This window comes from Canis aureus, chromosome Y (assembly GCF_053574225.1).
Source record: "Canis aureus isolate CA01 chromosome Y, VMU_Caureus_v.1.0, whole genome shotgun sequence".
NCBI classification, from domain to species: Eukaryota; Metazoa; Chordata; class Mammalia; order Carnivora; family Canidae; genus Canis; species Canis aureus.
In genome coordinates, this window is record NC_135650.1 from 1224889 (window position 1) to 1352302 (window position 127414).

Genomic DNA, 127414 nt, shown 5'->3' on the forward strand with positions numbered 1-127414 from the left:
CGGTTTGGCACCTGCCTTTGGCCCAGGACACGATCCTGGAGACCCGGGATTGAATCCCACATTGGGCTCCCAGTGCATGGAGTCTGCTTCTCCCTCTGCCTATGTCTCTGCCTCTCTGTGACTATCATAAATAAATAAAAATTTTAAAAAAAGAAAAAAAAAGAAAAAAGTGGGAAAAAAAGAAGCAAGGAAAGAATATAATCTCACCAGTGGACAAAACAGGGTGATCCACTTGGTCCTGAGTGTATTTTGGTCTGCGTGTTAGAAGATATGAAATTCCAAAATTACAAAGAAAGCAAAACTTTATATATATTTTATATGCATATATATACACAGTTTATGTATTTATGTATATGTTTGTATTTATATATAATATATTTACATATATAAGTATATATAGAAAATCGAATACAGTAAAAGGAAGCTAAAAATGAATATATCTAAAATGTAATTATAAAAAATAAAAGTTAAGAAAACTTAAAAGAATTTATAAAGTAAGAAACTAGTTGAAATTTGAAAACAAAATACATAGAAAATATTAAATAATTATGTATCATCTATCTTCCTATTATCTGTCAATGTATTATCTATCTATTGATCTATCTACCTATCATCTATCTTCCTGTGTATGTATGTATGTATCCTCTATATATCTATCAATTTCATTTATCTTTTTAAACAGCTCTTATTTTTATAAATCATTTTTATAGTTTTTTCATCTCTATTTCATTTTTTTTCTGCTCTGAGATTTGTTATTTTCTTCCTTCTACTGGTAATGGCTTTGTTTGTTCTTTTCCTGCCTTCCTTCAGTGCTGTGTGGTTAAGTTTTTCCTTTGGATTTTTCTTTCACCTTAATATAGTGTTGTATTTTTGTAGTCTTCTGTGTTAGAATAGCTTTTGCTGCATTCCAAGGGTTTGGGACAGTTGTGCTTTCATTTTTATTTGTCTCTATGTATTTTATTTCTCTTTGATTTCTCAGCTGAGCCATTCATTGTTTACTAGCATGTTTTTAACCTCCATGTATTTGTGGCTTCCAGATATTTTCTTGTGATTGATTTCCAGTTTCATACTGTTGTGATGGGAAGAGATGCATGATAAGATTTCAGTGGTTTTCAATTTGTTGAGACTTGATTTGTGGCCTAAAATGTGATCTATTCTGGAGAATGTTCCATGCACTTGATTAGAATGACTATTCTACTCTTTTAGGATAGAATGTTCTGAATATGTATTAGATTCACCTATCCAGTGTGTCATGCAGAGCCACTATTTCCTTGTTGATTCTGTTTCAATGATACTGCTCATTGATGTAAGTGGGGTGTTAAAAACCCCCTTCTGTTATTGTATTAATATTGGCTTTTATATTAATGTCCATTGTTGTTTTATGCATTTGGGTTCTCCCATGTTGGATGTATAAATATTTGCAATCTTCTTGTTGGATTGTCCCCTTTTTTAGTCTCTATTAGGCTGCATATAGATCAGTTTTGTGCATTCTGACACCAGGGGTCTTTTTTGTTTGTTTTAGATTTAAATTAGTTAACATATAATGTATTATTAATTTGGGGGTAGAATTTAGTGATTCATCAGCTGCATACAAAACTCAGTGTTTATTACATCAAGTGCCCTCCATATTCTTCGTCACCCTATTTGCCTATCTCTGCACCTACCTCCTCCCAGCAACCCTGTTTGTTTACTATAGTTAAAAGTTTCTTATGGTTTATCTCTCTCTGTTTTTAACCTATTTTATTTTTCCTTTTCTTACCCTATACCCTATTTCATCCATTTGTTTCCTAAATTCCAAATAGAGTGAAATCATATGGTAGGGTCTTTCTCTGACTGACATATTTTATGCAACATAATGCTCTCTAGCTCTGTTCATGTTGTTGAAAATGACAGGGGATCCCTGGGTGGCTCAGCGGTTTAGCGCCTGCCTTTGGCCCAGGGCGCGATCCTGGAGTTCCCAGGATCGAGTCCCACGTGGTGTCCTGGCATGGAGCCTGCTTCTCCCTCCTCCTGTGTCTCTGCCTCTCTCTCTCTCTATGTCTATCATAAATAAATAAATAAATCTTAAAAAAAAGAAAATGACAGAGTTTCATTCTTTTAATGGCTGAGTAATATTCCATTGTACATAAATACAACATCTTCTTTATTCATGCATAAGATGATGGACATCTTGGCTCTTTCCTTAGTTTGGCTATTGCAGATGATTGCTGCTATAAACATTGGGGTACATGTAGCCCTTAGAAACACTATGTTTGCATACTTTGTTCTTTTTTAAGATTTATTTATTTGTTTATGATAGACATAGAGAGAGAGGCAGAGACACAGGAGGAGGGAGAAGCAGGCTCCATGCCAGGAGCCTGACGCGGGACTCGATCCCGGGACTCCAGCATCACGCCCTGGGCCAAAGGCAGGCGCCAAACTGCTGAGCCACCCGGGGATCCCCTGTTTGCATAATTTGGATAAATACCTAGTAGTGCATTGCTGGGCCTTAGGATAGCTCTGTTTTTAACTTTCGAGGAACATCCATACTGTTTTCCAGAGTGCCTGCACCAGCTTGCATTCCCACCAACTGTAAGCATTCTCCTTTCATACATCTTCACCAACATGCATTGTTTCCTGAGTTGTTAAATTTTGCCATGCTGACTAGAGTCAGGTGGTATCAAACTGTGGTTTGGATTTATAGTTCCCTGATAATGAGCAATGTTGAGCATTTTTCATGTATCTCTTGGCTATTTTTATGTTTTCTTTAGAGAAATATATTTTCTTGTCTTCTGCCCATTTCTTTTTTTAAAATTTTTTTATCGGAGTTCAATTTGCCAACATAGAGCATAACACCCAAGTGTCCCCCTCAGTGCCCTTCACCCAGTCACCCCAACCCCCCGCCCACCTCCCCTTCCACTACCCCTTGTTCATTTCCCAGAGTTAGGTGTCTCTCTTGTTTGTCACCCTCACTGATATTTTCCCTCATTTTCTCTCCTCTCCCTTAATTCCCTTTCACTAATTTTTATATTCCCCAAATGAATGAGACCATATAATGTTTGTCCTTCTCCTATTGACTTATTTCACTCAGCATAATTCCCTCCAGGTCTATCCATGTTGAAGCAAATGGTGGGTATTTGTTACTTCTAATGGCTGAGTAATATTCCATTATATACATATGCCACATCTTCTTTATCCATACATCTTTTAATGGACACCGAGGCTCCTTCCACAGTTTGGCTATTGTGGACATTGCTGCTGTAAACATCGGGGTGCAGGTGTCCAGGCGTTTCACTGCATCTGTATCTCGGGGTAAATCCCCAGCAGTGCAATTGCTGGGTCGTAGGTTCTGCTATTTCTTGACTGGATTATTTGTTTTTTGGTGTTGGAGTTAGTAAGTTCTTTACAGAGTTTAGATACCATTTGATAAGGCATTTGCAAATATTTTCTTCCATTCTGTAAGTTGCTTTTAGTTTTATTGATTGTTTCCTTTGCTTTTCAGAAGATTTTTCTCTTGATGAATTCCTAATAACTCATTTTTGGTTTTGTTTCCTTTTCCTTTGGAGATGTGTCTAGAAATAAGTTGCTGTAACCAAGGACAAAGAGATTGCTGCCAGCCTTCTCCTCTAAGAGTTCCATGGATTCCTAACTCACAAAATTAGGTCTTTTATCCATTTTGATTTATTTTTGTGTCTGATGTAATAAAGTGGCCCAGTTTCATTGTTCTCCATGTGGCTGTATGATTTTCCCAACACCATGTGTTGAGGGGAATTTTTCCATTGAATATTGCTGCTTTGTCGAAGATTAGTTGACCATAGAGTTGAGGGTCCTTTCTGGGTTCTCTATTCTATTCCATGGATCTGTTTGTCTGTTTTGGTATCAATACCATACTGTCTTGATGATGACAGCTTTGTAATGCAGATTAAAGTCTAGAATTGTGATGCCACTGGCTTTGGTTGTCTTTTTCAGCATTCCTTTGGCGATTTGGGGTCTTTTCTAGTTCCAAACAAATCTTTGGATTTTTTATTCCAGCTCTATGAAAACTGCGTACAGTTTTTAATTTGGGGGGTATTTTGATAGGGATTCCACTGACTATGTAGATTGATTTAGATAACTGACATTTTAACAATATTTGTTCTTCCAATCCATGAAGATGGAATGTTTTTCCAATTCTTTGTATTTTCATCAATTTCTTTTATAGCGTTCTGTAGTTTTCAGAGTAGATTTTACTTCTCCTTTCCTGATTTGGATGCCTTTTATTTCTTTTTGTTATCTGATTACTGAGACTAGGACTACTGGCACTATGTGAACAAGAATGGTGAGTGTGGTCATTTCTGTTGAATTTCTGACCTTAGAGGAAAAGCTCTCAGTTTTTTCCTGCTGAATATAATATTCAACCTGGGACTTTTCCATACGGCTTTTGTGATATGAGGTATATTCCCTCTATCTCTACGTGGTGGAGAGTTTTTATCAAGAAAGCATTCTGTATTTTATCAAATGCTTTTTCTTCATCTCTTGAGAGGATCGTATGGTTTTCTCCCTTGGTTTGTTAATGTGGTGTATCAGGTTGACTGATTTGTAGATATTAAACCACACCTGCAGCCCAGAGAAAAATTCCATTTGGTCATGGTGAATGGTATTTTAATGTACGGATATATCCCATTAGCTAATATTGGTGAGAACTTTTGTATTCATGTTCATAATTTTTGAACTCATGTTCTGTAATTCTCCTTAAAACTGGGGTCTTTGACCAGTCCACAGAAACCTGACAAGCCAGAAAGTACTGGCATAATATATTCAATTTGTTAGAGGTAAAAAAAGGTAGCTGAAAATACTTCATCTAGCAAGGATAGAAGGAGCGATAAAGTGGCTCCAGAACAAACAAATATTAAAAGGATTTCTGAACACTAAACTAACTCTGGGAGAAATATTAAAGGGTATAAGAAAGTGAGACAAAATGTGAGAGACTCCTTACTCTGGGAAATGAACAACGGGTGGTGGAAAGGAAGGTGGACATGGGGTGGGGTGACTGGGTGAAGAGCACTGAGGAGGGCACTTGATGGGATAAGCACTGAGTGTTATGCTATACGTTGACAAATTGAACTCCAATTATAAATAAATAAATAAATAAATAAATAAATAAATAAATAAATAAATATTAAAGGGGATCTTTAAGTACAGAAAGAGCCCAAAAGCAACAACGACCAGGAATGAATGAAGATACTCTGAAGGAATAGTGACTTCACATGTAATACAATAGTACTAAATTCATATCTTTCAATAATCATGCTAAATGTAATGGACTAAACACCCAATCAACACATACGGTATCAGAATGTACAAAAATACAAATCCCATCAATATATTGCTTACATGAGACTCATTTTAGAACGAAAGACACCTGCAAACTACAAGTGAGAGTTGCTATGAAATAGTTGGGTATGAACATGGGACCTTGGCAATTGGCATCACCGGTTTGGTGATAGTTGGGAGCAGAGATGCCGAAATGATGCCGCAAGACCTCAGTCCAACAGAACTGGCGAGCATCGTTGTGAGCCTTTCTAATTCACGTTTTTTCTTCCTTTTCTTTCTTTTTCCTGTCATTTGAGTGCCTGCCCAACAGCCTTTGGTCTCTCAATCTGTGGTACATTCTACAAATTTTCCCTACTTAACATCGGGAGTTTTCATTGCCTCAGAATACAGGAAAGTGAGGACCATAAGACTGGGAAAACCCAACTTGTTCTGCGGTCGATGGGTGGAATTTGGAAAAGTTCGCACAATGGATAGGCTGCCTATTATGTACTATTAGAGCCACGGGGTGTGGAATTTCAGGGAAAGGACCTCTGAAGATGAGAATCCTCCTTCTTTTTCCCTTTACTTGAGCAATATTGAAACACTCACTCCTCTAGGAAGTTACAAGTAATATTTTTCTAACATATATAATGAATTTGAAAATGTTAAATTTATACTGGAGCAAAGTGTCAAGAATTAGTTTTGGGGGGTCTCTTTCCAATGTCAGGTATTTTTTCCGTGTCAGTACAAGGTGTTAACTAACTTTTAGTTGTCTTTTCCCCCTTTCTTTTCACTTCTCCATGCATTCTGAAAGAAAGATCCAGGACCTACACGATTGAAAGAGGAGCCATGAATTCAGCATAGTCTGGGGATTCAAAATTGTCACTTTCAGTGGCAGTGATTTTGGAGGTCTCTCTTTCCCAGGGGCAACTCTGATTAAAAAACAAACTGCAAATAAGAACATGAGTGTTTGGGTTCATGCTCCTTGGGATGAAGGTAGAGACTGACTGACTCAGGAACAAGGGTTTATTCAGTTAGCTAAATTTAAAAGGTTCACCAAATTAAAATGGTTAAGGTAATGTCCCTTTGTGTTAATAGTGCATATGAATAGTCGGAATCTAATACTGCCTTAACTGTCTCATATTCATCTACCATTTAAACTGTCCTTCCTTCTCTGCTCATGCTTTTCTGAGCATTTTTCTAGTTTGTTATCATTCCTCACTTGACTACAACATGGGATTGAAATACATGATAAAGGATTAGTTTCCCAATTTCTGTTTATTTTTATTTTTTTTTTGTATTTTTTTATTTGAGTTCAATTTATCAACACATAGCATAACACCCAGTGCTCATCCCGCCAATTGCCCCCCTCAGTGCCCGTCACCCAGTCACCCCAACACCCTGCCCACCCTTCCACTACCCCTTCTTCCTTTTCCAGAGTTAGGAGTCTCTCATGTTCTGTCACTGCCTCTGATATTTCCCATTCATTTTCTTTCCTTTCCTCTTATTCCCTTTCACTATTTTTTATGTTCCCCGTCTGAATGAAAACATGTTACATCTGATGGCTGTGTAATATCCCATTTTATGTATAGACCACATCTCCTTTATCCATTCATCTGTCGATGGACACCGAGGCTCCTTCCACATCTTCTTTATCACTCTGTAGAAGGGCATCCTGATTCCTCCCATAGTTTGGCTATTATGAACATTGCTGCAGTGAACAGTGGTGTGCAGGAGTCATTTCATTTCATTAAATTTGTGTCTTTGGGGAAAATACCCTGTATTGCAATGGCCGCGTCCTAGGGTAGCTCTATTCTCACTTTTTCAGGACATTCCTTTCTGTTTTCTGGAATGGCTGAACAAGCCTGCCCTTGCATCAAAAGTGAAAGAGAAAGTTCCACTCTCTCTATATCTTCCCTTATATTTATTGTTTCTGGCCTTGTTACTTTATCCATTCTGAGTTGTGTAAGTGGGATCTTAGTGTAGTTTTCGTTTGTATTTCCCTGATGACAAGTCATGAGGATCATTTTTCTCATCTGCCTGTTGGCCATGTGTATAGGTCTTCTTTGGAGAAAAGCCTGTTTATGTATTCTCCCCATTTCTTGACTGGATTATTTGTTTTGTTGGGTGCTGACTTTGTTAAGGAAATATCTTCTCCTATTCTGTAGGTTGCCTTTCATTTTGCCGCCTGTTGCATTGTTGTACAGATTCTGTCTTGATGAAGTCCTAATAGTTTATTTTTCCCTTTGTTTCCTATGCCTTTTGAGAGGTGCCTTGCTAGCAGTCGCTGCAAGCAAAAAAAAAAAAAAAAAAAGTTGCTACCTGAATTCTCCTCTAGGATTTTGATGGATTATGGTCTCTCATTTCGGTATTTCATCCATTTTGATTTATCTTTGTGTTTGGTGTAGCTGAATGGTCCACTTTCATTCTTCTGCAGGAGGCTGTCCAGTTTTTTTCAGAAATATTTATTGATGAGACTTTCTTTCATTAGATATTTTTTCTTGCTTCTTAGGAGTAGTTGCCCATAGAGTTGAGGGTCCATTTCTGCGTTCTCTGCTCTGTTCTATGTGTTGTGATTGCCAGTACCAGGATATCTTGATGATAAAGACTTTTTTTATATATAAATTTATTTTTTATTGGTATTCAATTTGCCAGTATATAGAAATACCCCCCCAAAAAATACCACCCAGTGCTCATCCCCTCAAGTGCCCCCCCTAGTTCATTTCCCAGAGTTAGGAGTCTCTCATGTTCTGTCTCCCTTTCTGATATTTCCCACTCATTTTTTTCTCCTTTCCCCTTTATTCCCTTTCACTATTTTTTATATTCCCCAAATGAATGAGACCATATAATGTTTGTCCTTCTCCGATTGACTTATTTCACTCAGCATAATACCCTCCAGTTCTATCCACGTCGAAGCAAATGGTGGGTATTTGTCATTTCTAATGGCTGAGTAATTCAATTTCTGTTTTTAAAAGTTGGGTGAATATCTGCTGTCTGCATATATCACTTTTAGGTAGGTTCTTTATGACTTTAATTTTTAAATTTTCTCACTGACTTGAAAAAAATACTGAATACAAGGTCAACCTCAGTTGTTTCTTGGGAAGCAGAAACAATGTATGATTCTTTGGTTATTTTATAAATCCTGGGGGAATTAAAACACAAGTGACTCTTGTCCCTCTTTACCCAAGAAGATGGCCTTCATTGGGTTGCTAATTTTAGAATTACTTGGTTTTTTGCCTCAGTTGTGTTAATTAATGCTTATATGTTTTGCGGTTCTGTTAGATGTCTGTAAATTTGTAATTGTTAATTTCTGTGCATTCACATTTCAGTCAAAATGTAATGCTTTTGTCTCATCACAGTTTTTGCCATAGAATCAATTTTGTCTAATTTTAGAATGCCACTCCACTTTTTCTTTACTTACTGTTTTTTATGGAATATCCTGTTCCATCTTTTAATTTTCATACTATTTGTCTCCTTGTATCTGAGGTGAATCTGTCCAGAAAGCATGTAGATAGATTATTCATTTATTTTTTTTAAGATTTTATTTATTTATTTGAAAGAGAGAGCCTGAGTTGGGGAGCAGGGAGTATGAGCTGAGCAAAGGCAAGGGGAGAAGCAGGTTCCCTACGGGGCAGGGAGCCAGACTCTGCGGGATCAGAGGACCCCAGGATCATGACCTGAGCAGAAGGCAGATGCTTAGCCAACTGAGCCACCCAGGTGCCATGGGTTATTTATATTAAATCCATGTGTCCTAGGATGAGCACTGGGTGTTATGCTATATGTTGGCAAACTGAACTCCAATTAAAAAAAAAAAAAAAATCCATGTGTCCTATTTTGCTTTTTAATTGGAAAGTTTACTGCATTTACCTTTAAAAATAATTAACTAACAGGGACCAAGTTACTACTGTTAATTTGTTGGTCTTTTTTCCCTCTGTTACTGCCTTCTGTTGTGTTTGGCTTTTTTTTTTTTTTTTTTTTTTTTTGTACTGTACCATTTTCTTTCTTGTTTCTTTTTCTGTATACTGTTAGTTATCTTATTTTGGGGGATTAGAATTGACAGCTTCAGGTTGTAACAAATGAATCTGAATTAACATCAGTTTAGTTTCAGTAATATATGAGAACTCTGCTATACTTGTTCTGCCCTCTTCCTTTCTTCCTTGTTACACTGTCTTAGAGTACATCTTTATAGATGAAAGAGTTTTATTATTGTATTATTGTTTGTACTTTGTCTTTTAGTTAGGTACGGAAAAAAGGAGTTAAAACCCCCAAATATAACAATAATTGGCTTTTTTATTTATGTTTTGTAGCTACCTTTACTATTGTGTATTTCTTTGTATGGCTTTGAGTTGATGAGTAGTATCCTTTTATTGGTGAGTCAGGATCCTCATTTTCTTTCTTTTCTTTTCTTTTCTTTTCTTTTCTTTTCTTTTCTTTTCTTTTGTAGTGGGGGTGGGGGGTGGTCTGCTAGTTACCTCTTCCCTCCCCCTCTTTTGCTTTAGATTTGCTGTTTATTTATTTATTTTATGGAAGTGGTTGACATACAATATTATTTTCAGGTGTAACACCATAATTATTGATTGAAGATTTAAATACATTCTGAAATGATGAACGCGCTTATTAATCTAGTTACCATTTGTCAGCATGTGCAGCTTTTGTTTAATCTAGAGATGTTTTAATGCCATCTTTATTTTGAAGATAGGCTCTGAGTTTATCATACCCGTTTGTTTAGTACATTGAATGTGTAGATTAATAGTTTTCATCAAATGTGAGAGATTTTTTTTTTTTGGATATCATTTCTTCAAATTGTGTTTACTTGTTTGTTTGTTTGTTTCTTTTTGCCTCTTTGTCTTCACTTCCGCTTTAACTCCCATCATGTATGTGGTGATATGCCTGATGGTATTCCTACAGTTCTCTTAGGCACTGCTGATTCTGTTCGTTCTTCCGCTGGTGCTGATTCTGCTTGTTCTTCCTTCTGTTCCTCAGACTAATTTCAGGTGATGTAACTTCTGGTTTGCTAATTCTGATGCCTGCTAACCTCTGCTATTGAAACTCTCTCTCTAATGGCTTTTCCATTTTATTGTACTTTGTAGCTCTGGAATTTCTGTTTCATTCATCTTCCCTAAAGATGGGTTTCCATGATAATAGGTAAGGTATGCACCCCTCCGAGACTGCTTGGAGACTGCTTCGGGTCTTTATTTCTTCTGTCTTCCTGTCTGTGTCCTTGTTTGTACCCAAGTGCAGCAGATCTCTAACGTTTTGGCCTAAGAAGTCGTTTACGAATTACTTATACTTTAAAAGTTACTTTAAAAGCACTGACAACTCTAATATGGAATCTTAAGCCTTATCAGAACTTTTTCCAATGTGCCCTTTTAAAATCCAGCGTTCTGTTTTATGCTTTTACATGTATCCTGTGTTTTTTGGTAATTTTGTGGTGTGTTGGCAGGTGGGAAATATTGAATTCAGTTGTGTACATCTTTCACATGTTCTTATACAATGTTAGACTATCAGAGTTGTTGATATCATTATCAGTTTCATCAGAAAAGTCTTTACAGGGATCCCTGGGTGGCGCAGCGGTTTGGCTGCTAGGTCATTTGGGCCTGCCTTTGGCCCAGGGCGCGATCCTGGAGACCCAGGATCAAATCCCACGTCAGGCTCCCGGTGCATGGAGCCTGCTTCTCCCTCTGCCTGTGTCTCTGCCTCTCTCTCTCTCTGTGACTATCATAAATAAATAAAAATTAAAAAAAAAAAAAAAGAAGAAAAGTCTTTACATATTGGGAAGCTGCGAGTCATGGCGCCTCACAGAAATTTTGCAAAATTCTAATTCTTATTTGAACGTTTGAATTTTCCCATTGCAACAAAAATACTTCCTGTTATGCTGATAAGCTAGTTTCATTCATTTTCTAGAAAATGCCTGGCCCTTACCCAAATCTGAATATTATGGGTAATGAGAAACTATGAAGGGTCAGAGAGATTATTTTACTTGCAAACTAATGATTTTGCTATTGTTTATGAGTATTGGGAAAAGTCTCGAGACAAGAGACAGGATTTTTACGGTAGCATTTATCAGAGTGTCCACATTCACACCTGTTTCTTGACCCTCAGGTTCCTGCAGGGGGGTGTAAAGAGAATGAGATGATGTTTGCATTTCACAAGAGGAATCCTGAGCTTAGGGAACCTGACTCTTTTATAATGTGGCAAAATGGTGGCCACTCAAAGATGCCCATGTCTTAAACAGGAAACTGTAAAGTATCTTATTGGCCGGATGTACTTGGCATAGACGTGATTGCATAGATTAGGATGTGTAGGGATTGTCAGGATGGGCCCAGTGAAATTGTAAGGATCCTTATAACAGAAACGGGAAGACAGGAGTCAGAGTGACAGGTAGGGCATTGTGCATAACACCTGACATGGTGTTAAGTGGCTTTGAAGATGGAACGAAGGGCCATGAGCTAGCCTCCAGAAAAGGCAAGGGAATAGGTCTTCCCACAGACCCTTAAAAGAGGGTGTAAGATAATGAATAAGCCACTGAGCTGTGGCAGTTTATGAGAGCAGCAATTGGAAACATGCTGGTAAGCAAATATGCCTGTTGCTTTAGAGGTAGATACTGTTTGCATCCCCCCCCCGCTTCCCCGCCCCGCAGGGCTGTTCGCCTTGTAGGCATCCTTGAAAAGATAGCCTGAAACAAAGACAAGCAATGTCTTTGTCCACAGGAGAAGCAGAAACACTGTGATAGGTTTTGGTGAATTTTCCCTTGGTATATATCCACTGTCCACACTGTTCAATCTGACAAGTATAGTCTGGAACCAGTTTTGTTCAGTTTGTCAGATAGGATGCTATCAACAGGACTTCAGACAGCAGGGTTGACTTCAGCCCTGGCCTGAGACTCAGGCTGAACATGTCTCATAATGCATCAGATCTACCTTAGAAAGGCTTTCTTCCTTGAGGCTCAGTGTTGACCTTTGTACTGGCTTGAGGCGTGGCACAATGTTGTCATGAATGATCACAAGAAGGTGGTCTAGGGTAATTTTATCACCACTAATGACTCTGGCCAGAGAGTTGGGACTCACGTGAAGCCAGTCATTGATCATTTCAACTACAGTTGTGGGCAGATTTCAAATGACCTTCTGTTAGCGAGTGACTCCTGTTGTGGGGGTAAAACTTTCTGTAGTGTGGTCATAAGCCCATGTAAGTGTGGAATCAGTTGTCCCTCTGGTGAGTGTGTGCAAGGAACCAAAGATAGCCTCATTTTGGAGAGCACTTCACAGTTGTGTGAGAGGTACATGACTACGGGTTGTGTTTCATTAAACACTCGATCTCTTATGACCACGCATGAGGTAGAAGACACAGACTTCTTTGAGATGTGCCAGTTAATCCACAACTTCCACGAAAGAAGAGGAACATTTTGTAAATCTGTAAAGAAGGTGTTGTTTATGATTTTGAGGCTTCCCAAGTTGGACTTAAGTCAGTGTTTCCAAGTGGACATAACTTTTAGAGTGCTTTATAGCCTTGTTCCTTAGAGCACTTGCAAGTCTTAGAGGTGTCGGTTAAGTAAATGAATTACAGGGGGTGCCTGGGTGGCTCATTGGTTGAGTGACTGCATTTGGCTCAGGGCGTGATCTCAGGGTCTTGGGATAGAGTCCTGCATCGGGGTCCCTGCATGGAGCCTGCTTCTCCCTCTGCCTGTGTCTCTGCCTCTCTCTGTGTGTCTCTCATGAATGAAAAAGTAAATCTCAAAAAAAAAAAAAAGTAATTGATTTTACATCGTCTTCTCCTTGACGCCACTCTGTCCCCTTAACCCTGTCAGTTACACCAGCTGGATGGCATTTGTCTACCCCTGGAATGACCTAGCAAGGACTAGAGGAATGACAGTAGGGAGGACATTCATTTGGGAGCTGCAACAGCTGGGACATGCATTGCTGCTTCTGTTTAAAAGGCAATGAACTTACCTGAGCTATTCTGGCTGGAAGGCAAGTCCATCATCAGCATGTCAAATCCAAGGAGACTGCAACAGCTTGAGGAGGCCACACCAGATTATATTTCGTATGAGGAGGTCTCCAGGAATGCTTTTGAAGGACATTAGATACTTCATTGTTTTCCTCCTTCAACACTCCTCAGTCTAACCTGTTACTTGGTGCCTAGATTTTTTAACTGCCATGAAGTTGGTATTTCCAGTAGATTCAACTTCACCTTTTGTCCACTCACCTGCTACTTGTAGCAGGCCTTCTCTCTGGAAAGGTTAGGGAGTTTTATAAAGCGATCCATTTTGTCATCTTTGACCTGTGTGGGTTTTACTCCATGGGAAGTATACAACTGGTCATTTATCCTTGTGATGTAGGATCATGTCAGTCACCACAGGAGAATTCAGGTAGCTGAAACAAAGTTTAAATCCTCTTAAGTCCCATTTTTGTACCTGGAGAATGTGCTACCTGGATGGATTTGGTTTTGCTGTTGGGGGGATGAAAGAAGCATCAGCCTAAGAATGTGAGTCAGGGTTTTTTGAATTTCATTGGATAGTTGTGCACATGTTGCCATGATCAGTGCAAAGACTGTAATTCAGCTAGGAACGGGGGCCATCTGGGTGGTACAGGCCTGATGGGTAGCATCATTTTAGTCACCCTGGGCACCTGTGTGAATAGCCCAGATGATTCATTTAGCAAGTGTGGTTGATTTCCCCATTTTATGATGCTAAAGATGAGGTCTTTCACCTACCACTTTCTGTTCATCCACCACTCTAGTTTCCTAAACTAGAGACCAAATAGTGAGGCTGCAGCGAGTCTTATCAGGGAGTATAGGCCAGAGCAATCAGAGTTACCTTGACTTCTCTCCACTAAGACAATGAACATGTCCCTTCTTGGTCCTTCATAGTTTGTGTTGAGGTAAAACACCCCCACTGCAGTCAGCTGCACACAATTCAGCTTCATTGTAACTGAATCCCATAGTAAATGGGAACCAGGCATTTGGAGAGTCTGTGAATCCCACTAGGCCAGTGGCTTTGCTTTAGGCAGCAAATCTCCAAAATGACACCCTGCTCTTCTTTGTGTAACACTGAGAGGAGACTTTGATGGCTAAATTCTTGATTCTGCCATTTCATTTTGAGAAATGAAGCTTGTTGGGCCTTTCGTACATTGTTGGCGGCCTGATAGGCTGAGTTGACCTATCCCAAAAGAAGAATATCAGGCCAGAGACTCAGGGGAGCTTTACTCATCAGGTGTTCCCTGTTTGTAGGAGTCCAGAGGTAAGGTAATTGTTACTTTTCAAAAAGGATATTTCTGGATTGTGAGGGAGGCTGCTCTTTGCTTGCCTTATCATAGAGACTTGTCCTTAGGGTTTGTAGACTCCTAAAGTACTTGCCTGTGGGTTTCCAAAATGAGAGAATCCCCCTAGCAGCATATTATATTTCATATCTGTTGTATATATGTAGTTGTATAGTAATCTGTAGTATACACCAGATTTCAGGGACAACACTTGAGCAATTCAGTATGCTGAATAAGGCCAAAGCTGATTGGTCTGACTTCCTTGGTCTACTCTGACGTGCACTCCAAATGCCATTAGTGAAACAGAATGCGATGGGGGGAGTGATTTAGGTAGCTGTTTCCAAACAGAGACATAAGAATTTGAGTCCCTCTCTTCTACACGGTACCTCCAACCTACTGGAATGCATATGTATGTGGCCTTTGGTTCCATTTGGGGGTGGTGAATCCTTGGTCCCAACCCTTACCATCTTTCTCCATAATGGCTAAAGTCAGGATACACAGGAATAAATTAGAGGACACGAGGAGGGAGACAGTAGGTCCACATCTTAGGCATGGTGTGTTTCTTTTTGCTTCTGCACAACATAACTCTGCTTTCACATGTTAGCCTTTACTTCTGTCCGAAGGCCAGGACGAGATAAAAGATAAGTTTGATGTGAGAGCTTATTTATTTATTCATTTATTTACTTATTTGTAAAAATATTTTATTTATTCATGAGAGACACATAGAGAGAGGCAGAGACATAGGCAGAGGGAGAAGCTGGCTCCCTGTAGGGAGCCTGCTGTGGGACTCTGGATCCCAGGGTCCTGAGCCAAAGGTAGGTGCCCAACCTCTCTGAGCCACCCTGGCGGTCCCATGATGTGAGAGCTTTTAAAAGCCCACCATCATCTCTTTTCTCAGTTTCTCTCTTCTCAGGTTTTTCTCTCTGCTGCTTGCTTTTTTGTGTGATTGCTGTCCCTTACCCTAGGCTGCTCAAGTCAATACCTGTGCCTGTAGTGCTTTTATCCAGAGCTTTTTAGGAGACTGCCGCAGTCTTGGGACAGTTCTCCCAAGAGTGAAACAAAGGTAAACTCGTGTACAGGTTTTTCAGGGAGCTGCCAGGAAGGTTGAATGGCATCAGGATCCTTTGAAAATAATGTCTATATTGTTCCTTCTGGCAGTGAGATTATGGTCTACCATCTCTATGGCCGCTGTTGACTTAGCATGTGAGGAGCGGTAGGTAGGAAGTTTAAAATCCCATAGTGCTCCCCTACTGCAAAAACTGCTTCTCTATTCACTAAAGCCTTCCACTTTGGGTTGTAAGTTTTAATTTTGGGTTCTAAGTTCTTAGAAAACTTGACTTAGCAAAAGTTGATTCTGATGGATTCTTCTAGCATCTTACCCATCTGAGGGGTAGAGCCTTGGAGTTTTCCTGTTCTACCACTATGGTAGTCCTTTTTAAGCCTTGGCCTCCTTTGATTCTAAACAGTGTTGTTATTTTGTAAATAATGATTAAAGGAGGAAAAACTGTCAAATGATGACATGCCTACTGCTTGTACCACATACAAAATGTAAAAAGTACATTTAGACATAAATGATGTAGTATGGAAAACCGTGTATTTTATGTACTGCATAGTTTCCCTCCCTTGACTACATTTCATCTTTTTTTTTTTCTTCTTCTGTGATCTGTTTTTTTTTTTTTTTTTTCTCCTTATTCCTTCTAGCTTGTGACTGGCATAATGGAAGAATCTAGAATTCGCAGGCTAGGAGTAAAAGCAGACGGATTGCGGAACTCTCAATCAAATGATATTCTTCAACACCAAGACTCAAATTGTGCCGGCACAAGTAACAATAATGCCTTGCAAGAAGATGAAAGCAGTAACTTTATAACAAAGAATAGGAATTTGGTGAGCCCAGTGTACTGCAAAGAAGAGTCAAGAATGGATCATCCTGGACCAGATGCTGGAACAGAGCCTTGTGATAGTCAACAAGATTCAGAGTGCAGCAGTAACAAAGGAAAAACCTTAGGTAATAATCTCCACTCAGTGGTTGGACATATTTTACATGCTGCTCATTTACCTGACTTTTCTGTAGCACAGATAATTACAGAACCTGTCCAGTTTTGAGGTAGGTGCAGTTTTGGTTAAAACACAGCTCTGTTTTCTTTGGACAGGCCAGTCAGTTATATTCAGGAGGCAAAAATGGTGAGGTAGGGATCTTTCGTTACAGGGTCCAAATAATTACTCTCTGAATAATCAAGAATCGTTTTGTCTTTGTGAAAAACTCTCTGGCCATTTGGCAAGACTACTATTGTTTTTGTCCTGTTGTTTGATTCTTTAAAGTAATCTGACCGGTAATTACTGTGAAGACTGTGTTTTTGCTCAGTTTATTTAAAAATAATTGGCTAAAATTTAGCATGTTATGGCTGTCTCTGGCTTAGAAAGCAGGCTAACAAGACTAGTTATCAGGGTGTGTTTTCTCCCTTCTCCTCTGTTAGTTTGACAGTTTAGGGCTAAGAATGTGATATGTTATATTTCATGAATAAAATCTAAAACCCTTCTTTTGCCTTATGGGATGTTTCTTGTTTTTAAAAAATTCCTATTATACCTAACATCTTTTTTTTTTATTTTTATTTATTTATGATAGTCACACAGAGAGAGAGAGAGAGAGAGAGAGAGAGGGAGGCGGAGACATAGGCAGAGGGAGAAGCAGGCTCCATGCACCAGGAGCCCGATGTGGGATTCGATCCCGGGTCTCCAGGATCACACCCTGGGCCAAAGGCAGGCGCTAAACCACTGCGCCACCCAGGGATCCCTATACCTAACATCTTTGAATGGTGTTTGAATTGAGTGATTTCTGTACCTGACTATAACCTGGAATTCTTAAAAATCTGTTTTCTGCCACCCTTTATGACTTTAAAATTTATAGGAATATGAGAACTATTTAAAATTCCTTGCAAACAAAAAGATAACCTCAGAATCAGCAGCCCCAACAGCATATGTAAAATACAGCTTTCTTTGAAGTTTTTTTTACATACTCTTAAATGGTTACAGCCTAAAATCTTCGTAACATAACAGTTTATATATACTATTATTTCTTACACGTTGTCTTCCATCTTTATTTATCCTTGAATTGAATGACAAACAGTTTCAGAGTAAAAATTTTGTGTGCAAAGTATTCTTTTAGATTTAATTTTATTTAAATTCAATTAAAGAACATCTTGTGTATTATTAGTTTTGGAGGTTGAATTCAGTGATTCATCGGTTGTAGATAACACCCAGTACTCATTCCATCTGTGCCCTCCTCAGTGCCCATCCCCCCACTCGCCTCCCCTCCAGTGACCCTCAGTTTGTTTTCTGTAGTTAAGCATCTCCATCTGTTTTTGCCCTATTTGTCCTTCCCTACCCTTATGATCCTCTGTTTTGGTACTTACACCCTCTGTATGAGTGAAGTCACATAATTGTCTTTCTGCAATTAACTTATTTTGCTTATCATAATATCCTTCAGTTCCATCCACATTCTGGCAGATGGTAAGATTTCATTGTTTTTGATGGCTGAGTAGTATTCCACTGAATGTATATGTGTATGTATATACACCACGTCTTCTTTATCCATTCATCTGTCGATGGACAGCTGTGCTCTTTCCATAGTTTGGCTGTTGTGGACATTGCTGCTATAAACATGGGGGTGCAGGTGCCCTTTCAGGTCACTGTGTTTGTAAAATGATGACATGGCATCATTTTGGGAAAATGCTTAGTGATACAACTTAATAACAACAATTAAGCTTTTCTTCTGGCTCTATTTTAACTTTTTGAGGAACCTCCTCCATTTTCTTCCAGAGTGGCTGCTTAAGTTTGCATTCCCACCAACAGTGTACAAGCATCTCCCTTTCTCCACACCCTCACCAGCATCAGATGTTTCCTGGGTTGTTCATTTGAGCCATTCTGACCATGGGACTGGTATCTCATTTCTGGGTTTTGAGTTGTATTTCCCCGTTGCCTGGTGACGTTGGGCACTTTTTCATCTGTCTGTTAGCCACTTTTATGTCTTCCTTGGTAAAATCTCTGTCCTGTCTTCTGCCTGTTTCTAGACTGGATTACTTAGTTGTTTGGGTGTTGATTTGATAAGTTCTTTATGAATTTTGGCTACTAGCCCTTTATCTGATAAGACATTTACAAATATATTCTTGCCTTCTGTAGGTTGCCTTTCAGTTTTGTCGGTTTCCTTTGCTATGCAAAAGGCTTTTTTTTTTAAAAAAAAGATTTTACGTATGTTTATTTGACAGAGAGAGAGAGAGAGAGCACACGCACGCGAGAGCACAAGCAGGGGGAGGGGCAGAGGGAGAAGCAGGCTCCTCGCGGAGCAGGGAGCTTGATGTGGGGCTAGGCTCATGACCTGAGCTGAAGAAAGTCTCTTAATCAACTGAGCCAACCCCCACAAAACACTTTTTATCTTGTGGAAATCCAGTAGTAGTTCATTATGCCTTTGGAGTCATGTCTAGCAAAAAGTTGGTACAGCCAAGGTCAAAGAGGTGGCTGCCTGTGTTCTCCTCTAGGAGTTTGATGGATTCCTGTCCCTCTTTCATCCATTTTGAGTGTATCTTTGTGTATGGTGTAAGAAGATGGTCCAGTTTCATCTTCTGCATGTGGCTGTCCAGTTTTCCCAACAACATCTGTTGAAGAGACTGTCTTTTTTTCCATTAGATATTCTTTGCTTCTTTGTGGAAGATGAGTTGACTAGAGAGGTGAGGGCCCATTTCTGGGTTTTCTGTTATGTTCCATTGATGTATGTGTCTGTGTCTATGTGGTGCACCAGCACCACACTGTCTTGATGACCACAGCTTTGTAGTACAGCTTGAAATCCGGCACTTTGACGCGCCCAGCATTGGTTCTCTTTTTCAACATTCCCCTGGCTATTTTTTTTTTCTGGTTCCATACAAATTTTAGGATTATTTTTTTCAGTTCTGTGAAAAATACCACGTTGGTGGTATTTTTTGATAGGGATTGCATTGAGTGTGTAGATTGCTCCAGATAACATAGACATTTACACAATATCTGTTCTTCCAATCCATGAGCATGGAATGTTTTTCCATCTCTTTGTGTCTTCTTCGGTTTCTTTTTTTTTTTTTTTAAGACTTATTTATTTATTTATTTATTTATTTATTTATTTATTTATTTATTATTTATTCATTCAGAGAGAGAGAGAGAGAGAGAGAGGCAGAGAGGAGCGCAGGCAGAAGGAGAAGCAGGCTCTCTGCAGGGAGCCAGACACGGGACTAGATCCCAGGTCTCCAGGATCACGCCCTGGGCTGCAGGCGCTAAACCACTGCGCCACCGGGGCTGCCCTCTTCTTCAGTTTCTTTCATGAATATTCTGTAGTTTTCAGAGTACAGATCCTTTACCCCTTTTCTTAGGGTTATTCCTAGGTATCTCACGGTTTTTGGTGTAATGGTAAGTGGGATCGATTCCTGAATTTCTCTTTCTTCTGTCTCATCGTTAGTGTTTAGAAATGCAGCTGATTTCTGTGCATTCATTTTATATCCTGCCACTTTGCTGAATTCCTGTATGATATCTAGCAATCTTTGGGGTGGAGTCTTTTGGGTTTTGTCCGTAGAGTGTTATGTCATCGGCAAAAATGGAGAGTTTCACTTCTTCTTTGCCAATCTGGATGTGTTCTCTTTCTTTTTGTTGCCTGGTTGCTGAGGCTAGGATTTCTAGTACTATGTTGAGTATCAGTGGTAAGAGTGGACGTCCCTGTCCTGTTCCTGACCTGAGGGGAAAAGCTCTCAGGTTTCCTCATTGAGAGTGATACTCAGTGTGGCCTTTTCATAGGGGTTTTGTTTTGTTTTGTTTTGTTTTGTTTTGTTTTGTTTTGTTTTTACCACAGGGGAGGTATGTTCCCTCTATCCATACAAAGAGTATGGAATTTTTCCTTCCATTTCTGTTTTTTTTTTTTTTTGAGACATCATTAGAAGAATAGTTATTATTTCTTCTTTAAATGATTGATAAAATTCCTTTGGGTAGTCATCTGGCCCTAGACTCTTATTTGTTGGGAGGTTTTTTGTTTGTTGTTTGTTTATTTTTCATGTGAGAGAGAGAGAGAGAGAGAGAGAGAGAGGGGGGCAGAGACCCAGGCAGAGGGAGAAGCAGGCTGCCTGTGGGGAGCCCAGTGTGGACTCGATCCCAGGACCCCGGGTTCATGACCTGAGCCAAAGGGAGATGCTCCACCACTGAGTCACCCAGGTGCCCCTCTTGGGAGGTTTTTGATGACTGCTTCAGTTCCCTTGCTGGTTATGGGTCATGTTCATTTCTTCCTGTTTCAATTTTAGTAGTTTGTATGTTTCTAGGAATGCATCCATTTCTTCCAGATGGCCTAATTTGTTGGCATATATGGTTTGCTCATATGTTTGTATTTCCTTGGTGTTAGTTGTGATCTCTCCTCTTTCATTCGTGATTTTATTAATTTGGGTCCTTTCTGTTGTCTTTTTGAGAAGTCTGGGTTGGGGTTTTTGACCGTATTAATTCTTTCCAAGTACCAGGTCCTAGTTTCATGATCTGTCCACTGTTCTGGTTTCTATTTCATGGATTTCTGTTTTAATATTCATTACTTCTTTTCTTCGCTTGTTTTGTTTTTTTTTAAGATTTTATTTATTCATTCATGACAGACACAGAGAGAGAGAGGCAGAGACACAGGCAGAAGGAGACGCAGGCTCCATACAGGGAGCCTGACATGGGACTCGATCCCAGGTTCCAGGATCACACCCCGGGCAGAATGCATTGCTAAACCTCTCAGCCACCAGGGCTGCCCCCTTTCGCTTGTTTTATGCCTTATTTGCTGTTCTTTCCCAGGTCCATTTGGTGTAAGGTTAGGCTATGTATTTGAGACTTTTTTTGGTTTCTTGACAAAGGTCTTTGTTGCTGTTTACCTCTGTCTTAAGACTGCCTTTGCTGTATTCCAAAGGTTTTAGAGAGTTCGGTTTCGGTTTTCATTTTCATTGAGGAAAGTATCTTTTGAAGTCAGTCTGTTCCTCCTTCCTACCTCCTTGCATAGCAGTTTGCAAAGTATAACACCTATTAAATTTTTCTTCTAATCTTAAAATGAAATATCCTCCACAGAAAGAGTGGACAGTGTAGAAAATAAAATGCCCCCACCCCCCGCCTGCCCAGGGAAAGAAAGAGAGATTATCATTTACTCTGAAGCACGTTTGCCCCCACTTATGTCAGTCATCTCCTTCTGCCTGCCAGAGTTCTTAAAGTATTCTTTAAAAAAAATAAAAATAAAAATAAAACTCTTCTCTCCAAGGGAAGAATTAATGTTTTGACTTCATTTCTTTGGCCCTAAACTTTAACACCACGAATATGCTTGGTAAATCACCTGAAAAGAATCATAACCAAAACTGGTATTTAGAAAGTTGCTAGTCACAATGCATTATATACATTTTAGGTGTTTTGTCCTTGGCCAGCATAGATGTTTTGAAAACATTCCTACCCTTTGTAAAGTGTTTTATCTTGGAATTAGCAGTTAAGTAAGAGGTTTTAAACTCTTGTGCTTACTGTTTAAGTGCCAAATAGCTAATCTCTGGTAGTTTTGGTAAACCGAAGAAATTTAAAGGTACTGGGGAGACTCCTCTTAACAATTTCTCTGTTTTACTGGTAATCTGTATCAATGTACAGTCTATGTCATAATCTGGACATTGGAACATGAATATTATGTAGAAGTTACAGATTGGATTAATAATTTTTCCCCCTAATGTGAACTGGTGCAGCCACTCTGGGAAACTGTGTGGAGTTTCCTCAAAGAGTTAAAAATAGATCTACCCTATGACCCAGCAATTGCACTGCTGGGATTTACCCCAAAGATACAGATGCAGTGAAACGCCGGGACACCTGCACCCCAATGTTTATAGCAGCAATGTCCACAGTAGCCACACTGTGGAAGGATCCTCGGTGTCCATCGAAAGATGAATGGATATAGAAGATATGGTCTATGTATACAATGGAATATTACTCAGCCATTAGAAATGACCAATACCCACCATTTGCTTCAACGTGGATGGAACTGGAGGGTATTATGCTGAGTGAAATAAGTCAATCAGAGAAGGACAAACATTATATGGTCTCATTCATTTGGGGAATGTAAAAAATAGTGAAAGGGAATAAAGGGGAAAGGAGAAAAAAAATGAGTGGGAATATCAGAAAGGGAGACAAAACATGAGAGGCTCCTAACTCTGGGAAATGAACTAGGGGTGGTGGAAGGGGAGGTGAGCAGGGGGTGGGGGTAAATGGGTGACGGGGGTCACTGAGGGGGGCACTTGATGGGATGAACACTGGTTGTTATTCTACTTGTTGGCAAATTGAACACCAATAAAAAATAAATTTATAAATAATAATAATAATAATTTTTCACCCTGGTACTTTTTTTTCTTTTATTGGTTATCAGGAAAAGAAGTGTTAGTATTGATGCAAGCCTTAAACACTCTTTCAACTCCAGAGGAAAAGCTGGCAGCTCTCTGTAAGAAATACGCTGATCTTGTGAGTATTAAGGGCACAAAGCCTATGTAAAATATAGCAAAATTTGTTATTAAAGCACTATCATATATCAACATATTACTATGTTTTCTGAATAACAAACTCTTAAGTATTGAGCTGGAACAAGTATAGTTACTGTTCCTTCAGATAGTTCACATATATCCTGCTTATTAGCATTTTGGCATCTTCTGAAATTGTGAGAGGCAGGAACCACTGAGCATCAGTGAAAGGTCTAGAAACTGTCCAGATGCAAAGCAATCAGAGTTGTTGGTGCTGGCCTCAGGAAAGGAATGGGCTGCTTCCATCAGGTAGGGAAGTCAGTCTATAATGGTACACTGACATGATGAAAATAAAATGAGTAATGGTAGAAAAAGAAAGATGGAGAAAGGCATGAAATTCACATGGAAAAGTGGCAGAATGGTTGTATTTGGCCTGGTGATGTGACATCAGCAGCAAGTCTGAAGCATTAGGGAAGAAAGAGCAAACTGACTAGCAGAGTGGTCTAGGGCAGTCCTTCTCAAATTTATATAAATCACCAGGGAATATTGATTGTTAATAATGATTCAGGAGATGTTAAGATTCATTTTATAGTAGATCTGAGGCAGGAGTGGGTGAGATGGCTACAGTATCATATTCTAACAAATTCCCAGTTGATGGCCAAAGCGCTGGGCCCAGGAACCAGGCTTGGAGAAACATGAATCAAGTGGGATTTTACTTAGGAGGACATGATAAATGTAGAGCTTTAGAATATAGTCAGTCTTACTATTATCAACTTAAAATAATCTGGTACACATACATAGATGTGTGATGATATATGCCAACCTCTTGGTAACCAAAAACCAGAAATCTGTAGTAGATACCCAAAAGATACTGAGAAAAGAAGGTAAGCATACGACTTAAGAAACTCATCAAGTCACCAAAGTAGAGAGTAACAGAGGAGAAAAGAATGCAGTAACTATAAAATAGCCAGAGAGCAATTAACAAATGGCACTTAGAACATACGTATCAATAATTACTTGAAATGTAAGTGGACTGAGTTATTTAATCAAAAAAATAGGGATTAAATGGATTAAAGAATAAGGAAACAAGAGCCATCTATATGCTGCATATATTAAAGTCATAAGATTTTCACAAGACATAAGGATGCAGAGACCAAAAGTGAAGAGATGGGAAAAGGCATTCTATGCAAATGAAAGCCAAAGGAAATTTGGGGTAGCTATAGTCAAACCAGACAAAGTGGCCTTTAAAATAAAAAGCAGAGACAAAAAGCACTTTGTAATGAAAAATCCAACAAGCGGATGTAACATTTAAAAATAATCAGTGTACCCAATATAGAGATCCCAAATATATAAAACAAACATTAACAGACCTAAAGGCTGTTAGGAATACTGTAACAGTAAGGGGCTTTCATACCCTGTTTACATCAATGGACAAATTATCCACACAAAAAAAAATCAGTAAGGGAATATTGGCCTTAAACAGCACAGTAAAACGAATGGACTTAAAAGTGATATACAGAATGTTCCATTCTAAAACGAATAGACATTCACTTAAAATGCTCATGACGTGTTCTCCAGAATAGATCACATTAGGCCGCTTCAGTACACTTAACAAGATTGAAACCCTTCCAAGCATCCCTACCAAACAACTAGAAATCAGAACAAAAGAGGGAAGTTGTTAATATCTGGAAGTTAAATAACATGCTGAACAGTGGGTCAGTAAAGTAATTAAAGGAAACTGTTTTAAAATGTTGAGGCAAATGATGTTGGAAATACATCATACCAGATTATGCATGGCAAAAGCAGTTCTCAGGTTCATAGCCATTTGTGCTACCACAAAAACATGAAAAATCTCACCCAACCAACCTACATTTATATCTCAAAGAACTAAAAAAAAACAACAAAGCCCAAAGTTAGAAGGAATACATAAAAATGATAAAGATCAGTGTGGAAACAAATGAAAAAGAAACCAAAAAGCAATGGAAAAGATCAATGAAACTAAGCTGGTTATTTGAAAAGGTAACGAAATTGACAAATCTTCAGCTAGGCTTTGCAAGAAAAAAATAGAGATGGCTCCAGTAAATAAAATGAGAACTGCGAGAGGAGACCTTGGAAGTGATAGCACAGAAATACAGTTGTCAATTCCAGTTGCCTGTAAGAAACCAATTCCTAGGCTTTCTCTTTGAGCCATGCTACCAGAATAATCTTGGGTCCTGACTGTAAGGGAAAGACCATGGTGCCTATGACTAGGGGAATTAGGTGTTGGGGGATGGATGATGATGCCTTTCCTTCTCCCCTCTGACCCCCACCAAACAAACAGAACTTCTGTAGTCATCTTTGATTCTTACCACATGAAGTGCAAACTTCAGAATTTATATCCATATCTAGGGGATCCCTGGGTGGCACAGCGGTTTGGCGCCTGGCTTTGGCCCAGGGCGAGATCCTGGAGACCCGGGATCGAATCCCACATCGGGCTACCCGTGCATGGAGCCCGCTTCTCCCTCTGCCTGTGTCTCTGCCTCTCTCTCTCTCCCCCTCTCTCTCTGTCACTATCATAAATAAATAAATTTAAAAAATGTATATTTCCATATCTAAAATCAGTGCATCAGCTTACATTGTTGAAAGCTATTTTTCCCAAGGACCTTATCCCTTTTGGTCTTCCCCTGTTTTTCTGTCTTCTTTTAAAAACGTATGTTTCCAAAGGTTTGAGGCAAATCTAGCTGTCATGCTATTTTTTGTCTTTTTTGTTGTTGTCTTGAATCAACTTTCCTGGTCCCCAACTCTCTCACTCACTGAAGCTTTTGCACTGACTCACATCGATGCATCGTACCCTGACTCCTCTCTCTTTTTCTAGAATTTTATTTATTTATTCATGAGAGATAGAGAGACGCAGAGACACAGGCAGAAAGAGAGGCAGAGAGAGAGAGAGGCAGGCTCCATGCAGGGAGCCTGATGTTGGTCTCGATACCAGGTTTCCAGGATCACACCCTGGGCCGAAGGCAGGCGCCAAACCACTGAGCCACCCAGGCATCCCCTGACTCCTCAATCCTGGTGCTTCCTCACTGTGGATGGCCCATATCAAACTCCAGCCCCATTCTCTTGTTTCTGTGCTGTTTTTTTGTGCTAAAATTTACATAACATTAAATGTACCATAATAACCACTGTCAAGCAATGTGTTTCAGTGGTATTAAGTGTATTCATGTTGCGGTGAACCATCAACACTTTCCATCTCTAGAAACAAACCAAAACTCTATTTATTGCTTATTAAATATTTGTTGGCATATATAGTTGCTCATATTTTCTTATAATCGTTTGTATTTCCTTGGTGTTTGTTGTGATCTCTCCTCTTTCATTCATGATTTTATTTTTATTTCATTTTTAAAAATTATTTTTCATTGTAGTTTAATTGTCAACCTATAGCATATCACCTAATGCCTATCCCTTCAAGTGTCCCCCTTTGTGCCCATCATCCAGTCTCCCCATCCCTCTGCCCACCTCCCTTTCCACTATCTATTGTTCATGGAACCTGAAAGGATCATATCTTTCAACCTTTTTGTTGACCTTTTTAATATTTGAAATAACAGCTTAAAAGAATTTCTTCAGGGACACCTGGTTGGCTCAGCGGTCTGCCTTTAGTCAGGGCTTGTCCCAGGGTCAAGTGTCATCAGGTTCCCTGCATGGAGCCTGCTTCTCCCTTTGCCTGTGTCTCTGCTCCTCTCTCTCTGTCTCTGATGAATAAGTGAATAAAATCTTAAAAACAATAACTACAACAAATCTTTTCTGCAGAGGGAATATCTGGATGTACTGGTTGTTCAACAGACCCTGAGGGAGTTCATGTCTTGAGGGACAGGTGGATAAATTGGTGTCGGTTAGGTTAGTGATCTTATGATTAAATATAATTAAATATAATTCCCAGGTTAATGGGGACATGATTGGCATGCTGGTGACCTGGCAATGTGTATTCCTTTTCCCAGTAAATTTCAAAAATTTATCAAGCTGGGTGGAAACCCAAATGTATGTTCCTGGATTCAGCCCCTGTCTCTGAGCTAAGTGCAATACAGAAGGAGACAGGCACCTAAGAAATGCAGAGTCTTGAGAGACCAGTTTTTTAATATATATATTTTTATTGGTGTTCGTTTGCCAACATATAGAATAACACCCAGTGCTCATCGTATCAAGTGCCCCCCTCAGTGCCCGTCACCCAGTCACCCCCACCCCTGCCCACCTCTGTTTCTACCACCCCTAGTTCGTTTCCCAGAGTTAGGAGTATTGAGAGACCAGTTTTAATGGACAGAACAATTTTGTTCATTTTGCACATTTGTTTATTCCATTTTTGTGGAATGATGAGTCATACCTGAATGACGAAGTCATAAGGAAATATAGAGTCAGTGGTCACAATTATAGTGATAGTTTGGGATTGCTTTTCCAGAAAATCCATGGGTTCTATCTTGACGGATGCAGGAATCTCAATGCTGGCAACTCTGGCTCAACTTTCCCGTATTTGCACTGGAAGAAATTAGTATACGTGCAAGAGTGATTTGAGCAGTGGGTTCTGGAGGTAGCCTGTGAATATGTCAAATTTGATCCAGCAATGAATTAGTAAATTTTCACAAATTAGAAGTTAATCCTCTAGGATATAAAGTGAGCTGGATGCCCTTTTTCTAACTACCAAGCACATACAAGCACAAGAAAGCTGTATAGGCTGTGGTTAATGTAAGACATGATGCAGGTGGTTAGAAGTTCCCAGTAACTTGATAATAAGTAGTCAGAAGTGAGGTAGGGGATGGGGGAAAGAGGGAAAGGGAATTCTAAAAAAGCCTTTCTCTTACTTTTCCTTCAACAGGCAAGAGGCTCTGGAATTTTGCTTTACAAACAAAACATGAGAGATACCTAACTCAGGGAATCGAACAAGGGGTAGTTGAAAGGGAGGTGGGTGGGGGTTGCGGTGACTGGGTAATGGGCACTGAGGGGGGCACTTAGTGTGATGAGCACTGGATGTTATGCTATATGTTGGCAAATTGAACTCCAATTAAAAAATAAAAAAAAAAACAGGATGCTAAATATTAAGTCTTCTCTGCTCTACTGTTATCTTGGAAAGTTAGGTCCCAGTTATTTGGTTGAAAGCAATTGCCAAACTCCTCAACAGTGAGCACCCAACTTTGGAGAAACGTAATAACTGGAGCATGCAGATTTGCAAAGAAAAAATAGTACTATTTGCAAAACATGCTCTTATACACTATATAGAAATAGTAGTGAACATATACACATGTGTGCACACACATTTTTCTGTAGGACTAATAAGTTTGTGGTAAATCCAAGAAATATAAAGAGCCCTACAAGGACTGAAGAACTGATATATAATATTTAAATCATTATAAATAAAAGAAATGAATTTCTACGGCTAAGGAAAAATGTGAAGTGATTGTATTTTGTGTGGGGGGGGGGCGGAAGGTGATGAAGAAGTGATTGTATTCTGTTGTGTGTGGGGGGAAGATGATGAAAATATTGTGGATTTATACAGTAGTAATTGAAAACTTTACAGATATAAAAATCATTGAATTGTACTTTAATGATGGAGAACTGTGTGGAGTGAATTTTATATATATATATATATATATATGTATGTATATATATATATATATATATATATTTTTTTTTTTTTTAAGTCTTAAGTCTTGATTCTCTGTACTGGAAAGTGGTCATTTTCAGGAACTGCCAGAGCAACATTTCATATTAATAACATCAACAAGCAAAATCACTCAGCAAAGCAAGTTTATGAGAAATCTGAGAGGGAAACTGTGGCTGATACAGTAGAATTCATTTAACAAGTATTAAGTGCCAACTATATGTGGAGCTGCGTTCTTCAAGCCCGAGAGAGTCAGTCAAGAAAACTCAAGAAAACATGATTCTCATCCCACAGGAACCTGGAAGTGGTAAATGATCGCCAAGGTTGATGGTTAGGCGGGGCTGTGGGCAACTGTCTCGGGGCAAATCAATTATAAAAGCCAATAGTCTTAAGTTTCCTGCTAAACGTGAGGTTTCCATAGGGACAATAGGAACAAAAGAAATAGTTTTTCTGCCAACCCTGATATATTAAGTTCCCCATTACTGAAACATTTCTAAAGTTCTTCGAGTATAGTAGCGTTCATTTATTATTTTTTTTTTTTAAAGATTTTTATCTATTCATGAGAGGCACAAAAAGGCAGACACAGGCAGGCGCCATGCAGGGAGCGCGATGCGGGACTGGATCTCAGATCACACTTCTAGTTTGAGGCAGAGGCTCAATCGGTAAGCCAGTCAGCGCACCATAGCATCCCTTTAAAACTACAAATCCCAGTAGGCAATGTGCGCAGGACAGTGGGTTGTTTCCTTTTCTCTGAATCCTGAATAACTATGTAAACAGCACGTGGGCAACCGCGCAATTTGGCAGGAGTGCCAGTTCCTTCCGAAGTCTTTTCTCCGGAACTCTGAATCGCAAAAACTCCACACAAGCTTTGACGAAAAAGCTCAGCCTAGATTCTTATATTCCCCACCCCCATCTTAGTCCTTTCCCGCTGCAGCCAACCTCTTCCGGTCACGTGAAAGGCTTAGGGTGCGCGATTGGTCGGCAGGTATTAGAGGATAGGAAGTCTAGCGAGTTTGTGCTGCTCATTATACTGCGGATTTGGCTGCTTTCGTCAACTCGCTGCGACTTAGGTAAAATAGGCAGCGCGAAAAAGGCGCCGGCTATTCCCTGCGGGTCAGTGGGGTAGATATTCTGGTCAGCTCTAGCTGCAGGGTTAAAAGGTAAGTGAGAATACGGTCTTTTACAGGTTGCTTTAAACTATTTGTTTACTTTAGCCACGGCACGAATATTCAGCTTTCTTTCCTCCCAGGTAATGTCGGTGGGAGCAAGTGAATGTTTCTATATACCTATCGGACTAAATGGGGTGAGGGAGAGGGCTGCCGTTTGGGGGCATGCGGTTGGAAGACAAGGAAGGGCAGAAAACGCAGCCCTGTCTGAAGGAAATGGAATATGATGTAGGGGTGAGCCAGGTGTGACAGCCACGTGCGGACGGCGCGGCCGGGCCCCGGGAGCCTAGTGTCCTCACTCCCAGCCCCCGCCGCCTCATGCTCCCCGCGCTGGGCACGCCGTCAAAACAGTAAGAGCTTTAGAGCTATCCTTCGGATGTGGGGAGGTAAATGGAAACGCGCAGGCTGCTCCCTGGCAGCGCTATTGCGTACTTCTATAATGGCGCGGAGTCCATCATCCTTACTCTGCCTGTTCCTTTTCCATGTCTTCATTTCCTTTCGCCGCAACAGGGTTGTATATTTCTATGAAGTACCTGGGTATGGCCGCACAGTTCATGGGACCTTGGCAATTGGCATCACCGGTTTGGTGATAGTTGGGAGCAGAGATGCCGAAATGATGCCGCAAGACCTCAGTCCAACAGAACTGGCGAGCATCGTTGTGAGCCTTTCTAATTCACGTTTTTTCTTCCTTTTCTTTCTTTTTCCTGTCATTTGAGTGCCTGCCCAACAGCCTTTGGTCTCTCAATCTGTGGTACATTCTACAAATTTTCCCTACTTAACATCAGGAGTTTTCATTGCCTCAGAATACAGGAAAGTGAGGACCATAAGACTGGGAAAACCCAACTTGTTCTGCGGTCGATGGGTGGAATTTGGAAAAGTTCGCACAATGGATAGGCTGCCTATTATGTACTATTAGAGCCACGGGGTGTGGAATTTCAGGGAAAGGACCTCTGAAGATGAGAATCCTCCTTCTTTTTCCCTTTACTTGAGCAATATTGAAACACTCACTCCTCTAGGAAGTTACAAGTAATATTTTTCTAACATATATAATGAATTTGAAAATGTTAAATTTATACTGGAGCAAAGTGTCAAGAATTAGTTTTGGGGGGTCTCTTTCCAATGTCAGGTATTTTTTCCGTGTCAGTACAAGGTGTTAACTAACTTTTAGTTGTCTTTTCCCCCTTTCTTTTCACTTCTCCATGCATTCTGAAAGAAAGATCCAGGACCTACACGATTGAAAGAGGAGCCATGAATTCAGCATAGTCTGGGGATTCAAAATTGTCACTTTCAGTGGCAGTGATTTTGGAGGTCTCTCTTTCCCAGGGGCAACTCTGATTAAAAAACAAACTGCAAATAAGAACATGAGTGTTTGGGTTCATGCTCCTTGGGATGAAGGTAGAGACTGACTGACTCAGGAACAAGGGTTTATTCAGTTAGCTAAATTTAAAAGGTTCACCAAATTAAAATGGTTAAGGTAATGTCCCTTTGTGTTAATAGTGCATATGAATAGTCGGAATCTAATACTGCCTTAACTGTCTCATATTCATCTACCATTTAAACTGTCCTTCCTTCTCTGCTCATGCTTTTCTGAGCATTTTTCTAGTTTGTTATCATTCCTCACTTGACTACAACATGGGATTGAAATACATGATAAAGGATTAGTTTCCCAATTTCTGTTTATTTTTATTTTTTTTTTGTATTTTTTTATTTGAGTTCAATTTATCAACACATAGCATAACACCCAGTGCTCATCCCGCCAATTGCCCCCCTCAGTGCCCGTCACCCAGTCACCCCAACACCCTGCCCACCCTTCCACTACCCCTTCTTCCTTTTCCAGAGTTAGGAGTCTCTCATGTTCTGTCACTGCCTCTGATATTTCCCATTCATTTTCTTTCCTTTCCTCTTATTCCCTTTCACTATTTTTTATGTTCCCCGTCTGAATGAAAACATGTTACATCTGATGGCTGTGTAATATCCCATTTTATGTATAGACCACATCTCCTTTATCCATTCATCTGTCGATGGACACCGAGGCTCCTTCCACATCTTCTTTATCACTCTGTAGAAGGGCATCCTGATTCCTCCCATAGTTTGGCTATTATGAACATTGCTGCAGTGAACAGTGGTGTGCAGGAGTCATTTCATTTCATTAAATTTGTGTCTTTGGGGAAAATACCCTGTATTGCAATGGCCGCGTCCTAGGGTAGCTCTATTCTCACTTTTTCAGGACATTCCTTTCTGTTTTCTGGAATGGCTGAACAAGCCTGCCCTTGCATCAAAAGTGAAAGAGAAAGTTCCACTCTCTCTATATCTTCCCTTATATTTATTGTTTCTGGCCTTGTTACTTTATCCATTCTGAGTTGTGTAAGTGGGATCTTAGTGTAGTTTTCGTTTGTATTTCCCTGATGACAAGTCATGAGGATCATTTTTCTCATCTGCCTGTTGGCCATGTGTATAGGTCTTCTTTGGAGAAAAGCCTGTTTATGTATTCTCCCCATTTCTTGACTGGATTATTTGTTTTGTTGGGTGCTGACTTTGTTAAGGAAATATCTTCTCCTATTCTGTAGGTTGCCTTTCATTTTGCCGCCTGTTGCATTGTTGTACAGATTCTGTCTTGATGAAGTCCTAATAGTTTATTTTTCCCTTTGTTTCCTATGCCTTTTGAGAGGTGCCTTGCTAGCAGTCGCTGCAAGCAAAAAAAAAAAAAAAAAAAGTTGCTACCTGAATTCTCCTCTAGGATTTTGATGGATTATGGTCTCTCATTTCGGTATTTCATCCATTTTGATTTATCTTTGTGTTTGGTGTAGCTGAATGGTCCACTTTCATTCTTCTGCAGGAGGCTGTCCAGTTTTTTTCAGAAATATTTATTGATGAGACTTTCTTTCATTAGATATTTTTTCTTGCTTCTTAGGAGTAGTTGCCCATAGAGTTGAGGGTCCATTTCTGCGTTCTCTGCTCTGTTCTATGTGTTGTGATTGCCAGTACCAGGATATCTTGATGATAAAGACTTTTTTTATATATAAATTTATTTTTTATTGGTATTCAATTTGCCAGTATATAGAAATACCCCCCCAAAAAATACCACCCAGTGCTCATCCCCTCAAGTGCCCCCCCTAGTTCATTTCCCAGAGTTAGGAGTCTCTCATGTTCTGTCTCCCTTTCTGATATTTCCCACTCATTTTTTTCTCCTTTCCCCTTTATTCCCTTTCACTATTTTTTATATTCCCCAAATGAATGAGACCATATAATGTTTGTCCTTCTCCGATTGACTTATTTCACTCAGCATAATACCCTCCAGTTCTATCCACGTCGAAGCAAATGGTGGGTATTTGTCATTTCTAATGGCTGAGTAATTCAATTTCTGTTTTTAAAAGTTGGGTGAATATCTGCTGTCTGCATATATCACTTTTAGGTAGGTTCTTTATGACTTTAATTTTTAAATTTTCTCACTGACTTGAAAAAAATACTGAATACAAGGTCAACCTCAGTTGTTTCTTGGGAAGCAGAAACAATGTATGATTCTTTGGTTATTTTATAAATCCTGGGGGAATTAAAACACAAGTGACTCTTGTCCCTCTTTACCCAAGAAGATGGCCTTCATTGGGTTGCTAATTTTAGAATTACTTGGTTTTTTGCCTCAGTTGTGTTAATTAATGCTTATATGTTTTGCGGTTCTGTTAGATGTCTGTAAATTTGTAATTGTTAATTTCTGTGCATTCACATTTCAGTCAAAATGTAATGCTTTTGTCTCATCACAGTTTTTGCCATAGAATCAATTTTGTCTAATTTTAGAATGCCACTCCACTTTTTCTTTACTTACTGTTTTTTATGGAATATCCTGTTCCATCTTTTAATTTTCATACTATTTGTCTCCTTGTATCTGAGGTGAATCTGTCCAGAAAGCATGTAGATAGATTATTCATTTATTTTTTTTAAGATTTTATTTATTTATTTGAAAGAGAGAGCCTGAGTTGGGGAGCAGGGAGTATGAGCTGAGCAAAGGCAAGGGGAGAAGCAGGTTCCCTACGGGGCAGGGAGCCAGACTCTGCGGGATCAGAGGACCCCAGGATCATGACCTGAGCAGAAGGCAGATGCTTAGCCAACTGAGCCACCCAGGTGCCATGGGTTATTTATATTAAATCCATGTGTCCTAGGATGAGCACTGGGTGTTATGCTATATGTTGGCAAACTGAACTCCAATTAAAAAAAAAAAAAAAATCCATGTGTCCTATTTTGCTTTTTAATTGGAAAGTTTACTGCATTTACCTTTAAAAATAATTAACTAACAGGGACCAAGTTACTACTGTTAATTTGTTGGTCTTTTTTCCCTCTGTTACTGCCTTCTGTTGTGTTTGGCTTTTTTTTTTTTTTTTTTTTTTTTTGTACTGTACCATTTTCTTTCTTGTTTCTTTTTCTGTATACTGTTAGTTATCTTATTTTGGGGGATTAGAATTGACAGCTTCAGGTTGTAACAAATGAATCTGAATTAACATCAGTTTAGTTTCAGTAATATATGAGAACTCTGCTATACTTGTTCTGCCCTCTTCCTTTCTTCCTTGTTACACTGTCTTAGAGTACATCTTTATAGATGAAAGAGTTTTATTATTGTATTATTGTTTGTACTTTGTCTTTTAGTTAGGTACGGAAAAAAAGGAGTTAAAACCCCCAAATATAACAATAATTGGCTTTTTTATTTATGTTTTGTAGCTACCTTTACTATTGTGTATTTCTTTGTATGGCTTTGAGTTGATGAGTAGTATCCTTTTATTGGTGAGTCAGGATCCTCATTTTCTTTCTTTTCTTTTCTTTTCTTTTCTTTTCTTTTCTTTTCTTTTCTTTTCTTTTCTTTTCTTTTGTAGTGGGGGTGGGGGGTGGTCTGCTAGTTACCTCTTCCCTCCCCCTCTTTTGCTTTAGATTTGCTGTTTATTTATTTATTTTATGGAAGTGGTTGACATACAATATTATTTTCAGGTGTAACACCATAATTATTGATTGAAGATTTAAATACATTCTGAAATGATGAACGCGCTTATTAATCTAGTTACCATTTGTCAGCATGTGCAGCTTTTGTTTAATCTAGAGATGTTTTAATGCCATCTTTATTTTGAAGATAGGCTCTGAGTTTATCATACCCGTTTGTTTAGTACATTGAATGTGTAGATTAATAGTTTTCATCAAATGTGAGAGATTTTTTTTTTTTGGATATCATTTCTTCAAATTGTGTTTACTTGTTTGTTTGTTTGTTTCTTTTTGCCTCTTTGTCTTCACTTCCGCTTTAACTCCCATCATGTATGTGGTGATATGCCTGATGGTATTCCTACAGTTCTCTTAGGCACTGCTGATTCTGTTCGTTCTTCCTGCTGGTGCTGATTCTGCTTGTTCTTCCTTCTGTTCCTCAGACTAATTTCAGGTGATGTAACTTCTGGTTTGCTGATTCTGATGCCTGCTAACCTCTGCTATTGAAACTCTCTCTCTAATGGCTTTTCCATTTTATTGTACTTTGTAGCTCTGGAATTTCTGTTTCATTCATCTTCCCTAAAGATGGGTTTCCATGATAATAGGTAAGGTATGCACCCCTCCGAGACTGCTTGGAGACTGCTTCGGGTCTTTATTTCTTCTGTCTTCCTGTCTGTGTCCTTGTTTGTACCCAAGTGCAGCAGATCTCTAACGTTTTGGCCTAAGAAGTCGTTTACGAATTACTTATACTTTAAAAGTTACTTTAAAAGCACTGACAACTCTAATATGGAATCTTAAGCCTTATCAGAACTTTTTCCAATGTGCCCTTTTAAAATCCAGCGTTCTGTTTTATGCTTTTACATGTATCCTGTGTTTTTTGGTAATTTTGTGGTGTGTTGGCAGGTGGGAAATATTGAATTCAGTTGTGTACATCTTTCACATGTTCTTATACAATGTTAGACTATCAGAGTTGTTGATATCATTATCAGTTTCATCAGAAAAGTCTTTACAGGGATCCCTGGGTGGCGCAGCGGTTTGGCTGCTAGGTCATTTGGGCCTGCCTTTGGCCCAGGGCGCGATCCTGGAGACCCAGGATCAAATCCCACGTCAGGCTCCCGGTGCATGGAGCCTGCTTCTCCCTCTGCCTGTGTCTCTGCCTCTCTCTCTCTCTGTGACTATCATAAATAAATAAAAATTAAAAAAAAAAAAAAGAAGAAAAGTCTTTACATATTGGGAAGCTGCGAGTCATGGCGCCTCACAGAAATTTTGCAAAATTCTAATTCTTATTTGAACGTTTGAATTTTCCCATTGCAACAAAAATACTTCCTGTTATGCTGATAAGCTAGTTTCATTCATTTTCTAGAAAATGCCTGGCCCTTACCCAAATCTGAATATTATGGGTAATGAGAAACTATGAAGGGTCAGAGAGATTATTTTACTTGCAAACTAATGATTTTGCTATTGTTTATGAGTATTGGGAAAAGTCTCGAGACAAGAGACAGGATTTTTACGGTAGCATTTATCAGAGTGTCCACATTCACACCTGTTTCTTGACCCTCAGGTTCCTGCAGGGGGGGTGTAAAGAGAATGAGATGATGTTTGCATTTCACAAGAGGAATCCTGAGCTTAGGGAACCTGACTCTTTTATAATGTGGCAAAATGGTGGCCACTCAAAGATGCCCATGTCTTAAACAGGAAACTGTAAAGTATCTTATTGGCCGGATGTACTTGGCATAGACGTGATTGCATAGATTAGGATGTGTAGGGATTGTCAGGATGGGCCCAGTGAAATTGTAAGGATCCTTATAACAGAAACGGGAAGACAGGAGTCAGAGTGACAGGTAGGGCATTGTGCATAACACCTGACATGGTGTTAAGTGGCTTTGAAGATGGAACGAAGGGCCATGAGCTAGCCTCCAGAAAAGGCAAGGGAATAGGTCTTCCCACAGACCCTTAAAAGAGGGTGTAAGATAATGAATAAGCCACTGAGCTGTGGCAGTTTATGAGAGCAGCAATTGGAAACATGCTGGTAAGCAAATATGCCTGTTGCTTTAGAGGTAGATACTGTTTGCATCCCCCCCCCCTTCCCCGCCCCGCAGGGCTGTTCGCCTTGTAGGCATCCTTGAAAAGATAGCCTGAAACAAAGACAAGCAATGTCTTTGTCCACAGGAGAAGCAGAAACACTGTGATAGGTTTTGGTGAATTTTCCCTTGTATATATCCACTGTCCACACTGTTCAATCTGACAAGTATAGTCTGGAACCAGTTTTGTTCAGTTTGTCAGATAGGATGCTATCAACAGGACTTCAGACAGCAGGGTTGACTTCAGCCCTGGCCTGAGACTCAGGCTGAACATGTCTCATAATGCATCAGATCTACCTTAGAAAGGCTTTCTTCCTTGAGGCTCAGTGTTGACCTTTGTACTGGCTTGAGGCGTGGCACAATGTTGTCATGAATGATCACAAGAAGGTGGTCTAGGGTAATTTTATCACCACTAATGACTCTGGCCAGAGAGTTGGGACTCACGTGAAGCCAGTCATTGATCATTTCAACTACAGTTGTGGGCAGATTTCAAACGACCTTCTGTTAGCGAGTGACTCCTGTTGTGGGGGTAAAACTTTCTGTAGTGTGGTCATAAGCCCATGTAAGTGTGGAATCAGTTGTCCCTCTGGTGAGTGTGTGCAAGGAACCAAAGATAGCCTCATTTTGGAGAGCACTTCACAGTTGTGTGAGAGGTACATGACTACGGGTTGTGTTTCATTAAACACTCGATCTCTTATGACCACGCATGAGGTAGAAGACACAGACTTCTTTGAGATGTGCCAGTTAATCCACAACTTCCACGAAAGAAGAGGAACATTTTGTAAATCTGTAAAGAAGGTGTTGTTTATGATTTTGAGGCTTCCCAAGTTGGACTTAAGTCAGTGTTTCCAAGTGGACATAACTTTTAGAGTGCTTTATAGCCTTGTTCCTTAGAGCACTTGCAAGTCTTAGAGGTGTCGGTTAAGTAAATGAATTACAGGGGGTGCCTGGGTGGCTCATTGGTTGAGTGACTGCATTTGGCTCAGGGCGTGATCTCAGGGTCTTGGGATAGAGTCCTGCATCGGGGTCCCTGCATGGAGCCTGCTTCTCCCTCTGCCTGTGTCTCTGCCTCTCTCTGTGTGTCTCTCATGAATGAAAAAGTAAATCTCAAAAAAAAAAAAAAGTAATTGATTTTACATCGTCTTCTCCTTGACGCCACTCTGTCCCCTTAACCCTGTCAGTTACACCAGCTGGATGGCATTTGTCTACCCCTGGAATGACCTAGCAAGGACTAGAGGAATGACAGTAGGGAGGACATTCATTTGGGAGCTGCAACAGCTGGGACATGCATTGCTGCTTCTGTTTAAAAGGCAATGAACTTACCTGAGCTATTCTGGCTGGAAGGCAAGTCCATCATCAGCATGTCAAATCCAAGGAGACTGCAACAGCTTGAGGAGGCCACACCAGATTATATTTCGTATGAGGAGGTCTCCAGGAATGCTTTTGAAGGACATTAGATACTTCATTGTTTTCCTCCTTCAACACTCCTCAGTCTAACCTGTTACTTGGTGCCTAGATTTTTTAACTGCCATGAAGTTGGTATTTCCAGTAGATTCAACTTCACCTTTTGTCCACTCACCTGCTACTTGTAGCAGGCCTTCTCTCTGGAAAGGTTAGGGAGTTTTATAAAGCGATCCATTTTGTCATCTTTGACCTGTGTGGGTTTTACTCCATGGGAAGTATACAACTGGTCATTTATCCTTGTGATGTAGGATCATGTCAGTCACCACAGGAGAATTCAGGTAGCTGAAACAAAGTTTAAATCCTCTTAAGTCCCATTTTTGTACCTGGAGAATGTGCTACCTGGATGGATTTGGTTTTGCTGTTGGGGGGATGAAAGAAGCATCAGCCTAAGAATGTGAGTCAGGGTTTTTTGAATTTCATTGGATAGTTGTGCACATGTTGCCATGATCAGTGCAAAGACTGTAATTCAGCTAGGAACGGGGGCCATCTGGGTGGTACAGGCCTGATGGGTAGCATCATTTTAGTCACCCTGGGCACCTGTGTGAATAGCCCAGATGATTCATTTAGCAAGTGTGGTTGATTTCCCCATTTTATGATGCTAAAGATGAGGTCTTTCACCTACCACTTTCTGTTCATCCACCACTCTAGTTTCCTAAACTAGAGACCAAATAGTGAGGCTGCAGCGAGTCTTATCAGGGAGTATAGGCCAGAGCAATCAGAGTTACCTTGACTTCTCTCCACTAAGACAATGAACATGTCCCTTCTTGGTCCTTCATAGTTTGTGTTGAGGTAAAACACCCCCACTGCAGTCAGCTGCACACAATTCAGCTTCATTGTAACTGAATCCCATAGTAAATGGGAACCAGGCATTTGGAGAGTCTGTGAATCCCACTAGGCCAGTGGCTTTGCTTTAGGCAGCAAATCTCCAAAATGACACCCTGCTCTTCTTTGTGTAACACTGAGAGGAGACTTTGATGGCTAAATTCTTGATTCTGCCATTTCATTTTGAGAAATGAAGCTTGTTGGGCCTTTCGTACATTGTTGGCGGCCTGATAGGCTGAGTTGACCTATCCCAAAAGAAGAATATCAGGCCAGAGACTCAGGGGAGCTTTACTCATCAGGTGTTCCCTGTTTGTAGGAGTCCAGAGGTAAGGTAATTGTTACTTTTCAAAAAGGATATTTCTGGATTGTGAGGGAGGCTGCTCTTTGCTTGCCTTATCATAGAGACTTGTCCTTAGGGTTTGTAGACTCCTAAAGTACTTGCCTGTGGGTTTCCAAAATGAGAGAATCCCCCTAGCAGCATATTATATTTCATATCTGTTGTATATATGTAGTTGTATAGTAATCTGTAGTATACACCAGATTTCAGGGACAACACTTGAGCAATTCAGTATGCTGAATAAGGCCAAAGCTGATTGGTCTGACTTCCTTGGTCTACTCTGACGTGCACTCCAAATGCCATTAGTGAAACAGAATGCGATGGGGGGAGTGATTTAGGTAGCTGTTTCCAAACAGAGACATAAGAATTTGAGTCCCTCTCTTCTACACGGTACCTCCAACCTACTGGAATGCATATGTATGTGGCCTTTGGTTCCATTTGGGGGTGGTGAATCCTTGGTCCCAACCCTTACCATCTTTCTCCATAATGGCTAAAGTCAGGATACACAGGAATAAATTAGAGGACACGAGGAGGGAGACAGTAGGTCCACATCTTAGGCATGGTGTGTTTCTTTTTGCTTCTGCACAACATAACTCTGCTTTCACATGTTAGCCTTTACTTCTGTCCGAAGGCCAGGACGAGATAAAAGATAAGTTTGATGTGAGAGCTTATTTATTTATTCATTTATTTACTTATTTGTAAAAATATTTTATTTATTCATGAGAGACACATAGAGAGAGGCAGAGACATAGGCAGAGGGAGAAGCTGGCTCCCTGTAGGGAGCCTGCTGTGGGACTCTGGATCCCAGGGTCCTGAGCCAAAGGTAGGTGCCCAACCTCTCTGAGCCACCCTGGCGGTCCCATGATGTGAGAGCTTTTAAAAGCCCACCATCATCTCTTTTCTCAGTTTCTCTCTTCTCAGGTTTTTCTCTCTGCTGCTTGCTTTTTTGTGTGATTGCTGTCCCTTACCCTAGGCTGCTCAAGTCAATACCTGTGCCTGTAGTGCTTTTATCCAGAGCTTTTTAGGAGACTGCCGCAGTCTTGGGACAGTTCTCCCAAGAGTGAAACAAAGGTAAACTCGTGTACAGGTTTTTCAGGGAGCTGCCAGGAAGGTTGAATGGCATCAGGATCCTTTGAAAATAATGTCTATATTGTTCCTTCTGGCAGTGAGATTATGGTCTACCATCTCTATGGCCGCTGTTGACTTAGCATGTGAGGAGCGGTAGGTAGGAAGTTTAAAATCCCATAGTGCTCCCCTACTGCAAAAACTGCTTCTCTATTCACTAAAGCCTTCCACTTTGGGTTGTAAGTTTTAATTTTGGGTTCTAAGTTCTTAGAAAACTTGACTTAGCAAAAGTTGATTCTGATGGATTCTTCTAGCATCTTACCCATCTGAGGGGTAGAGCCTTGGAGTTTTCCTGTTCTACCACTATGGTAGTCCTTTTTAAGCCTTGGCCTCCTTTGATTCTAAACAGTGTTGTTATTTTGTAAATAATGATTAAAGGAGGAAAAACTGTCAAATGATGACATGCCTACTGCTTGTACCACATACAAAATGTAAAAAGTACATTTAGACATAAATGATGTAGTATGGAAAACCGTGTATTTTATGTACTGCATAGTTTCCCTCCCTTGACTACATTTCATCTTTTTTTTTTTCTTCTTCTGTGATCTGTTTTTTTTTTTTTTTTTTCTCCTTATTCCTTCTAGCTTGTGACTGGCATAATGGAAGAATCTAGAATTCGCAGGCTAGGAGTAAAAGCAGACGGATTGCGGAACTCTCAATCAAATGATATTCTTCAACACCAAGACTCAAATTGTGCCGGCACAAGTAACAATAATGCCTTGCAAGAAGATGAAAGCAGTAACTTTATAACAAAGAATAGGAATTTGGTGAGCCCAGTGTACTGCAAAGAAGAGTCAAGAATGGATCATCCTGGACCAGATGCTGGAACAGAGCCTTGTGATAGTCAACAAGATTCAGAGTGCAGCAGTAACAAAGGAAAAACCTTAGGTAATAATCTCCACTCAGTGGTTGGACATATTTTACATGCTGCTCATTTACCTGACTTTTCTGTAGCACAGATAATTACAGAACCTGTCCAGTTTTGAGGTAGGTGCAGTTTTGGTTAAAACACAGCTCTGTTTTCTTTGGACAGGCCAGTCAGTTATATTCAGGAGGCAAAAATGGTGAGGTAGGGATCTTTCGTTACAGGGTCCAAATAATTACTCTCTGAATAATCAAGAATCGTTTTGTCTTTGTGAAAAACTCTCTGGCCATTTGGCAAGACTACTATTGTTTTTGTCCTGTTGTTTGATTCTTTAAAGTAATCTGACCGGTAATTACTGTGAAGACTGTGTTTTTGCTCAGTTTATTTAAAAATAATTGGCTAAAATTTAGCATGTTATGGCTGTCTCTGGCTTAGAAAGCAGGCTAACAAGACTAGTTATCAGGGTGTGTTTTCTCCCTTCTCCTCTGTTAGTTTGACAGTTTAGGGCTAAGAATGTGATATGTTATATTTCATGAATAAAATCTAAAACCCTTCTTTTGCCTTATGGGATGTTTCTTGTTTTTAAAAAATTCCTATTATACCTAACATCTTTTTTTTTTTATTTTTATTTATTTATGATAGTCACACAGAGAGAGAGAGAGAGAGAGAGAGAGAGGGAGGCGGAGACATAGGCAGAGGGAGAAGCAGGCTCCATGCACCAGGAGCCCGATGTGGGATTCGATCCCGGGTCTCCAGGATCACACCCTGGGCCAAAGGCAGGCGCTAAACCACTGCGCCACCCAGGGATCCCTATACCTAACATCTTTGAATGGTGTTTGAATTGAGTGATTTCTGTACCTGACTATAACCTGGAATTCTTAAAAATCTGTTTTCTGCCACCCTTTATGACTTTAAAATTTATAGGAATATGAGAACTATTTAAAATTCCTTGCAAACAAAAAGATAACCTCAGAATCAGCAGCCCCAACAGCATATGTAAAATACAGCTTTCTTTGAAGTTTTTTTTACATACTCTTAAATGGTTACAGCCTAAAATCTTCGTAACATAACAGTTTATATATACTATTATTTCTTACACGTTGTCTTCCATCTTTATTTATCCTTGAATTGAATGACAAACAGTTTCAGAGTAAAAATTTTGTGTGCAAAGTATTCTTTTAGATTTAATTTTATTTAAATTCAATTAAAGAACATCTTGTGTATTATTAGTTTTGGAGGTTGAATTCAGTGATTCATCGGTTGTAGATAACACCCAGTACTCATTCCATCTGTGCCCTCCTCAGTGCCCATCCCCCCACTCGCCTCCCCTCCAGTGACCCTCAGTTTGTTTTCTGTAGTTAAGCATCTCCATCTGTTTTTGCCCTATTTGTCCTTCCCTACCCTTATGATCCTCTGTTTTGGTACTTACACCCTCTGTATGAGTGAAGTCACATAATTGTCTTTCTGCAATTAACTTATTTTGCTTATCATAATATCCTTCAGTTCCATCCACATTCTGGCAGATGGTAAGATTTCATTGTTTTTGATGGCTGAGTAGTATTCCACTGAATGTATATGTGTATGTATATACACCACGTCTTCTTTATCCATTCATCTGTCGATGGACAGCTGTGCTCTTTCCATAGTTTGGCTGTTGTGGACATTGCTGCTATAAACATGGGGGTGCAGGTGCCCTTTCAGGTCACTGTGTTTGTAAAATGATGACATGGCATCATTTTGGGAAAATGCTTAGTGATACAACTTAATAACAACAATTAAGCTTTTCTTCTGGCTCTATTTTAACTTTTTGAGGAACCTCCTCCATTTTCTTCCAGAGTGGCTGCTTAAGTTTGCATTCCCACCAACAGTGTACAAGCATCTCCCTTTCTCCACACCCTCACCAGCATCAGATGTTTCCTGGGTTGTTCATTTGAGCCATTCTGACCATGGGACTGGTATCTCATTTCTGGGTTTTGAGTTGTATTTCCCCGTTGCCTGGTGACGTTGGGCACTTTTTCATCTGTCTGTTAGCCACTTTTATGTCTTCCTTGGTAAAATCTCTGTCCTGTCTTCTGCCTGTTTCTAGACTGGATTACTTAGTTGTTTGGGTGTTGATTTGATAAGTTCTTTATGAATTTTGGCTACTAGCCCTTTATCTGATAAGACATTTACAAATATATTCTTGCCTTCTGTAGGTTGCCTTTCAGTTTTGTCGGTTTCCTTTGCTATGCAAAAGGCTTTTTTTTTTAAAAAAAAGATTTTACGTATGTTTATTTGACAGAGAGAGAGAGAGAGAGCACACGCACGCGAGAGCACAAGCAGGGGGAGGGGCAGAGGGAGAAGCAGGCTCCTCGCGGAGCAGGGAGCTTGATGTGGGGCTAGGCTCATGACCTGAGCTGAAGAAAGTCTCTTAATCAACTGAGCCAACCCCCACAAAACACTTTTTATCTTGTGGAAATCCAGTAGTAGTTCATTATGCCTTTGGAGTCATGTCTAGCAAAAAGTTGGTACAGCCAAGGTCAAAGAGGTGGCTGCCTGTGTTCTCCTCTAGGAGTTTGATGGATTCCTGTCCCTCTTTCATCCATTTTGAGTGTATCTTTGTGTATGGTGTAAGAAGATGGTCCAGTTTCATCTTCTGCATGTGGCTGTCCAGTTTTCCCAACAACATCTGTTGAAGAGACTGTCTTTTTTTCCATTAGATATTCTTTGCTTCTTTGTGGAAGATGAGTTGACTAGAGAGGTGAGGGCCCATTTCTGGGTTTTCTGTTATGTTCCATTGATGTATGTGTCTGTGTCTATGTGGTGCACCAGCACCACACTGTCTTGATGACCACAGCTTTGTAGTACAGCTTGAAATCCGGCACTTTGACGCGCCCAGCATTGGTTCTCTTTTTCAACATTCCCCTGGCTATTTTTTTTTTCTGGTTCCATACAAATTTTAGGATTATTTTTTTCAGTTCTGTGAAAAATACCACGTTGGTGGTATTTTTTGATAGGGATTGCATTGAGTGTGTAGATTGCTCCAGATAACATAGACATTTACACAATATCTGTTCTTCCAATCCATGAGCATGGAATGTTTTTCCATCTCTTTGTGTCTTCTTCGGTTTCTTTTTTTTTTTTTTTAAGACTTATTTATTTATTTATTTATTTATTTATTTATTATTTATTCATTCAGAGAGAGAGAGAGAGAGAGAGAGGCAGAGAGGAGCGCAGGCAGAAGGAGAAGCAGGCTCTCTGCAGGGAGCCAGACACGGGACTAGATCCCAGGTCTCCAGGATCACGCCCTGGGCTGCAGGCGCTAAACCACTGCGCCACCGGGGCTGCCCTCTTCTTCAGTTTCTTTCATGAATATTCTGTAGTTTTCAGAGTACAGATCCTTTACCCCTTTTCTTAGGGTTATTCCTAGGTATCTCACGGTTTTTGGTGTAATGGTAAGTGGGATCGATTCCTGAATTTCTCTTTCTTCTGTCTCATCGTTAGTGTTTAGAAATGCAGCTGATTTCTGTGCATTCATTTTATATCCTGCCACTTTGCTGAATTCCTGTATGATATCTAGCAATCTTTGGGGTGGAGTCTTTTGGGTTTTGTCCGTAGAGTGTTATGTCATCGGCAAAAATGGAGAGTTTCACTTCTTCTTTGCCAATCTGGATGTGTTCTCTTTCTTTTTGTTGCCTGGTTGCTGAGGCTAGGATTTCTAGTACTATGTTGAGTATCAGTGGTAAGAGTGGACGTCCCTGTCCTGTTCCTGACCTGAGGGGAAAAGCTCTCAGGTTTCCTCATTGAGAGTGATACTCAGTGTGGCCTTTTCATAGGGGTTTTGTTTTGTTTTGTTTTGTTTTGTTTTGTTTTGTTTTGTTTTGTTTTTACCACAGGGGAGGTATGTTCCCTCTATCCATACAAAGAGTATGGAATTTTTCCTTCCATTTCTGTTTTTTTTTTTTTTGAGACATCTTTAGAAGAATAGATATTATTTCTTCTTTAAATGATTGATAAAATTCCTTTGGGTAGTCATCTGGCCCTAGACTCTTATTTGTTGGGAGGTTTTTTGTTTGTTGTTTGTTTATTTTTCATGTGAGAGAGAGAGAGAGAGAGAGGGGGGCAGAGACCCAGGCAGAGGGAGAAGCAGGCTGCCTGTGGGGAGCCCAGTGTGGACTCGATCCCAGGACCCCGGGTTCATGACCTGAGCCAAAGGGAGATGCTCCACCACTGAGTCACCCAGGTGCCCCTCTTGGGAGGTTTTTGATGACTGCTTCAGTTCCCTTGCTGGTTATGGGTCATGTTCATTTCTTCCTGTTTCAATTTTAGTAGTTTGTATGTTTCTAGGAATGCATCCATTTCTTCCAGATGGCCTAATTTGTTGGCATATATGGTTTGCTCATATGTTTGTATTTCCTTGGTGTTAGTTGTGATCTCTCCTCTTTCATTCGTGATTTTATTAATTTGGGTCCTTTCTGTTGTCTTTTTGAGAAGTCTGGGTTGGGGTTTTTGACCGTATTAATTCTTTCCAAGTACCAGGTCCTAGTTTCATGATCTGTCCACTGTTCTGGTTTCTATTTCATGGATTTCTGTTTTAATATTCATTACTTCTTTTCTTCGCTTGTTTTGTTTTTTTTTAAGATTTTATTTATTCATTCATGACAGACACAGAGAGAGAGAGGCAGAGACACAGGCAGAAGGAGACGCAGGCTCCATACAGGGAGCCTGACATGGGACTCGATCCCAGGTTCCAGGATCACACCCCGGGCAGAATGCATTGCTAAACCTCTCAGCCACCAGGGCTGCCCCCTTTCGCTTGTTTTATGCCTTATTTGCTGTTCTTTCCCAGGTCCATTTGGTGTAAGGTTAGGCTATGTATTTGAGACTTTTTTTGGTTTCTTGACAAAGGTCTTTGTTGCTGTTTACCTCTGTCTTAAGACTGCCTTTGCTGTATTCCAAAGGTTTTAGAGAGTTCGGTTTCGGTTTTCATTTTCATTGAGGAAAGTATCTTTTGAAGTCAGTCTGTTCCTCCTTCCTACCTCCTTGCATAGCAGTTTGCAAAGTATAACACCTATTAAATTTTTCTTCTAATCTTAAAATGAAATATCCTCCACAGAAAGAGTGGACAGTGTAGAAAATAAAATGCCCCCACCCCCCGCCTGCCCAGGGAAAGAAAGAGAGATTATCATTTACTCTGAAGCACGTTTGCCCCCACTTATGTCAGTCATCTCCTTCTGCCTGCCAGAGTTCTTAAAGTATTCTTTAAAAAAAATAAAAATAAAAATAAAACTCTTCTCTCCAAGGGAAGAATTAATGTTTTGACTTCATTTCTTTGGCCCTAAACTTTAACACCACGAATATGCTTGGTAAATCACCTGAAAAGAATCATAACCAAAACTGGTATTTAGAAAGTTGCTAGTCACAATGCATTATATACATTTTAGGTGTTTTGTCCTTGGCCAGCATAGATGTTTTGAAAACATTCCTACCCTTTGTAAAGTGTTTTATCTTGGAATTAGCAGTTAAGTAAGAGGTTTTAAACTCTTGTGCTTACTGTTTAAGTGCCAAATAGCTAATCTCTGGTAGTTTTGGTAAACCGAAGAAATTTAAAGGTACTGGGGAGACTCCTCTTAACAATTTCTCTGTTTTACTGGTAATCTGTATCAATGTACAGTCTATGTCATAATCTGGACATTGGAACATGAATATTATGTAGAAGTTACAGATTGGATTAATAATTTTTCCCCCTAATGTGAACTGGTGCAGCCACTCTGGGAAACTGTGTGGAGTTTCCTCAAAGAGTTAAAAATAGATCTACCCTATGACCCAGCAATTGCACTGCTGGGATTTACCCCAAAGATACAGATGCAGTGAAACGCCGGGACACCTGCACCCCAATGTTTATAGCAGCAATGTCCACAGTAGCCACACTGTGGAAGGATCCTCGGTGTCCATCGAAAGATGAATGGATATAGAAGATATGGTCTATGTATACAATGGAATATTACTCAGCCATTAGAAATGACCAATACCCACCATTTGCTTCAACGTGGATGGAACTGGAGGGTATTATGCTGAGTGAAATAAGTCAATCAGAGAAGGACAAACATTATATGGTCTCATTCATTTGGGGAATGTAAAAAATAGTGAAAGGGAATAAAGGGGAAAGGAGAAAAAAAATGAGTGGGAATATCAGAAAGGGAGACAAAACATGAGAGGCTCCTAACTCTGGGAAATGAACTAGGGGTGGTGGAAGGGGAGGTGAGCAGGGGGTGGGGGTAAATGGGTGACGGGGGTCACTGAGGGGGGCACTTGATGGGATGAACACTGGTTGTTATTCTACTTGTTGGCAAATTGAACACCAATAAAAAATAAATTTATAAATAATAATAATAATAATTTTTCACCCTGGTACTTTTTTTTCTTTTATTGGTTATCAGGAAAAGAAGTGTTAGTATTGATGCAAGCCTTAAACACTCTTTCAACTCCAGAGGAAAAGCTGGCAGCTCTCTGTAAGAAATACGCTGATCTTGTGAGTATTAAGGGCACAAAGCCTATGTAAAATATAGCAAAATTTGTTATTAAAGCACTATCATATATCAACATATTACTATGTTTTCTGAATAACAAACTCTTAAGTATTGAGCTGGAACAAGTATAGTTACTGTTCCTTCAGATAGTTCACATATATCCTGCTTATTAGCATTTTGGCATCTTCTGAAATTGTGAGAGGCAGGAACCACTGAGCATCAGTGAAAGGTCTAGAAATTGTCCAGATGCAAAGCAATCAGAGTTGTTGGTGCTGGCCTCAGGAAAGGAATGGGCTGCTTCCATCAGGTAGGGAAGTCAGTCTATAATGGTACACTGACATGATGAAAATAAAATGAGTAATGGTAGAAAAAGAAAGATGGAGAAAGGCATGAAATTCACATGGAAAAGTGGCAGAATGGTTGTATTTGGCCTGGTGATGTGACATCAGCAGCAAGTCTGAAGCATTAGGGAAGAAAGAGCAAACTGACTAGCAGAGTGGTCTAGGGCAGTCCTTCTCAAATTTATATAAATCACCAGGGAATATTGATTGTTAATAATGATTCAGGAGATGTTAAGATTCATTTTATAGTAGATCTGAGGCAGGAGTGGGTGAGATGGCTACAGTATCATATTCTAACAAATTCCCAGTTGATGGCCAAAGCGCTGGGCCCAGGAACCAGGCTTGGAGAAACATGAATCAAGTGGGATTTTACTTAGGAGGACATGATAAATGTAGAGCTTTAGAATATAGTCAGTCTTACTATTATCAACTTAAAATAATCTGGTACACATACATAGATGTGTGATGATATATGCCAACCTCTTGGTAACCAAAAACCAGAAATCTGTAGTAGATACCCAAAAGATACTGAGAAAAGAAGGTAAGCATACGACTTAAGAAACTCATCAAGTCACCAAAGTAGAGAGTAACAGAGGAGAAAAGAATGCAGTAACTATAAAATAGCCAGAGAGCAATTAACAAATGGCACTTAGAACATACGTATCAATAATTACTTGAAATGTAAGTGGACTGAGTTATTTAATCAAAAAAATAGGGATTAAATGGATTAAAGAATAAGGAAACAAGAGCCATCTATATGCTGCATATATTAAAGTCATAAGATTTTCACAAGACATAAGGATGCAGAGACCAAAAGTGAAGAGATGGGAAAAGGCATTCTATGCAAATGAAAGCCAAAGGAAATTTGGGGTAGCTATAGTCAAACCAGACAAAGTGGCCTTTAAAATAAAAAGCAGAGACAAAAAGCACTTTGTAATGAAAAATCCAACAAGCGGATGTAACATTTAAAAATAATCAGTGTACCCAATATAGAGATCCCAAATATATAAAACAAACATTAACAGACCTAAAGGCTGTTAGGAATACTGTAACAGTAAGGGGCTTTCATACCCTGTTTACATCAATGGACAAATTATCCACACAAAAAAAAATCAGTAAGGGAATATTGGCCTTAAACAGCACAGTAAAACGAATGGACTTAAAAGTGATATACAGAATGTTCCATTCTAAAACGAATAGACATTCACTTAAAATGCTCATGACGTGTTCTCCAGAATAGATCACATTAGGCCGCTTCAGTACACTTAACAAGATTGAAACCCTTCCAAGCATCCCTACCAAACAACTAGAAATCAGAACAAAAGAGGGAAGTTGTTAATATCTGGAAGTTAAATAACATGCTGAACAGTGGGTCAGTAAAGTAATTAAAGGAAACTGTTTTAAAATGTTGAGGCAAATGATGTTGGAAATACATCATACCAGATTATGCATGGCAAAAGCAGTTCTCAGGTTCATAGCCATTTGTGCTACCACAAAAACATGAAAAATCTCACCCAACCAACCTACATTTATATCTCAAAGAACTAAAAAAAACAACAAAGCCCAAAGTTAGAAGGAATACATAAAAATGATAAAGATCAGTGTGGAAACAAATGAAAAAGAAACCAAAAAGCAATGGAAAAGATCAATGAAACTAAGCTGGTTATTTGAAAAGGTAACGAAATTGACAAATCTTCAGCTAGGCTTTGCAAGAAAAAAATAGAGATGGCTCCAGTAAATAAAATGAGAACTGCGAGAGGAGACCTTGGAAGTGATAGCACAGAAATACAGTTGTCAATTCCAGTTGCCTGTAAGAAACCAATTCCTAGGCTTTCTCTTTGAGCCATGCTACCAGAATAATCTTGGGTCCTGACTGTAAGGGAAAGACCATGGTGCCTATGACTAGGGGAATTAGGTGTTGGGGGATGGATGATGATGCCTTTCCTTCTCCCCTCTGACCCCCACCAAACAAACAGAACTTCTGTAGTCATCTTTGATTCTTACCACATGAAGTGCAAACTTCAGAATTTATATCCATATCTAGGGGATCCCTGGGTGGCACAGCGGTTTGGCGCCTGGCTTTGGCCCAGGGCGAGATCCTGGAGACCCGGGATCGAATCCCACATCGGGCTACCCGTGCATGGAGCCCGCTTCTCCCTCTGCCTGTGTCTCTGCCTCTCTCTCTCTCCCCCTCTCTCTCTGTCACTATCATAAATAAATAAATTTAAAAAATGTATATTTCCATATCTAAATTTTTCCCAAGGACCTTATCCCTTTTGGTCTTCCCCTGTTTTTCTGTCTTCTTTTAAAAACGTATGTTTCCAAAGGTTTGAGACAAATCTAGCTGTCATGCTATTTTTTGTCTTTTTTGTTGTTGTCTTGAATCAACTTTCCTGGTCCCCAACTCTCTCACTCACTGAAGCTTTTGCACTGACTCACATCGATGCATCGTACCCTGACTCCTCTCTCTTTTTCTAGAATTTTATTTATTTATTCATGAGAGATAGAGAGACGCAGAGACACAGGCAGAAAGAGAGGCAGAGAGAGAGAGAGGCAGGCTCCATGCAGGGAGCCTGATGTTGGTCTCGATACCAGGTTTCCAGGATCACACCCTGGGCCGAAGGCAGGCGCCAAACCACTGAGCCACCCAGGCATCCCCTGACTCCTCAATCCTGGTGCTTCCTCACTGTGGATGGCCCATATCAAACTCCAGCCCCATTCTCTTGTTTCTGTGCTGTTTTTTTGTGCTAAAATTTACATAACATTAAATGTACCATAATAACCACTGTCAAGCAATGTGTTTCAGTGGTATTAAGTGTATTCATGTTGCGGTGAACCATCAACTCTTTCCATCTCTAGAAACAAACCAAAACTCTATTTATTGCTTATTAAATGATAAATCATACTTCTTCTCTCCCTCAGCTTCCCGTAACTGCAATTCTGCTTCCTAGCTCTATGATTTTGACTACTTGAGGTGACTCATTTAAGTAGTATCATACAGTATTTGTCGTTTTGTACCTGTTTATATTATGTATCATGTCTCAGAGTTCATCCATCTCGCAGCATGTATCAGAGCTTCATTCGTTTCTAGTGGAGTAAGATTCCATTGCATATGTGTGTGTGTGTGTGTGTGTGTGTGTGTCTCACATTATGTTCATCCATTCATCCTTTGATGGACATTGTTTTGTCTATACCTTTTGGTTGTCTTGAATAATGCCTCTATGAATATAGCTATATAAATAATCTGTTCATGCTTGCTTTCAATTATATTGTATTCATACCCAGAACTTGAATTTGTGGATTATATAGTAATTCTGTGTCTACCCCAGTGGCTTGTAGCAAGCCAATCATGCTCAGTGATTCCAGTTTCTCCACATCCTTGCCAGCTTTTGCTGTCTTCTCTTTCTCCGATAAAATCTACGTAAGGGGGGCAAAATGATATCTCACTGCAATTTTGCTAGCATTTGTGGAGTGATGAGTAATTTTGAACATCTCTTACTTGCTTATGGTGATGTGTGTGTTTTTTCTGGAGAAAAGTCTACTCAAATCTTTTGCCTGTTTTCTAACCGAGTTATTTTGTTAATGTGTTTCAGAAACTGTCTATAAACTGTGAATATCACTCTCTTGTGATACGTAACTTACATATATTTATTTTTGGTCTCTGAGTTGCCTTTTTTCTTCCTTAATGGTGTCTCCTGATGTACATTTTTTAATTTCCATAAGTCAGTTATTTTTCCTTTCTTCCCTGTCTTTGTCAGGTCCAGGAATCATTGTCAAATGTAATGTAATGAACTTTTCTCCCAGTTTTCTAGTAAAGTATTACAGTTTTAGGTGTTATAAGTCTTTGATCCATTATTTTTTCTTTGTAGGAGAGATTTGGGATACAATATCTAGGTTTTGGGGTGTTTTTTAAATAGTTTTCTTTCTTTTTTTTTGAGTAGTTACATTAGTTTCAGGTGTACAGTACAGTGATTAGGCAAGTCTAAACTGTGCTATTCTCCTATAAGAATGGCTGCCATCTGTCACATTACTTCGCTATTACAATATCATGGACTCTGACTTCTGTTCTTGAGACTTACTCATTCCGTAATTGGAAACCTGTTACCTCCCCTTCCCATTACACATTTTGCCCATCCTCCCACTTGGCCTCTGGCAGCCGAGGGTTTGTTCCCTGCTCTAATGGATCTAATTCTGCTTTTTGTTTGTTTTAAGTTCAATTTATGAGTGATATTGGATGGTATTTGCCTTTCTCAGTCTGACTTATTTCAATTAGCATTACATCCTGTAGGTGCTACTATGTTGGTGCAAAATGGCATAATCTTTTCCTATGGCTGTGTATATTCCATTGTTCATTACACTTTTTTAAAAAATTTTTATTTATTTATGATAGTCACACAGAGAGAGAGAGAGAGAGGCAGAGACATAGGCAGAGGGAGAAGCAGGCTCCATGCATCGGGAGCCTGACGTGGGATTCGATCCCGGGTCTCCAGGATCGTGCCCTGGAGGCAGGCACTAAACCACTGCGCCACCCAGGGATCCCTTTTTTCTTTTTATTGGAGTGGGATTTGCCAAAATACAGTATAACACCCAATATTCCTCAAGTGCTCCCATCAATGCCTGTCATTCAGTCACCCGACCCCGAATGCAGCTCCCATTGCACTTTCCCGTGTTCATTTCCCTCAGGAGTCTCTCAAGGTTTATCGCCTGTTCTGATTTTTCCCACTCATTTTTCTCTCCTTTCCCATATAATCCATTTCACTATTTTTTATATTCCCCATAGGAGTGGAACCATATAATGTTTCTCCTAATCTGATTGACTTATTCACTTAGCATATTACCCTTCAGTTCCATCCACTTTGTTGAAGCACATGGTGGGTATTTGTTATTTCTAATGGCTGAGTAATATTCCATTGTATATATATACCCATCTTATTTATCCATTCACTTCTCAGTGGGCACTGATGCTCCTTCCACAGTTTGGCTATTGTGGACATTGCTGCTATAAACATCGGGTGCAGGTGTCCTGCCATTACACTGCATCTGTATCTTTGGGGTAAATCCCCAGCAGTGCAATTGCTGGGTTGTAGGGTAGCTCTATTTTTATTTTATTTTATTTTTTATTTTTATTTTTCTATGTTTTTTTATTTATGTATTTTTTAATAAATTTATTTTTTATTGGTGTTCAATTTGTCAACATACAGAATAACACCCAGTGCTCATCCCATCAAGTGCCCACTTTAGTGCCTGCCACCCAGTCACCCCCACCCCTCGCCCACCTCCCCTTCCACCACCCCTAGTTCGTTTCCCAGTATTTTCCCATTGAGAATGATATTTGCTGTGAGCTTTTTGTAGATGGCTTCTAAGATGCTGAGGAATGTTCCCTCTATCCCTACACTCTATAGAGTTTTGATCAGGAATGGATGTTGTGTTTTGTCAAATGCTTTTCTGCATCTATGGAGACAGTCATATGGTTCTTGTTTTTCTCTTGTTGATATGATCTATCACGTTGATTGTTTTATGAATGTTGAACCAGCCTTACATCCCGGGGATAAATCCCACTTGGCCATGGTGAATGATCTTCTTAGTGTATTGTTGGATACTATTGGCTAGGATCTTGTTGAGAATTTTGTATCCACATTCATCAGGGATCTGTTCGTCTATAATTCTCATTTCTGGTGAGGTCTTTGTCTGGCTTAAGCATTAAGGTGATGCTGGCCTCATAAAATGTCTGGCTTAGGAATTAAGGTGATGCTGGCCTCATAAAACGAGTTTGGAAGTATTCTGTCCCTTTTTATCTTTTGGAACAGCTTTAGTAGAATAGGTATGGTTTCTTCTTTAAACGTTTTATAGAATTCCCCTGGGAAGCCATCAGGCCCTGGTCTTTTGTGTCTTGGGAAGTTTTGATGACTGCTTCAGTTTCCTCCCTGGTTATTGGCCTGCTTAGGTTTTCTGTTTCTTCCTGTTCCAGTTTTGGTAATTTGTGGTTCCAGAAATGCATCCATTTCCTCTAGATTGCCTACTGTATAAGCATATGGTTGCTCATAATATGTTTTTGAAATCGTTTGTATTTCCTTGAATTGGTTGTGATCTCTTCTCTTTCATTCGTGAGTTTATTAGTTTGAGTCTTTTTTTAAGTAAGTCTGGCTAACAGTTTATCTTATTAATTCTTTCAAGTAACCAACTCCTGGTTTTGTTGAATTGTTCTACACTTCTGGTCTCTGTTTCATTGAGTTCTGCTCGAATTTTTATTATCCCTCTTCTTCTGCTTGGTGTAGTTTTTATTTGCTATTTTTATCTCCAGTTCCTTTAGGTGGGAGGTTTGCTTGTGTATTTGAGGTTTTTTCCAATTTTTTGAGGGACACTTGTTTTGCAATGTATTTCCCTCTTAGGACTGCTTTTGCTGTATCCCAAAGATTATATGAGTCTTTTAAATTCTTCTCTAATTTCCTCATTGTCTCATTCTCTTTTAGTAGGATGCTCTTTAACCTCCACATGTTCGAGTTTCTTCCAAATTTCTTCTTGTGATTGAGTTCTAGTTTCAAAGCATTGTGGTCTGAACAAATGCAGGAGACCTAATCTGTGACCAAGTACGTGGTCTGTTTCGGAGAAAGTTGCACGTACATTTGAATGTACGTGTATTCAGTTGCATTCAGATGGAAAGTTCTGTATATATCTGTGAAATCCATATGGTCAAGTATTATTGTTTAAAGCCCTTGATTCTTTGCTGATGTTGGCTTAGAAGATCTACCATTGGCAGAAAGTGCCATACTAAAGTCTCCTGTATTAGTGTATTATCTAAGTATGTCTTTGCTTTGGTTATTAATTGATTGATACACTTGGCAGCTTTCACATTAGGGGCATAAATATTCATGATTGTGAGGTCTTCTTGTTGGATAGATAGACCCGTTAAGTATGATAAAGTATCCCTCTTCATCTCTTACTACAGTCTTTGGGATAAACTTTATCTGGCATGAGGATTGCCACCCCAGCTTTCTTTTGAGGACAATTTGAATGGTAAATGGTTCTTCACCCTCTCCTTTTTAGGCTTTAGGTGTCCTTAGGTCTAAAATGAGCCCTTGGGATCCCTGGATGACTCAGCAGTTTAGTGCTTGCCTTAGACCCAGGGCGTGATCCTGGAGACCCTGGATGGAGTCCCACATCAGGCTCCCTGCATGGAGCCTGCTTCTCCCTCTGCCTGTGTCTCTGCCTCTCTCTGTCTCTCATGAATAAATAAATAAAATCTTAAAAAAAAAAAACAGTCTCTGTGCACAACAAACAGATGTATCTTGCTTTTTTATCCATTCTGAAACCCTCTGTCTTTTGATGGGATCATTTAGTATTCACGTTCAGAGTAACTATTGAAAGATACGAATTTAGTGTCATCATAATGCCTATTCAGTCTCTGTTTTTGTGGATTATGTCTTTCGGCTTCCTCTTTCCTTTACAGAGTCCCCCTTAATATTTCTCCCAGAGCTGTTTTGGTGGTCACAGATTCTTTCAGTTTCTGCCTATCTTGGAAGCTCTTTATCTCTCCTCCTATTCTGAATGAGAGCCTTGCTGGTTAAAGTGTTCTTGACTGCATGTTCTTCTTATTTAGTACCCTGTATATATCATGCCAGCCCTTACTGGCCTGCCAGTTCTCTGTAGAGAAGTCTGCTATTAATGTAATATTTCCTCCATAAAAGTTAAGAATCTTTTGTCTCTCACTGCTTTAAGGATTTGCTCCTTATCTCTGGAATTTGCAAGTTTCACTATTAAATGTCATGGTATTGAAGGTTTTTATTGATTTGGGAGGGGGGGTTCTTTATCTCCTGGATCTAAATGCCTGTTTTCCTGCCCTAGTTAGGGAAGTTCTCAGCTATGATTTGTTCAAATATGCTTTCTGACCCTCTGGCCCTCTTGGCGCATTCTGGAACCCCAGTTATACGTAGATTTTTCTTTCTGAGGCTATCGTTTATTTTCCTTAGCCTTTCATCGTGGTCTTTTAATGATTTTTCTCTTTTTTCCTTAGCTTCTTTCCTTCTTTCCTCAGCCATCAACTTGTCTTCTATGACACTCACTCTTTCTTCCACCTCATTAACCCTCCTCGTTAGGACCTCCAGTTTGGATTGCATCTCATTTAATTGATTTTTTTTTATTTCAGCCCGATTATTATTTTTTAAAGATTTTATTTATTCAGGGATCCCTGGGTGGCGCAGCGGTTTAGCGCCTGTCTTTGGCCCAGGGCGCGAACCTGGGGACCTGGGATCAAATCCCACGTCGGGTTCCCGGTGCATGGAGCCTGCTTCTCCCTCTGCCTATGTCTCTGCCTGCCTCTCTCTCTCTCTGTGACTATCATAAATAAATAAATAAGCAAATAAATAATTTTTTAAAAAGTTTAAAAAGATTTTATTTATTAGAGACAGAGAGAGAGAGAGAGATTGGCATAGGGAAGAGAAGCAGACTCCCTGCTGGGAGCCTGATGTGGGACTTGATCCTGGGTTTCCAGGATCATGCCCCTGGCCAAAGGCGGCAGTAAACCACTGAGCCACCGGGGCTGGTCTATTTCAGCCTGATTTGGTCGAAATTCTGCAGTCTTGAAGAATTTCTCTTGATGCCTTTCTGCTTTTTTTCCAGAGCCAGGAGTAGCTTCATAATTGTTCTTCTGAGTTGGCTTTCTGACATCGAATTGTAATCTGTATTCTGTAACTCTGTGGCAGAGAGTACCGTTTCTGATTGTTTCTTTTGTGGTGAATTCTTCCTTTTAGTCATTTTGCTCAGTGCAGTGGTTGTATGAGCAGGCTGAGTCAGGAATGTCAACCATGACCTAAGTAAATTTCAGAACCTAGATGATTTTGAAGAGGTCAGAGAGAAAATGAAAACAAAGATCAGATCAAATAAAAGGACCCTAAAGTGAAAAACAAATTTTAAAACAAAGTAGTATAAAATACAAGGTCAAGAATCCCAAAGAAAAAAAGAAAAAAAAAGAGGAAAAAAAAGCAAAAGTAAAGAGGGGGGAAAAAAAGAGAAGAAAATGAAAGTGGGAGGGGACTGGGAGATGGTGGTGGTGAAGAAGTTTACTGGAGGGAGAATGTAGTCTACCTGAGAGGTCATTCTAAAGGGTGATCCTCTATGGTTTTGAGTGTATTAAGTTCTGTATGTTAGAAGATGCTCAGTCAAAAGTATATAAACCAGCAATACTTGGAGAAAGCCCCTCTCTTTTTGTGGTTTTATGGTTTCAGGCCTGACATTTAGGTTTTTAGTTCATTTTCTGTTTACTTTTGCGTATAGTGTTAAGAAAGCTGCCCAGTTTTATTCTTTGGCTTCTTGCTGTCCAGTTTTTCCTGAACCATTTGTTGAAGACATCGCTTTTTTCCCATTGTAAGTTCTTGGCCCATGTCAGAGATTAGTTGACTGTATAGTTTGTGGTACATTTCATGGTTTTCTTTTCTGTTCCAATGATCTGTGCATCTTGTTTTGTGCCAGCACCATAATGTTCTGAGTACTGCAATTTTGCACTGTCTTCAGATCTGGTATTGTGGTCCTTCCAGTTTCATTAACTCTATTAATATTTCTTTGGCTATTCAGGGTCTTTTATGTTTCCATATAAATTTTAGTATTATTTGCTCTAGTTCTGTGAAACATGCTATTGCTATTTTCATAGGGATTGCGTTAAATGTGTAGATTGCTTTGGATACTCTGCACATTTTACCAGTATAGTTTGAATTCATGAACATGGAAAATCTTTCCATTTGTTTATGTCATTCTCAATTCTGTCACTGTCTATCATAGAATAGAGATGTTTCACCTCTGTAGTTAACCTTATTCACAGCGTTATTTTATTTATTTAATTTTTTGGTACAGTTGTAAATGATATACATTCCTTTAATTTCTCTTTCTGCTGCTTTGCTCTTAAAGTATAGAAACATTACCTATTCCTGGGCATTAATTTTGTATCCTACCACTTTGCTGAATTAGTTTATTACCCATAGTGGTTTTTGGGGGTTTTTTTTGGTGGATTCTTTAGGATTTTCTGTGTCATCTACAAATAGTGACAGTTTAATTTCATTCTTTTTCATGTGGATATTATTTCTCCATCATCTTTTGTTGAAGAGACAGATTTTCCCCATTGGATGGTCATCTTGAACCTTGTTAAAAATCATTTCTATGCTCTTTATTCCATTGGATCTACATGTTTGTTTTTATTCCAGTACCATGGTATTTTGACTACTAGAGCTTTGTGGAAGTTTTTAATAAAGTCAGGAAGGGGTGAGACAGTCAGCTCTTCTTTCTCAGTATTTGGATGTTCTTGTCACTTGAGATTCCACATGATTTTAGGATGGATTCTTGTTTTTTGCCAAACAACAACAATAAAATACCATTGGTAGGTGCACTGGTGAAGAATGTGTATTCTGCTTTTGGGTGGGATGTCTGGTATATGTCTGTATAACCTTTTTATTTTTATTTTTTTAAAGATTTATTTATTTATTTATTTATTTATTTATTTATTTATTTATTTATTTATTTATGATAGAGAGAGAGAGAGGCAGAGACACAGGAGGAGGGAAGAGCAGGCTCCATGCCGGGAGCCCGACGTGGGACTCGATCCCCGGGTCTCCAGGATCGCGCCCTGGGCCAAAGGCAGGCGCTAAACCGCTGAGCCACCCAGGGATCCCCTGTATAACCTTTTTAAATCCATAGAGTGATTTTCTCTTTGGATGATCTTCATGTCTCAGTGGAGTTTGCTTTGAAGTCTATTTTGTCTGAAAGAAGCATAGGTGTTTTTTAGTTTCCATTTTCAGGTGCTATTTTTTTCATCCTTTTACTTTTGGTCTTGTGCATTCTTAAAATTGAAATGAGGCTTTTGTAGGCAGCAAATAGCTAGTTATGTCTTGTTTTATAAAATCCATTCGGCCACTCTGTGTCTTTCAATTAGAGAATTTAGTCCATGTGTATGTACTCAGTGCTGTTTTGTTAGTAGTATTTTTGCTGTTAATGAATTGCTTTGTTCCTTTCACTCTTGCCTATATTCCTTTGTGATTTGATGGCATTCTTAGGTGTTAACGCTTAGAGTCTTGTCTCTTTATGTTCAGGTACTGTGGGTGTTTGCTTTGTGGTTACTGTGAGGCTTACATAAAACAACTTCTATTTGTTAAGTCTGTTTTGGGTTGGTAACAACCTAAGTTTGAACTCATTTTTATACTCCACATTTTAATTCCCTCCCAGTGTTCTGTTTTTGTCAGTTTACATGTTTTGTATTCATTTATAAACTTTTGTAGTTACGGTTGTTTTTAATTATTTTATCCTTTAGTTTTCATACTAGCTTTATAAGTGGATTAACCCACCACCATCTATAGATTAGATTATTCTAAATTTTGCTGTATATTTATACTTACCAGTATTATTTCTAGTTTCATACATTTTCCAGGTACTAATTTGTGCCTTTGCATTCAGCTTAAAGTAGTAATTTTTTTCTAAAACTTTTCTTTTAATGTTGCTCTAGTGGTGATGAATGTCTTTAATTTTTCTTGCCTGGAAAAAAATAAAAAAAACAAACCTTGTTAAATCTGGAGGGCAGTTTTTCCAGTTTAATAGTTTCTGGGTGTTAGTTTCTTTTTTTTCTTTTCTCTTTCATCACTTTGAATATATTGTTGAGCTACTTCCTTCTGGCCTACAAGCAGTTTCTCCTGGTCATTTTATGAGGATTCCCTTGTACCCAATGCAGTATTGTTTTTTTTTTTTTTTCTCATATTGCTTTTAGACTTCCTCCTTGTCTTTACTTTTGACAGTTTTAATTAAATGTAGATTAATGTGGCTATCTTTGACCTGATATTTGGAATGCTCTAGACTTTCCATATCTGGATGTTTGTATCTTTTTTTTTTTTTTTTTTTATGATAGGCACACAGTGAGAGAGAGGCAGAGACACAGGCAGAGGGAGAAGCAGGCTCCATGCACCGGGAGCCTGACGTGGGATTCGATCCCGGATCTCCAGGATCGCGCCCTGGGCCAAAGGCAGGCGCCAAACCAGTGCGCCACCCAGGGATCCCTGGATGTTTGTATTCTTTCTCTGGATCGAGAAGTTCTTTGCTATCGTTTCTTCAAATATGTTTTCTGCCCCTTTCTCTGAGTCTTCCCCTTTTGGGACCTTTACCGTATGAAAGTCGGTATGGGTGGTATGCGTTAAGTCCCTGAAAGCTGTTTTTAATTTTCTTTCCTGGGCAGCCCCGGTGGCGCAGTGGTTTAGCGCCGCCTGCAGCCCGGGGTGTGATCCTGGGGACCCGGGATCGAGTCCCATATCGGGCTCCCTGCATGGAGCCTGCTTCTCCCTCTGCCTGTGTCTCTGCCTCTTTTCTCGCTCTCTCTGAATGAATGAATAAATAAATCTTTAAAAAATAATAATAATAATAATTTTCTTTCCTTTTTGCTGTTCTGATCAGGTGAGTACCTCTACCTTGTCTTTAGCTCACTGATTCTTTTTTTGGTGCTTCATCTAATCTGCTGCTCCACCTTCTCTGGTCTGTTTTACAGTTCTGTTATTGTATATTCTTCAACTCAGTTACTTCTGTTTGATTCATTTTTTGGTATTTTCTATCTCTCTTGTAATTTGCACTTTGTTCATCCATTCTTCTTCCAGGCTTGGTGAGTATCCTTATGACTGTTCATTTGAACTCCCTTATGTCATTTATCTCGGTGTCAGTACAGTTTTTATCTGAGGTTTTTGCCTTGTTCTTAATTCTGGAACATATTTCCTTATCTTTTTTTCATTTTGCTTAACTTTCTGCATGTATTTCTATGTATTAGATGAAACAGCCACCCATCTTAGTTCTGAAGCAGTGGCCTCGTATAGGTAATAAACCTCATCACTTAACGGTGTCTGCTTTAGCTCATCTGTTTTTTTTTTTTTTTTTTTTTTTTTTATGTATGATAGTCACAGAGAGAGAGAGAGAGAGGCAGAGACACAGGCAGAGGGAGAAGCAGGCTCCATGCACCGGAAGCCTGACGTGGGATTCGATCCCGGGTCTCCAGGATCACGCCCTGGGCCAAAGGCAGGCGCTAAACCGCTGCGCCACCCAGGGATCCCTAGCTCATCTGTTTTTATTCCAATAATAAACTGCAGTGATTGTTCTCACAGCCTACTTTATTTTTGGTTGATCTCAGTAGTTGAGAGTGTATCAGTCTCCCGAAAGGTGTGGTCATCACTGAGATTCAGGCTGATTGTAAGCCATATGCTCAGGTAGCAGAATTCAAAGTGTGCAGATACCCTCTTTTAGAGGAAGACTTGAGGATGGGCATTGTTTCTGCTCTCTGTGCATTGAGCCTTTGGGAAATAGACAGTTAAGAATGTTTTTTCATTGTTCTTGTCCTATGAACCTATGAACAGAAACCCCGCTGGCCAGCAGAGCCAAACACTCAAAGGATATATTGTCTTGGCAGCAACAGTGGTATTAGACACAAAATCAGTGGTGTTAGACATATTCAGCATCTCCTTTCTTGAAAACATTTTAATAATCTGGGGCATGGTAGAAGTAGAGAGTGAAAATGGAGCCTGCTGTCCTGCCTGGTATGGAGGATTGTAGTTGGCCCCTTGATGAGTGTTTGATAAGAAGCCTGCCCCCTGAAGATATGCTCTTTCACAGAAGGTCTGGGTTGCATTTCAGGCTATTGTCTCTTCACTGTAAATTGTGTGTGGGGGTAGCAAGCATGAATGTCTCTCCGTTTGTAGAAGTCCTTTGGGACTATAAGGATAATCGTTGGCCACCAGAGCCAGGCATTCAAGGAGTTCCCCCTAGGGAACAGTCATAAAAAAACAAGGTACAAGAAGCGAAGACGGACACAAGTATATGTACATACTCCTCTCTGGGAGATACTACCAGCACTCTGGACTGTGGTAAACTTCCTTCAGCTCTTTTTTATCTGGGAATGTCTTAATATTTTGAAGGACAGTTCTGTTAGACAAAGGATTCTCAGGTGGGGGTTTGTCTACCTCCCCCACCTTCCCAGTATATCAACTCTTTGAAGGCCACTGACTTGTGGCTTCTGCTGAGAAATTAGCTGATAAGTTTATTATGAAGGTTCCTTTCATTTGTGATGAGTCATTTTCCTTTTTGCTTCTTTCAAGATTTTGTCTTTGGCACTGGACAGCTTTTATCACAATGTGCCTTAATGTGGGTATCTGTTTATCCCTCTTTGGAGTTCAGTTGGCTTTTTGGTATTTGTATCTTGTGTCAAATTTGGGAAATTTGGGGCCATTATTTCTTCAGATAACCTCTCTGCCCTGCTTTGCTCCCCCCGTACCCCCACAGTGATTCCCACAGTGCCAGTGCATCTGTTGGTCCACTTGATGGTGTCCCACAGATCTCTTAGGTTCTCAGAGGTTTCCTTTTTTTTTTTTTTCCTTACTGTTGAGGTTGATAATTTCCCATTGTCCTATCTTCTAGTTGATTGTCAGTTTTGCACTTTTCAATTCCAGATTTGATTTTTTGTTTTTGTTCATTTGTTCTGTTTTGTTTTGGGTGGGTTTGTTTGTTTTGTTTTGCTTTTGGTTCCTTTCTGTGCTAATTTTTTGCTGATTCCTTTCCATTTTATTTCCATTGTTTTTCTAACTTCCTCCACATCATCCTTTAGTAGCTCTTTGGACAGATAAGTAGAATTATTTTAAAGTCTTGGGTTTAAAAAATTTTAAAGTCTATCATCTGATGTTCCTCAGAGACAGTTTCTGCTGAGTTATCTTTTTCCTTTGACTTTGCTATACTTCCTAGTTCAATGTATGCATTATGATTTGTTGAAAACTGGATATTTGAATCTCATAGCATAGTAGCTTGAATATTAGATTATCTCCCTTTACCTAGGCTTGTTTTTTTTGCTTTGCCTTGTTTCACTATTGTTATAGAGTATTTGTCAGAGATTAGTGTGAGATGCAAGCTTAAGGTCTTCCTCCATTGCCTTTGATTTTAGGCTTATATGAGTGACCTCCTAAATTTCCCCAGATATGTGGTTGTTTTTGAAATATCTGCCTCCCCAAAGAAGAAAAGGGGTTAAATGAAGGGAGTGAATAATAAAATAGGTTCTGTTTTCTCAAATCCCATGCATGTCACTTCACATGAAAGAAGACAGGTGCAACAATGGTGGCCATGCTCCGTGTGCACCTTCATGATCAGATGTGTTAATCAGAAGTCAGAACACGTCATTAATATTTGAAGGAGTGAGTCCCCACTGCTTCCCCTGGCTTCTGTAAGCCACTGCAGGAACATTAGATTGTGTACCTGCCTGTCATGGGGTTGTGGAGTGAAGAATGAGTGCTGCTCCAACACTGTTGGCTTAAGTGAGCCAAAATAACCATAGTTTACTGGCCAGTCATGCCCTTGGAGGATGCAAGACTCTGCATAGACTGCAGTGTTCTGAAATAATGTTATCACATAGATTTTGCCCACACAGTTGTAGGAGTGGAGACAGAATCCTAACTGTGTCTACTCTGTAGTCTTCCTTGATGTCACTTCAGCTTCTTGTCTTTGATTGTCTTTCTCTGTCCTCTTTGGTCACCTTGTTTACAGAGGACCTCCAAAGTCACAAGTAGAGCTGCTCCATTCAGATTATAACCACCAGCATACTTACTGAAGGATTCCTGCTACATCTGTTCTCTCTGTAATCACTGCAGCAACCAGTACGTTGACCGTGTGCCTTCTCACTGCCTGTACCAGCTTCTGTCTTTATGCGTGTTTTTTCCCTTGGATTTCACACATAAAATTCACTTCTTTTGGAAATACACTTTTCCACCCTTATCCATCCATTTCACCTTTCTGGCAGAATCCCAGCTCTGGGAATCCAAAAATACGACTAGGCAGATGAAAGCACAAGTAGGTCTTCGTTTCTGTGTGGTGATTTTTGTTATCTCTCTCTACAATCACTACACTATTATAAAAACTCCACATACTAGATACCTTTTTCATTAACTATATAAACTCTCAAGTTCTTTCTACCTGTCTCCTTCTCAGTAGACTTCATGAAATTATTTGCAACTTTGCCTTTTATTTCCTTTTTTATATATAAATTTTTTATTGGTGTTCAGTTTGCCAACATGTAGAATAGCACCCAGTGCTCATCCCATCGAGTGCCTCCCTCAGTGCCCGTCACCCCCACCCCCGCCCACCTCCCCTTCTACCCCTCCCCCTCGTTCATTTACCAGTTACGAGTCTCTCATGTTCTGTCTCCCTTTCTGATATTTCCCACTCATTTTTTCTCCTTTCCCCTTTATTCCCTTTCACTATTGTTTATATTCCCCAAATGTATGAGACCATATAATGTTTGTCCTTCTCCGATTGACTTATTTCACTCAGCATAATACCCTCCAGTTCCATCCACGTCGAAGCAAATGGTGGGTATTTGTCATTTCTAATAGCTGAGTAATATTCCATTGTATATTCCTTAGATGAAAGAGAAGCCATTAGACAGCTAGTATCTCCATATCAACTCTCTAAGTTAATTACAACTTTGTCCAGCTTCTGGGATCTTTTTTGATCTTTTTTTCTTTGTTTATGCTTATTAGATTGATGTCTACTACCTCCTCAGTTCAGTGTACTATGCCATCATTGGTACAATAGGGCAGTCATTTTTGAGCTGCACCACCACTAGTTGCTTATTACTATTACCATTAAAGAGCTCAATTTTAGTAAGCATAATAGTGTGCTTACTCATCTTCTAGTATATGAGCAGTGGGTAAGCAAGAGGTTGGATTACAGGTAATTCCTGCAGAACCTATAGCCAGTTTAAATATGCTGTACTCATAGACTGTAGTAAGATTCAAAAGCAGGATTATTCTTTTCCCACAGGAATTTCATTGAAAGTATTTTTAGTACCTGTAAACACATTGCCTTAAGAGTGTGTGTGTGTTTGTTTTAAAGATTTATTTGTTTATTTACTTATTTGAGAGAGAGAGAGTGAGCCAGTGTGTGAGCATGTGTGCAGAAGGGGAGAGGGAAAGAATCTCAAGCAGACTTCCTGCTGACAAGGCTCCACCCCATGACCCATGAGATACACCTGAGCTGAACCCCAAAGTCAGAGCTTAACTGACTGAACCACTTAGGTGCCCCACCCCTAAGAGTGTTTGATAAATATCCTGGATAAATCACCTTTGCTCTTGAAATGTTTGATTGTCAGTGTTTTTTCTTCATGAAAGCTTTATTGAAGAGTCAGCAAGACTCATTTGATTTGCTCTTAGTCTATAATTTTCTTCTTGTCTCCCATAACAAGCTGCTTATTTGTTTCAGTAAAGTAGTTTTTATATGTTCTTGTAGAAAAGCAAAACCATATGGTGTACATTCATAAGTTTTCCTAAAAGATCCATTTTTGGTTTTCATTAGAAAAAAAAATTGACATTGGTATTGGTTTTTCCTCACACACTACATTATTTGCATACTCCTTACTATCTTAACTGAATAGGAGAGTAGTAGAACATGCTCCATGACAGTATTTCCAGTTCTGCCAACTGTAATTCAGAGGTTCTCACTTTTTAAATGTATAAAGTGCTTATTAATTTTAGTTGGAGGAAAACAGGAATGTTCAGAAGCAAATGAAGATTCTACAGAAGAAACAAGCCCAGATCGTTAAAGAGAAAGTTCACTTGCAGAGTGAACACAGCAAGGCTATCTTGGCAAGAAGCAAACTGGAGTCTCTTTGCAGGGAACTTCAGCGTCACAATAAGAGCTTAAAGGTTAGTTGGTTCATTTTTCTGTTTTTCGGGAGATTAGGGTAATTTTATAACCCCTACATATCCATTTGAAGTAAATCCTTATTTCACTTGGCTGTAGTGGAACTTGTTTGTAATAATGGCTTCTGTTCATACTCCCAGGTACACTTACTATGGTAAGTTAGGTTCCTGAGCAGAGGGTTTTGTGGGCTCCCTCAAGGACTTACTATCTTGCTTGCATGTTTATTCATTTTTGTCTGGGTTAATGCTGTATGTGAGGCCACTATAAGTCTATGACTCACTCTCTATCCAACTCCTGGTTTCAGCGTGAAGGAAGAGCTCTGTAGTATAGCTTAGACTTGATCACAGGGAATCTAGATAATATTGATGTTTAAGTGCACAGCTCCCTTGCTTATTAGGAAGCTCAAGGTTGTGAGATATTAATGTACTTGATTACCACATTCTTCTTAGCTGAGAAATGAGATGCTTAGCTGACATGAAGAGACTGGTAGCTATAGACTTGAATCAAAATTAGTTTAGGAAGGAAAACCGGTTGCAGAGCCATACAATGGATGCTCATTGACTGGTCTGCCCGAGTACTCTCTGCCAATCTTCAGCTCTTCAGTTGCTAAATACTGCAGAATAGCACTTACACGTAAGCTGATTTCATTTACGTGTATATGTAAAAAGTGTGTAGAAATATATGTAGTCCTGTATATCAATTAATAATCCTATATGTAGGATATGCATAGATAAACTTACATCTATAGAGATATATATAGAGAGAGCGTTATTTGATTATTTATATATAAAAAGATTGTGTATGCATGTGTATATTTACATATATACACACATGACTTTATACATAAAGTATAGAGTTTATACAAGAAGGAAGAGGAAACAGGTATCAACATTAGTGTAAACCAGGGAAGAAGGAAAAAGAAGAGAGACTCTAGAAAGAATCTGCAGTCTATAATGGGAATGTGGCTGCTTTTAGCTAATAGTAGCTAAGCAGGTATGAATGGGATAGGATTTTGATTAGGCAGGATCTCTAATCACCTGTGCCACAGCAGATGGCCAACAGCCTGAAATTTACGACATAAAATGAATGATCATGTGGTGTGAGGCTCTCCCGCCACCGTACCCCCACCCCCTGCCTCCCTTAGAAGCCTTAAGTTTGGATTTAATGAAAGTGGATTTTTTTGTCCTTATACCAAATTAACAGTTTGACTAGACTGATAATTGTTTAGGTAAAGGTCTTTTGTGCTTGTATCCTAGAATAAGCGGAAAGTGAGCTTTTAAAATAAAGATTCCATTTTTCCCTTGACATCTAGGAAATGGAAGGTATGACTCAGAAAGTGGGTTGCTAGATGAGACATCTCTTTTCAGACTGATCTAGGATGATGCCCTGCCAAAGCAATGAGGAGAATAGTTGGGAAAATAATGAGGAAGAATCTGTTTGGAGAAGCTCTTTCCTTGCACTTTGGGAAGTAAGGTCTCCATAGGTCAGCAAACACTTGTTCTGTAACAGGGCAATTACTTTTACTCTGGTTATCTACATAGGAAATATGTTTGCTTTTAAATGAGAGTTTTCTGGTCCAGGAGAAGGAATTTCAGATGAGCAGCAATACCTAGGGTGGGATTACATGAACCCATATAGCAGTAACATGTTCTTTGAACACTATATATATAAGCTTATACTATATCAGTAACATAAATTATTTTGGATAATAAGGAAGAAAATGTGCAGCAGGCACAAGAAGAGGAAGAACATCGTAAAGAAGCAACCACACGTTTCCAATTTACTTTAAATGAAATCCAAGCACAGCTGGAACAGCATGACATATACAATGCCAAACTCCGCCAGGAGAACACTGAACTGGGAGAGAAGCTGAAGAAACTTCTTGAACAGTATGCACTGAGAGAAGAGGTAAACATGTTTTGTTTATTTAGACAGCATGTTGTTATTATGAAAAACTTTCCACCATTCATTCCTAAAGACTCTTGTCATGGGACAATATTTTAAAACTTTTGTGTACTCTACCAACCAGTCAGGCATTCATTAGGAAATGAATGGAAAGTATTAGGCCCAGTGTGAACTAAAGGACTAGGTGGTGACCCAGGTGTCTGTAGATTTGGAAATGTAAGATACTTCTTTGTTTTGTTTTGTTTTGTTTTGTTTTTAGATTTATTTATTTATTCATGAGAGAGAGGCAGAGACACAGGCAGAGGGAGAAGCAGGCTTTCCTGTGGGGAGCTTGATGCGGGACCCGATCCTGGGACCCTGGGATCACGCCCTGAGCCACCCAGGCATCCCTGTGAGATACTTTCTGCAAGACATGTTGAGTGGCACTTGTTTTCCATGTGATACTGGAAGATTGTGATTTTAACATACAGAATGTTTTTCCTATGTCCAGTCCTAACAGTGAATCAGCATTTGGTCTTCCAGTGTTGAATATCTCAGACTTCCATGGTAATCCATCATAAATCTATGACAATACAATGTATAGTACCATTGCATTCTACCTACCATACCATATGTTCAAATCATATTACATGTAAGTCTTATTTGTTTTAGATATTATAGAATTATCTCTCGTGTGTCCCCTTTTTTTTGGGAAATGGGGCCAGAATATAATTTAATAATCTAAAACTATTTTCAAAGATGCATCTGGTGCACTCCCCAAAACTTAAATTACTCATTGTACTTTTTGGGAGGAAAAAAAACCTTCTTTTATCAGAATACCAGTCATCTTGGTTGTCACACACAGTAAGTTAATTTACACAAATGATGTATACCTGCACAATTGCAGTTAATTTACAACTAGTCTGGAAGTTCTGTGCTATCTAGCTTGAGAAGAAATTGGTGATAACTTGCTCATTAAATTTTGCTACTTTCAGAGTTCAAGTGTAGAGGGTCAAGAGCCTTTTGAATTTCCAAAGGGTACATTTCTCCACCTTCCTTATGTCTTGAGGGTAGTAAAATGTTGCATTAAGTGTCTTGAGCTGCTTGGAAAGCACATTAAAATTGCTAATTCAAAAATATTCTGACCCATTAAAAATGCTTAAAATTGTAAATTTTATTTGTGATTATTCACTTTTTAAAAGATTTTATTTATTCATGGGAGACACAGAGAGAGAGACAGAGACACAGGCAGAGGGAGAAGCAGGCTCCCCACAAGAAGCTGGATGCGGGATCTGATCCCAGGACCCCAGGATCACGCCCTGAGCCAAATGGAGACACTCAACCACTGAGCCACCCAGGTGCCCCAAGGTTGTAAATTTTAAAATGGTGTGTTTTGCTACCAAAAATAGCCCCAGAACATACCCAAAAACAATTTCTATGGCATTTATTCAGTTTCACTTCAAATTTTAGATTGTTTTAATTTACACGGGATTTTGAGTATTATTCTAACCATTCTCCTTCATCTTTTAACAGCAGCAAATCTGTGTTTAAGCATACCTAAGATGTCATATTATTTCACCCATCCTGAAGTGATAACAAGTCTCTTCAGTTAGAAACACAATGCCATTTTCACATCAAAATATTGAATAATAATTACTTAACTACTTGTCACTACCCACATTTTTCTGTTCTGCACACCCCTTTTTAAGCTTAAGTCCTCTTTTTCTTAAAATTTTCCTTGATTTTGTTGTTGTGACAAATGACAGCCTACTTCATTATTAAAGTGGCACATTCTGAAAGCATATGTTCAAATCATATTACATGTAAGTCTTATTTGTTTTAGATATTATAGAATTATCTCTCGTGTGTCCCCTTTTTTTTGGGAAATGGGGCCAGAATATAATTTAATAATCTAAAACTATTTTCAAAGATGCATCTGGTGCACTCCCCAAAACTTAAATTACTCATTGTTAACTAGCATTTCTTCCTTTCACATGAAACATGGAAACTAAAATGTTTTAATGTTTCTCTGAGTAGGATGTTCTGATGACGTTTTTATACAGAAATACTACCTAACAACTTAGTTTGGAGATAATAATGACCTTGTCTCTTGCCAACTGTTTGATATGCTCCAGGCACCAACCACCATTTAACAATGGTTAAATAGTATTACCATTGTATTGATTTTTACAGTAACTTTGGAAGGTACGTGTGTGGTTGTCCTTTACCGGTAAGAGAGCTGAGATTCATCAAGAAGTAGAATTTGTTCAAGACAATCTATTGATCCAAGATTCAGTTCCAGGCCATTCCTACCATTGTATTGTATTACTCTCTATACTAAGAAATTGGAGAATATTTAATAAGGAGAAAAAGTATCCAGGAATTGTGTATGTGATGAATGGGTTCAGTAGCTTGATCTCCTTATCCATCTGGGGGCTTTTGTTGTTGTTTGTGTTGATAGTTTGAGCCTGATTTTCAGTGTAGAGCAGAAATAGGAAATACAAAACTTGATTGGGTTAGACTCTGACAAGGATGGGCTCAGGTTAGTGGTCAGATGGAATCCTTTCTGCAGCTGTAGAGTGGTTTACAAGGTGACCTAAATAGATGCTCCTGCAAGGAGAAGGACAGAAAGACCCAATGTTATTATTATGGTAGTATGAACAGGAATGAATAGGGAAGGAAGTTATTGTAATTTGTGTTAAATCTCCTCACCAGTGTATATACCCTTTTTCATTAAGTGACGGAAGAAATTTTATATTTTCTGTAGCATATTGATAAAGTGTTCAAACATAAGGAACTGCAGCAACGACTTGTGGATGCCAGGCTTCAGCAAACAACACAGCTCATAGAGGAAGCTGATGAAAAACACCAAAGGGAGAGAGAGTTTGTAAGTTCTGTTTCCTAAAAACATCATTGCCATAATTGTAAGCAAACCATTTAAAATGCTTAAATTGATTCAGTATTTTACGTGGGCCTGTTTTACCCTCAAGATTGAGAAATGTTAGACTACAGTCAGTTTTTTATTTCTGATGAAATTTTCTTAAAAAGATAGACTGAGAAGTATTAGACCAAGAGGACTTGCACATGGTGATTTTGTTCACATGAAGAACATTATCTTGATTTTCAGGTACCAATCAGGTGCAAGAGTTGTGGCAGGTATTTGCAAATTAAGCCTTAAGACCTGTAGCAATAACTTTTCACACCAAGTTTACCAGATGAGGGTCTCCTACAGCCTATTACATCTTCTCTTAAATGAATAACTCAAAATAGGCAAACTGCTTAACAACTCTGGTACAGTTTTCTGGTAAAATTAAACAGAATTCTCTATTTACTTAAACATGCAATATTTTCCCCCAATGATGTACTCATATTATTTTGAGTACTTATGTATCAGTGATTGTGAACATAGTGAAATCTCATATTTAACATAATGCAAATCAAAATGTATATGCTTAAGTTTATTTAAATAAGATGTGGACTGTTCCATCCAGCATTTCATACTTCATTCAAGTAACCTAGATGCTGAGGTAATCAGGTTATGGAATGCTCAGTTCCTGAGTGTTCGTCAGGATCTGAACAACTCATACTAAAGTGTGATTTTAGGATTTAGAGAGGCGGATTTTTCATAGTGTGGACACGTTTATTTTACCCCAGCAGTGATACCTCATGCACAACTGATGGAACAGTTACCATTTCCAAGTTGGAGTATAAAGTGTGTATGTGTGTGTATACATATATATGCACATACATAACATGTATTACATGTATATACTTTCCTGGTTGATTCACAAACCTTTAAGTCTTATTTGCGCTGTGTGTGGCATTTTACTTCAGAAATTCAAAGATTGAATTTCAGCTACTGCCAACTGTACAACTTTATAATTTTCTTAAAAATCCAGGTATAAAAAGTAGAGCAACCGTCCTCTTCGTTACTTTTAGAAATGTAATCAAGAACTGATGTGTGTTTTCACTGCTGTGCTGCATGTATCCCTCATCTAGACTTGCATGGAATACAGGGGCTTTCTAGATACTGTCAATATTTGCAGCCATGTTTTGTGGTTTTAAGTGTAGATGCCTGATGTCGTACACCTAAACACAACCATTTAACCGTGAGTTTTACCTTACTACACCTCCAGGATACTCTTCCTCCTAAGCAGATTAAAAGTTTCTCCCACATTCCTAGGTGTTAGCAACTGGTGCATGGCCGTTGATGCAACAGGATGCATGACTTGTGGTTGTTGCTAAAATAACGAGAGGAAGCACTAACCCTAAGTATCTGGTCATTTGACATTTCAGCCACATGTGTAATTACTATTAGTGTTTTGCCAGAATGTTTCTGTTTTCTAGTTACTAAAAGAAGCAACAGAATCGAGGCACAAATATGAAGAAATGAAACAGCAAGAAGTACAATTGAAACAGCAGGTAACTTGACAACAGAGGATAGAATATGTGAGTCTTGTGGTCCCAGTCACTGCCAGCTAAAACTGAAAATAGATCTCTTGGAATATTTCTTTTCATTTATAGTAACTAACTCATTGTAAGTTGACTAAAACTTTTTTCAAATTAGCATGAAAAAGCCCTTTAGCTGCCAGCTAAATATGGATGGGTGGTGAGACTCTTTTTGGTCTCTTGTTTGTACTGTCCTAGCTTATTTTCTCCAGGATCTTTTGAAGTTTGTTCTCTGAGGAAAATAAAAGAGGCAGAAAATGTGTATTTTGTTTTATGTGTATTTAAAAAAAGACAACATATGCTTACACAAGTTCACTTGCTGATGAGTATATGTACTTTTTAAAAGTGAGAGTTGAGATTCTTTGTGTTTGAGTTGAGCCTTGATATGTGGTTGCTTTGTAAGGGATGAAGGAAACAGGTGCTGCATCCTCACTTCAAGAAAAGATCCAGGAAAGGTCATGCTTCTGTCTCTGAAAGTTTACTAATATCTACCTAGTGTTTAACTGCAGGAGCAATTGTATATTTGTCCATATAATGTATTTTTTTCATTAACCAAATTACATCCTGTTGAAAAAATATCACCTATTTTCAAACTTTATTAAATAATGTTTAACATAAGGACTCTCTTAGTTAGTTCTAAAATACATTCATATTAAGACTAGCACACATCATCATGAGCAACCCTTCTGAGTGCTCTTTCTCTCTTTGGGAACAGTTTTAATGTCATATTAGTGATAAAGCTAGTAGCCTCAGTGAAAATTCAGGTATCAGATAGGACAAATCTTCTGTTCTTATGAAGGATAGGTTATGAATCTGCCTAGCATGCTTCTAGAAACTTTCAAACCTCTTACTTATTAGTCCTATACAGTCAGAAGTCCATATAAAAGAAGATTGATGTGGAGAAGGTGTAATATGACTATATACAGCTTTGGAAGATGTTCTTTAATGTGGGAGCCATTGATACACACACAGCACACACACACACACACACACACACACACAAACACGTGCGCACTAAATTTTTCCAGTATAGGTCACCAAAGGACCTTTGATCAAGCTCTCAGGCAGTTCTGATTCTGTTGGAGTGTTTTCACTGCAACTTCTTCTATTTTCTGTGCATCTGCATCACTGTGGGTGATCTGATCATTATTTTGTTTCCTCTGCTGTAACCTCTTCCATTTCCTTGTTCCTAAACATGGCTGTTCTTTCCAAGATTTAGTCTCACCTGTCAGTTTCCAGCATTTGTTGAGGATAGAGTCACATTGGTGTGTGTTGACTGTAATGCCAGCATTAAGTCCAGGTGTGATGGTAGTTGCCACTTACTAACTACCCAGTGTGGGCCACCAGTGAGCTCTGAGATGGGACAGACAGTCTACCTGGATGGTGCATCATCAGTACATACAGATCATCCCCAGACTGCCATAACTTCTAATCTCTTTCCGGTGCCCAAACTGCTCCCTTTGTGTCCTTGAGCCAGTACTATTACTTATTAACCGCATGCCAGCACTCTCAAAGCCCTGACAGTGTGTGTCCCTCTATATAGTGCTCATAAGGCCTCCACCTATTTTCCACTTTGCTCCTGAGTTTCTATTTAGCCTGACCATTGCCTTCTGCTCTCTGTAGATATGATTTGGTTGTCTTACAGTCATCTTGTCTACTCTGTTACTAGTAATAGTCCTTTTAGTCTGTTTCTCCTTCCCATGTGCATCAGAGCTTGCTTTTAACTGCTTTTTCCCACATGACCCATCTGATGTCATGGCTGGGTGTTCTGGTTCCATCCTATCACATCCTATCCCTTCCCCATCATGGTCAGGTGGTTCTGTTTATTCTCATACAACACTGATGAAAATGGAGAGATACCACTTAAACTGATTCATGGCCTCTGATGGTCTTTTATTGTTTTCTAGTTTTCTTGGCAAAACACTGTAGTTCCCTTATCCTCCTTCCTCATCCTGAACATAATATAATTACATATTATAACATGGTTAAATATAATGTGTACCGTATAATGCATGTAATGTTATATATAAAATCAATTGCATTCCTATTTGGAGCTGGTCTCCACAAAGAGTTTCCCCTGGTCTACATGAAGCAATTCAGCCCACTCTGAGGCCCATAGGGCTCAGCACTCATCCAGGTGAATCTTTCTGTTCTGGCCACTTCTGTGTGTGTTCCTCCACTCCAGCTCCTTTCCTGAGGGGAAGAAAAAAGTGACTATGCTATATATTCTCTTTAGTCTGCTCAGCATTATATTCCCAGGTACAATTTAAAAATTCTCTGAGAATAGGAATTAAAGGAAAAATGGCATCTCTATCTTAATTTAGCTTTCCTTTTGCTTAACTCTGCTCTCACTAAATTCTTCATCCTCCAACCAAACCATTCTTCAGCTTCTGATTTGTTTTCTTGCCCACATTAAGAAAAGCTTGGTATCAAGCTAAGAACTATGCAGACTAGTGATATAAAAGAAGGATCTTTTCCAAAAAACAGTTTTTCAAATGTAAGGATAGGGGTGGGGAGTAATGCATAAAGCATCACAGTTATAGGAAATTTATAGGTATACGAAATTCTTAATTTTTATTATAGTTGACTTAATATAGCTAGTAAAGGTGTGAACGTTTCAGACATTTACAGTTAGATAAAATAAAGATTTCAAAAGTTTCAGAGTATTTCTTCTTTGTAGTACTTAAAACACATAACTAATGTTTGTCATCTTGTGTTATTTTGCAAGTCTTTGGGATTCTAAACTGCATATCTGGAACTCAGAATATCTGATACTTTTTTCCTGTAGCTTTCTCTTTATATGGATAAGTTTGAAGAATTCCAGACTACAATGGCAAAAAGCAATGAACTCTTTACAACCCTCAGGCAGGAAATGGAAAAGGTATTTACCTGATTTTAGTAGAATAAATACCACTAAATTTTTGAGGTCATTTTCAGTGTTATTAGTATTTGGGTGAGTTTATGTTGAACTGATATAATCTTAACTTTGTCGTTCCTGATCTTCGCCTGGCAAATTCAGACATTTTGCCATGAAATTACCCCAAGTTGCTCATGATCTTGATCCTCTCAAAACTTTAATCATCATTAAAAATTATTCTTTAAAGACATGTTACTATTAGACATAGGTTTTCTTTTAAAAAATCACTCAAGATGATCCCTGCCCCGTTCTTTCACAAAACATTATGTAAATTATTTTTTTTTAAAGATCCAGGTCAAGGGCTGTTATGATATATTTTGTTTGAAATAGATTATTTCTGAGGATCTAACCTAGCTGAGTGTATTTTTACTCTTTTAAATTTGATCCTTATATACAATGTATAGTGACGAACATCCTTATAAAATTTAGTTATTGCTATTCAGGTTCAGTTTAGAAAAATGTTTGGAGTCATTCTAGTTCAGAATGTGGGCTAAGTGGTAATTTTGTACAGTTACTTGCCTCTTCCCCAAATAAACATCCACCTTCATTTGGATCATGGACTGTTATTTGTGTTGTGTAACTTCCGTGGGGCAGCAATTTACCTTGGCATTTTCCCTCTTAAAATTGGGATTTAAGAAGAAATGGTAGTCAATAGATGATACGTTAACAGTAGAGCTGGCATTTTGTAGCCATTCAGTGCATATCAGGCATGATTGATGGTAGCTCTTAAACAGGGCTTGGGGGCACATACTCATTAGTCATATTTCTTAGATTAAATATCCTGGTCATCATTTATGGTAGACCTTGGGCAAGTTGTTGAGCTTTTCTGTTCCTTCATTGTTAAAAATGGGAATAGCCAAAGTATCTGCTGTATTTCAAACACTGCTTAGCCAGATGTGGTTTATGTATACAATGGAATATTACTCAGCCATTAGAAACGACAAATACCCACCATTTGCTTCAACGTGGATGGAACTGGAGGGTGTTATGCTGAGTGAAATAAGTCAATCGGAGAAGGACAAACATTATATGGTCTCATTCATTTGGGGAATATAAAAAATAGTGAAAGGGAATAAAGGGGAAAGGAGAAAAAATGATTGGGAAATATCGGAAAGGGAGACAGAATATGAAAGACTCCTAACTCTGGGAAACGAACTAGGAAGGGGAGGTGGGCAAGGGGTGGGGGTGACTTGGGTGATGGGCACTGAGGTGGGCACTTGATGGGATGATCACTGGGTGTTATTCTATATGTTGGCAAATTGAACACTAATAAATAAATTTATAAAAAATCAAACAACACTGCTTAGCCACCTTAAGTACTCCAGTAACCAACTCTAGGTATTTTTACACCCTGTAGTTTGTAGAATTTAGCAAGCAGCAGATTGTTTGTCCCTGCTGGTCCTTTGAGCTGACTGCGCCAGTGGAAGGGAAGTGTTAGCTGGATTCTAGCACAAAGCCTCCATACAAAGTTAGCTGGACTCTAGCACATGAGCGTTACTGATGCAGAGCAGCTTAGGGCCAGAGACTCTTCAGTGTGCTACCATTTTGGAGAATTCACTGTACTGAAACATATCCTCTCTGTCAGTGTCTTTAGAGGTCACGGTTTTTGGCACTGAGCTCACATCTTTCAGGAGCTTCTCCCATAGCCCTCATCCCATTCTGCCTTGTGGGACTTTTATGGGTAATTAGCCCTGGCGTAGAGCATTGGCTCTGCCGTATCATAGTTTCCCTTAACAGTGCCTGATGCAGGTTCTGTACTTGGAACAGAGCTTATGCGCAGACCAACAGGAAAGGAATACAGGAAAGATGCATGCTTGATGGCCGTAGCTGAATCTACGACCTATAACTGAATCTGGTATCCCATAGCATTAATTTAAGAACACACTTACTTTTACCCCCATTTTATCTCTAATATAATTTTTAAAGAATAGTCTTGTGAGTTGTGATGATGATTAAAGCTAACAATTTAATAATTTTAATATCCTGTTCCTGGTCACTTACCTAAATTATCTGGCCTCTGCTTCTGATACTGACAGTTTAATATTGATTCTTAACTCTCTTTAGGGGACTGAGACTAGCAGTCATTCCAAGAAACTGATGAATTAGTTTAATTAAATACTCGAGATCATTGACATTTTCTCATACAATTTAGTGAGAAGGTGGTCCCATTGCTAGCTCCCGCTAGCTGGAATAATGGCCCTCCAGCCTTAACTGACAGAGTTCAGAGTGTGGTGGTATCTGAGCTTTCCACATACTGCTTCCTCTGAAATTGAGGAGATCGAATTTGTTGTTCTTTTCATAATATGAAACTCCTCCCTACTTTGTTTCCTGCTGCTACCACTAAGGGCTTCTGCTGTTTGATTCTGCTAACAGCAGTCAAGCATAGCTACTTTTAGCAAGACAGGCACAGGTATCAGCTGGTTGAGGCAAGTGCACTAGATGAGGAGAGGGAGGGTGGGAGGAACAATATAAAATATTTTTGTGCTGAGCCAGGGAATGCAACTTAGAATTAAAATTTGCAATTCTGTTGATTCACAGATGACAAAGAAAATTAAAAAGCTGGAAAAAGACATGATAATGTGGCGTACCAAGTGGGAAAATAATAATAGAGTACTTCTGCAAATGGCTGAAGAGGTGAGAAGGTTTTACCTGATGCACAGTGAACACTCATTTATCTCCGTACTAACGGAGGCTGGACCTTCGGGAAGTTTATTTATATGGTCTGGAGTCTGCAATCAGTTAAGTTGTCTTAGGTGAGGTATCAGAATTGTTTTCGCAACTAATTAGCTCAGGGTTGTGTTATAGACACCTTAAAGTAATTAGATTTTGCTTTCTTCTACAGCAGACCTAGCTTATACAGACTAAGGCTTGTTAAACAGGAGGCTGTCCCCTGTTTTAGCAAAAACCTGACTTATTTTATCTGAGGTGTGGCCTCCCAAGTATCCAGGATATGTTCCTGTTGCTGGTTCAGAAGTCCACAACTTGAGAATCCCAGCTTTCCAGGGAAGACAACTTCAGATTGTCTTCAAATTCAGATTTCCTGTGAATGGCACACAGACTTTCAACTAATTTGCTTTTCTACCTTGACGTATTCATTTCCAAAGGCAGCAAAGTACCTTTTTTCAGGTTTGCTATAAAGTAAGAGTATATTCCATTTACAGTTACTAAATTTCTCACTTTGATAAACTGGTTAGGAGTAATTTATAATGTTTCATGAGTGAAGATATTAGGCTTTAAAAAAATGGTGAGAAGGAAGAGAAATTGAAGAAATAAGCATTTTTAATTAAAATCCCGAATTTTGTAAATACTTCATTAAGTCAACATAGGTAATTGCAGTCAAGAAGTGGATTTTCCTTAGTTCAAAGAAACATGAGAAAAAGAGTATTTAAGTTTTACATTGTTGTAGAATAATCGTAAGTGTTTTAAATATCAGTATAGAGTGAGGTCCAACAGATCACAAAAGATAGTTTACAGTGTGGCACAGATTTCTGAATTTCCTTTTCCTTTGAATGCAGTAATATAATTTCTGTTTACATGTAGAATTGGTGACATGAATTCTGTCCTCTCCTCCATCTCCACCCCCCCCACCCCCCCCCACCCCCCAGAAAACTGTCCGCGATAAAGAATACAAGTCCTTTCAAATAAAACTGGAACGGTTAGAGAAGCTGTGTAGAGCTCTCCAAGCAGAAAGAAATGAGCTTCGTGAGAAGGTCGAAGTCCTGAAAGAGCAGGCCTCTGTAAATATAGTGGATGTACGTGTGATACAGTCCTGCACTGCTCCTCCAGTTTCTCAGAATGAGTTGAAGAGTTCTTCTAGTAAAACTGCAAGAGTCGACCTGGATGCTAAGGTTGAGGGAGTGAATGAAACAAAATGTAGCTCCCAAGACACTTTATCCATCTCTTCCAGGCACTGATTGTTGAATAAGATGAAGTGTGATCACTGTATTGAGTCGTATTTTGTATATGACTTTTCTGTAATAGTTACTGTTGGTTTTGTGATGAATGTTCTTACTTTTTTCTATTATATCTGTATTTTTCAAGAACTGTTGGGCTGTGTGGTACAGGAGGCTGCTTTGCAGTTTTACATTGTTTTAATGTATACACTAGGAAACTATCAGCTGTATCAGACATCTGCCTTACCTTCCCGTTCACTGCAAAAGTGTGTCCCTTGTCTTATCCTTTCACTTTGTGTGTTCATTTGCCTTAACCCTGCCCCTTGTAATTATCTTTAAATTGAAAGTTGTTCCAATAATGGTTTCCCTATGTGGAAACAAATAGTGATTTCAGTTCTGCAGTCCATTGAAACAAAAAAAGAAGATGACAACATAAGGACTATTAGTCTTATCTAGTAGTTCATTTAGATGCCCCATGAAACAAGTATAGCATATTTGATACAGACTTTTTAATGATACTTTTATCACTTGCAAATTGAGATGACTGCAAGTCTTGACTTTCTCAAGATTGTAGCAGGATATGTACATGAAGCTGTTACTCCTAAAGAAAGTAGCATATGCAGACAAGTAATTGGACAAACAGGTTTCATGCGAGTCTCTAAGAAAAATAGTTCTACTTTCGTTTCAGCTTGGAACACATTTAAAGAAGAAAGTAGATCTTTGCATTTACAATGGCAGAATTTCTAGAATTTGTACTTTTGTTTCTTACTTTTTATTTCAGTGTTCAGAAGCTAGTTTTGCTTATGTGTTCTGGTCACATTTATGAGCTAAAGTGGGTTGAAAATTAGAAGTTATTTAATAGGTAAAACAGCCTGGAGTGTGAGGTAATTGTAAACTTTTGCCACTGACACAATAATCAAGGGCCAGACAGTGACGAAAGAAATGTACATGAAGTTGGAGAACTATAGTCTGCCAAGATTAGCAAAACCAAATAACATGCTCCAACAACATTTTAAAAGCCTCTCAATTAGCCATTAGCTACTGAGTGAACTATTGGACACACTACTATGAGGGGGAAGTGAAGGTTATGTGTCAGAAATAGAATTTACTTAAAAGTAATGCTAATGATCATATTGCACCAAAACCCCACTGCATGTAACCTTTTAACATCTTATCAAGGTAGTTATGTGTTCCCCACACTTGTTTGTGGCACTTGTTTTGTATGGAAGGTAAATCTTGGGGCTGAAAGCAGTGTGCTTCAGAGCATTTGGTCTACTGTTTTGGGTTTACAAGGTATATATTAGGTATTATTGTGTGGAATAATACAATACCTTGAAATGATGTGAAATCTGTTTGGAAAGCATTTGGATTCCTTTCAGAATTTTTCCTCTGGTTAGCAAGAAAAAATGAACCTTTATGACAAGGATTTTCTTCCAAATGGCTTTGTAGTATTTGCAGTATCTGTCTACTGTGTCCTGGAACAGGACTTGTTCAGCCCATCTCTATATTGGCTTAGATACGGCTGCTTTCATACCACAATATTGAGTTGAGCAAATCTTAAAGATTTACTATTGGACGTTTCTTTGTCAGCCCTGTTTAAAAGCTCTGCAGCAATCCCAAGAAAAGTTTAAATATTGCAGTCTTTTAAATTATGTTTGTTTGCACCATTTTGTGGAATGCTATGGAGTTATAAAATCAATAGTGTCAGTGAACTCCAAGGTGTAGAAAAAAAAATGGCTTTACAAAACAGGGCCATTTCATCTAAAGATGTAGAATGTACATTTTGTGTTCATGAGACCAGTATTTTTAAATTACATACAACTGTCTTACCACACCTGGTTTTCACAGTTCATCTCTCAGGTGTTACAGAAATATCTACCTCTTTAAACTTATAACTGAAGATAACCCAAAAAGCGATGCAGTGCTAAATAAACTGCTTTATTTTTACAACTCACATCTTTCATGAAGATACAAAATTGATGAAACGGTCATATTTTGCTTTTCAAAGACATTTTGTAGAGATTTTTCACTAATGTGAATCTTATTTTACCTACTCTGTTAAGGTTGAATAAATATGTGATAATTTAACAGCTCTTGTGTATTCTTTATACTGAATGTGACTTCACTTGTAACATTTAAACTCAAAGATAATTGTTCTAAATAGGTGATTTCCCAGGTCTTAAAACACAGCTAATTAATTATTGCACAATTAAATAAGCCGAGGAGGTAGAGGAGATCACCTTTTGATGTTGGTAAAAGCAATTTTATTCCATCAGAGCATTGTATGCAATTCCTCTCATAGGTGATTGTAGATGATGTATATGGTGTAACTCCTGGCAGGATGTAAAAAAACTGCTAGGATTAAGAATTTCTGTGGCCCTAGCTGACCTTATCAAGAGACACTTGTACACAGAATGTCATTTGTGTCTTCTTATTGAATTAGTTGTTGATAATAAAAAGTACGGTTGATCTAATATATATATATATAATATATATATATATTAATATAAACAAGTAGGTGAGTATTTTCTACTTGAACAACCTAAGAGAAAGCTTGTATCCTGAGTACTCTTATACTTCTTATACTTCTTATTGAATTAGTTGTTGATAATAAAAAGTACAGTTGATCTAATATATATTATATATTAATATATATTAATATAAACAAAATACTCATACTTCTTATACTTACTTAGTTGTTGATAATAAAAAGTACAGTTGATCTAATATATATATTATATATATATTATTATAAAAAGTAGGTAAGTATTTTCTACTTGAACAACCTAAGAGAAAGCTTGTATCCTGAGTACTCTGTTAAGGCACAAGTGAAGAGACAAAAGGGAAAAGTAACATGGGAAATGCTAAGAGTTTGGCCCTGCACCGAAACAACCAAATTTCAAAAGTGTTTATGTCAAAGAACGTTAACTAGTAAGTGAAAAGGTAGTCTATTTCTAAATCATGTATCTGACTTAAGGATATACTCTTCAGAAGATAGAACTCATAACAAGACAACTTGGTGGAAGAACTTGGATAGATATTTCTCCAAAGACCCTATGTAATAATTAGCACGTAAACGAAGCTCAATATTAGTAATCTTTAGTGAACTGTGAAAGATCAAGATCATGAGACACCACTTCATATTCACTAGGCAAAATATGGAGTACATGTGGAGAAATTGGAACTCTTGTAAATTGCTTAGGGGAATGTAAAATGGTGGAGATGCTGTGGAAAAAGTTTGGCTGCTCATCAAACAGGCAGTGAGTGACATCCCAAGATGTCAACATAGGTCACTGTCAGTTTTGCTCCCCCTCACAAGAACCACCACAGCTCTTCGTGGACAAGACACCACTGAGAATCCTAGAAGATGCAAGGGAGGCCAGAGCAACTCCCTGCGTATTAGAGGCCATGACACACTGTATTAGAAGGGTCAGAGGAAAGGCTACATGCCGATCTCCTTGGCCCTCCCCCAGACCAGTACAGCAACATGAGGACAGGTCTCTGTGAGCTTATGGTTCTCCAGAGGAAAGAAAGAACCCAGAGTGGGCAACTAGCCCCGTCCCCCTCCCTGCCACTAGCATTGTGGGTCACTTGTGGGAGGTGCCACTCTGACCTCACAACATGTAGACTGCAAGGGAGTCTGCAGGACCCAGCCACTGGGAATCTGTGATGGAGAAGGGGGAGGGGCTCGCAACAACCAGCAAGCACAGCGGTCTTGGCAGACCAAGTGCATACCTGCAGTGCCCAATATTCCCAGCTGGTGGCTTTGCTCATCTGCAGAACCAAGCTGAGGCTCTGCTCTGATTAAGGAACCCAGCAGGATGCAGCTCTGTGTGACTTGGGTCCTTGAGTGCTGCCAGCCATAAAATTTGGTTGGCTCCTGTGCAGCAAAGGTGCTGAGTCACACACACCCCCGTCGCCCCCCCTCTGCTGTGGAGACTGCTTTCCAGCCCCAGCTGAACTTCAGGGATGCTGACAACTTTTAGAAGTTGTGTGACCCAGTGGCAGTTGAACTCAGAAGCTGACAGGTGGAACCAATAATTTGCAGAACAAAGTCAGTGGCCCAACTCAACCAGGGAAATTGGGATGCCATTTGGCTTGACTTAAGATGGTAAATGAAGAGATCTGTTGGCTTTAGAACTGTTTCCCCCACTGTGCCTGGGAAGGGAAGCTAAATTATAGTGTCTCTCATCAGTGAATACAGACTTCTTTCAGCCTATCCTACAAAGAAACTTGACAACATGTGAAGCTGTGTAGCCCACTCAACAGCTGTATGTACAGTGGCACTTGAAAAGAGAGCACAGCCTGTGGCCTTCCCCAAATACAGAGCAAAACTGGTGGCCTTCCCTGACTAGGGAATTTAGTGCATACTCAAGCCTCATTTGGGCCCTCTAGCAATGAATGGTACAGGACATGGGTCCCTTCCGGCTGCCCTGCCATGTCAATGCAGCTAATTTATTGTCCCGCTGAGTATAGTACCCAGTCTTCACAATCTACGAAGTGTGGCCACAGAACCCAGGCAATGTAGAATCCATCTTACAGCCTCACTTGTGTAGTGTTACCTACATGTTGTCAATTAGAGACATACCCTCTACCCCTGTCCTCAGAGCCCCCATGCCTGCCCAAAAAATATGCTCTAATGGTTGGTTGGCTCCATTTCCAGCAAAGTAAACCTGTAAAGTCTAGAAGAGGAGCCACATTACTCAAATGCACAGATGCCAATGTAAAGAATCAAAAGATGACAAGAAATCAGGGAAACATGCTATCACTAAGTTTCAAAGGAAACTAATACAGCTCCGATAACTGACCTTAAAGAAATGGAGAACAGTGAGCTCTCAAAGAATTCAGAATAATCTTGTTAAGGAAGGTTACAGAACTACAAGAAAACACACAAAAACAAGTAAATGAAACAGAAAACAATGCAGGAACAAAATGAGAAATTTGCCAAGGAAATAGTAACCATGGAAAAAGCCAAAAGAAATCCTAGAGCTGAAAAATACAACAACTCAAATGAAGAATTCAACAGAGTTTCAAAATCAGACTCAACCATGCAGAAGAAAGAATAAGTGACCTGGAAAATGGACATTTGAAATGCTCCCCTGAGAGAGGAGTGAAAAAAGAAAAAAATAAAACATGAGAAAGAGAAAGCCTATGGGATTTCTGGGACACAATGAAAACAGTATTTGCATTGCAGGAATTGAAGAAGGAAAAGAGAGAGAAAAGGACAGAAAATATATTTGAAATGCAAGCTTCCTGAGTCTGGGGAGAAAAATGGGAGAAACATACAGATGCATGAGGGCCAAATAGGGTTACACAGAGACACACTGTAATTAAATTGTCAAAGACAAAAAGAAGGAATTCTGAGAAGATGGAGGATCCTAATCTCATGTCACCCCACAGACACACCTTGATAACACCCACATCAGAGCAGATAACCCAGAAACAGACCCACAGGACTGTCCACAGGAGGGAGGGACACCTTGGGTTTGAAAAAGGATGAGGACCACATCCCCACACCACTACACCTGGCACCCAAGGCGTGGGTGACCATAACTGTGAAGACAAATGTCCGTAACATTTGGCTTTGGAAATCAGAGGGGTTTAACTTTACGAATCCTTAAAACTAGCACAGTTCAACACCTGGAACTTTTTAAGTATCAGTGGGCTCAGCTCTGGGGAAGTTAGAGGGTGTGAGGAAACAGTCTCTACCCATAAAAAGACAGTACGACAAACAGCACAACTGAGATACAGCATAGGAGCAGCAGTTTAAAAAATGCATGGGGGCGGGGGGATCCCTGGGTGGCTCAGCAGTTTAGTGCCTGCCATTGGCCCTGGGCGCAATCCTGGAGTCCCAGGATCGAGTCCCATGTCGGGCTCCCGGCATGGAGCCTTCTTTTCCCTCCTCCTGTGTCTCTGCCTCTCTCTCTCTCTCACTCTCTATCATAAATAAATAAATAAATAAATAAATAAATAAATAAATAGGAAAAAGAAAACAATGCATGGCGTATTTGGGAGGGACATTTGTTTGCTAATCTCAGAAGCATGTGCTGGAGGGAGAGGGATCTTTGGGGGACTCCTCCAAGAACAAGAGCTGGAGGGCATCGTTTCAGTCCCCTGCCCTGGATACTCAAGAAATCTACACAGCATGAACACTCATCATCTAGTTGGCTAATAGCACACTCTGCCTCCATACTCTTCTGTAGGCCTGCATCCTCTGACTTTCCCTGAGCAATTCTCCAAAGCACCTACGGTTACCTCCCACAGGAGACCTGTGCAAACCTTGCCAAAACCATGCACCCCAGCCCTGCATTCTCCTGCAGACCTGACATCTCCCTGCCCCTCTTGACCAGAGTCCAAATCCATAGAGATGCCACAGTATGGCAGCATGTAAGCAGCCCCTACAGGGACCAGCACCACTCTGATGTGACCCTTGCCCCAGGAAAAGATCACTATACACATCCGTCAGACTGTAGTCTTAGCAGTGAGCTGGGTGCATATATCTGGTCTGACTGCAGAGAGAAAATGAGGATGTAGAGGAATACCAAAATCTCAAAAGAAAGAACAAGGCAAAATCACAGCAAGAAAGCTAAATAGAATAGAGATAAGTAATATATCTGATGAAGAATTTGAAGTAAATGTCAAAAAGATATCACTGGACTTCAGGAAAGAGTGGAGGATTTCAGAGACCCTCAACAAAGATAGAAAACAACAACAAAAACAATCGGAAATGAACTCATTAGGAAATTAAAAATGCACTGGAGGGAATAAAGAGTAGACTAGAAAAAACAGAAGAATCAATCAATGAGCAGCTGCAAGACGGAGTAATGGAAAGCAACCAATCTGAACAGGAGAAAGAAAAACAGGATAATAAAAAAATGAGAATAGGCATGGGGTGCCCGAATGACTCAGCTGAGTGTCAAATTTTGATTTTGGCTCATGTCATAATCTCAGGGTCATAAGATCAAGACCCACATCCAGCTCCATATTCAGTGGGGCATCTGCTTCTCTCCCTCTCCCTGTGTCCTTCTCCCTTACCTCCTCACCCCCTCCCCCTCACATAAATAAAGACATTAAAGAGAGAGAGAGATTAGGTTAAGGAAATCAGTGACTACATTAGGCATAATAACATTCACATTTAGAGAATCCCAGAAGAGAAGAAAGAGAAAAGTGGGAAGAAAGTTTATTGAACAAATAATAGCTAAAAATATCCCAAATCTGAAGAAGGAAACAGAGTTGAATCCAGGAGGCACAGCAAACTCTCATCACAATTGCCCAAGGACATCTACGTCAAGACACATAGTAATTAAAATAGCACATAGTAGTGATAAACAGAAAAATTTTAAGAAGTTACATTCGAGGAGAACTTCTAAAGGGTTTAAGTTGATTTTTCAGCAGTAGCACCGCAGGTGAGAAGGAAGTGGCATGATATATTCAAAGCGTTGGAAGAAAAACAAAAAACAAAAACAAATCTGAAGCCAAAAATACTTTATCCAGCAAGGTCATTTTTCAGAATAGAAGCAGGGATAAAGAGTTTCAAGGACAGAGAAAAGTTAAAGAAATTCATCACCATCCACCTGGCTTTACAACAAATATTTCCCTGAGTGGAAACAAAAGACCATAAGCAGGAGTAAGAGAAATAGGAATCACAAAAGCTATGAGATTTAACATATCAATAAATATACACAAGGGATTCACACAAATAAGAGAATTTAAAGTATGACTTCATGTACCTAAACTGTTGGGGCAAAGGAGTAAAAACTTTTGTGATTTAAAGATGGGTTAAATTTAAGTGGCCATCAGATTACCAAATACACCAAAGGGCAGCCACAAATCAGGCACGGATAATAGATATGCAAAAATAAAACTATTCCAAGTACAACAGTAAGAATCTTCAATCATGAGAGAACTAGAGAAGCAAGAAACAAAGAACTACAAAAACAATCATAAAAACACAAGTAACAAAATGGCAGTGAATACATACCTATGAATAATTAATTTCCATCTAAATGAATTAAACACTCAAAGTGGGGATCCCTGGGTGGCGCAGTGGTTTGGCGCCTGCCTTTGGCCCAGGGCGCGATCCTGGAGACCCGGGATCGAATCCCACATCGGGCTCCCGGTGCATGGAGCCTGCTTCTCACTCTGCCTGTGTCTCTGCCTCTCTCTCTCTCTCTGTGACTATCATAAATAAATAAAAAAAAATTTAAAAAAATTAAAAAAAAACACTCAAAGTAAAAGACATGACAAAAGAAACAGCTCTCACATTTGGGGAATATAAATAATAGTGAAAGGGAATAGAGGGGAAGGGAGAAGAAATGGGTAGGAAATATCAGAAAGGGAGACAGAGCATGGAAGACTCCTAACTCTGGGAAACGAACTAGGGGTCATGGAAGGGGAGGAGGGTGGCGGGTGGGGGTGACTGAGTGGCGGTCACTGAGGGGGGCACTTGACGGGGTGAGCACTGGGTGTTATGTTGGCAAATTGAACACCAATAAATATAAATTTATTATTTTAAAAAAAACGAAACAGCACTCATATCTATGCTGCCTACAAGACTCAACTTACTTAAGAAACTTGCAGATTCATATATCACGATTAAACATTAGCAAATTATTTCCATTTCAGATAGTTAACTTGGCTTGGGAAATTAAACTTTAAATAAATTTTAAATAAATTTTTCTAGAATAAGAAACTGGATTCTATAAAATCTTAAGGAAAAGAGCCAAGATTAATTCTTAATCTGTTAGATATTTTGTAACATTACAATATTCCTTATCTTAAAAGAATTTGTTTTATTTAAGTTGTTTTCATCACCAACTACAATCCACATACATGTGTGGCTATGGATATGAACTCTCAGTGTACCACTGCTGGCAAGTTTCTGGCCACAGTAAGGGCAGATTTTCTCCTTTTCTCCTGTATGTGTCTAAATGGAAAGGAATAAAAAGGGTTCATGATAAATATAAAGATTTCGGTAAAGATGATTAAGTGCCTCTGACAATGTAAATCCTTTTTTTCCAGGATTATGTTTCATTAAAATGATATAGTATCACAATGAGATTTTAAACAATTTATCGGGAGTATTCCCACTGGTTCGAAAAAAAAAAAAAGGCTCAAACCCTTAGATCATAAATTAGTGCTAATTTGAAAATAATTCTGCAGTTTACTTTTTAAGCTTCTATGGAGCCCCCAAGTAAAAATGATTAAGTTATACAAAAACCAGTATATGTTGGCAAAACCACGTAATCAAAATGGGATTACAGCTGCCCTTGGCTGCTGTCAAGAAACACTTCCTTAGAAACATTTTCCACATTCTTTGTGTGTATTTAACTCTTGAGAACAGAATTAATCTCAATAAAGTAATCTGTTATTTGCATTAAAAAAATGAAACTTGCAGATTCAGAGTGAGGTGACGGAGTAACATGTATCATGCAAATGGAAGTGAGAACTCTAGGGTAGCAATACATATAAAAAAATAGGTTTTAAGGGTGGAGAAAGATAGCAGAGGAGTAGAGTCTTCAATCACCTGATCCCACCAACTTTAAAAAAAAATTTCTTTAATTGGACTTCAATTTGCTAACATATAGCATAACACCCCAGCTCATTTCGTCAAGAATCCCCCACAGTGCCTATCACACAGTTAGTCCAACCCCCCACCCACCTCCCTTTCCGCTACCCCTTGTTTGTTTCCCAGAGTTAGGTGCTTTCATGGTTTGTCACCCTCATTGATATTTTCACTCATTTTCTCTCCTTTCACTTTTATTCCCTTTCACTAACTTTTCTATTCCCCAAATGAATGAGACCATGTAAGGTTTGTCCTTCTCCGATTGACTTATTACACTCAGCATAATATGCCCCAGTTCCATCCACGTTGAAGCAAAAGGTGGGAATTTGTCGTTTCTAATGGCTGAGTAATATTCTATTGTATACATATACCACATATTCTTTATCCATTCATTTTTCAATGGACACTGAGGCTCCTTCCACAGTTTGGCTATTGTGGACATTGCTTCTATAAACATCGGGGTGCAGGTGTTGCAGAGTCTCACTGTATCTATATCCTTGGGGTAATATCCCAGCAGTCCAATTGCCGGGTCATAGGGCAGATCTACTTTTAACTCTTTGAGGAATCTCCACACAGTTTTCCAGAGTGGCTGTACCAGTTCACATTCCCACCAACAGTACAAGAGGGTTCCCTTTCTTCACATCCTCTCCAAAATTTGTTGTTTCCTGTCTTGTTAATTTTCCCCGTTCTCACTGGTGTGAGGTGGTATCTCATTGTGGGATCGATTCGTAGTTCCCTGATGGCAAGTGATGCGGAGCATTTTCTCATGTGGTTGTTGGCCACATCTATGTCTTCCTCTGTGAGATTTCTGTTCATGTATTTTGCCCATTTCATGATTGGATGGTTTGTTTCTTTGGTGTTGAGTTTAAGAATTTTTTTTTATAGATCTTGGATACTAGCCCTTTATCTGGTAAGTCATTTGCAAATATCTTCTCACATTCTGTAGGTTGTCTTTTAGTTTGTTGGCTGTTTCATTTGCTGTACAGAAGCTTTTTATCCTGATGAATTCCCAATAATTCATTTTTGCTTTTGTTTCCCTTGTCCTCATGGATGTACCTTTCAAGAAGTTGCTGTGGGTAAGTTCAAAAAGGGTGTTGCCTGTGTTCTCCTCTAGGATTTTGATAGATTCTTGTCTCACATTTAGATCTTCCATCCATTTTGAGTTTATCTTTGTGTATGGTGTAAGAGAGTGGTCTAGATACATTCTTCTGCATGTGGATATTCAATTTTCCCAGCACCATTGATTGAAAAGACTGTCTTTTTTCCAGTGGATAGTCTTTCCTGCTTTGTCGAATATAGTTGACCATAAAGTTGAGGGTCCACTTTTGGATTCTCTATTCTGTTCCATTGATCTATGTGTCAGTGTGCCAGTACCACACTGTCTTGATGACCACAGCTTTGTAGTACAACCTGAAATCTGGCATTGTGATGCCCCCAGCTACGGTTTTATTTTTTAAAAATTTCCTGGCTATTGATGGCAAGGAAGGAAGCTGAGGAAAAAAGAGAAACAATTAAAAGATCATGAGAAAAGGTTAAGGGAAATAAACAAAAGCCTCAGAAGGAAAAATCTATGTTTAATTGGGGTTGCAAAGGATGCCGAAAAGGGACAGAGGACCAGAAAGTGTATTTGAAGAAATATAGCTGAGAACTTCCCTAACATGGGGAGGGAAACAGGCTCAGATCCAGGAAATAGAGAGATCCCCCTCCAAAAAAAAATCTGTAAAAACTGTTCAACACACCAACATTTCATAGTGAAACTTGAAAATGCCAAAGGAAAGAGAAGTTCCTTTAAGTAGCAAGAGACAAGAGATCCCTAAACTTTATGGGGTGAAGTATTAGGGTAACAGCAAACCTATCCACAGAGACCTGGCAGGCCAGAAAGGGCTGGCAGGATATTTTCAGGGTCCTAAATGAGAAAAACCTGAAGCCAAGAATACTTTATCCAGCAAGGCTCTCATTCAGAATAGAAGGAGAGATAAAGAGCTGCCAAGATAAGCAGAAACTGAAAGAATATGTGACTACCAAACCAGTTCAGCAAGAAATATTAAGGGGGACGCTATAAAAGAAAGAGGAAGTCCAAAGAAACAATCCACAAAAACAGGGACTGAATAGGTATCATGATGACACTAAATCATAACTTTCAATAGTAACTCTGAACGTGAATGGGCTTAGTCACCCCATCAAAAGGCACAGGGGTTCGACTAGATAAAAAAAGCAACATCTATCTATTTTCTGTCTACAAGAGACTCATTTCAGACGTAAGGACATCTACAACCTGAAAAAGATTAGGGAACCATGTACCATTCAAATGATCCTCAAAAGAAAGCAGGGGTAGACATCCTCATATCAGATAAATTAAAGTTTATCCCAAAGACTGTAGTAAGAGATGAAGAGAGACAATATATCAGACTTAAAGTATCAATCCAACAAGAGGACCTAACAATCATGAATATTTATGCCACTAATGTGGGAGGTGCCAAGTATATCAATCAACTAATAACAAAAGTTAAGATATACTTAGATTATAATACACTTATACTTGGTGACTTGAATATAGCACTTTCTACAATGGCAGATCTTCTAAGCACAACGTTTCCAAGGAAAAAGGAACTTTAAATGATACACTGAACCAGATGGATTTCACAGATATCTACAGAACTTTACATCCAAATGCAAATGAATACATATTCTTCTCAAGAGCACATGGAACTTTCTCCAGAATAGACCACATACTGGGTCACAAATCAGGTCTGAACCGATACCAAAAGACTGGGATCATCCCCTGCATATTCTCAGACCTTAATGCCTTGAAATTAGAACTAAATCACAACAAGAAGTTTGGAAGGACCTCAAACACATGGAGGTTAAGGATCATCCTGCTAAAAGATGAAAGGGTCAACCAGGAAATTAAGGAAGAATTAAAAAGATTCATGGAAACTAATGAGAATGAAGATACAACCGTTCAAAATCTTTGGGATGCAGCAAAAGCAGTCCTAAGGGAGAAATACATCGCAATACAAGCATCTATTCAAAAACTGGAAAGAACTCAAATATAAAAGCTAACCTTACACATAAAGGAGCTAGAGAAAAAACAGCAAATGGATCCTACACCCAGCAGAAGAAGAGAGTTAATTAAGATTCAAGCAGAACTCAATGAAAGCCAGACTAGAAGAACAGTGGAACAGATCACCAAAGCAGGAGTTGGTTCCTTGAAAGAATTAATAAGATAGATAAACCATTAGCCAGCCTTATTAAAAAGAAGAGAGAGAAGACTCAAATTAATAAAATCATGAATGAGAAAGGAGAGATACTACCAACACCAAGGAAATACAAACTATTTTATTTTATTTTATTTTATTTTATTTTATTTTATTTTTACAAACGATTTTAAAAACATATTATGAACAGCTATACGCAAATAAATTAGGCAATCTAGAAGAAATGGACGCATTCCTGGAAAGCCACAAACCACCAAAACTGGAACAGGAAGAAATAGAAAACCTGAACAGGCCAATAACCAGGGAGAAATTGAAGCAGTCATCAAAAACTTCCCAGGACACAAGAGTCCAGGGCCAGATGACTTCCCAGGGGAATTCTATCAAACGTTTAAAGAAGAAACCATACCTATTCTACTAAAGCTGTTTTGGAAAGATAGAAAGAGATGGAGTACTTCCAAATTCATTCTATGAGGCCAGCATCACCTTAATTCCAAAACCAGACAAAGACCCCACCAAAAAGGAGAATTAGAGACCAATATCCCTGATGAACATGGATGCAAAAATTCTCAACAAGATACTAGCCAATAGGATCCAACAATACATTAAGAAAATTATTCACCATGACCAAGTAGGATTTATCCCTGGGACACAGGCTGGCTCAACATTCATAAAACAATTAATGTGATTCATTATATCAGCAGGAGAAAAATCAAGAACTATATGATCCTCTCATTAGATGCAGAGAAAGCATTTGACAAAATACAGCATCCATTCCTGAATAAAACTCTTCAGAATGTAGGGATAGAGGGAACATTCCTCAACATCTTAAAGCCATCTACAAAAAGCCCACAGCAAATATAATTCTCAATGGGGAAGCACTTGGAGCCTTTCCCCTAAGATCAGGAACAAGACAGGGATGTACATTCTCACCACTGCTATTCAACATAGTACTGGAAGTCCTAGCCTCAGCAATCAGACAACAAAAAGACATTAAAGGCATTCAAATTGGCGAAGAAGAAGTCAAACTCTCCCTCTTCACCGATGACATGATAGTCTATATAGAAAACCCAAAAGCCTCCACCCCAAGATTTTTAGAACTCATACAGCAATTTGGTAGCGTTGTAGGATACAAAAAAAATGCCCAGAAATCAATGGCATTTCTATACACTAAAAATGACACTCAAGAAGAGAAATTAAGGAGTAAATCCCATTGACAATTGCACTGAAAGCATAAGATACCTAGGAATAAACCTAACCAAAGAGGTAAACGATTTATACACTAAAAACTATAGAACACTTCTGGAAGACACAAAGAGATGGATAAATATTCCATGCTCATGGATTGGCAGAATTAATATTGTGAAAGTGTAAATGTTACCCAGGGTAATTGACACATTTAATGCAATCCCTATCAAAATACCATGGACTTTCTTCAGAGAGTTAGAACAAATTATTTTAAGATTTGTGTGGAACCAGAAAAGACCACGAATAGTCGGGGGAATTTTAAAAAAGAAAACCATCTCTGGGGGCATCACAATGCCAGATTTCAGGTGGTACTACAAAGCTGTGGATATCAAGACAGTGTGGTACTGGCACAAAAACAGCCACATAGATCAATGGAACAGAATAGAGAACCCAGAAGTGCACCTTCAACTTTATGGTCAACTAATATTCGACAAAGCAAGAAATACTATCCACTGGAAAAAAGACAGTCTCTTCAATAAATGGCGCTGGGAAAATTGGACATCCACATGCAGAAGAATGAAACTAGACCACTCTCTTTCACCATACACAAAGACAAACTCAAAATGGATGAAAGATCTAAATGGGAGACAAGATTCCATCAAAATCCTAGAGGAGAACACAGGCAACACCCTTTTTGAACTTGGCCACAGTAACTTCTTGCAATATACATCGACAAAGGCAAAAGAAACAAAAGCAAAAATGAACTATTGGGACTTCATCAAGATAAGAAGCTTTTGCACAGCAAAGGATACAGTCAACAAAACAAAAAGACAACCTACAGAATGGGAGAAGATATTTGCAAATAACGTATCAGATAAAGGGCTAGTTTCCAAGATCTATAAAGAACTTATTAAACTCAACACCAAAGAAACAAACAATCCCTTCATGAAATGGGCAAAAGACATGAAGAGAAATCTCACAGAGGAAGACATAGACATGGCCAACAGGCACATGAGAAAATGCTCTGCATCACTTGCCATCAGGGAAGTACAAATCAAAACCACAATGAGATACCACCTTACACCATTGAGAATGGGGAAAATTAACAAGGCAGGAAACCACAAATGTTGGAGACGATGCGGAGAAAATGGTACCCTCTTAGACTGTTGGTGGGATGTGAACTGGTGCAGCCACTCTGGAAAACTGTGTGGAGATTCCTCAAAGACTTATAAATAAACATGTCCTACGACCCAGTTATTGCACTGTTGGGGATTTACCCCAAAGATTCAGATGCAATGAAACGCTGGGACACTTGCACCCCGATGTTTACAGCAGCAATGTCCACAATAGCCAAACTGTGAAAGGAGCCTCAGTGTCCATCGAAAGATGAATGGATAAAGATGTGGTTATGTATACAACGGAATCGTCCTCAGTCCTCAGAAAGGACAAATACCCGCCATTTGCTTCGACGTGGATGGAACTGGAGAGTATTATGCTGAGTGAAATAAGTCAATCGGAGTACAAAAAGTGTATGTTCTCATTCATTTGGGGAATATAAACATAGTGAAAGGGAATAGAAGGGAAGGGAGAAGAAATGTGTGGAAAATATCAGAAAGGGAGACAGAACATAAAGACTCCTAACTCTGGGAAATGAACTAGTGGTGGTGGAAGGGGAGGAGGGCGGGAGTTAGGGGGAGAATGGGTAATGGGCACTGAGGGGGGCACTTGACAGGATTAGCACTGGGTGTTATTCTGCATGTTGGTAAATTGAACACCAATAAAAAATAAATTTATTTAAAAATAAAAAGAAAAGAGAAAGGAGAGATCACTACCAACACCAAGGAAATACAATTGATTTTAAAAACATATTATGAACAGCTATACGCCAATAAATTAGGCAATCTAGAAGAAAAGGACGGATTTCTGGAAAGCCACAAACCACCAAAACTGGAACAGGAAGAAATAGAAAATCTGAACAGGCCAATAACCAGGGAAGAAATGGAAGCAGTCATCAAAAACCTTCCAAGAGACAAATGTCCAGGGCCAGTTGGCTTCCCAGGGGCATTCGATAAAACGTTTAAAGAAGAAACCATACCTATTCTACTAAAGCTGTTTGGAAAGATAGAAAGAGATGGAGTACTTCCAAATTCATTTTATGAGGCCAGCATCACCTTAATTCCAAAACCAGACAAAGACCCCACCAAAAAGGAGAATTAGAGACCAATATCCCTGATGAACATGGATGCAAAAATTCTCAACAAGATACTAGCCAATAGGATCCAACAATACATTAAGAAATTTATTCACCATGACCAAGTAGGATTTATCCCCGGGACACAAGGCTGGTTCAACACTCATAAAACAATCAATGTGATTCATTATATCAGCAGGAGAAAAATCAAGAACTATATGATCCTCTCATTAGATGCAGAGAAAGCATTTGACAAAATACAGCATCCATTCCTGATCAAAACTCTTCAGAGTGTAGGGATAGAGGGAACTTTCCTCAACATTTAAAAGCCATCTATGAAAAGCCCACAACAAATATAATTCTCAATGGGGAAGCACTTGGAGCCTTTCCCCTAAGATCAGGAATAAGACAGGGATGTCCACTTTCACCACTGCTATTCAACATAGTACTGGAAGTCCTAACCTCAGCAATCAGACAACAAAAAGACCTTCAAGGCATTCAAATTGGCGAAGAAGAAGTCAAACTCTCCCTCTTCGCCGATGACTTGATACTCTACATAGAAAACCCAAAAGTCTCCACCCCAAGGTTGCTAGAAGTCATAGAGCAATTCAGCAGTGTGGCAGCATAGAAAATCAATGCCCAGAAATCAGTAGCATTTCTATACACTAACAATGAGACTGAAGAAAGAAAAATTAAGGTACCAGTCCCATTTACAATTGCACCCAAAAGCATGAGATACCTATGAAGAAATCTAACCAAAGAGATAAAGGATGTATACCCTAAAAACTACAGAACCCTTCTGAAGGGTATTGAGGAAGACACAAAGAAATGGAAAAATAATCCATGATAATGGACTGGAAGAATAAATATTGTGAAAATGTCAATGCGACCCAGGGAATTTATACCTTCAATGGAATTCCTAACAAAATACCATGGACTTTCTTCAGAGAGTTGGAATATCATTTTACAATTTGTGTGGAATCAGAAAAGACCCCCAATAGCTAGGGGAATATTGAAAAAGAAAACCAGAGTCAGGGGGATCACAATTCTGGATTTTAGGTTGTACTACAAAGCTGTAGTCATCAACAGAGTGTGGTACTGGCACTAATACTGACACATATACCAAGGAACAGAATAGAGAATCCAGAAGTGGACCCTAAAATCTTTGGTGAACTAATTTTCAACAAAGCAGGAAAGACTATCCACTGGAAAAAACAGTCTCTTCAATCAATGGTGCTGTCAAAATTGGACAGCCAAGTGCAGAAGAATGAAACTAGACCATTCCCTTATACCATACACAAAGATAACTCAAAATGGATGAAAGAGCTAAATGTGAGACTAGAATCTATCAAAATCCTAGAGGAGAACAAGGCAACACCCTTTTTGAACTTGCCCACAGCAGCTTCTTGCAAGGTATATCTAGGAAGGAAGGGACACAAAAACAAAAATGAATCATTGGGACTTAATCAAGATAAAAATCTTCTGCACAGCAAAAGAAATAGGCAACTAAACTAAAAGACAACCTACAGAATGTGAGAAAATATTTGCAAATGCCATATCAGATAAAGGGCTTGACCAAAATCTATAAAGAACTTATTAAACTCAACAGCAAAGAAAGAAATAATTCAATCATGAAATGGGCAGAAGACATGAACAAAAACCTCACAGAGGAAGACATAGATATGGCCAACAAAGCACATGAGAAAATGTTCTGCATCACTGGCCATCAGGGAAATACAAATTAAAACCACAGTGAGATACCACCTCACACCAGTGAGATTGAGTTAAAAATAGAACTGTCCTAGGACCCAGCATTTGCATTGTGGGGATTTACCCCAAAGATACAGATGGATTCAAACGGCAGGACACTTACACCCCAATGTTTATAGTAGCAATGTCCACAATTACCAAACAAGGAGCCTCAGTGCCCATTGAAAGATGAATGGATAAATAAGACGTGTTTATATACACAATGAAATATTGCTCAGCCATTAGTAATGACAAATACCCACCTTGTGCTTTGATGTGGATGCAAAGAGTGTATTATGCTGAGTGAAATAAGTCAATTGGAGAAGGAATATGGTTCATTCATTTAGGGAATATACAAAATAGATTAAGGGAATAAAGGGGAAAGGAAAGAAAATTAGTGGGAAATATTAGAGAGAGTTTTAGAACATGAGAGACTCCAGATTTTGGGAAATGAACCAGGGATAGTGGAATCAGTGGTGTGTGGGGTGATTGGGTGATGGATACTGAGTGGGGGCACTTGACGTGATGAGCACTGGTGTTATGGTGTATGTTGGCAAATCGAGCTCCAATTAAAAATATATATACGGGCAGCCCATGTGGCTCAGTGGTTTAGTGCTGCCTTCCACCTAGGGTCTGATACTGGAGACTGAGATCCAGTCCCATGTCCTGCTCCCTGCATGGAGCCTGCTTCTCCCTCTGCCTTTGTCTCTGCCTCTCTCTTTCTCTCTCTCTCTCAGTCTGTCTCTCATTAATAAATAAATAAAAATCTTAAAAATAAAAAAAATATATACAATAGATAAATAGATAGATAAATAAATAAATAAATAAATAAATAAATAAATAAATAAATAAATAATAAAATTTGGGGACAAATATATGAAAATAAAAGGATGGGAAAAGATATACTATACAAACAGTATCTTAAAGAGAACTGGAGAAGATGTGGTCTGTATACACAATGTAATATTATTCAGCCTTCAGAAATGATGAACACCCACCATTTGCTTTGAGGTGGCTGGAACTGGAGAGTATTATGCTCTGTGAAGTAAGTCAATTAGAGTAGGACAATCATCATATGGTTTCAGTCATACTGAGAATATAAGAAATAATGAAAGGGATTATAAGGAAAAGGAGGGGCTACGTGGGGAAAAATTAGACAGGAAGACAAACCATGAGAGACTCCTAAGTCTGGGAAATGAACAAATGGTTACAGAAGGGGAGGTGGGTGGGAGGTTGGGGTAACTGAGTGATGGGCACTGAGGATGGCACTTGATGGAATGAGCACTGGGTGTTATATGTTGGCATATCAAACTTCAACTAAAAAAATTAAAAATAATTTTAAAATAAATAAAAAATAAAGTATAGGTTAGCCCCAGTGGCTTACTAGTTTAGTGCCACCTTTGGCCCAGGGTGTGATCCTGGAGACCCGGGATCTAGTCCCACATCACGCTTCCTGCATAGAGCCTACTTCTCCCTCTGCCTGTGTCTCTTGCCTCTCTCTCTCTCTCTCTCTCCCTCTCTCTTTCTCTCTCGCTCTGTCTTTGTCTATAAATAAATAAATAAATAAATAAAGTACATATCTTCATTTAATTTGGAAAAAAAGATAAACTAGAAAATACTGCATTTTATGAATGTGTCATCAAAGTCATTGCTGGACATTTAGATAGTTTGTAGAACTATAACAACAATACTATGTTCAACCTTATGCATCATCTTAGAATATCTTCTAACTAAAAAAGTGTTTGAATTTTATTAGAGTAGGAGATAAGGAAGTTGGCTTCCTTGGGAAAGCAGATAGTAAAGGTTAGGATTATTAACATTGGAGCCTGCCCTGGATGACTGCAGTAATGTGATTTACCACATGGCAAAGTGTGGGCTTAAAGGCCTGGCATGTGGTAGTTTCTGCAGAGAACTCAGCTGCACCAGCCAGACTCACTCTCTTCCTTCAGGTTCCTAGTTTGTTGGTAACTGTGTGATTACCAACTTGGAGTCAGGGGCTTGCACTTGTCCCATAGACTCAGCTGTGGTTACTGCTTTTTCTCCTGACCTGCCTTATCAGGGAGTTCTCAGTGTCTGTATGCAATATGCCAGAACATAGTTGCTTGCAAAGAGCATAAAATCTGGAGAGCTTGGGGTTACCAGGAAAGGGAAAATGCACAACAGATGGCAAACAGCAGCTGCTTGATTAGCACCTCCCTAAGTGGCTCAAGACAAGTCTGGAGTCAACCTACTAGAATCTGGACTGAAAACCCTTGTCCAGTGAAGGGAGACTGGATAAAAGCCACACATGATGAACACACCACCAGATTTCCTGAATAAAACAGTTAAGAGACTGAATAAGAATACATTGTATGTCACTGCTTTAGATTGTACCATGTTTTATAATCACAGGATCCCCTACGAGCAAAACTCTTATGTTTGTCTGTCTGATACCCTCCATTTCTCCCAATTGCTGGTTATACTTTGTCTGGATACAATTAAAATATAATTTCATCCTTGCATAGCAACAAGTGTACATTTCACATTCCATCCTCTAAGCTGCTGAGGTTTAATTTCCCTAATAATATGGCAACACAATATGCAGGATAAGAGGTCTTTATGAAGCAGCTCAGTCTCTGCTTCTTAATTGTATTTTTTAACATCCTCATTTTATTTATTTATTTACTTTTTAATAATAAATTTATTTTTATTGGTGTTCAATTTGCCAACATACAGAAAACACCCAAAGTTCATCCCGTCAAGTGCCCCCCTTAGTGACTATCACCCATTCACCACCACCCCCCCTTCCATCACCCCTAGTTCGATTCCCAGAGTTAGGAGTCTTTATCTTCTGTCTCCTTTCTGATATTACCTACCCATCTCTTCTCCCTTCCCTTCTATTCCCTTTCACTATTGTTTATATTCCCCAACTGAATGAGAACATACACTGTTTGTCCTTCTCCGATTGACTTACTTCACTCAGCATAATACCCTCCAGTTCCATCCATGTTCCATCCATCCATCCATCCAAATACCCAAGCAAATGGTGGGTATTTGTCATGTTCCATTGTATACATAAACCACATCTTCTTTATCCATTCATCTTTCGATGGATACCGAGGCTCCTTACACAGTTTGGCTGTTGTGGACATTGCTGCTAGAAACAACAGGGTGCAGGTTTCCCGGTGTTTCATTGCATCTGTATCTTTGGGGTAAATCCCCAGCATTGCAATTGCTGGGTCGTAGGGCAGGTCTATTTTTAACCCTTTGAGGAACCTCCACACAGTTTTCCAGAGTGGCTGCACCAGTTCATATTCCACCAACAGTGTAAGAGGGTTACCTTTTCTCCACAACGTCTCCAACATTTGTGGTTTCCTGCTTTGTTAATTGTCCCCACTCTCACTAGTGTGAAGTGGTATCTCATTGTGGTTTTGATTTGTATTTCCCTGATGGCAAGTGATGCAGAGCATTTTCTCATGTGCATGTCGCCCATGTCTATGTCTTCCTCTGAAAGATTTCTCTTCATGTCTTTTGCCCATTTCATGAAGGGATTGTTTGTTTCTTTGGTATTGAGTTTAATAAGTTCTTTATAGATCTTGGAAGCTAGCCCTTTATCTGATATGTCATTTGCAAATATCTTCTCCCATTCTGTAGGTTGTCTTTTCGTTTTGTTGACTGTATCCTTTGCTGTGCAAAAGCTTCTTATCTTGATGAAGTCCCAATAGTTCATTTTTGCTTTTGTTTCTTTTGCCTTTGTCGATGTATCTTGCAAGAAGTTACTGTGGCTGAGCTCAAAAAGGGTGTTGCCTGTGTTCTCCTCTAGGATTTTGATGGAATCTTGTCTCACATTTAGATCTTTCATCTATTTTGAGTTTATCTTTGTGTATGGTGCAAAAGAGTAGTCTAGTTTCATTCTTCTGCATGTGGATGTCCAATTTTCCCAGTGCCATTTATTGAAGAGACTGTCTTTTTTCCAGTGGATAGTATTTCCTGCTTTGTCAAATATTAGTTGACCATAAAGTTGAGGGTGCACTTCTGAGTTCTCCGTTCTGTTCCATTGATCTATGTGGCTGTTTTTGTGCCAGTACCACACTGTCTTGATATCCACAGCTTAGTAGTACCACCTGAAATCTGGCATTGTGATGCCCCCAGAGATGGTTTTCTTTTTTAAAATTCCCCTGGCTATTAGGAGTCTTTTCTGATTCCACACAAATCTTAAAATAATATGTTCTAACTCTCTGAAGAAAGTACATGGTATTTTGATAGGGATTGCATTAAATGTGTCAATTGCCCTGGGTAATATTGACACTTTGACAATATTAATTCTGCCAATCCATGAGCATGGAATATTTTTCCCTCTCTTTGTGTCTTCCTCAATTTCTTTCAGAAGTGTTCTATAGTTTTTAGAGTATAGATCCTTTACCTCTTTGGTTAGGTTTATTCCTAGGTAACTTAGGTGCAATTGTAAATGGGATTGACTCCTTTCGGTGCATTTGTCAATGGGATTGACTCCTTAATTTCTCTTTCTTAAGGCTCACTGTTAGTGTATAGAAATGCCTCTGACTTCTGGGCATTGATTTTGTATCCTGCCACACTGCCAAATTGCTGTATGACTTCTAGCAATCTTGGGGTGGAGGCTTTTGGATTTTGTATGTAGAGTATCATGTCATCGGCAAAGAGGGAGAGTTTGACTTCTTTTTTGCCAATTTGAATGCCTTTAAGGTCTTTTTGTTGTCTGATTGCTGAGGCTAGGACTTCTAGTACCATGTTGAATAGCTGTGGTGAGAGTAGACATCCCTGTCTTGTTCCTGATCTTAGGGGAAAGGCTCCCAGTGCCTGCCCATTGAGAATTATATTTGCTGTGGGCTTTTTGTAGATGGCTTAAGATGTTGAGGAATGTTCCCTCTATCCCTACATTCTGAAGAGTTTTGATCAGGAATGGATGCTGTATTTTGTCAAATGCTTTCTCTGCATCTAATGAGAGGATCATATGGTTCTTGGTTTTTCTCTTGCTGATATGATGAATCACATTGATTGTTTTATGAGTGTTGAACCAGCCTTGTGTCCCGGGGATAAATCCTACTTGGCCATGGTGAATAATTTTCTTAATATACTGTTGGATCCTATTGGCTAGTATCTTGTTGAGAATGTTTGCATCCATGTTCATCAGGGATATTGGTCTGTAATTCTCCTTTTTGGTGGGGTCTTTGTCTGGTTTTGGAATTAAGGTGATGCTGGCCTCATAGAATGAATTTGGAAGTACTCCATCTCTTTCTATCTTTCCAAACAGCTGTAGTAGAATAGGTATGGTTTCTTCTTTAAATGTTTGATAGAATTCCCCAGGGAAGCCATCTGATCCTGGGCTTTTGTGTTTTGGGAGATTTATGATGACTGCTTCCATTTCTTCCCTGGTTATTGGCCTGTTCAGGTTTTCTATTTCTTCCTGTTCCAGTTTAAGGTAGTTTGTGGCTATCCAGAAATGCTTCCATGTCTTCTACATTGTCTAATTTATTGGCGTATAGCTGTTCATAATATGTTTTTAAAATCGTTTGTATTTCCTTGGTGTTGGTGGTGATCTCTCCTTTCTCATTCACGATTTTATTAATTTGAGTCTTCTCTCTCTTCTTTTTAATAAGGCTGGCTAATGGTTAATCTATCTTATTAATTCTTTCAATAAACCAACTCCTGGTCTTTTTTATCTGTTCCACAGTTCTTCTGATTTCTATCTCATTGAGTCTGCTCAAATCTTTATTAACTCTCTTCTTCTTCTGGGTGTAGGATCTATTTGCTGTTTTTTTCTCCAGCTCCTTTAGATGTAAAGTTAGTTAGCTTTTGTATTTGAGTTCATTCCAGTTTTTGGATGGATGTTTGTGTTGCATGTATATCCCCCTCAGGACTGCTTTTGCTGTATCCCAAAGATATTGAATGGTTGCATCTTCATTCTCATTAGTTTCCATGAATCTTTTTAATTCTTCCTTAATTTCCTGGTTGACCCTTTCATCTTGTAGCCAGATGGTCCTTAACGTGTTTGAGGTCCTTCCAAACTTCTTGTTGTGATTTAGTTCTAATTTCAAGGCATTATGGTCTTAGAATATGCAGGGGACAATCCCAATCTTTTGGTATTGGTTAAGACCTGATTTGTGACCCAGTATGTGGTCTATTCTGGAGAAAGTTCCATGTGCACTTGAGAAGAATGTGTATTCAATTGCATTTGGGTGTAAAGTTCTGTAGATATCTGTGAAAACTATCTGGTCCAGTGTATCATTTAAAGCTCTCGTTTCTTTGGAGATGTTGTGTTTAGAAGACCTACTGAGTATAGAAGGCACTGGATTGAAGTCACCAAGTATAAGTGTATTATTATCCAAGTGTGTCTTAATTTTGGTTATTGATTGATTGATATATTTGGCAGCTCCCACATTCGGGGCATATATATTGATGATTGTTAAGTCCTCTTGTTGGATAGATCCTTTAAGTATGATATAGTGTCCCTCTTCATCTCTCACTACAGTCTTTGGAGTAAATTTTAGTTTATCTGATATAAGGATGGGTACCCCTGCTTTCTTTGAGGACCATTTGAATGGTAAATGGTTCTCCAACTTTGTATTTTCAGGCTGTAGGTGTCCTTACGTCTAAAACGAGTCTCTTGTTGACAGCAAATAGATGGGTCCTGCTTTTTTATCCAGTCTGAAACCCTGCGCCTTTTGATGGGGTCATTAAGCCCATTCCCGTTCAGAGTTACTATTGACAGATTTGAGTTTAGTGTCATCATGATATCTATTCAGTCATTGTTTTTGTGGATTATTCCACTGGACTTCTTCTTAATGGGGAATTTTGAGAGTCCCTCTTAAAATTTCTTGCAAAGCTGGTTTGGAGGTCACATATTCTTTTAGTTCCTGCCTGTCTTGGAAGCTCTTTATCTCTCCTTCCATTCTGAATGGAGCTTTGCTGGATAAAGTATTTTGGTTGCATGTTTTTCTCATTTAGGACCCTGAGTATATCCTGTCAGCCCTTTCTGGCCTGCCAGGTCTCTGTGGAGAGGTCTGCTGTTACCCTAATATTCCTCCCCATAAAAGTCAGGGATTTCTTGTCTCTTGCTGCTTTTAGGATCTTCTCTTTATCTTTGGAATTTGCAAGCTTTACTATTAAATGTCAAGGTGTTGAACGGTTTTTATTGATTTTAGGGGGTGATCCATTTCCTGGATCTGAATGCCTGTTTCCCTACTTAGATTAGCAAAGTTTTCAGCTATGATTTGTTCAAATACATAATCTGGACCTCTCTCCCTTTTGGCACCCTAGGGAACCCCAATTAAATGTAGTTTTTTCTTCCTCAGGCTGTCACTTATTTCCCTTAATCCTTCCTCATGGTCTTTTAATTGTTTGTGTCTTTTTTCCTCAGTTTGCCCTCTTTGCCATCAACTTGTCTTCTATGTCACTCCCTTGTTCTTCTACCTTGTTGTTAGGATTTCTAGTTTGGATTCCATCTCATTCAATTGATTTTTAATTTCTGCCTGATTAGATCTAAATTCTGCAGTCATGAAGTCTCTTGAGTCCTTTATGCGTTTTTCTAGAGCCACCAGTAGCTTTATAATAGTGCTTCTGAATTGGCTTTCTGTCATTGAATTGTAATCCAGATTTTGTAACTCTGTGGGAGAGAGGACTGTTTTTGATTCTTTCTTTTGAGGTGAGATTTTCCTTCTAGTCATTTTGCTTAGTGCAGAGTGGCCAAAAACAAGTTGTGTTGGGAAAAGGAGAAAAAGAGAGAAGAGAAAGAAGGAAAGAAAGGAAAGAAAAGAGAAAACAGGAAGAAAAAAAAACAGAAAAAAAAACAAGCAAACAGAAATCAAAAAGCAAAAAAAAAAAAAAAAAAAAAAAAAAAAAAGAAAAGAAAAAAGAAAAAAAAAATGAAAGGAAAAATAAAAAACACGGGGGAGTATCCCCTGATTCTGTATACTGTAAGTCCCTCGACTTCCCCTGGAACTTTCCAGTGCTGCTTGGTCAATAATTTGTTTTTGCCCTGTCCATGTAGCTCGTCTTTTGGCTAAATCAGTTGCGCTGATTTTCAGGTGTTAGCACTTGTGGGAGCTACTCTGCCCCCTGCCTGGTGCAGGGCTCAGTGGGGGTTGTTTACCCCGTGAGGCCCCAGGAGGAACAACCCCAGTGGCGGGGCCAGCTCTGGAGCCCTGGGTTCAGACGCTGCAGTATCTCCGGAGCTCTCCGTCTGCAGGGCCTGGAGGCTCCGGGGCGGGGCCGCTGATCTGCTCAGCTCCGGGCAGGAGCGTCCTTGCTGTCCTGGGCCCTCCCGGCCTCTGCCTGTCCCCGGGGGAGGTCGGATCCTAGGGTGTGTCCCGGCGCCCTGTGCTCGGGGGCCTGTGCTGTTGTATTCGCGCTCCCGGCCGCGCAGCCCTCTCTGGAGCCGCTGCCCGAGCCCCTCCGACCTGCTCCCGGAGCCGCGCAGCCCCCTCTCCGCGGAGCCGCCGCCGATCCCCTCCGAGCTGCTCCCGGCCGCGCAGGCCCCTCCGCACGGAGCCTCTTCCTCTGCCCGAGCCCCTCCGACCTGCTTCCGGGCCGCCCAGTCCCCTCAGCGGAGCCGCCGCCAAAGCCCCTCCGAGCTGCTCCGGGTCCAGCCGGGCACGCTGCAGCCCTTTAGGGAGCTCCGCCGCGGGTTGTGGGGCTCTCCCCCGGGCGCAGGTGTCTGTTAGTGTCCCAAAGAGCCCGAGGGCATCCCCGTCCTTTCTGGGGTCCTGCTCTAACTCCCTGCGAGCCCCTTTCCTCCCGGGAAGGTTGGTGCAGCTCCTGCTTCTCCGGATCGGAGATTTCCTGCCCTGGGGACACTCGCCCCGGCCTTAGCCGGGCTCCTTGAGGGGCCCCTCCCCCTTGGATGCCTTTTGTTTCTTTATTTCTTTTTTCCCTGTCTTCCTACCTTGATAGAAGCGGGAACTTTTCTCACTGTAGCATTCAGCTGTTCTCTCTTTAAATCTCAGGCTGAATTCGTAGATTTTCAGGATGGTTTGAACGGTAATTTGGTTCGCACAGGTGACTTGGGGACCCTACTCTTCCTCCATCTTGCTCCTCCCCCTGATTCTTAATTGTATTGATGGTAGTTGGGAAGTTGTATAAAACAGTATTGTTCTTCAGCTTTTGTCTCTCCAAATCTCATCTAATCAGATTCAGGACTAATTAAATACTTGACCATCTGAAATAGATGAAGAAAATATCACATTCTAATTTCTACCAAGTTCCATTCAATCTCCTGTAGAATTTTGTTTCCTGACAATGATATTTTTTAAATTTCATGGAGTTGAAAAATGTATTTCTTACAAATGAAATTTAATTCCACCCACCTACTATAAAGTGGAGATCACTTTTAAAAATAACGAATGGCTGAAAGAGCAAATTACATCAAACACAAATTTGCTGGCCTGTTGGTCTCTATGAACAATTTTTCCTATAGTCAGCCCTTCACACAGCCTTTCCCCTTTATAACATCCCTCCTATTCATTGTACTACAGTACTTTGAAAGTTATACAAGGAGACTTCTGTCAGCACCCCAGACCCCTACCCTGAAGGACATAGGACTCAGAGAAGCAGTAGGCCTCAGGCTGTTGGTGAGTTCCTGGGTTTGCTATATAAAAATAAATAAATAAAATAAAACAAAAACCAAACAAAAGCTACAGGCCCCAAAAAGCATCACTTAGGCCAAGTCAGCAAATTAGGTCTTAAACATCCAATTTAATTGCAGTTGCAACACCCACTCCTCCCAAAATGTAATCTTAAGTGGTCAATCAGGAACTTTATGTTAGGTAAGCACTCTTTATCCAATGAGGTGATTTACCTAATAAAGCCCCTTGCCTACCCCTTTTCCTGAAAGAAGTTGACCTTGGTCTGAAACAATTCTGAAATAGTATCTGCTAATTCTCCTGCCCATTTTGCATATAAAAGACACCATTTTTTATATGAGGAATAGAGGAGAACTCTGAGGAAGCTCCCCTGTACTTGCAAGATGGGATGCTACATGATTCGCAAATCATTATAAAACCAATTTGATCTTCAAATTTATCTAGTTGAATTATTTAACACATAATCAAAACTTTGGGGAAACTTTGCTTTTCAAGCAGACTGGAGAAACAAGAATATGTTTCTGTACCTCCTCGGTGTAGCCTGATGCACTTTGAAGAAGCTGTGGTGAGCTTTGTTCACCCAGGCCAGTATTCCCCTGCAGCTCACAGACTACTTCCTTAGAGCCAAGATCGGAGAGTTTCCTCAGAAATACCCAAGTACATCATTAAATTGTTTTTGAATGGTTTTGATTTTAAAAAATGCTTTAAGTCTTTTCTCTGTAACTTTCCTGTGTTAAGTCTAATTTAGTGTTCATACCTAAATGTCTTTGTAAAAAAATAGTTTTATAGCATAATAATATCCTTACTTTGTGCTTGTTAAGATTTTTTAAATCTGTTGGATTAGTTAATGGAGAGACAGTCACCATTAAAAAGGAAAGAAAAGAGTGGTGTATTCTATTTTGCCTTTGAGCTGAGAGTGTACACAGAATCTTCATTGGCATTCCAGGCCACTACTTCTCTGAGGTACTTTCGTTTTGCATCAGTTGTTATAAGTAATTCTGGAGCATAAATAATTAGTAGTGTCTTTATCTTAGGATTTCAAAGGGTTGGGATGTTTAATTTCTGATATGAATATGGACGCTATTATACCTATGTGCTGAAAAGTAAGTAGAATGAATACAACCCAACCTAATTCCTATTGTTAGTAGTATATATAACTTTTAAAAGGGTAAATTTTTGGATGCCTGGGTGACTCAGAGGTTTAGAACCTGCCTTCAGCCCAGGGTGTAATCCTGGAGACCTGGGATTGGATCCAACATCAGGCTCCCTGCATGGAGCCTGCTTCTCCCTCTGCCTATGTCTCTGCCTCTCTGTGTCTCTCATGAATAAATAAACAAATAAAAATTTTAAGGATAAATATTTTCTAACTAGAGCAGGTTTTAGTCTTGCAAATAACTTGATGTGCTGTTATTTCTAAAATGAGGGTACTCCAGGATATTTTAAAACTTTCTTTCACTGTAAATTTAGGACCCGCCTCAATTTCAGATTTATGGTCTCACCCAGGCAGTACTATCCTAGTACATAGGCAAAGAGACTTCTCAAAGAGAAGATACATGTGATGCCTTGGACACTGATGTTCTAAATGGCAGTGCACTTAAACACTGTGCACTTAAACAGGGACATTTCTTGCCAGTCCTACGTTTGCTTCAGTTTCATGAACTGGGGCTTCTCTGCTCAGTATAGGGGTCGTGCACTATAGGAAGATGAGAACTTTGCATTTTCTTTTCCCCTTCTCATCTGGAAATTCTCTCCCTTGCCTCATACCTAGAGCAGTACTGTACAGATTTGTACCATCTTACAAGAGTAAAATTAGAAGATGAGAAGTGTAAGCCAAAAACTCCTAACAACGAAAAATAAAACACTTAAGAAAATCTTGAGAGGGTAGGAATAGGAATCAGGACAGATAGTCCAGTCATGTGAGCTGTACATCCAGAAATGCTTGTGAATCATGAGAAATTAAGGCAGATGTGGGCTACTCTACCATCTGTACCCCTACATTACCATATGTTCCACTGGTATTAACATTTTTCCTCATCGAAATGTTTATTTATTTTTTAAGGATTTTATTTATTTATTCACTAGAATACACAGAGAGGAGAAAGAGAGAGAGGCAGAGGCACAGGCAGAGGGAGAAGCAAGCTCCATGCAGGGAGCCTGACGGTGGGATTCCATCCCGGGTCTCCAGGATCATGCCCTGGGCTGAAGGTGGCGCTAAACCACTGAGCCACTGGGCTGCCCTCATTAAAATGTTTAAAAACAATTTTTACATGATTGAAATGTTGGAGGAATTCAGACATCGAATATGGGGAACCACCACACTGCCTGGGTGTTCTCTTGTAGGTCTAAAGAGAGAAACGTGAAACGTGAAGAAACGGTCCTCAGGTAAGAAGCCAAGGTAGGGGTGGGCTCGGATTTATCAGCCTTAGCTAGTTTCAAAGGGTAGCAGATGCAACCACAGTAGCGCCAGAGGAGAGAGGTGGCTGACACTGGTATTTGGTATCACTGGCTGAGTGATTTGGTATCACCGGCCTTCTGGAATAGTGAATAGATAGATGGGGCATGTCGGAGGGAGCCAGCATTGTAACTTCAGATTCCTGCTGCTCAGGCGCTATGAGTAGTGGTGTCTACCACTGCCACGCAATTGGTTTCTTATAGTCAATTTTGCCTGAATGAGGAAGGGGAGAGTGAGAGTTATGTATTATGCTGAGTGAAGTAAGTCAATCGGAGAAGGACAAACAATATATGGTCTCATTTATTGGGGGAATATAAAAAGTAGTGTAAGGGAATACAGGGGAAATGAGAAAAAATGAGTGGGAAATATCAGAAAGAGAGACAGAACATGAGAGACTCCTAACTCTGGGAAATGAACTAGGGGTGGTAGAACGGGAGGTGGGTGGGGGGTGGAGGTGACTGGGTGGCGGGCATTGAAGTGGGCACTTGACGGGATGAGCACTGGGTGTTATTCTGTATGTTGACAAATTGAACACCAATAAAAAATAAATTTATTAAAAAAAAGTAAACGGTTGTTCTGAAGCGACGCTTGACTCAGATAGATTAACTAAAGTGAAACGGGTATGATTGGGAATCATGATTGCCAATGAAAGAGCCAAATATTCCTTCTGTTATCAATAACATCTTCGGAAACCCCACTGCCAAGATGTCGAGGGATAAGACAAGCCTTGGGGAGTTCACACCTGGAACTGGAGATAGCAGAGGGGAAGGTATGGCAGAAGACAGTTTTCTGAGCTCTGCACCTGTCAGGGGTAGGTGTGTATAGATGGGAAGGAAAATAGGCCAACATGGAGTGCAGTAAGATGCTGTGAGATTTTAACAAAGAATAGGTAACTGACAAAATTGTATGCCTAGGTCAGGAGGACCAGAGCAAGCTCATTTCCTGTTATTTGTGTGCTGACTGTTTTCGTGGAAGATGATCCAAGGCCCATATAACAACCAAGAAAGTGAGGCAAAGAGGAAGCTTATAAGCCTCCCAACCTTCTTCAGGGTCTCACGAGGCTGTATTTATACACCAAAAGGGAACGTGCAGCCATTTATACACTTAGGCTGAGCCCAGAACTTTTTTTTTTTTTTTTTAGATTTTATTTATCTATTAATGATAGACATAGAGAGTGAGAGGCACAGAGACAGGCAGAGGGAGAAGCAGGCTCCATGCCGGGAGCCTGATGTGGGCTCCATCCTGGGTCTCCAGGATCGCGCCCTGGGTCAAAGGCAGGCGCCAAACCGCTGAGCCATCCAGGGATCCCCCCATAGTTTTTAATAGTCAAGCAGAAGGCCACTTAGATGGGTACAAACTGGCCAAAGAAGCAAAATCATGTGACGCACCCAGAAGAGGCTAAATGGCTCAAGTCACCCTTTGTTAGCTGGTTTCCGTGCTTCATAGCATAGGTCTTTTGATTTTTCAAATGCCCCCAGTCATGAAACCGTCCTTCCCATCCAGTTTTTGCCACTTGTAAGCTCCTGGGTGTGTGTGGGAGGGAGGGTCTCAAGTTTTGTTTCTACTCAGTGTTTGAGTACTACAAATCACTGTGGTAACATCTTCAGGTCGGTGAGGTCAGTGGTGAGCGGACGCATTGTAGGCTGTGGCTGACTGCATCCCCTGGGGCTCCAGTCTAGGTTTGTTCAATTATATCATTAACCTGTGAAGGTTTTTGTCTTCATATTTATCTTTAACTTTCTTACTCACTTTACTTACTTACTTTCGTTTTTATTTATAGCTATAAGTAATTAAAAACAGCCAGTTTAGCAGCCCCATGTAGGTAACCAGGCGGGAAGCCTGTGAAAGGGAATCTGCGATTTTGGATAGGAGTAAGTCGCAGGAGACATTTTTTATGACGAAAGAGTGATGTAGGATGGAAAGATTTCCTCAGTTCGCTCTGCAGCAATATTATAGTGGGTGGGAAAGGCAGTGCACTTCAGCTTGCTTTGTTCTCTGACTGGAGGAAATGCACAAAACACTCTGTGTTCCGCACTGTGCCTTTCCGCCGCCGCCAGGTAGTTCCCTCCTAATTCAAGCTACCGCGCGTGCGTGCGTAAGGTTCTGTTACTAGCGGTGCTAGAACCGTAGACGCCTGCTTACTCGTGGCGCAGTGTTGTGGGGGCGAGAGTCACGTTTTTCTTTCTTTGCCTTCTCGGCTCTTCTGGACATAGAAAACCAAAGATCGGGAAACAGTACAGCAAGAGATTTGGATTCTCTTCATTGGCTGTCAGAATAGTGTATTGGTAAGTACATGGGCTTTTAAGGTTGTTTCCACCCTCCGGCGTTCATGTTTTTAGTATCCGTTACGCGTTATTCGACTTGGCGGTATAATACAGTTGTACTTGTCCAACAAGGCAGGAGGATGAGCACGTATGCAGAACTTTACTGTACTAACTGCGCTGCTTGCCACAAGCGTTCTTTTGCACTTTCATTCCTAAAGGTACTTTCCAGCTTTTTAGACAGAGAGAGAGAGATCTCCTCTAGTTTACGGTTTAGTATGAGAGAGACAGAAAGATATGTATCGCCGCCCGTCTATACGCTGGGACTAATTAAGACATAGTTTAGTATTATGATAGCGAGATCTCCACTAGTTTATACACTACGATATATTAAGACATAGTTTAGTATTATGAAAGAGATCTCCGCTAGCTTATACTCTGGGACTAATTAAGACACGGTTTAGTATTATGATAGAGCCAGACACACAGATATCTCCGCTCGTTTATTGGCTGGGACTAATTAAGACATAGTTTAGTATTATGATATATATATATAGAGAGAGAGAGATCCCCTATAGCGGAGAGAATGGGCTCCGCTAGTTTATACTCTGGTATTAATTAAGACATAGTTTAATATTTGAGAGAGAGCGCGCGCGCTAGATCTCCACTAGTTTATATGCTGGGACTAAATAAGACATGGTTTAGAATTACGACAGAGAGAGAGAGAGAGAGATATCTCCGCTAGCTTATACTCTGGGACTAATTAAGACATGGTTTAGTATTATATATATATAGAGAGATATATCTCCGCTCGTATTGGCTGGGACTAATTAAGACAAAGTTTAGCATTATGATACACATATATAGAGAGATCTCCGCTAGCTTATAGGCAAAGGCTAATTAATTAAGACATAGTTTAGTATTATGAGAGAGAGAGATATCTCCACTAGTATATACTCTGGGTCTAATTAGCATTGAGAGAGAGAGAGAGAAGTCCCCTAGTTTATACGCTGAGATTAATTAAGACATAGTTTAATATTTGAGAGAGAGATAGAGAAATAGCTAGATCTCCGCTGGTTTATATGCTGGGACTAAATAAGACACGGCTTAGAATTATGACAGACAGAGAGACAGAGACAGAGAGATATCTCTGATAGTTTATATGCGGGGACTAATTAAGACGCGATTAAGTTTTATGAGAGATAGGGAGGGAGGGAAGGAATCTCTACTAATTTATATGCTGGGACTAATTAAGATATAGTTTAGTATTGTGATAGAGAGTGAAAGAGACATATCGCTATTTTATATGCTGGGACTAATTAAGTAGCGGTTTAGTATTATGACAGAGCTCCCCTAGTTTACAGCTGGAACTAATTAACTCATAGTTGAGTATTATGACAGAGAGATCTCGTCTCCTCTAGTGTATACAGTGGGACTAATTACAACACAGTTTAGTATTATGAGAGGGAGAGAAATTTCTCTGCTAGTTTATACACTGGGACTAATTAGGACATAGTTCAGTATTATGAGAGAGAGAGAGAGAGATCTCTGCTAGTTTATACACTGGGACTAATTAAGACGTGGTTTAGTATTATGAGAGGGAGAGACAGAAGAGATATCTCCACTAGTTTATACACTGGGACTAATGAAGACATAGTTTAGTATTATGACACACACACACACAAAGACAGAGAGATATCCCTGCTAATTTGTATGCTGGAGCTAATTAAGACATAGTTTAGTAATATGATAGAGAGTGAGAATCTGCTAGTTTATACGCTAGGACAAATTAAGACATAGTTTAGTATTAGAGAGAGAGAGATCGATCTCCGCTAGCTTATACTCTGGAACTAATTAAGACATGGTTAAGTATTATGATAGAGAAAGAGAAAGAGATATCTCTGCTCATTTAAGGGTGGGACTAATTAAGACAAAGTTTAGTATTATGATACATATATAGAGAGATCTCCGCTAGTTTATAAGCTAGGGCTAATTAAGACATAGTTTAGTATTATGAGAGAGATAGAGAATGAGATAGAGAGAGAGAGAGAGAGAGAGCTCCGCTAGTTTATATGCTGGGATTAATTAACACATAGTTTAATATTTGAGAGAGAGAGAGATAGCTAGATCTCCACTAGTTTGTATGCTGGGACTAAATAAGAAACAGTTTAGAATTATGAGAGAAAGAGAGAGAGAGAGATCTCCGAGAGTTTATAGGCTTGGACTTATTAAGACACAGTTTAGTATTATGAGACATAGAGATATATCTCTGCTAGTTTATATGCTGGGACTTATAAGGCATAGTTTAGTGTGATGACAGATTGGGGGGGAGAGAGACAGAGAGAGAGAGATATCACTGGTAGTTTATACACTGGGGGTATTAAGACATACTATAGTATTATGATAGAGAGAGAGAGATCCCCACTAGTTTATATGCTGGGACTAATTAAGACGCGGTTTAGTATTATGACAGAGAGAGAGAGAGAGAGAGATCTCCACTAGTTTATAGCTGGGACTAATTAAGTCATAGAGCAGTATTATGACAGAGAGAAAGAGAGAGATATCTCTGCTAGTTAATAACCCGGGAATAATTAAGATACGGTTTAGTATTATGAGAGGGAGAGAGGGATCTCCGCTAGTTTATATGTGAGGACTAATTAAGACACTGTTTAGTATTATGAGAGAGAGAGATCTGCACTAGTATTTACACTGGTCCTAATTAAGACATAGTTTTGTGTTATGAGAGATAAAGAGAGAGAGCGCTCTACTAGTTTATACACAGTGATTAAGACAGTTGAATATTAGAGAGAGAGAGAGAGAGAATCTCCGCCAGTTTATATGCTGGGACTAAATTAAGACACATTTAGTATTATGAGAGAGAGAGAGAGACATATCTCCGCTGTTTATATGCTGGGAATAATTAAAACATGGCTTAGTATTATGAGAGTGAGAGCCAGATCTCCGCTAGTTTATATGCTGGGCCTAATTTAGACATGGTTTAGTATTATGCAATGTATCTCCATTGGTTTATATGTTAGGACTTATTAAGACAAGATTAGTATTATAACAGCGAGAGAGAAGGGGGAGGAAGAGAGAGAGAGAGGGAGTGAGGGAGGGAGAGAAATTCTGCTAATTTATATGCTGGGACTAATTAAGATATAGTTTTGTATTACAATATAGAGTGAAAGAGATATATCGCTAGTTTTTACGCTGGGACTAATTAAGATGTGCTTTAGTATTGTGACAGACACAGATTCCACTAGTTTAGAGCTGGAACTATTAACTCGTAGTTCAGAGCTGGAACTATTAACTCGTAGTTCAGTATTAGGACAGAGAGAGAGATAGAAAGAGATCTCTGCTAGTTAATAGGTGGGACTAATTAAGTCATAGTTCAGTATTATGACAGAGAGAAAGAGAGAGATCTTCGCTAGTTTATACAGTGGGACTAATTAAGACACGGTTTAGTATTATGAAACAGAGAAAGGTATCTCCACTAGTATACGCTAGGACCAATTAAGACATAGTCTAGAATTCTGAGAGAGAGAGAGAGAGAGAGAGAGGAGATATCTCCGCTAGTGTATACACTGGGACTAATTAAGACATAGGTTAGCATTATGAGAGAGAGAGAGAGAGAGAGAGAGAGAGATCTGCTAATTTGTACGCTGGGGCTAATTCAGACATAGTTTAGTATTGTGATAGAGAGCGAGGTCTCCACTAGTTTATTTGCTAGGACTAATTAAGACATAATTTAGTATTATCACAGAGAGAGAGAGAGAGAGAGAGATCTCCCCTAGTTTAGACTCTGGGACTAATTAAGATACAATTTAGTATTAGAGAGAGAGAGCGATCTCGCTAGTTTATACGCTGAGACTAATTAAGACGCGGTTTAGTTTTATGAGATATATATATATATATCATGTGTATATATATATACTAGTTTATACGCTGAGACATATTAACACATAGTTTAATATCATGACAGAGAATGAGAGATCTCCGCTAGTTTATAACTGCAACCAATTAAATCATAATTCAATATTATGATAGAGAGAGATCTCCACTATTTTATAGCTGGGACTAATTAAGTAATAGTTCAGTATTATGACTGAGAGAAAGAGAGACTTCTCCGCTAGTATACACACTGGGGTTAATTAATACCCGGTGTAGTAGTATTAGAGGGAGAGAGAGATCTACACTAGTTTATACGCTGGGATTAATTAAGACACAGTTTAGTATTATGATTGAGAGAGAGAGAGATCTCTGCTAGTTTATATGCTGGGTAATAAAGACACGGTTTAGTAATGTGAGAGACAGATCTCCGCTAGTTTATTTATTTATTTATTTTAATTTTTTAAAATTTATTTATGATAGTCACACAGAGAGAGAGAGAGAGGCAGAGACACAGGCAGAGGGAGAAGCAGACTCCATGCTGCTTGGAGCCCAAGGTGGGATTCAATCCCGGGTCTCCAGGATTGCGCCCTGGGCCAAAGGCAGGCGCCAAACCGCTGCGCCACCCAGGGATCCACTAGTTTAAATGCTGGGACTAATAAAGACACGGTTTTGTAATGTGTGTGTGTGAGAGAGAGAGATCTCTGCTAGTTTATACACTGGGACTAATTAAGACACGGTTTAGTATTACGGGAGAGAGAGACATCTCCGCTAGTTTATATGCTGCGACTAATTAAGACATCGTTTAGTAATATGAGAGCAAGACAGAGATCTCCACTAGTTTACATGCTGGGACTAATTAAGACATAGTTTAGTATATGAGAAGAGAGAGAGAGAGATCTCCTCTAGTTTAAATGCTGGGACTAATAAAGACACGGTTTAGTAATGTGTGAGAGAGAGAGAGATCTCCCCTAGTTTATACACTGGACCTAATTAAGTCACGGTTAGAATTATGACAGAGGAGAGAGAGAGAGAGAGAGAGAGCGCGCGCGCAAGAGAGAGATTTCTGCTAGTTTATATGCTGGGACTAATTAATGCACCATTTAGTATTACGAGAGAAAGAGATCTCCGCTAGTTTATAGCTGGGACTAATTAAGTCATAGTTCAGTATTATGACAGAGAGAAAGAGAGAGATCCTAGTTAGTTTATACACTGGGAATAATTAAGACATGGTTTAGTATTATGAAACAGGGAGAGAAATCTCTGTTAGTTATGCTAGGACTAATTAAGACATAGTTTAGTATTATGACAGAGAGAGATATCTGCTAATTTGTATGCTGGGGTTAAGACATATTTTAGTAATATAGATAGCGAGATCTCTGCTAGTTTATACGCTAGGACTAATTAAGACATAGTATTATGAGAGAGAGATCTCCACTAGCTTATACTCTGGGACTAATTAAGATACGGTTTAGTATTATGGTAGAGAGAGAAAGAGAGAGATCTCCACCAGTTTATATGCTGGAACTCATTAAGACATAGTTTTTTTAAAAGATTTTATTTATGCAAGAGAGACATAGAGAGAGAGAGAGAGAGAGGTAGAGACACAGACAGAGGGAGAAGCAGGCTTCACTCCATGCAGGGAGCCCGACATGGGACTCAATCCCAGGTCTCCAGGATCCCACCCTGGACTGAAGGCGGTGCTAAACCGCTGAGCCACCAGGGCTGCCCAAGACATAGTTTAATGAGAGAGAGAGAGAGAGAGAAAGAGAGAGAGAGAGAGAGAGAGATCTGCTTGTTTATATGCTGGGAGTAATTAAGACATAGTTTAGTATTATGATAGAGAGAGATCAATCTCCACTAGTTTATATGCTGGGACTAATGAAGAAGAGTTTAGTATTATAAGAGAGAGAGTGCTCCACTAGTTTATATCCTGGTACTAATTAAGACATATTTTAATATTGTATATATATATAGAGAGAGAGATCTCCGCTAGTTTATATTAAGACTCAGTTTAGTATTATGAGAGGGAGAGCCCCATCTCCACTTGTTTATATACTGGGACTATTTAAGACACGGTTTAGTATTATGAAAGAGAGAGAGACAGAGAAGAGATATCTCTGCTAGTTCTTTAGCTGGACTAATTAAGACACAGTTTATTATTATGACAGAAAGAGGGGGGGAGAGAGAGAGAGAGAGAGAGAAAGATCTGCTCGTTTATATCCTGGAAATATTAAGACATTGTATAGTATTAATATATATATATATAGAGAGAGATCTCCACTAGTGTATATGCTGAGACTAATTAAGACACTGTTTAGAATTATGACAGAGAGAAAGGGGGAGAGGGAGGGAGAGAGAGAGAGTAAGAGAGAGATCGATCTCTGCTAGTTTATACACTGGGACTTATTAAGACACAGTTTAGGATGATGACAGAGACAGAGAGAGACAGAGACAGAGAGAGAGATCTGGTACCTTATACACTGGGACTAATTAAGACGGGTTTGGTGTCATGACAGAGTGAGAGATCTCTGCTAGTTTATAGCTGGGACTAATTAAGTATAGTTAAGTATTATGACACAGAGAGAGATCTCTGCTAGTTTATACACTGGGTGTAATAAAGACACGGTTTAGTATTATGAGAGAGAGAGAGAGAGAGAGAGAGAGAGAGAGAGATCTCCAAGGTTTATATGCTGGGACTAATTAAACATAGTTTAGTATGATGAGACAGAGACAGAGAGAGAGGGAGAGAGAGAGAGATAGAGCCCACACTAGTTTATACGCTGGGACTAATTCAGACATAGTTTAAAACTTGAGAGAGAGAGAGAGAGAGAGATCTGCCTTGGTTTATACACTGGGACTAATTAAGACATGGTTTAGAATTATAACAGATATAGAGAGAGGTAGAGAGAGATCTCTGCTAATTTATATGCTGGGACTAATTAAACACAGTATAGTATTAAGAAAAAGAGAGAGAGAGTCAGATATCCGCTAGTTTATATGCTGGGACTAATTAGGTCACAGTTTAGTATTATGAGAGAGAGAGAGCCAGATCTCCGCTTGTTTATATGCGGGAACTAATTAAGACACGGTTTAGTATTATGAGACAGAGAGAGAGAGAGAGAGAGAGATATCTCCACTACTTTATATTCTGGGACTAATTAAGACATGGTTTAGGGATCCCTGGGTGGCGCAGCGGTTTGGCGCCTGCCTTTGGCCCAGGGCGCGATCCTGGAGACCCGGGATCGAATCCCACATCGGGCTCCCAGTGCATGGAGCCTGCTTCTCCCTCTGCCTGTGTCTCTGCCTCTCTCTCTCTCTCTCTCTCTGTGACTATCATAAATAAATTTAAAAAAAAAGACATGGTTTAATATTATGAGAGAGAGAGAGAGAGAGCCAAATCTCCACTACTTTATATGCTGGGCCTAATTTGACACGATTTAGTATTATGAAAGAGAGAGCAAAATCTCCACTAGTTTATAGGCTGGGACTAATTAAGGCAGGTTAGTATTATGAGAGAGAGAGAGAGAGATCTCGGTAATTTATAAGCTGGGACTAATTAAGTCACGCTTTAGTATTATGAGAGAGAGAGAGAGAGAGAGATCTCCACTAGTTTATATCTGGGACTAATTAACTCATAGTTCAGTATTATGACAGAGAGAGAGAGAGAGATCTCTGAGATCCCTGCTAGTTTATTGTGGGACTAATTAAGTCATGGTTCAGTATTATGACAGAGGGAAAGAGAGAGACCTCCGCTAGTTTATATGTGGGACTAATTAAGACACGGTTTAGAATTATGAGACGTAGAGAGATATCTCTGCTAGTTCATACACCTGGTCTAATTAAGACATAGTCTAGTATTATGAGAGAGAGAGAGACATCTCCACGGTTTATACGCTGGACTAATTTTGACATAATTTAGTGTGGAGAGAAGAGAGACAGAGAGAGAGAGATCTCCTCTAGTATATAGCTGGGACTAATTAACTCATAGTTAAGTTTTATGACAAGGAGAAAGAGACATCTCTGCTAGTTTGTACAGTGGGACTAATTAAGGCACGGTTTAGTATTATGAGAGGGAGAGAGAGATATCCACTAGTTTATAAACTGGGACTATATAAGACATAGTTTAGTATTATGACAGAGAGAGAGAGAGAGATATCTCCGCTAGTTTATATACTGGGACTAATTAAGACAGAGTTTAATATTTCAGAGAGGGAGAGAAATTGAGAGAGATAGAGAGAGAGAGAGTTCTCCCAGAGTTTATACACTGAGACTAATTAAGACCTAGTTTAGAATTATGAGAGAGAGAGAGAGAGAGAGAGAGTGTGATCCTCACTAGTTTATATGCTGGAAAATTAACACATGGTTTAGAATTATGAGAGAGAGAGAGAGAGAGAGATCTCCGCTTGTTTATGTGCTGGGATTAAGACACGGTTTAGTATTGTGAGATACATCTATAACTCCGGAAGTTTATATGCTCAGACTTATTAAGACATAGTTTAGTATTTTGACTGAGAGAGAGAGAGAGGGAGGGAGAGAGAGAGAGAGAGAGATCTCCTCTAGTTTATAGCTGGGACTAATTACATCATCGTTCAATATTATGACAGACAGAGGAGAGAGATCTCCACTATTTTATAGGCTGGGACTAATTAAGAAACAGTTTTTTATTAGAGGAATAGAGAAATAGAGAAAGAATAGATTTCTGCTAGTTTATCCGCTGGACTAATTAAGACACTGATTAGTATTTTGAGAGCGAGAAAGAGAGAAATCTGCTATTTTATACACTGGGACTAATTAAGACATAGTTTAGTATTGTGAGAGATAGAGTGCTCTGCCAGTTTATACACTGGGATTAATTAAGACATAGTGTAGGGATCCCTGGGTGGCGCAGCGGTTTGGCGCCTGCCTTTGGCCCAGGGCGCGATCCTGGAGACCCGGGATCGAATCCCACGTCGGGCTCCCGGTGCATGGAGCCTGCTTCTCCCTCTGCCTGTGTCTCTGCCTCTCTCTCTCTCTCTGTGACTATCATAAATAAATAAAAATTAAAAAAAAAGACATAGTGTAGTATTATGACAGAGAGAGAGAGAGAAAGAGATTTCCGCTAGTTTATACGCTGGGAATAATTAAGATCCTAGGACTAACGAAGAGACAGTTCAGTATTATGAGATAGAGATAGAGAGATCTCTTCTAGTTTATATGCTGGGACTAATTATGACACGGTTTAGTACTATGAGAGAGAAAGATAGAGATCGAGAAGGAGATCACCACTAATATAAACTCTGGGACTAATTAAGACCCGGTTTACTATTATGAGAGAGAGAGAGAGAGAGAGATCTCCACTGTTTATATGCTGGGACTAATTAAGACACTGTTTAGTATTATGAGAGAGAGAGTGAGATCTCTTCTAGTTTATATGCTGGCACTAAATAAAACAGATTAGTACTATGAGAGAGAGAGAAATCCGCTAGTTTAAACGATGGGACTAATTAAGACATTGTTTAGTATTAGTAGAGAGAGAGAGAGGGAGATCTCCCGTAGTTATACGGTGGGTTATAGAGACATAGTTTAGTATTATGACTGGGGGAGAGAGAGAGAGAGAGAGAAAGAGAGAGAGAGAGAGATCTGCTAGGTTATTTATTTATTTTTTAAGATATTTTATTTATTTATTCATAGAGACACGCAGAGAGAGAGAGAGAGGCAGAGACACAGGCAGAGGGAGAAGCAGTCTCCATGCAGGGAGCCCGACATGGACTCGATCCCGGGCCTCCAAGATCACACCCCAGGCCGCAGGCAGCGCCAAACCGCCGTGCCACAGGGGCTGCCCAGATCTGCTAGTTTATACGCTTGGCCTAATTAAGACACAGTTCAGTATTATGACAGAGAGAGATATCTCTGCTAGTTTAGATGCTGGGACTAATTAAGAACCATTTAGTATTATGACAGAGAGAGACAGAGAGATCTCTGCTAGTTTATATGTGGGGACTAATTAAGAGGCGGTCTAGTATTATATGCTGTGACTAATTAAGACACAGTTTAGTATTAGAGAGAGAGAGAGATCTCCGCTATTTTATACGCTGCGACTAATTAAGACATAGCTTAGTATTATGACAGAGGGAGAGAGAAATAGAGAGAGATCTGCTAGTTATACGCTGGGATTAATAAAGACACGGTTTAGTATTATGAGAGAGAGAGATCACCATTTGTTTATACACGGGGACTAATTAAGACACGGTTTAGTATTATGAGAGATATGTATATCTCTACTAGTGTATACGCTGGGACTAATTAAGACATAGTTTAGTATTGTGATAGAGATAGAGAGATCTCTGCTAGTTTATACACTGGGACTAATTATGAGAAGGAGAGAGAGATATATATCTCAGTTTATACGCTAAGACTAATTAAAATTCGGTTTAGTATTATGAGAGAGAGAGAGAGAGATCTCCCGTAGTTTATGTGCTGGGACTAGTTAAGTCTTGTTTTAGTATTATGAGAGAGGGAGAGGTCTCTGCTAGTTTATACACTGGGACTAATTAAGACATAGTTTAGTATTCTGAGAGAGAGAGAGAGAGAGAGATATCTCCTCTGGTTTATATGCTGGGATAAATTAAGACGTAATTTAGTATTATGACAAAGAGAGAGAGAGAGAGAGAGAAAGATCCCTGCCTTTTGTACCTGAGGACTAATTAAGACATAGTGTAGTGTTGAGAGAGAGATCTCTGCTAGTTTATACCCTGGGATTAATTATCACACAGTTCAGTATTATGACAGAGAGAGAGAGAGAGATTTCTGCTTGTTTATATGGTGGGACTTTAAGACTTGGGTAGGATTATGAGATAGAGAGAGAGAAATCTCCCCTAGTTTATATGCTGGGACTTATTAAGCCACAGTTTAATATTATGAGAGAGAGAGATCTGCTAGTTTATATGTTGGGACTAATTAAGACATAGTTTAGTATATTGAGAGAGAGAGAGAGAGAGAGAGAGATTTCTGCTAGTGTATATGCTGGGAATAATTAAGACATAGTTTAGTATTATGACACAGAGAGAGACAGAGAGAGATACACATATCTGCTACTTTGTACCTTGGGCTAATTAAAAAATAGTTTAGTATTATGTGAGATAGAGAGATATCTCCATTAGTGTATATTCTGGGACTAATTAAGACATAGTTTAATGTTGAAAGAGAGATCTCAGCTAGTTTGTACTCTGGGACTAATTAAGACACGGTTTAGTATTATGAGAGGAGAGAGATCTCTGCTAGTTTGTGTGCTGGGACCAATTAAACACGGTTTAGTATTATGAGAGAGACCAAGAGATCTCCTCTAGTTTATATGCTAGGACTAATTAAGACATAGTTTAGTATTATAATAGAGAGATCTCCACTAGTTTATAGGCTGGGTAATTAACACATGGTTTAGTATTATGAGAGAGAGAGAGAGCATGCTAAGGGGAGAGAGAGATCTCCGCTCGTTCATGTGCGGAGACATTAAGACACAGTTTAGTATTATGAGAGAGAGAGAGAGAGAGATATCTCTGCTAGTTTATACGCTAGGACTGAATAAGGCATAATTTAGTATTAATTAGGTTTTCCCCAAAAAAGGTCATGATTTCCGCATACAAGTTAAGAGTCTCTGTGCTCTACCACAACAGTGATGCTTCGTGGATAACTTGAAAGAAAGTATGAGGTCAATGTCAACCTACTGTTTCCTTTCTCTCTGTAGAAAGTATGAGGTGATTTTTCAACAAATATATTTAAATACTAGGAAGATTGTATTTGAAAAACAGTTCATAAAAAGAAACTGGCACATTCAAACATTTATGAAGATTAATAGTACAAACCTTTTCACCCTAAGGCATAGAGATCTGTTTGACCTAGGTTCCCGCATCACCTTTTCAGGGAACAGAGTAGGGGAGAACAAGTGATATTTGGATCCTACAGAAGTTTCTTTCCATATCAACAAAGGATAAAAGAGACTCCGTTCAAGGTGATGCTGGATATCACCGCAGGGGTAGTTGAGTTTTACAGATTTGGTGGCCTGAGAGTTAGGTTAGTCTGAAAACTGACACTTCAGGTGTTACATTAATGGTAATAATAGAATTTCATATATGCAAGACTTTTAAATAGACGGTGATTAAATATAGACTTTACTTCTTTGAGCTTCTTCTATGCCCTTTTTAATGATCTTCACACCTGTTGCCTTGTCTGGGCTTTGCAATCTTACTCCTGTTTATTTGGATGTGTATTTCACTGTTTGAAAGAAGATGGGAGATACCAATGGTTTATTTTTTATTTTTTACCTTTATAAATTTTTTTTTATTGGTGTTCAGTTTGCCAACATACAGAATAACACCCAGTGCTCATCCCATCAAGTGCCCACCTCAGTGCCCATCACCCAGTCACCCCCACCGCCCACCTCCCCTTCCACCACCCCTAGTTTGTTTTCCAGAGTTAGGAGTCTTTCATGTTCTGTCTCCCTTTCTGATATTTCCCACTCATTTTTTCTCCCTTTCCCTTTATTCTCTTTCACTATTTTTTATATAATATTCATGACTCAAGTTCATTCTAAGACTACACTATAGATCTGTGGCAACAAGTGCACGAATTGCCTATAATGAGGCTATACTCCTAAGGGTTTTCCTTTGGGGCTGAGGGGCCTACAGTGTTGTCATTGGAAGCTCTCACCAGTAGGTATCCAGTGTTTACCAAACAATTAGTTGCTTTGCTCCATGGTCATTCTCTCCAAACATTTTATTTTTTATTTTTTTAAAGATTTTATTTATTATTTATTCATGAAAGACATAGGGAGAGAGACAGACAGACAGACAGAGACACAGTCAGAGGGAGAAGCAGGCTCCATGCTGGGAGCCTGACGCGGGACTCTATCCTGGGACTCCAGGATCACGCACCCTGGGCCAAAGGGAGGCGCTAAACCGCTGAGCCACCCAGGGATCCCCTCTCCTAACATTTTAAAGGGTTCCCCAAACTCTGCGTTTGTAGGTTTCAACTGAGAATACAGCTTCTGGGAAGTGTGAATTTGGCAGTCAGGGGAGTATCTCAAGCTAGCCTAAGAAACTTCACTGGCCTCACAGTGCAGTATAGCTAGCAGGTGGACACACTCAGCATCTTGTTTCTTCTCTCAGTCAGTTAGACACAAGTCTTTAACTTGCTGTGGCTGTCATTACAGCCTGTTCCTCCAAGTGTTCTTTCCCAAAATTTCTTTTATTTACAATATTCTTTGGAATATGTTCCTGAAACATTTTAAGTAGAACACTTGTGCTCCTCACCCACTTAGAGATTAAACAAGGTAAAAACAAAGAAAAATTATGTATACTTAGAGACACATACAAAACTCAGAACTGTGGCTGTATATAGGAGACCAGTCAGACCCCAATGCAAGGAACTAAGAAGGAGCATTAGGCACCGCTGGCAGCCACGGCCTGTACGTTTCCTACCATCAATATTGAGACTCTCTCATGCTTATTCCTTGTGAAAGATATTGGTCCAGATACCAAAGCAGGTTTTCTGTTTTTTTTTCTATTTTTGATATACCTTTGATATATCTGTCTAGGCACAAATGGAGGCAGCATCTTCACTGAAGAAGCAAGAGAGGAGAGAGTTTGGTAGATGTGGAAACAGTGCTGGAGGGGTCACTGACACTTGGGAGCAGTAATTTTGCAAAAGCTAGCCAGTAATGGCTCCTGGAGCAAAGTGGAGGGAAGACTACTTGAGTGTTTTGCTTTTAACCTGATAAAGTGTCAGTTGTATACTGGAAAACATGGAGAACAGAACCTAGTGGACAGACAGAACCAGGTGCTAAAGGGTCTAGTTTGTTCTGTCTGTTCTCTGACAGACAGAAACCAGGTGCTAAAGGGTCTAGTTTGACTAAGTTAGTACTGATGGAGAAAATGTGAACATATCCAATGGGCATAGTCCCTTAAGAAAGTGACTTTGGCACAGGTTTATAGAAATCTCGGGATTCCCAGAAATTATTAATGCTGGTGTTCTATGGCAGATATACTTGCAGAACTCAGATATCTTCAGAGACCTAGAGAAAACTGATCATCTCAAATATAAACTTGGATATGCAAATACAGAAATGTAAAGTATAGCTCTATTTTGAAAGAAAAACAATTTTATTGAATTTGGGGCACAATATTTGTTGAATTCTAAGCAGAATTTTTCTAAGATGTTTCTAGAAACAAAAGGCAATGTAAATATGTTAAAATATTGTTAAGAATTGATAAACATGCACACACAAAAAAAGAATTGATTAAACAATCCATCTTTAGATAAACAAGCTGAATGAGAAAAATACTTTGATGCCTAGGGAAGACTTCCTTGTTAACTAACACCAACACAGGCATGAGAGTATTAATAATACAAGTACATTCACACAGTCATTCACACTGAAATAATGTACATGTGACCAGAAGGAAACTGAGAAGGCACTCCATTGGAGGTGGCATTCTGCCATACTCTTGGATGGCCTTCAATGGTTATGATTAGTTCTTTTTTTTAAGAATGCATTTTAAAAAAAATTCTTTAAATTCAATTTAGTTAACATAAAGTATATTGTTATAAAATATATTGTTCATTTCTGAAGTAGATGTCAGTGATTCAACAGTTGCATAGAATACCCAGTTCTCATTACATCAAATGCTCTCCTTAATGTCCATCAGCCAGTTACCCCGTCCTCCTACCCACCTTCCCTCTAGTGACCTTCTGTTTGTTTCCCAGAGTTAAGAGTCTCCTACAGCTTGTCTCCCTCTGATATCATCTTATTTTATTTTTCCTTGCCTCCCCGTATGTTCTTGTCTTCTGTTTCTTAAATTTTACATATGAAAGAAGCAAATAGTAATACCAACAAATACTTAGTTCTTGGTGTTTCCTTTGCATCTGGTAATAGAGTATGTATTAAACATAATGAAAGATTTTCAAGAGATTTTGAATTTTTGACCTTCAGTGGATGTGTGATGGTAGAAAATGAGAACTTACCTGTCTTCTTTCCCTCCCTGCCTTCCTCCTTCCCCTCCAACTCTTCCTCCTGCTCTTCCTCCTCCTCCTGCTCCTCCTTCTTTAAGAGGAGAGAGACTATGTGCATGTGTAAGTTTGGATGGTAGTGCATAGGGAGAGGGAGAGAGACCGTCTTAAGCACACTGTGTCCCTGGCATGGAGCTCCATGTAGGGGGTCAAATTCACAACTCTGAGATCATGAGCTGAAATCAAGAGTCAGATACTTAACCAACTGAGCCACCACTCAGGCACACCAAGGAGGAATTTCTACTTAATTGGTCATGAGGATATTACTTGTGGTTCTTTTGCTCAGGTGGTACAGGGCATAGTATGCAAGGAATGATAGAATGGAAAGAAATGAGGCTTCTCGAAGGAATAAAGGGAAGTTATGCTTTCATTTCAAATGCTTTTTCTCAAAGTGATGAGAGGATGGTATGTGTAGAGTAGATTAGCAAATCTAAATAACCCTAGGCAGTCATCTAGGGTGGGGTGGCAGCAAGGCTAGCCTGCAGGCTGGGTAAGTGGCATGTAATGTTACCTGACCTTAGCATAGTGAACACAGTCCTACATCAGCCCTGACATTGCTACTCTGGCAGTTTCGTGGAGGGCCTTGAAACTTGGGGGCCTGCCAGGCCAGGTGGGGTGTGAGAAATATAGTAGTCTACTTTGGTCACCTTATTCCATTCTTCTGCCTCTGGGCCAAACATACCCTCTACCAGTCCTAGATGAGAGGAACTCAGAACACTATTTATTAGGGTCACTTTCCAGCCCTGAGGGCTCAGGGGGACTAGAGAGGGATGCTTCAGCCAGAAAGCAATTTTTTCTGGCTTTCTGCTTACATGAGTCCACAGCAATCCCCTCTTAACAGTTTAGGCCTGGTAGGAAGACACACAGAGGGCATGGTAACCATTGCTGCCTGTTTCTTTGCCATGTTTATGGCCTGTGGGATTACTTGTTTTGCAAGGCCAGCTATTTTGCTGATGCTGGACTGAGAAGCAGTCTCTTTAAGACCTAAGCGAGCCATTGACACATATCTTTGCTTATTCTTAGTGTGTTCCTTGAGAAAGCATATTTGACTATTTTGTTGAGTAAAGAGTCCATTGAGGGTATCAGAAATGAGAGGATACTCCCTTTACTTTTTACA

The 127414-nt window shown here is 39.4% G+C and overlaps 1 protein-coding gene across 5 annotated transcripts; it reads left to right on the plus strand.

Moving 5' to 3' along the window:
- The first annotated feature begins 16230 nt into the window (after nucleotides 1-16230).
- On the plus strand, nucleotides 16231-81237 carry LOC144309426 (gamma-taxilin-like). 5 transcript variants are annotated; one of them, XM_077890481.1, is made up of 11 exons: nucleotides 16231-16530; nucleotides 22942-23033; nucleotides 41191-41494; nucleotides 47891-47982; nucleotides 65838-66008; nucleotides 67720-67914; nucleotides 70658-70777; nucleotides 72238-72312; nucleotides 75128-75220; nucleotides 77795-77890; nucleotides 78862-81237. In XM_077890481.1, exons 1-11 carry the CDS (start codon nucleotides 16242-16244, stop codon nucleotides 79168-79170), a joined length of 1836 nt encoding a protein of 611 aa, XP_077746607.1. In that variant the 5' UTR covers nucleotides 16231-16241; the 3' UTR covers nucleotides 79171-81237. The 5 variants fall into 5 exon arrangements, with proteins under 5 accessions (XP_077746607.1, XP_077746609.1, XP_077746608.1 ...); XM_077890483.1 differs by having other exon boundaries at nucleotides 77795-78009; nucleotides 78862-79038; XM_077890484.1 differs by lacking the exons at nucleotides 16231-16530; nucleotides 22942-23033 and adding exons at nucleotides 29662-29815; nucleotides 30332-30479.
- Nucleotides 81238-127414: the final 46177 nt, after the last annotated feature.

Coding starts and splice junctions, on each gene's coding strand:
- LOC144309426 (XM_077890481.1), top strand. CDS start 16,242: ATGGAAGAATCTAGAATTCGCAGGCTAGGAGTAAAAGCAGACGGATTG. Junction 47,983..65,837: donor GTAAGAAATACGCTGATCTT/GTGAGTATTAAG, acceptor TATTAATTTTAG/TTGGAGGAAAACAGGAATGT. Junction 66,009..67,719: donor GTCACAATAAGAGCTTAAAG/GTTAGTTGGTTC, acceptor TTGGATAATAAG/GAAGAAAATGTGCAGCAGGC.